The sequence below is a fragment of the Lethenteron reissneri genome, chromosome 57, assembly GCF_015708825.2.
Source record: "Lethenteron reissneri isolate LAM-NWPU_2019-01 chromosome 57, ASM1570882v1, whole genome shotgun sequence".
Lineage (NCBI taxonomy): Eukaryota > Metazoa > Chordata > Hyperoartia > Petromyzontiformes > Petromyzontidae > Lethenteron > Lethenteron reissneri.
The window spans coordinates 7,956,805-8,100,983 of NC_083835.1; the positions used below are offsets into that span (position 1 = coordinate 7,956,805).

Sequence of the window (144,179 nt, forward strand, 5' to 3'; positions counted from 1 at the left end):
TACCTCGGCCACATTGCCCGAAACGACCACAAATACCAGCTATTAAAGCAAATCCTGGAAGGAAAAATCGAAGGGAAAAAACGACCAGGACGGCCAAAAACGACATGGCTCAGTAACATCAAAACATGGCTACAATTAACAACAGCAGCACAAACTCTACACGCCGTGCTAGACCGGGACCAATATCATCGTGAAGTCGCACACGCCGTTAGGCAGCACTCAAGAAGAAGAAGTACCCCAGTAATTACCCTGTAATCGAGTAATTTGCATGGGGTAAGGGTACAAGGTAGGGTAAAGGTAGGCTCGTTGCTTTTTACCTTTTACCTTACCTGCTAAAGGGTAAAAGGTAGGGTAGAGTGATTGTATTGTGGTAAGGTACAAGGTAGGGTAAAGGTAGGCTCGTTGTTTTTACCTTTTAACTTTTACCTTACCTTGCCGAAGCCTAGCGGGCCCACTGGCGGGGCTCCGCGGTGGCCTTCAATGCGGTGGCCTTCAATGCGGTGGCCTTCAATGCGGTGGCCTTCAAAGCGGTGGCCTTCAATGCGGTGGCCTTCAATGCGGTGGCCTTCAATGCGGTGGCCTTCAATGCGGCCCCGGACGAGCGGCCCAACCCGACAGGACACAAATGGTGAAAACGCCAGACCACCACCACCATCATCATCATCGTCGTAACGCTGTCCAAATCCCCACCCATTATTTGAAATGTGTGGCGGCCCTCACACAGAGTGGCGATGTCTTTATCGGCGATAGTGCCCAGAGCACGCCCCTCTGAAAACGAGTGAAGGACACTGGCCTGGAGCATTTGGCGACTTGCTTTAAATGTCCACACAAACGACGACAAGGCACTCCCGTTGGCCCCCATCGTTTGTGATAGCCAGGCCAGCTTCTGAAAAGAGAGCTACATAGCCCAGTGGGGCCTTACTTGGTAAAATAGAGTTTAGTTTAACTTCTGCTCAGACGACGCATGGCAGTGGCAGTCGTATATGTGACGGCGAGTACCACAGCCACCACTGCCGCGGTATTAACCAGGGCTGCCCGCAGGATTCGAACCGCGCGCCTCTGCAACGAGTGGCAAAGTCGCTCGACCGCCGGTGCCGCGTCACTGGGGCGGGTGCCACATCGGATTGCAGTGGATGTGGCCCTACATCGTACCGCAGTTGTAGTGGTAGTGCCTTACACCAACACCAACAACAACAGAAATAAACTCCTCAGCCCAGCACTAGCGGCGTCGTTTAATGTACACTCCGGGATCATGATAGAAAGTACACGTGCATCGTTAACACCGCACTGACGTCCCGCACGACTTTACTGGAATGTACAAATAAGATATTCACATTAACAACGTGGTGCGTTTACACTGCGCAACCGCCGCGCAACATTTGACTAACCAAGTGCAACATTCGAGCAATCAAGTGCAACATTCGACGAACCGAGTGCAATATTCGACTAACAGATTGCAACTTTCGACCATAGCTGCTTCCTTGTACTGAATGATCTCGGCTTAGCAACGAGTGGGTCATCTCTACTAATTAAATTCGCCGACTGGCAATCACAAACACAAAGACCCCCCTGTGTAGCCCCCCTTAACAGACTGTGGGGGCAAGTGCTGTTAGCGAGTGGCATCTATGAAGGCCGGCTCTGTGGCACACGGGTGGGTGGTTGTGGCCATCACCACACCCGGCCGCCTTTGTCTCCCCAGTGCTGCTGATTTTGTTTTCGACTTTTTTTTTACCACACACCGCACTAGAAACTCCATTTGAGGCCGAGTCGACTTAGAGGAGACCCAGCGCCAGCGTCGTCGGCGGCCCTGGGCGGGTATCGAACTCGGGTGGCGACACCTCGCCTGGCGCCAGCGGCCCCGTGGGTTGACGGACGACAGAGCCTCTCGTCGTCGACGTTGCCGCGTTTCCAACGGGCACTTGCCCCCACAGTGCGTGGAGGCTGCGCGGGTCACCTTTGTCTCGTGCAGTGTTCTTCACTCATTCTCAGAGGAGGGGGTGGGGGGGGGGATTGGTGGAGGTGGACACCTTCCCCGATAAGACGTCATCGGTGTGTTTGTGTGTCCGCTACGACATCTGAAACCATTGGGGGGCTTTGTGACAACATCACCCTGATGATGATGATGATGCGGGTGGGGGGGTGGGGGGGGGGTCACCATTTGTATATTTTTCTTCTTGGTTCTTTCGGTAAAGTCACGTAGAAGGAAAATAATAAAATAATAAAAATTAAACATAATAAAATAATTCTCACGACGTTTCGGCAACAACGCAAGCAGCCGTCCTCAGGTGAAGAACAGGTCTGTCGGAAAGACAGGATCTGACCTGTTCTTCGCCTGAGGACGGCTGCTTGCATTGTGGCCGAAACGTCGTGAGAATTGTATTTGATTATGTTTTATTTTATTATTTTATTATTTCCCTTCTACGTGACTTTACCGAAAGAACCAAGAAGATGAATCCCTGCAGTCACGAAAGCTTTACATCGAATTTCATTTGTATATTGTCGAGGGGGGGGGGGGGGGACACGTCATAGGAGTTGCACTGAAGGCCACCAGGGTGGCGGGGGGGGGGTCCCCCGCGATGGCCTTGCAGAAGGCGTTGGGGTTAAGGCTACACGGGAGTTGGGGGGGGGCATCTTCGTCTCATGCGCTGTGGTCGTTGTTCAGAGACGTCCTCCTGCGCTCTCTGTGCGTGACCACCGCCCGCCACACGGCAGCGCTCTGGCCCACGGTCACCTCGGCGTCGAGGTCCTGCTCCACGAGCCACTCGATGCCCTCGGCCGCCAGGGTCTCCGCCAACCTGGCAAAGGGGACGAAGTGATGGACGAGATTAGAACCGCTGCCAGCCGTGGAGCTCCCTTTGGCCGTCACGAATGGTGGAGGCTTGCTCAACGAAGTGGGCTCGTCGTCGTCGTCGTCGATGATGAGCCCAATGCGTAGCAGAAGTCAAACGACTGTGAACGTCGTGGTGACGTTGGATTCTAAATGCGGAGGGGAGATGCCGGAGGACCCGGAGAAAAATCCACGCGACCACGGGGAGAGAGAGAGAGACACCGCAAGCTCCAAATATACAGCAGCAGCAGCAGGCGCCAGGGTCGGGATCGAACCCACGACCTCCTGTAGACCAGGCGAGGTAGTTAACATCTCATAGCCACCGTGATGATGATGATGAGAGAGACCCACAAACTCCAAATATACAGCAGCAGGCGCCAGGGTCGGGATCGAACCCTCGACCTCCTGCACACCAGGCGAGGTAGTTAACATCTCACAGCCACTGTGATGATGATTATGAGAGAGAGACGCGCAGTCTCCAAATATACAGCAGCAGCAGGCGCCAGGGTCGGGATCTAACCCTCATACCAGGCGAGGGAGTCAACATCTCGCCAGCGTGGCGCCCAAAGACAAAGGTCCCCCGGGTAGCCTTCAACCGGACTCCTGTGGCAAGTGGTGTTAGCAACAAGCGAGAAGCAGCAGCGCCTACGAAGGCTGGCGCGGCACACGAGGGCGTGGGGTGGCCGGCACCACGCCCGCCCGGCCGCCTTTGTCTCCCCCCGTGCTGATGTTCATTGCCCACCAGATGCTCGTTAAAGCCCGTGTCCACTCACTACCCTCGCCGGCGAGTTACCCTCATTCAAGTTCAAGTTCATGTATTAGGTATAGCCCTGTGAGCCATTCGGCTCTTGAATCGGGTGCAACCGCAACAAACAAAAAACAAAAACATGAACAAAAAAACATCTTAAAGTGAATATGTGACTGAGTGCAAACAGAAAATCCAAGAAAAGACAGCAAAATGTTGCAGAAAAGAACACCGTACACCAACGCTGTGTGCAAAAATCCCAGTGGGATGCAAGTCAAACAACCAACAACAACCACAAGACAACTTAGATTAAGGCCATCAGTCTAACTCTGTACTACAACAAACAAACATGGCCAAACCAATACACTTTTCGAAATCACCAAAATAAAGCCATGAAACCAATGAAACAGTGCTCATAGGAACTGTGACGGAATTTTCACAATAAATGGCATAAACAACATGTACATTATACTCTTAGTTCTTTCGGTAAAGTCACGTAGGTAAAAATGAAATTAAAATTTATAAAAATAAAACAATAAAAATCACGACGTTTCGTAGGCAACACAAGCTTCCGTCTTCAGGTGAAACTGTCACAGCAAAACATCTGTACCTTATATATAGTGGTTAAGTGGGGAGGAGCCAGGAAGGGCAGCGGGGGAGGAGGAGTTATGAAGTGGTCAAGTACTGCTTTTGTTATACTGCTGGGTGGGTAAATTTAACCACTATATAAGGTACAGATATTTTGCTGTGACAGTTTCACCTGAAGACGGAAGCTTGTGTTGCCTCCGAAACGTCGTGATTTTTATTGCTTTATTTTTATTAATTTTAATTTCATTTTTTACCTACACGGTGACTTTACCGAAAGAACTAAGAGTATGAATCCTTGCAGTCACGAAAGCTTCAACATGTACATTACCCCCCCCCCCCTAATCTACAACTCGCATCGTAACAATAGCCTGATTACTAATCTAGTATATAATTACAATAACTCCCCCCTCAAATCTTTGCACCTGATGAGTTAATGAGTTAATGATGACGTCACCCTGCTGCTGCTCTATATAAGAACGGGAGACACAGGAGAACCTCACCATTCTGGCGAATTGCCCGATGATGCTGGATGCAATTACCAGCGAAACGTCGTGCTACTCAAATTGTAAATGTTGTGGTTTCACGCTTCAACACACCGGTGGGCTAAAGCAGTGAACTAATTTGTCTTTTGTCAACGTGACATTTTTTTACTGATTGGCCGTGTCGGGTGGTGGAGGGTTACGACACATTTATAAATAACGCGATCTAAACCCAAAAGCGTTGATTATCAATAATATTGGTCGCGAAAGCCTGCCACGTGTTAAACCCCCCTCCCCCCGCCCGCCGCCCCATCCGGTGGCGAGTCGCCTTACCCCCAGTGGGCGTCGTGAGCCCCCCTGCGGCACAGCGCCAGGAGGATGAAGCCGTGCAGCGCCAGCGCCAGCGCCGCCAGCGCCCCGCCAGAGCGGCCGCCGAGCAGCACGCTCAGCCGCTCCTCCTGCGCGGCGCTCAGCGGCTCGCGGTAGCTCTCCGAGGGCAGCCTTGGGAAGGGCTCCTGGCACACGGCGGGGCAGAGGTTGCAAACGGGTTTTGATTCCTTACCCGTACCCGGCCGCACCAGGGTCTCAAACGGGTACCCGTACCCTACCCGTACCCGGCCGGGTACGGGTAGGGTATGGGTATCGGGTACCTGATTGCGACCTCTGGGATGAAGCCATGTTGCAGGCGCAGGTGGGTTGATTCTAGGAACTTGAATTGTGAGAAGAGACAAGACGTTGGGAAATGAGTGACAAACAGTGACTCACCAGTGACTCACGGCCTACCCGTACCCGGCCGCACCAGGGTCGCAAACGGGTACCCGTACCCGTACCCGGCCGGGTACGGGTAGCCGGGTATCGGGTAGGGTACGGGTATCGGGTACCCAGTTACGACCTCTGCGGCGGGGTCGGCGGCGCCACGCGGGTGTTGGTCGGCAGATGTAGCTGCGTCTCTCCTCGGGTGCGTCCGTCCGACTGTCCGTGCGTGCGTCTCTCAGTCCGTCCGTGCGTGCGTCTGTTCGTCTATATGGGTCTCAATGGGTCTTTGAATGCAATCTCTATGGGTCTCTATGGGTCTCTATGTACTTCTAAGTGTCTGTAAGGGTCTATCTCTACGGGTCTCTATGCATCTCTGTGGGTCTCTACATATATTTATGTGTCTCTATGGGTCACTATGTATCACTAAGGGTCTCTATGGATGTCTATGGGTCTCTATGAGTCTCTATGTGTCTCTATGTATCTATATGGATCCCTACGGGTCTCTATGTGTCTCTATGTACCTCTAAGGGTCTCTATGGGTCACTGTATATCTCTAAGGATCTCTATGGGTGTCTATGTATCTCTATGCATCTCTATGGGTCTCTATGTGTCTCTATGTAATCTGAGCGAGACGTGCCCCGTTAGTCGAGTTCGGAATCAGAATCGGAATATTTATTGATGCTCCAAGAGGAATCCGATGAGAAATGAAGCTCTTTCGTCACAGACTGGACCAGCAGGGGCACGGGACTTCAGGACGTTATGACAACAAACGCAATACAAACAGAAACACCATCGTGGTGCAAAGCGCCAACAGAGGTAAACATTCATAATAAAGGTTTTTGGGTCAGATCGTGTTATTTATAAATGTGTCGCAACCCTCCACCACCCGACACGACCAATTGCCCAGAGATGCTGGATGTGATTACCAGCGAAACGTCAAACTCAAATTCTAAATGATTATCTTCTTGGTTCTTTCGGTAAAGTCGCCACGTAGAAAGGAAATAATAAAATAATAAAAATAAAACATAATAAAATAATTTTCACGACGTTTCGGCCACAACGCAAGCAGCCGTCCTCAGGTGAAGAACAGGTCTGTCGGAAATACAGCGTCTGAATGAGCACTACCAGGCTTGGCAGCGTATATTTAAGCTGGGTGGTGTTCATTCAGACGCTGTCTTTCCGACAGACCTGTTCTTCACCTGAGGACGGCTGCTTGCGTTGTGGCCGAAACGTCGTGAGAATTGTATTTTATTATGTTTTATTTTTATTATTTTATTATTTCCCTTCTACGTGACTTTACCGAAAGAACCAAGAAGATGAATCCCTGCAGTCACGAAAGCTTTAAATCGAAATCTGAATGATTAATTCTGCAAACTAATTGGCGTTTTGTCAACGTGACACATTTTTTACTGATGTCGGGTGGTGGAGGGTTTGCGACACATTTATAAATAACGCGATCTAACCCAAAAAACCTTTATTATGAATATAATACTGTTCGCGAAAGCCTACGTGTTAAACAGAGGTGAACAAATCGCTCAAACACACCCAACTAAAACCATCCCCTCCCCAAGGCCGTCTCACCTGGTTATTCAATAGGAAGTGCTCAGACCGCATGGCTGAGAGCACGTGCCACAGCGAAGTCACGTGCTTGAGTCGGCATGCCTCGAGCACCTGCAGTGGAGGGGGGGGGGGGTCGCACACACGCAAACTTTAAACAAACTTAAATATTTCGATTTAAAGCTTTCGTGACTGCAGGCATTCATCTTCTTGGTTCTTTCGGTAAAGGCACATAGAAGGGAAATAATAAAATAATAAAAATAAAACATAATAAAATAATACAATTCTCACGACGTTTCGGCCACAATGCAAGCAGCCGTCCTCAGGTGAAGAACAGGTCTGTCGGAAAGACAGCGTCGTGAGAATTATTTTATTGTTTTATATTTTTATTATTTCCCTTCTACGTGACTTTACCGAAAGAACCAAGAAGATGAAACTTAAAGATATATTGACATTGTACCAGACGTGAGGCCCCACCGAGCTACGTGGCGATGGGTCGTGTTCAGGGACGCTCGTCGACTGGAGACTTTCTACCGCGCTCCCAACGAAGTAAAAAAAAAACAACGAATAAATCGGCAACGTTGCGGCAGAACGAAGGCGTTGGTCGGGTTTGGGGGGGCGGGGGAGGGGCGGGGGGGGGCGGGGCGGGGGGGGGGCGGGGGGGGGCGGGGGGGGGGGGCGGGCGGGGTCCACCTGCAGCACGTGCGGGGAGAGCTGGTTCATGCGGATGGTGTCGCACAGAAATGGGCGCAGGCCGCTCTCGCCGTCGCCGCCGCCGGACGCCAGGAAGCCGGCGACGATTTGCACCGCCGAGTGGGCCTCCGTCGTGTAGAGGAACGACCGCAGCTGGCCACGGACTCGATCCTGCAGGGCGCTGGGCAGAGCCACCTGGCGCGTGGCAGGGGGGGGGAGGAAACGGGGGGAGGGATGGGGGGGAGGGAGGGATGGGGGGAGAGATAGGGGGGGCGAATAGACAGGGGGGGAGGGATAGGGGGGGAGGGATAGGGGGGGAGGGGGAAACACGGGGAGGGGGAAGAGGAGGAAACAGGGCGGGGGGGGGGAAATGATGGGGGAGTTGTGATGGGGGAGTGGGGTGTTGGGTGATGGGGGAGAGGGGTTTGGTGGGGAATGGGGGGGAGGTGGGGGATGGGGCGGGGAGGGGTGGTGGATGATGGGGGATGGTGGTGGCGGGAAAGGGGTGGTGTGGAGGGAAGGCGGGTGGGGTACAGGGGGGAGGTTACGTGGTTGGGCTGGGTGCAATTTGTTACCTGGGGCAGTTTGAGGCGCAGATCGCTGAAGAGGACCGAGAAGTCCCGGTCCTGGGGGGAGACGAGTGTGGGCAGGTCCTGAAACACAAAAAGACAGAGATCCCCGCGTAGCCTTACAGGCTGAGTCGTCCTAGCGGAGGCCCAGAGAACAGTTCATATCGTCGTCACCGAAATTGGCCGCGAGCAAAAATCTAATTTGGGTCGTCGGGTTCCAAACACAGTGCGCCAACCACTGCACCACCGCTCCCCAAAAAATTAACAACAGCCGCCATTGGCATCACCACGATCCTTGTACCACGCGAGGTGCATTTTGAGGCCATGTGATGTGTGAGAGGCTCATTGGCAGAAGGACACGGGACAGACCCGGGTGCCATGGGTTGACTGACTGAGATAACTGCCAGATGCACCACCCGAGCCCCCTACTGTGCCAACTTGCTGCGTTTTATCCGCCCGGCACTCTGCTCGTTGTCCTGAACATCGCTTCTCCACTCTCCATTGTTGTAATAGCCGGTACTAAAGATGAATTACCAAAGCTATCAATAGAAGGTGTGCACCGGATTAGTTGCTCCTGTGGCCAATGCTATGTTGGCCAAAACAGGACAAAATATTAACATAAGACTAAAAGAACAAAGATATCTTTAATACTCACAAACATAATTGTCGGCAGTTGCAGAACATACTTTACATCGAGGACACTCGATGAAAAAGAGAGCTGTGGATGAAGGAGGGAGCTGTGGATGAAGGAGGGAGCTGTGGATTAAGGAGAGAGCTGTGGATGAATGAGGGAGCTGTCGAGGAAGCATAGAGCTGTGGATGGAGGAGGGAGCTGTGGATGAAGGAGGGAGCTGTGGGTGAAGGAGAGAGAGCTGTGGGTGAAGGAGAGAGCTGTGGATGAAGGAGAGAGCTGTGGATGAAGGAGGGAGCTGTTGATGAGGAGGGAGAGCTGTGGATGAATTAGGTAGCTGTCGATGATGGATGGAGCTGTGGATGGAGGAGGGAGCTGTGGATGGAGGAGGAAACTGTGGATGGAGGAGGGAACTGTAGCAGAGAAAGTAGAATAAAAGAAAACCCTCACCTGTCTCCGCGTGTTGGTGAGAAGAGTCGGCTACACAACATTAATGGTGCTGTTTATTGCTGGCCGTTGCATGGTGACTTTAGTCCATGACCAGAATCCTTCTTAGGGCAAAAATATAAATAACAGATGTAATTGTGAAGTACGGTGGGAAGAGGCTATGGTTACTGTCAGCCCGAGGGGACACTATCATGGAACGCCGGGACCCCGCGCTCTCACCGTCACATCGATACGCGGGCGTCCGCGGATGAAGCGGTGCACGATCTGCCGCTGCAGGCCGTGCAGGTGGAGGTTGTCGGCGGCAGCCACCGGCTCCGCCGCCGCGTAGCCCCGTGCCGAAGCCAGCAGCGGCAGAAGCTCCTGGTCGGCGTCGTAGGACACGACGTACGGCTCGCACACGGCGCTCACCGGCACCGGCAGCCTGGAGCCGGGCACAGAGGACGTGACGACGACGAGATGAGGATTCAGCACCAATTGAGACGAGGCTCGAAAGAAAGCCGTCTCTGGTGTTGACCAATCAGTTTCAAGGACAATGCATGGACTTTTGCAGCTGTTTTAGACTAATTTCAGGGTACTGATTCCAAATCTGATCTCAAATTTGCTCTATCACATCTCATTTTTATGCTATTGGCATACCCCATTTTAATTGATTTTACCCGAAATTAACTCTGTCACTTATGATTGCAAGTTGATGCGAGTCAGTGACTGTTTTAGTGTTAAAATATGGTTCTGTATTTTTAGGATAGTGTGTTTATAATATCATTTTATGTAGATATCCACATTTATTTAATATTTTTCTTCTGCAGTTTTAATTGAAAATGCAATATTTGATATCTCAAAAACCTGATGTGATAGACAAAAACTGATGCCAGATTTGGAATCAGCACCCCAAAATTACCTTAAAACCGTTGGAAAACCTTATGCCAGAAAAAGTGTGTTGACCAGTGTTATCAGAGTGTGTTTTTTGTTTTCATTTTGACCACAAGAATTGTGGTTGATGCAGACGTGATTCCTCGTAAAAAGGTTTCAGTTTTGTTGCCAGATAAAAAAGGGGGAAAACCACTAATCTCTAATTTTGTTACTGGCAAAGGAGGTCCAATGATGATGATTCTCCCATTATAGCATACGCAGGCATATGGCCAGTTGCCTCCTTGTCGATCTTCTGTTGCCACTGCCATGGTTGTGGTTCCCCGTGTTTAATTTCAGCCGAGAAGACTAATCCGGGAATTCCCTTGGCAACGGAATGTCGGGTAGAATATGTTGTTACGGGTAGGAATACTGGGTGCTCTAGTGGTAGTGCCTTATGCCGATAATCCCTACTCCAAGGCAGCCTAGCAGCATTCCATAAAAATTTCAGCTATAAATTAAGCCCCGCGTGTTCCCATGAACTTCACTCGATGATTCCTCCACTCGTGCTGAGGCCTCTGTACCAGAACACTGACTGTTTGACGTCATCCACCACACTGTGTTCAACAACTACCACCACTACCACACTGTTTTCAACCACCACCACCACCACACCGTGTTCAACCACCACCACCACCACCACACACTGTTCAACCACCACCACCACCACACTGTGTTCAACCACCACCACCACCACACTGTTCAACCACCACCACCACACTGTGTTCAACCACCACCACCACCACACTGTGTTCAACCACCACCACCATCACACTGTTAAACCACCACCACACTGTTCAACCACCACCACACTGTTCAACCACCACCACCACACTGTGTTCAACCACCACCACACTGTTCAACCACCACCACCACCACCACCACAGTGTTCAACCACCACCACACTGTTCAACCACCAACACCACATTGTGTTCAACCACCACCACACTGTTCAACCACCACCACCACACTGTGTTCAACCACCACCACCACACTGTTCAACCACCACCACCACCACCACACTGTTCAACCACCACCACCACACTGTTCAACCACCACCACACTGTTCAACCACCACCACACTGTTCAACCACCACCACACTGTTCAACCACCACCACCACCACACTGTGTTCCACCACCACACTGTTCAACCACCACCACCACCACCACACTGTTCAACCACCACCACCACCACACTGTTCAACCACCACCACACTGTTCAACCACCACCACACTGTTCAACCACCACCACACTGTGTTCAACCACCACCACCACCACCACATTGTGTTCAACCACCACCACACTGTTCAACCACCACCACCACCACCACACTGTTCAACCACCACCACCACCACCACACTGTGTTCAACCACCACCACACTGTGTTCAACCACCACCACCACCACCACATTGTGTTCAACCACCACCACACTGTTCAACCACCACCACCACACTGTTCAACCACCATCGCTTAATTTGGATTTCTAGTTATGCCTGCTCTTTACCCATAATGCTGCAGTGCAACAGGGACCGAGCTCGAGGTGAATGTGCAAGCATGTGGGATATGTGACCACGTGCAAGAAGACAATTCCGGTTGCACGATGCATGAAGAAACATAAAGCAGAGCTCTGTGTCTCCGCACAAAAACATCAACATGTCAATGAATCCTTTGGCCGACCGGCTTTACCAGGCCAATGTTAAACTTAACTGTATTTACCAGGTAAGGCCCCACTGAGTTCTATGGCTCTTTTCAAGAAGCGACCTGGCGACCACAAACGGGAGCTCAACGACGTGGCTTATCATCATCACGTGGAAATGTAAAGCAGCCAAATACTCTAAACGCAGGTTTCTAAATGCCGAGGCAAAAACCGGAGGACCTGGAGAGAAATCCACACGACCACGGGGAGAGAGACACGCAAACTCCAAATATACAGCAGGCATCAGGGCCGGGATCTAAACCACGACCTCCTGTATATCAAGCGAGGGAGTTAACATCTAGTCACTGTGATGATGATGAGCGAGAGAGACACACGCAAACTCCAAATATACAGTCAGGGTCGGGATAGAACCCACGACCTCCTGTATACAAGGCGAGGAAGTTAACATGTTATCGCCACCATGATGAATATCTGCCGGCCGAGTCACCCCTTTGAAAAACTGTTTCTTAGCTTTACTCGGCAACGTGGCACCCAAAGACAAAGGTCCCCCGGGTAGCCTTCACCCGGACTCTTAGGGCAAGTGCATTTGAAACCATATGGACAACAGATGGAGGATGGGAAAAATTCTAGAATGAACAGCGACGCGGTCGCGGACCGATCACCAACCCCAGCGCCTCGATGCCCACCGATGGGGAGGAAGGGAGTTTCTCAACATCTGTGCGTGATCTGTCATCCCTCGCTGCTGCCTCCACAGCGCGGGTTGGGGTTCACTTACAGGCAGCCACGTGCAGCAGCCAGCGTAGCCACCGCCACCACCGAAGCAATCGAAACGGGCTACTGGCCAAATAGGGGCAGAGGCGACGGGGCACTGGGCACAGAGAGCGGAGAGGAACGCACGGGACATCGTGAGCGTCGGCGCTCTCGCTGGCCGCCACCACGCGGTTGTGCAGGGCGACGAGGCGCGACAAGAGGGCGGAGGCGACGAGGCCGGGCCCCGTGCGACGAGGCAGCAGCACGAGCGCGTCGCTCTCCACGCTCAGGTCCTCCTCCAGCAGCGACGCGGGGACGCCCAGCTCGTCTGGAAGGCACGTGGGGCACGGGGAAATTACGAGTGCGGCGGGGGGGGGGTCAGACTCCTGCTGAGACACTGTGACAACTTTGCTGCGATTTAGCCGCTCCGCTCGTTGTCGTGAGCGTCGCTCCTCCGCCATCGCTGGAGGGCGACTGCCTCCCAACTACCCAGTAGCGTCCTTCACAGGCCTCTTTCATAGCGGCCGATCTCGACGCCGCTGGTATCAGTCCACTCAGCTCCACATAAGTCCATCTCCTCTCCAGCTCCCTCTATCCGGCCCAACAGAAGCTGCTTGGGCAGCATGCCGTGGCTGGGCATTCGGGTTGTTTGACCCGGCCGACACAGCCTCGCCTGCCGTAGGAGCTCAACGATAATTAATGGGGACCGTGTACAGATCTTTTAAGGATTTGTGAGCTCCTCACACTGTGATCCAGCCTGGTTAAACCCGGGATGGATAGTCGGCAAGGTAAGCCTGATGGGTGTTCCGGTGAGCGAGCGAACATGCTGCTCTTACTCTCATCCCTGATGGCTGTCCTCAGCTGGTTCCACACGCTCACGAACAGCTCCGCCTTGGCATAGAGATCGTGCTGCACGGCGCCTGCAATGGTGGGACCACACGGGGACACATATGGAGACACAGAGACACAGAGGTGCAGAGAGACACGGGGAGACACACGGGAGACAGAGACGAACACTGTCACTTATCCCAATTATACCCACGACTGCTATCGGTGTCACGTGACCAGACAAAGAAGCCATTGGGAAATTTCGCAGGGCAGGGCATCCCTTCACGCTTGGAGTATGGCTCGTGGAAGCGGATATCACAGAGCTACCGCCTCTTCCTCCTCCTCCTCCTCCCTCTTCTTCTTCACACACAGCAGTGGGCAGCACTCTCCCCACCCGCCCCGCCACATGAGAGTAGTGTTCGCGGTCGGCGTGACGGCTGAACTGATGCTTTTAAAAGTCATCGAGCCGGAGCATAGCCACGGCGAGCGAGTTGTTTCGTGTAACTGGACGTCTGTGAAATGGCGTTTAAATGGCTCCCTCATTGCATTCCTCCTCCAGGATGAATACAGATTCAGATTCTGAGAGCTCGAGATGCCGGGTGAGGTCCCACCCCCCGCCCCATGTTGAGGTGGTTTGGGCACCTGCTAAGGATGCCCCCCCCCCCCCCCAGTAGACTCCCCCTGGAAGTCTACCCGGCAGCACGGCCCCACTGGGCAAATAACCCGGGGCCGGGCCAGGACACGCTGCTGCTGGCAGGACGATGTCGCTCGGCTGGCCTGGGAACGCCTAGGAATTCCCCAGGAAGAGCTAGAGTCTGTGTATAGTAGTGTATAGTAGTGTAGTGTATAGTAGTGTAGTGTATAGTAGCGTATAGTGTAGTGTATAGTAGTGTAGTGTATAGTAGTGTCGTGTATAGTAGTGTCGTGTATAGTAGTGTCGTGTATAGTAGTGTAGTGTATAGTAGTGTAGTGTATAGTAGTGTAGTGTATAGTAGTGTCGTGTATAGTAGTTTAATGTGTATCGTAGTGTATAGTGTATCATAGTGTATAGTGTATCGTAATGTATAGTGTATAGTAGTGTAGTGTATAGTAGTCTATAGTGTAGTAGAGTATAGTGTAGTGTATAATAATGTAGAGCTCGAGTCTGTCGCCAAGGAAAGGGAGGTCTGGACCGCCACTACTCAACATACTGCTGCTGCGACCCTCACCAGGACAAGCGGACTGAGAAGCGAACAAACGAACTAAATAAAATAAAAATCAGGTCAAAAAAGTAATAGGGCTTTACCATTTCTGGCCAAAACAATACAGACAGTCCCTGGGTTACAGAAGACCACGACTTACGGAAATCCGACCTTACAGAAATGTTCCCATAAAAAAATTTGTGTTAAACAAATTCAACGCACGGACATGTTCACGTTAGCTACACAAGAGCAAGCAGTGCTGCGCGGCGAGGTTGTGGAAGAATACAGTAAAACCTTGGATTGCGAGCATAATTCGTTCCGGAAATGTGTTTGTAATCCAAAGCACTCGTATATCAGTTGTGATCACGTGATGCTCGGCAGACAAAGCGTATACACGTGCTACTCGTATTGCAAGACCTCGCTCGTTTATCAAATTAAGATTTACTTAAAAATTTTGCTCGTCTTGCAAAACACTCGCAGACCAAGTTACTCGCAATCCAAGGTTTTACTGGACTGCGGAGCGCCAGTCGTCTCCTCCCCTTTTTCCTCATCTAACAATGAAGTCCCTCGTTATTCACGACTATTTCCGGCGATGGGATTGTATTGTTGATCTAGGGTCGGGGGGGGGAGTGGGGTAAATTGTTCAGTTTCCTACATACGGAAATTCGCTGGAACCTAAACCCTTACATAACCTGGGGACTGCCTGTAATTATACGGGAGGTGTTAAGATGCCCCATCACCAAATAGACGCCCGTAATAACTAGAAGGACATCATCGCTTTAACCGCACATCATGCTCGTGGTAATACGTGCCAACAAAACCGTGCTGCAATAATAATGTTACGCATTAGTACCGATTGGCCTGCACCAGAGCCCGAAGCTTCCTCTATGGTCTTGTCTCTGCACCGGTGTTAGACCGGAGGACAATTGCCAATAGGCCAGCAGTACAAGGGCAAATGCAAATATGAAAGCGTGATTAGTTCGGCGAGAAAGCCACTGTTATAAACAGGTCCCTGCGGGGTGGGCTGGTAGGAACGAATAACCAAAGAATATAAACATAATGTATTATTACACTTGTTTAGCCAGGAAAGCCTCACTGAGTCTAAAGGTTTTTGTAGGGTCCTGCCAAGTGTTTGCAGTAGGGGGCGATGTTGCTACACCTAATCGGATGATATGAAGGGAGAGTTTGAGGCCTAGTTCTATGCTTTAGGCCTAGCTGTAGGCTTTAGGCCACTGTGAATTAATTTTTAATTTAAATGTTTTAATTATTAATGTAAAAGCTTTAAATTTAAATGTTTCTATTTAAAAACATCAGGGAATATAACATTGTTAAACATTAACTCCCTTTCACACACGCGGGGGTACGATACGAAGGGAGAGTTTGAGGCCTAGTTCTAGGCTTTAGGCCTAGCTGTAGGCTTTAGGCCGCTGTGAGTTAATTTTAATTGAAATGTTTTAATTATTAATGTAAAAGCTTTAAATTTAAATGTTTCTATTTAAAAACATCAGGGAATGTGACATTGTTAAACATTAACTCCCTTTCACACGCGCGGGGGTACGATACGAAGGGAGAGTTTGAGGCCTATTTCTAGGCTTTAGGCCTAGCTGTAGGCTTTAGGCCGCTGTGAGTTAATTTTTAATTGAAATGTTTTAATTAAAAGCTATCGCAGGGAATTATAAGGGAATGTTACACTTGTTTAGCCAGGAAAGCCTCACTGAGTCTAAAGGTTTTTGTAGGGTCCTGCCAAGTGTTTGCAGTAGGGGGCGATGTTGCTACACCTAATCGGACATCGGATGGCCGGACGGACGATATAATCTATTGTAGGCTGGTTCACTTCGTTCCTACCAGTAAAACACGTGTTTCCGGCGCAAGCGAATGAGGGTCAAGGACGATGCATCGACAATGTGAGAACATAGGTTTGCATGTTTTACCGAGACCATGTGTGGCTACTGCAGACTCGATGCCTTGTGCTAACGGGTGCCCACTTGTTGTTTTAATATCTTAACACCCCTCCTGTGGATCTCGCCAGAAAAGGGCAGACGCCGGTTATTGCTTTTTTTTTTTACATTCGCCTTGATACCGGCAAAAAGGGGTCTTCATAGATATGATTTTTTTTAAGTAAAACAAACAAAAAAAGAAATAGACAACAAAAAGTAAAGCCATCGTCGTTACGGCCCGTGTCGATCCACTGCTGGATGAGGCCTCGTCACGCTTCGCTTGTCATGGAAGGGCAGTGACGGGCGGCCGGAGGGGACGAGGGGACAGTGGGGGGGGGGGGGGGGAGGTGCGTTTGACCATCCAGGAAGGTCTCGGGGGTGGGGGGGGGGGGTCGAAGGTCGCCAAAGGTGGCACCGAAAGCGGAGCGAGCGTCGCGACGGGGCCACGTTACCTGGGCACACGGCGGAGAGGTAGCGGTGGATGGACCCGAGGTTGCTCTCGCGATCCGCGAAGCAGAAGCGGCTCACGAGCTCGCGAGCCAGAGACACCAGCGCCGGCAGGTGACGGACCAGGCGCAGCTGGCGCTCCTGGGGCGGCGGCGGGGGGCGGGAGGCGTGAGCAGGGGGGGGGGGGGCAGGCGCGTCGTAGGGCGCCTCTTTGGTTCCTTTCCGATGTTACGAAGGCACTGGGAAGCTGTGCTGTGCACTTATAGATTATCTACATTCGGAAAAGGCATCATCTTTAGAGATTGATTATTTGGTGTTTAGTTGGTCGTCCTTACCCCACACCTCCGGTTGGCTACGAACGGTGCGCGAAAGAAGTTCAACAAACATACATACAAAGTGTGGATTAATCTCCACCACAGATAGGGACCCGTAGACTCCCATAGGGATCCCCTGTGCTCGCAGAGACTCACAGACTAGCGGAGAGACCCATAGACTCCCATAGGGACCCCAGTACTCACACAAAGATACAGACGAGCGGAGAGACCCATAGACTCCCATAGGGACCCCAGTACACACAAAGACACAGACTAGCGGAGAGACCCATAGACTCCCATAGGGACCCCAGTACTCACACAAAGACACAGACTAGAGGAGAGACCCATAGACTCCCATAGGGACCCTTGTACCCACAAAGACTCGCGGAGAGACCCATAGACTCCCATAGGGACCCCAGTACTCACAAAGACAGAGACTAGCGGAGAGACCCATAGACTCCCATAGAGACCCCTGTACCCACAAAGACTTGCGGAGAGACCGACGAACTCGCACTCGGAGCCTCGTCGCTTCAACCTAACGACCCGCAGGCTCGCGGTTCTGCGTCCGTGGTGGAAAACGAAGGCGGAAGCGGCGCCCGGCCCCGCAGCCGAGCGACGGGCGGAAGCGGTCGCTCACCTGGGCGAGGAAGAGGGTGAGCACCGGCAGCTCCTGCTGCAGCTCCTGCTGCTCCAGCAGCGAGGAGAGATGCTGAGCGGAGACACGGGGATGGTATCGCCACAGCTCATCCTGCTGCTGCTGCTGCTGCGTGGGGTCGCCGTACAGCATCCGCATGAGCGGGCCGCGCCGGTCATCGCTGACAAGCCGACGCAGTTCCTCGAGGTTCTGCTCCAGGTCCTGGTGGATGGAGAGGGGGGTAGGGACGGAGGGGGTGGGGCGGGTAAAGAAGACCACGAGGTCACAGGAAGTGATGTCTATTGTTCGCTATTAACGAACTAATTTTTATTTTTGCCAGGTGAGGTCCACTCACGGAGGGAGACCTGGGCCACAAATGACAGTTCAGCCAGGTGGAGCAGCGGCCAAAGTAGTTCACATCTCCTAGCCACCGTGATGATGATGAAAGAGAGGGAGAGACACAAACTCCAAATATACAGCAGCAAGCATCAGGGTCAGGATTGAACCCACGACCTCCTGCACACCAGGCGAGGTAGTCAACATCTCAAACCTCGCTGCGCCGATATCCAGATCCCACTGCCTTCAAGAAGATGATTATGAGCGCGCTTCTTTGGAATGGAGGAAAGATGTCAGAAAAAAGATGATTCTGAACATTTCAATGATTCTGAATCTTCCCGGAAGATTACTCCGAAACATCTGTTGGCGCTTGGGAGACAGATTTGGCCAAATCATTACGTACGTATGTCTGTATGTATGTTGAGCTTCTATCGCACCGTACATAGCCAACCGTGCTAATCGGAGGCGCGGGGGAAGGACAACGAACTAAACACGACAACAAGCAGTTCTAAAGAAATTAGTTTTGCCGATTTAAAAGCACGAGGCTCCAGGTGGCTTCAAGATATCGGAACGGAAGAGCGTTCCAGATGGCCGCGGAAGCGCATCCAAAAGCGCCGAGCCAAAAGCCGCTGCCACTATGGAAGTGGCCGAACGCCCTGGGCACATGCCCGGCTCGATTGTGGGGGGGGGGGGGTGTATGTGGATGGGGGGAACTCGCCTTGAGCAGCGGACTCAGAGCCTGGCGCGTGAAATCGCTCTCCCAGTCCGCCCGCTGCTGGCGGCTCGTCAGCCTCCCGTCGTTTTCGTCTGAGAAGTAGGAATGTGGGGGGGGGGGGGGGGGGGGTGAGCAAGGGGTGGGAGTGGACAGGGGGAATGGGGTGCATGTGGCTTTGATAGCTGTTACCTAGCCCAGCATTATAGAAGACACTGCAAAGTTGAGTAAGACTATTGACTAGCCCACGGTACACCCAGCCTGTCCACTTACCCCACAGAACACCCAGCCCATCTACTATCCCCACAGAACACCCAGCCCATCCACTATCCTTACAGAACACCCAGCCCATCCACTATCCCCACAGAACACCCAGCCCATCCACTACCCCACAGAACACCCAGCCCATCCACTACCCCACAGAACACCCAGCCCATCCACTACCTCAAAGAACACCCATCCCATCCACTTTCTCCACACAACACCCATCCCATCTACTATTCCAACACAACACCCAGCCCATCCACTATCCCCACAGAACACCCAGCCCATCTACTATCCCAACACAACACCCAGCCCATCCACTATCCCCACAGAACACCCAGCCCATCCACTATCCCTACAGAACACCCAGCCCATCCACTATCCCCACAGAACACCCAGCCCATCCACTATCCCTACAGAACACCCAGCCCATCCACTATCCCTACAGAACACCCAGCCCATCCACTATCCCCACAGAACACCCAGCCCATCCACTAATCCTACAGAACACCCAGCCCATCCACTATCCCTACAGAACACCCAGCCCATCCACTATCCCTACAGAACACCCAGCCCATCCACTATCCCCACAGAACACCCAGCCCATCCACTATCCCTACAGAACACCCAGCCCATCCACTTTCTCCACACAACACCCAGCCCATCTACTATCCCAACACAACACCCAGCCCATCTACTATCCCTACAGAACACCCAGCCCATCCACTATCCCTACAGAACACCCAGCCCATCTACTATCCCAACACAACACCCAGCCCATCCACTATCCCTACAGAACACCCAGCCCACCGCTGCCGCCGGGCTCCAGGTGCAGTAGGCGAGCCGTCGCCAGGTGAACGAGGAGCAGGGCGTCGTCGGTGCTGCGGCCCAGCGCCGACGACAGCTGCTGCAGGTCCTGCTCCAGGTGGCGCAGCAGGAAGGCCGCCGCGTCGCCCACGCGGGGATCGATGAGGCCGGCGGTGCCCTGCGCAGAGACAAAGACAAAGTTACCCGATCCCACCGCGTGGCCTTAACGGGCCAGAGGGGCCAAGTGCTGTTGGTAGCGAGCGGCGGCAGCGGCTATGAAGGCACAGCACAGTGGAACAGACGATAAGGTGGGTGGGGTGGCCAGCAGCACGCCCACGACCGCCTTTGTATCCCCAGTGGCGATGTTTGCTACACACAGCACCGGGTACTCATTTGAGGCTGAGTCGACGTAGACGAGGCCAAGGACCGGTTCAGATAATAGTCATTTGGTGTTGGTGGTGGCCGTGAGCGGGAATCGAACGTGGGTGCCCGGGGTTCATAGTGCAGCGCAGGGTGCTAACTGACGCGCCACCGCTCCCCCGAAGACTATACAAACATTCCCCAGATAGCCTTAATTAGACTATTGAGGCAAGTGCTGCTAGCGAGCAGCACCTATAAAGACCGGCAACGGCACACGTAGGGGTGGGTCGCAAGCACCACGCCCGGCCGCCTTTGTCTTCCCGGTGCTGACGTTCATTCCCCGCTCAAGGTGTACTAATTTGAGGCTGAGTCGGTCCGGACAATCGCCACCGGCGTTGCTGGAGGCCGTGAGCGGGAGTCGAACCCGGGTCACCTTGGGGTCGGAGATGTAGCCGAGCAGCATGGCGGCATGGGTGAGCGCTCGCAGGACCCCAAACGCGAGCGCGGGGACACCTCGGTCAGATGTGAGGCCCGAGTCCCGGCGCGACGGATCTCCTAGCACGTGACCCCTCCTGGTGTGCTCCTTACTACATCAACAACAACATCACCATCATCATTAATCATCGATATCATCAACATTAATGTGACTATCAACATCATTATTAACATCGTCATCAACACAATCAACATCATCATCAACACCATCAACATTAACACCATCAACATCACTATCACCACCATTAACATCAACAACAACATCATCATTAATATCAATATCATCAATATCACTATCAATTTCACAATCAATATCGTCATCAACACCATCAACACAATCAATATCATCAAGATCATCACCAGTAACATCATAAACATCATCACCAGCAACATCACCACCACCATTAACATCAGCTACACCATCATAATTATCACTTTCAACATCATCAATACCATCAAACATCGCCATCAACAAAATCACCATCCCCATCCCTATCAACATCACCATCAACAACATAAAAATCCACATCATCAGCATGTTTGAAGGCACACAATATCCAGGTAGGTGCTTAGTTTTGGTGGGGCTGATGATAAGACCCCACCTCTAAGTGGCACGCTCCAGGTTCAGCAGCAGCGCCTCCAACTCCTCCTCTGAGTTAGCAATTACCAGATCATCGGCATACATATCGTGGTTGAGCAATAGGGAGCCATCCCTCGACCACACCCGGGCATCGATCAGCCTCCCATTGTATCTGTACCAGATGGAGATTCCTCCAGTACGGCCATGGAAGGCTTCAAGAACTACGTAGTGGAAATAGACGTAAAATAATGTGGGAGACAGAGGGCATCCCTGTCGCACTCCAAGATGAACAGGGAATGGCTCCGACTCGTATATTTACCTGGGCCTGCCCACCATCATCATTGTGAGCAGAGAGTCAGGGACTCCGAAAGAACAAAGAACAATTCAGAGCCCAGGCCTATTACTGGTATCATAGGCCTTGACCACATCAATAAGGCAGAGATGCAGGTCTTGTCGGAATTCCCTATACCTCTGCTGTAGCAGACGGACAAAAAATATGGCATTTGCACAGAACCACCCTGGCCTGAAACCGCATTGGGGCTCTGCAAGCCTCTCCTCAGCGTGCCTAGCAAGGCGATGTTGAATAATCATTGCCAGGACCTTGCCCGGCACACTGAGGAGTGAGATGCCCCTGTAGTTGTTAGTCTGTGCGGTCCCCCTTCTTAAAGAGGGGGACCACAAGGGCATCCTTCCAATCTTGCGGAATCCGTCCAGTGGTCCAGACTATTGCTATGATGTCATGTAGGGCAGTATGTGCACAAACGTTACCCTCCCTCAGCATTTCACTTGGGAGATCATCTCTGCCCAGCGCGGTTGTGGTGCCGCCGTGGGTGTGGGTGGGTGGGTGTGTGTGTGGGTGGGTGTGGGAGTGGGTGGGAGAGGGTCGTCGTGGGTGGCTGTGGATCTCACCCGGGCGAGACGGCGGTGAATCCGGCGACGGGTATGTGGCTCACTCCGCCGACCGCGACGCCGCACTCGATGCACCGCGCCGTCTGCGTGGGCGCCCCGCACTGATTGCCGTCCGGGTGCCCGGCACGGTGGGGACAGAGGCAGCTAAAGTGGGTCACAACGAGCGGCCGTCCTACGGCAGAGGCTGCTACGGCGTCGACAGTGCCGACGAGACGCTGGACGTCGAGAACCGGCCTTTGCCGGCATTGGTTAAGCAATGCCTGACACTGCTGATGAGACCCTGAACGGTGAAAACCGACGCTTGCCTAGAAAACATCTGGCAGTTGCACAAGAATTGTGGTTTCAAGCAACGCCTGACACTGCTCATGATGAGAAACTGAATGTCAAAACCGGTTCCTGCCCACACACGTCTGGCAGTTCACTTGCAACAAATATGTAAACACAATATATGCATGGTATATATATACACACAATGTAAACATCTAAAGTTGCATTGTATATACATTGTGTATATGTGTACATTTTGTATACATTACATGTATAAAGTATAAATACACAATATACACATTATATATAATTTGTATATATAGAATGTATGTGTTTATACATATTGCGTATATATGTGTAATAAAAGGACTCGGACACTTCTTTCTGTCTTCGTGTCTTTTATTGGGTTCTCGTCTTCACCCACACGGCACTCTGTTATAACTCTGTATTTGTAGCCCCCGGCTATTCACTGCTATTATAGCTTCCTCTCCCCTCCGACTCTCTGCTTCATCTACTGTAACCTCCTCCCTGCAGACTCGCTGCTACCCCTATGTGCAGACCCTCTGGCTGCCACTGTATGCAGACCCGCTGCCCACTCTCTCTCTGCAGCCCCGCTGCTGACTGCAGCCCTCCTTGCTGCCTCGGGTCGGTCACCGCTGGCCAACGGTGCCGATCCTCGTTCCTCCCCGTGTTCGTGGCGATCTCGCCACACCCCGCTCCGCCCTACGTGGCCTTCCTCTGTTCCTGGTTCCCCGTCACTCCCTTTCCTCTTCCGGTTCCCCTCCTTCTATACTCAACCCCTCTCCCCCCACGTGACCTAACTCCTCCCCCCATGACGGCACCTCCGGAGGGCCATTTACAACCGCATTACATCACCCTCCCCCATAAAGAAAATCCAGCCGACCTCGGCTGAATTGCAACCTGAAAAGCAATGCGGGTGTAAAGGGCCAACACGTAAAAAGACACGAAGCATTGAAGAACAATATAACAAAGAACACAACACAACACAATTTAACGAAACGTGAGGGATTTCGAGCGAGTACGGGTAGCCGGGCCGTCCCGGACGGTCGGCAGCCCACCCGCCGAGCGGGAACGTGGAAGGGTTTTAAGGGCGACGGGAGTGAGTTCATCCGTCGCCATTGGAGGCCCGCCACTGTCCCGGTCGCGTCCAGAGACATCCCGTAATCGCGTCCGCGGAGGGATAGGAAGAGCTGCAGGTCCCGTTGGTTCCGCGGCTCCGGTCGGCATCCCACGAGCGGAACGTCCTCCTTCCTGCTGCGTCACGGCCGGCTTGTCTGTGAAGGGTACTACAGGCGCTCTCGCAAGGTCAGCAGACACAGGCAAGGGCGAGTCGGCAGCAACAGACCCCGGCAAGGCAACTTCGGGAGATGACGCATCCGGCCGCGGGGCAATGTATGGCTTCAACCGGGATGTATGCACGAACCAGCGCCGCGAACCAACCTGAACACGCGCCGACTGTGGGTTGGGAACCTCAATGAGGCGGACCGGACCTTGCCACGGTTTATGTAATTTAGGAGAGGTACCTGGCCGCACCTGTGGGCAATGAAGCCAGGCCAGGTCCCCCTTTTTCCAGGGGCACTCTCCCTTCGAACGTCGGGCACACCGCTCATTCCTGGCCTGGGCTTTGGCCGTAGCCATGCGGGCTCTTTCCCTTGCCTCAGTGACACGGCGAACGTTGTCCTGAATATACTCAGGAAGAGGCTTAACAGGTCCCCTCGCACCGGTTCCCAACTGCTCATTAATCGGCGGCACATTCTCACGGCCGTACATAAGGAAGAACGGCGAGTATCCAGTAGCCGCGTGCGGCGTCATGTGATACGCCGAAAGCACCCCAGGGATATGCAAATCCCAGTCAGATTGATTTTCCCCGACTGTATGGCACAGCATGGCGGACAGAGTCCGATTCAACCGTTCCACCATACCATCCGTTTGTGGGTGGTAGGGGGACGTCCGTATCTTTTTAGTTCCAAGAGCCGCACACACCTCCCCCAACAATTTGGACGAAAAGTTACGCCCTTGATCTGTAAGGAGCCTCTCCGGCGCCCCCTTGTCCATTACATACCCAAATAGAAAGGCGTCAGTGATAGATGCCGCTGACTGGTCAGGCAAAGGCCAGGCCATCGGCCAGCGAGAGAGGTACTCCACCCCCACCAGTAAATACTTATTTCCCTTAGCGGATGGCGGAAAGGGTCCCAAAATATCTAACGCCACCAGCTCATTAACCCGAGATACCTGAATCGATTGTATCGGCGGAACATATGGATGTTTAGGCGGTTTACGGCGGGCACAATCGGGACACGCGCGAACGTGACCGACGACATCTGTCGTCATGCCGTGCCAATAATAGTCTCGTTGCAGCGTCAATAGGGTTTTCTGCACCCCCAGGTGTAAAAGTGTGTCACAGTGCAAAGATCTAATCAACTCGTACCGCAATGACGCAGGCACAACGAGACGCCAGTGTTCCTGTATCCCTTCCCTCCACATCAGTAACCCATCTCGGAGAGCAGTTTCCGAAATACCACCCGCACCGAGTTCCTTACCCGCCTTCTCCGTTCGTTTTCGTAACGACACCAAAGAATCGTCCAACATTTGCTCCCGAATCCACACAGACCTCGGAAGACGCAAAATCCCGTCAGCCGGTCCCCCATCAACCGGTCCCGGTGTAAGCGGAGTTTCGAGAACATCCACCGCCAGCGCGACAGGCTGAGGGGGGGGCTGAGTCGGTCCACACCTATGCGTCCCCGACGCACACGCACAAGGGGATTGTTGCGGCAACCTGGACAGTGCGTCCGCGTTAGCGTGACGCACACCCTTCCGATGGTGAATTTGGAAGGAAAATTCTTGCAACGTGTCCAGCCATCTCGCCAATTGTCCGGATGGCTGGTCCATCTTAAGAGCGTACTGCAAGGCCGCATGGTCCGTGCGGACAATAAACGACCGACCGTACAGATACGGTCGAAATTGGCGGAGAAAAAACACAATAGCCAAAAGTTCCCTGCGAGTGACGCAGTAACGGGTTTCCGCGGGAGACAAAACTCGACTCCCATACGCCACCACACGCTCAACACCACCTTTTGACTGGGACAACACCGCCCCAATACCAGTGTCACTCGCATCAGTATCCAGAATGAAGGGATGTTCAAAATCCGGATAATCCAACGTCGGCGCAGTAGCCAATAAATCGCGCAGGCTCCGAAACGCCGCCTCCTCCGGCGGTCCCCACACAAATTTATGCCCCTTCCCAGTAAGGAGATGCAAAGGCCTGGCGATAGTAGCGAAATTCGGAACAAACCTCCGATAATATGAGGCGAACCCCAAAAACCGACGCACATCACCCACCGTGGCCGGGGTCGCCCAATCCCTGACACACGCAGTTTTCTCTGGATCCGTGGCCACCCCGTCCGCACTAACAATATGTCCCAAGTATCGAACGGAGCGTTGCAGTAGATGACATTTCTTAGGCTTGAATTTCAAATTAGCAGAACGCATTCTGGCAAACACAGCCTCCAACCGCAGTAAATGCTCATCAAATGTGAGGCTGAAGACAATAATATCATCTAAATAAATGAGACATGTCTCCCACTGCAACCCCGTCAATACCAACTCCATCAATCGCTGAAAAGTGGCAGGGGCTGCATTCAACCCCATCGGCAGACAGTTAAATTGGAATAACCCCTGCGGCGTACGGAAAGCTGTCTTTTCCCGCGAGGGCTCGTCAAGGGGGAGCTGCCAGAAGCCCGAAGAGAGATCTAGCGTTGAAAAAAACTTAGCCCCTGACAAGGCGTCGAGAGAATCGTCCATACGCGGCAGGGGATACGCATCTGCCACCGACACTTTATTCAACTTCCGAAAATCCACACAAAATCGCAATTTACCATCCTTTTTTTTTAACCAACACAACAGGCGCGCCCCACGGGCTATTAGACGGAGATATAATATCCGCTTTCAACATGTCTTCCACCGCCCCTCGAACATGCTCACGCTCAGCCGGACTCATCCGATGCGAGTTCAAGCGGATAGGGGCAGCGTCCCCCGTGTCGATATGATGAGAGAGCAGTGAGGTGCGTCCCAAGTCCAAATCGTCCGAGCTAAACACATCGGAATAGCTCGATAATAATTTATGAATCGCACAACGCTGCTCGGCGGAAAGGGCCGAATTTTCCGCACATAGTTCGGCGATCCAACGATCGTCCACCCCTCTATCGTGTGAAACACCACCCACCAGCCCCCCGTCCGGAATGTCACTCTGAGCCGTAAACGCCGTAGTGGCGTGTGCCACAACGGTACCAGCCGGCACACACACGCTTTCAGTACTCGCATTTAACACCTGCAAAAACGGGCGCTGATCCGGACGGACAATGGTTTGCGCCCCCACCAGTGCCAATCCGCCCGTAACAGCGGCGGACGGCGACAGCAAAATCCCAAAAGCACCCTGCCGACCCGGAACCGGCTTCTGATATCGTAAGGGAATGAGCATCTGCGAGCCAGGTGGAATATCAACCGAAACTTCCGATAACGCCTGCACCTGGGCAACCGGAGCCGGCCGCCCCCAGGCGGACTGTAAGAACGCCAATTTCCGGCCCCCTGGTAGTTCAATGCAATTTTCATTGATTCTAATTAGAATGGGCATCCTAGCCAAAAAATCCGTACCCAACAGGCAAGGAACCGCCAGGGACCTTGAAATTAACACAACGCCCGAGGCCGAGACACCCCCGATAGAAATGTTAGCGTCCACCTGTCCCACAATGCCCATACTACCCCCGTTCGCAGCGATGCAGGAAGCGTAAGCCGGCCTCACGGCCCCCGGTGGGATGTTCAAAAGATGGAATATCACATCCGAAATAATGGTCGCGGACGCCCCGGAATCCACCAAAATACGTACGTCCACCCCTTGAATCGACCCCGGTACAGTGGACGACCCGGTAGCGGCCGCGACAACCCGCCGAGCCAGCTTACGCCACTGCGTTATCGAACGACAAGGCGCAGATACTGGCCTCCCGTATTTTACAACATCCGCGTCGCATACCAACGGCGATGAGTGAGGTGTCGGGCCTTGCCGGGTGTCTGGTGCGCACCGACTTGCCTGTGCCGGAGGGTCTTTCTTTGGGGCGTCCGCTGTCGAGGCCTCCTGCTGGGGCGGCCCCGGAACCCGGGCCCAGCAGTCCCTGGCATAGTGGCCCCGACGGCCGCAGCGGAAGCAGTCGACGTCGGGGCGGCGCGCAGCGGGCACCCCGTCCCGACGCGGCCGCACCGGCGGCGGAGCCCGCGGCCCCGGCCCGCTCCGGGCCGGCCACGGAGCAGAGGCAGCCGACAACTCCTTCTGGCCGGTCGCATCCGGCACGTACACGGCCTTCGTAGGGTCCCACCCTACGGCCCCCCCATCGACGACAGGACCGCCCGTCCACGCCGTCACCTGTTTCCAGCGGCGGAGATTGAACTGGGCGTCCAAACACTTGGCCGCGGTCCGGGACGTGAGTTTTTCGTGACCGCACGCCGGCATAGGAATGCCGAGATCTCGGGACAACTCCAACATCTTCCCCAAGATGAGTGGTTCCAGCAGGTCTGGCTCCGTCTCCGGGTAAGCGGCCATAGCGAGTTCCAACACGGCGCCCCTGTACGCTACAGGTGACTCCTCAGGTGCGCGTTGCCGCTGCACGAATCGGCGATGGGCGTCATCCGGTGGCTCGTACGCGTCCGCCATTTCATCGAACACCCCTCGCAGAGTTTTCTTCTTCGCAGCTTTTATAGAGCGAAAAAAACGAACGGACTCATCATCAAGAAGAGTCGGGAGCACCTCCAGTGCCTCAGCGTCCGTCCACCTTGCCGTACGTACCGCCGCCAAAAATCTACAGGCGAACGCACTCCAATCGCCCCCGATGGAGAACTCTTTGACGGTTGTAAGGTGACGACTGCGACTCCTTGGCTTGCTTCCGTCCGTCGCTGACTCTTCCGGCGGTAAGTTCAGCAAGGCGTCGCAACGCTGTGTCGCCAAGATGGCGGACGATCCTCGCGGCGGCCCCAAAATGGCGGCTTCCCGCCTTCCGTGGTGCGCCACGCCCAAGATGGCGTCTTCACGCCGCGTGGCCGATGGCGGCGCCATCGAAGACGACCCGGGCTCCTGCCGATCACCCCCATCACCTTCCAACGCCGCCCTTGGCGTGACAAGGTCACACAACTCTGTGATGACGGTTTTTAGGGTTGCCAGTTGCTCCGCCATCCGGGTCCATCTTAAATCTTCGTCCTTCAACGCAGACGGGGCGGACGCAGCGGCAACCTCCTCGACACCCGGGCCCTCACGGATCTCTCCCTCCGCCGAAGTGAAGCCGACCTCCGGAGGAAGCTCGTCGTCGTCCGATGATGAAGCCGACGCCGGAGATGGGATATTCTTTTTCCTCAGTTGTTTCGCCATGCCGTTTCACTTCTGACTCCAGTGTAATAAAAGGACTCGGACACTTCTTTCTGTCTTCGTGTCTTTTATTGGGTTCTCGTCTTCACCCACACGGCACTCTGTTATAACTCTGTATTTGTAGCCCCCGGCTATTCACCGCTATTATAGCTTCCTCTCCCCTCCGACTCTCTGCTTCATCTACTGTAACCTCCTCCCTGCAGACTCGCTGCTACCCCTATGTGCAGACCCTCTGGCTGCCACTGTATGCAGACCCGCTGCCCACTCTCTCTCTGCAGCCCCGCTGCTGACTGCAGCCCTCCTTGCTGCCTCGGGTCGGTCACCGCTGGCCAACGGTGCCGATCCTCGTTCCTCCCCGTGTTCGTGGCGATCTCGCCACACCCCGCTCCGCCCTACGTGGCCTTCCTCTGTTCCTGGTTCCCCGTCACTCCCTTTCCTCTTCCGGTTCCCCTCCTTCTATACTCAACCCCTCTCCCCCCACGTGACCTAACTCCTCCCCCCATGACGGCACCTCCGGAGGGCCATTTACAACCGCATTACATATGTATTGTGTACATAACATATGTATTTACAATATATAGTGGGTTCCACGGAGACTGGAGACGTTGTCTTTAGAGGCAACACGGTTTATTATAAACTTTAACAAGACTCCCCTTAACTCCCACTATCTAGGGAGGTACAGCCTCCAAGCTAGCGTGCCCTCACACCGTGTTAACCCTGGCTCTCAGCCCTCCGGCTAACTGTGCCCTAGGGGAGGCTCAACTGACCCGACCCAGCCAAGGTACGGGTCCTGACCACTGGTCCACGCTCGGCCCCGTCCCTTACAAGGATGTCGGGTCCCAGGGTCCTAGCCTAGCTGTACTTCGGTTCTTCGTCTTCAGAGCACAGCCCCGAGCTGTCCCTCGGGTGCCCCTTTTATACCCACCTCTCGGGGACTCTCCGCCCCCGGTACCGCCCCCTTTCTGGAACCTTCCAGGGGGCTCTGCAAGAACCCCTCAACCCCTCACCTGAGGTCTGGGGGGGGAGAACCCGGCCCCTCAATGGTCCGGCTCCCTTTGTCTTTTCACAGCTCAGGGTGGCACCCCCTATGGGCCTGTGCCCGCAACTACAGGTAAGTATACACCGGGCGGTATGTGTTATGTATTTCCGACGCTACATATATATACATACCCATATGCACATTATGTACATATACAATATAGATACAATGTATATATATAATGAAGATACTAAATATACTATGTGAATATATATATAGATTTGTACAATGTATTTGTTTATACATTGCACAAATCATTGTATTCGACAAAATGTATAGACATATTTATCATGTAATGTTATTGCACCGATAAAACTCACCTCTCCCACCACGCACGGGTGCCCGTTCTTACATTCTGCGAAACAAAACAAAAAAACGTTCGAGAAATCAATCACGGATCGTCGTCAATTCCATCGGGTCCAGTTGGTGCTGGCGTTGTGCGTCGTTTCGAACGTCGCACGGGAGGACGACGCCGCTGTTTCACGCGGGATGCACGCAGGAAGGGGTGGCGATGTTGCTGCTGCTGCTGTGGTCTAGCCTAGGGGGGCACCCCCAGCGGCAGCTGTCCCCGTGCGGCACAAGGCGATCGTCACGCTGGTAGTAGGCACCGCTGCTGCTGGGTCACAGACGCAGCCCGTGGCGGTTTCACAGTAGGGGGCCGATGTCGCTGCTGCTGCTGCTGCTGTGTGGTCTAGCCGAGGGCGGCACCCCCAGTGGCAGCTGTAATTGTGTGGCACAAGGCGATCATCACGCAGTATGGCGCCACTGTTAAACCCGACTAATGATCCATGCTGGGTTTAACCAGACTGTATTGTGTGAGGAACTCACAGAACCTTGAAAGATCTGGACACACTCCAATAAGTGAGCTCCTCTGGCAGGCGAGGCTGCGTTCGCTGGGTCGCATAGCCCAAATGCCCGGCCAACACTTGCCCAAGCAGATTCTGTTTGGCCGGATAGAGCGAGCTAAACGGGCACGACACAGGCCAGAGAACAGATTGAGTGATGTGGTACAGGAGGATGTGTTGCCGAGTGGACCTGCCGATGATTGGTACTAACGGTGTCAAGATCGGCCTCTGTGAAGGACGCTACCGGGCAGTTGGAGGCAGTCGCCCTCCAACAAAAGCAGAGGGCAAGAGAAGCGACGCTCGCCACAACGAGCGGAGTGCCAGGGGGCTAAAATGCAACGAGTTGGCACAGCAGGTAGCACAGGTGGTGCATCTGCCAGTCATCTCAGTCGGTCAACCCATGGCACCACCTGGGCCTGTTCCCTGATCTCCTGCCAGGAGCGAGCCTTCAACATTTCACGTGACCTCAAGGTGCACCTGGTCTGGTACAAGCGCCGTTGTGATGTCACCGCCACTTGTTGTGGGTTCGCGTGACCAGGTTTGTGACATCCATAAATGGTGTTTTTTTGGGGATAGATGGCGTAAATATAAACGCGTCGTTAAACCCGCCACCACCCGACACAGCCAATTAGTAAGGGATTGTCAGGTAAACAAAACGTGCCAATTCGTTACTAGTACAGCACTAGTATATAGTGTAGTGTATATGTAGTGTATAGTAGTGTAGTGTATAGTGTAGTGTATAGTAGTGTAGTGTATAGTGTAGTGTATAGTAGTGTAGTGTATAGTGTAGTGTATAGTGTAGTGTACTAGTACAGCGCACCTGTGTGTTGGGAGAGTAAACCCACGGTGACATTTACAATTAGAGTACGACGTTTTCTGCGGTAATTCCAGCAGCATCATCAGGCGACAACCATCTAACCCCCCCAAAACCCCCCCTCTATTATAGTTTAACATTGGTCGCAAAAGCCTAGGTTTGTGTAATGTTACTGAGACCGGAGTCAGGCTTGGGGTTTATCTTACGTTCCACGGCGCCGAGTCACCCCGAGAGCACACGGTGACTCACGGTGGATGCACGCACGGGCCGCACCGTTTGACGCGCGAGTCCTCAAATGATGCGTTATAACGGAGCGTGTGCGTTCTATGTTAAAACAGAGCGTGCGTTCTGCATTGTAACAGAGCGCGCGTTCCGCGCTATAACGGTGCGTGCGTTCCGCGTCATAACGGAGCGTGCGATCCGCGTTATAACGGCGAGCGCATCACGCATTATAACAGAGTGCGTATTCCGCGTTATAACGGAGCGTGCGTCCCGCGTTGTAATGGGCGTTTGAACTTCTTTACACCTCCCGTTTTATTGTCAGAAAGGTACAACCAATTCTTAAAATGTATTTTTCCAGTATTCATATCTCTTTCCCTGTGTTTATTAACAATTATTATATTGCTGTTTTTCAAATTATAGCTGTCTTTTTGGTCTGGCCAAAAGTGAAACAACGTGATAAATAAACAAGGTATGCCGGCTGCGCCATGTGTTAACAACTGCGAGCGACGGACACCATCAGCGGTGGTGATGCAGTGACAGACGAACTATGAATCTTGATTTGAAGTTTTCGTAACTGCAAGAATCCATACTCTTTGGTTCTTTCGGTAAAGTTACGTAGGTAGAAAAAAATAACAGATCACGACGTTTCGATCGCCACGCAAGCAACCGTCTTCAGGCAGAAAAAAAGAGGAACAGAGATACTACATCGATTTGCTTGTCAGTTTCGATGTAGGTCTCTCTCTTCCTCTTTTTTCTGCCTGAAGACGATTGCTTGCATTGCAGTCGAAACGTCGTGATCTATATTTTTTTCTACCTACGTGACTTTACCGAAAGAACCAAGGAGTATAGACAAACTATGGATTCGCCCTTATTGGGACCCATCAGCAGCATGTAGCCAGCAATTGATCGGCAGTTGATCGGCGGCGACGGCGAGGCTGGCGCGCGATTCACTCACCGTACCACCGCGTGAACTCGAAGCTCCCACTGCCGAGCTCCATGCTGCGGGCCTGGTCCCGAATGTCGTCGGGCATCGTGGCCAGAAGCGAGTCCTGTGGAGCGGGGCCCAAAAGTCATGACCTTGCCTCAGGGGGAGGGGGGGGAGTTTACAGTCGGGGGCTCGGGCAGCGCAAACGCGCGACGCGACGAGGGTTGGCTTGGGTGTCGCGGGGATAACGGTTGCGAGCCATAGATGGTGGGTGGGTGGGGGGTCTCTATGAGTCTCCGAGTCTCTATGTATCTCGATGAGTCTCTGTATTTCGATGGGTCCCTATGTATCTCTATGGGTCTATGTATCTCTATGGGGGGTCCCTATGTATATCTATGGGGGGCCTCTATGTATCTCGAAGGGTCTCTATGTATCTCTATGTGTTTCTATGTATCTCTGTGGGTCTCTATGTATCTCTGTGAGTCTGTTTCCATGTGGGTCTCTATGGGTTTACTGTGCGGTCCACAGTGTGAGATGCATGGCCACAGTCGCACTGCTGTGGTTTGATTATTATGGGTCTCTATGTATCTCGATGGGTCTCTATGTGTCTCTGTGTATGGTTACAGTCACACGACTTCCACTTGTCTTTCATGTATCGCTGTGAGTCTCTATGTGTCTATATGGGTCTTTTATGAGTCTTTGTATCTCTATGGGTCTTCTATGAGTATCTGCGAGTACTTTGTGGGTTCACTAAACGGTCCATAGTTTGGGTTGTATTGCCACAATGGAACCACTGAAGGAGATGTGGGTGCAGCATCGGTCTGGTGATGATGGTGTTCTGGTTGTGAGCGAGTGGGTGACTGGGTGAGTGAGTTAATGGTTACACCAGTGTCTTGGAGGAGGGAGGGAGGAGGAGGAGGGAGGAGGGGGAAGGAGGGAGGAGGAGGGGGCAGGAGAAGGGGAGCAGGCAGGAGGATGGGAGGAGCAGGAGAAGGAGGAGAGAGGAGGAGGCAGTAGGGGGAGCAGGAGGAAGGAGGAGGGGGAGGAGGAGGGGAGGACAATAACCACTTCGACTCAGCTCGTCCAATTCTGGGCCACCTGCAAGGCGCGGGGGTCTCTGGCGAGGCGGCGCAGCGGAGCCAGCAGGCGGCTCGCGGGCCTGGCCCGGAGCACGGCGTCCAGGTGGGCCAACGTCTCCAGGAGCGAGCGGCGGGGATCGGCCGCCGCCAGCGGCCCCGCGAACGAGTCCCGCACCAGAGACCGGCACAGGTCGTGCAGCGGGGGGGACGCTCGGAGGAGGTGGCAGTGGGTGGAGAATTCTCGGAGCTGAGAGGCGGTGGCGGAGGCAGGTGGGGGGGGGGGGGGGCGGAGGCGAGAGAGCAGGGCCGGATTAAGCTAGTGCGGGGCCTGTAGCATATGTTATTAATGGGCCCTAAATTATGAGAAAAAGAAACGGAAATATTTAAACAAAAATTTTATACTTGCATAGTAAAGTAATTGTTTTTTTTTTTCATTTGCTATACAGCCGGATAATTCGACAAATCGCTAACCTTAAACACCCGGTCGTTCATAAAAGTTGAAGGCGGTATAGTACTATAGTAATAGAGCAAGTGCAGAATCACTGAACCGGAATTGATAGCTTGAAAGCATTTAGCGTGGGGCCCTTGAAAGTGTGGGACCCGTAGCATGTTTAGCTACTTTTGCCACGAAGATAATCGGGCTATGCGAGAGGGAGGATTTGGGATGGGGCGCAAGGAAGTGAATACGGTATTGCTATTTTACACGATTTTCTTACACGCTTGGAGTTTGTGCAGACTTCCCTATATGACATCACAACAATATCGGCCACTTTGTTGAGTTATAATTTGCGATGGGCAGGTCGCTTCTGGAAAAGAGTGACCCAGCTCAGTGGGTTCTTAGCTGGTAAAATAAAGATAGTTTAGTTTCGTTTAGCTTATCAAGGACCGCCGGCTCGTATTCTTGAAATATTGAGGTTTGTTTGAACGAATTTGGTTCTTCTTGTTATTTTGTTTGCCAACTCCTGGACTATGGCCGTGGAAGTGCACATCACGCGAGAAATGTCGATTCCAAATGCAAGCTCGGGCAAGGCAGCAAACCAACAACAAAATGACAACAAAACGACAACACAAAAAGAGACAACAACAGCAGAACAACAACACAACAACAAATCAACAGCACAACAAAACAGCAAAACAGCAAAACAACAGCAAAAACAACATACCAACACAACAATCCAAGCCATGAGCACGAGCTCATGGCTTGGAATGAAGAGTGAGAGAGTTAAATGCCTTGTTGGCCGTTTTTTGGAAGGACTGCCCAGTGCCGGATGATCCTTGTAGCAAAAGTAGCTACATATGTAGGAGCTACGGGCCCCGCACTTTCAAGGGCCCCACGCTAAACGCTTTCAAGCTATCAATTCCGGTTCAGAGATTCTGCACTTGCTCTATTACTATTGTACTATACCGCCTTCAACTTTTATGCACGACCGGGTGTTTAAGGTTAGCGATTTGTCGTATTATCTGGCTGTACTTTACTGTGTAAGCAAAAAATGTGCGTGTTTTTATTTTACACGTGTTTTTTTTATTTAGGGCCCCTTTATAACATATGCTACAGGCCTCGCACTAGCTTCATCCAGCACTGCAACTGCCCCCACCCCCCAACAATCCATCCCCCACCCACCCCCAGCTCCTCACCTGATTGGCCACTCGCTCCTGGGAGGTGGACGTCAGCTCCCGGTATACGGCCAGCACCAGCAGCACCTGCCGCTCTGCATTGTGGGCACCTGACGCCTGTCGGAAGGGAAGGGGACCGTAGGGTCAGGGGGGGGGGGCAGAGGCGGCCGTGGAGGCCACGTGCTGGCTCCAGAGGTCAGGGGTCGCTGTTGAGCCGGCACTGCTGCTGAGATCCTGAGTTCCAATCCGAGTAAATTCTCTTTCCTCTCGATCGACTCAGACCATCGGCTTGCTGTCTGTAAGATGCGCCTGCCATTACTTCCACTCTGGTGGTGGGTGTTCAGCTGGGACCCAATTCAAACCCACAGTGGCCTGGTCTCAGCCAGCTGACGAAAGTCGCAAGGGAGAATTTAATCATCGCTTGCAGCTGGGGTTGGGATCGTCCACCACCCCCCCCCCTACTGATGCCGAGGAGAAATTGGCAAGGTTTACGACTGTGGCTCATGCAACTGCAATGGCTGCTTTGGGTACACGGTCCAAACCTCCCGAGAGACCCTGGCTGGTGGAGGAGGTGTTCAAGCTGGCTGAGAAAAAGTGACAGGCTCACTCTCATCGGCTACAGCATCCAACGTCGGAGAATGAGGCTTACTGCAACCTTTGTTTGGAGGATAGGAGGGCCGTGCGACGCTGCAAGTATGGGTGGTGGTCGCGGGTTGCTGAGGAGATGGAATTTGCCGAATCTTCGACCTCAAGGAACAGGTTTGCAGATTTCCTGAGCATTTGTGTGACGTCTTGGGGAAGGGGAATCCCTCATGGGGCAAAGTGGGGATGACTCTCGTGAGGCTGCAGTTCCTCAAATATTGGAAGAAGTCACCCGCTGTGAGTGGCTGCCTCAAGTACCATCTGTTAAGGAAGGACGGAAGGCGATCCAGAGTATGAGACCAGGAATATCGCCGGGCTAAGGGAGTTTGGCGTTTGTGTGCAGACTGCCCGAAATGACACCATTATAAATGTCTGGAGCACTGGAAGGGTTTTGCAGGATTGGAAAGATGCCCTTTTGCCCGCCCTCTTTAAAAGGGGGATTGCACAGACTGTAACAACTAGGGGGCAGCTCCTCTTCAGCTCAGTCCTGCAAAGATGCCGTTTGCTACAGCATGGGTGAAGGGAATTCTAACAATACACAGATCTCTCTGTATTGACCTGGCCAAGGCCTATGATACCATCGACAAATCAGGGCTCTGGGTTGTTCTCTGTGCTTTCCATGTCCATGACTATCTTGCTCACAATCATTATAGACCATCATGATGGTGGGCAGATCCCCGGGTAAAGTTAAGTGGCCTGGAGTCAGAGCCATTTCGTGTTCAACTTGGGGTGCGACAGGGATGTCAGCTGGTGCCCTATTTATTTAACATCTATTTCGATCACGTAGTTCGAGAAGCCTTCCATGGCTGTACCAGAGGAATCTCCATCTGGTACAAATACAATGGGAGGCTGATCGATGCCCGGATGCAGTCAAGGGATGGATCTCTATGGCTCAACCATGTAATGTATGCCGATGATCTGGTAAATGCTGCTCACTCAGAGGAGGAGCTGCTACTGAACCTGGCGCGTGTCACTAAGAGGTGGGGCCTTACCATCAGCCCCACCAAAACTAAGCACCTTGCTGTGAATTTTGTACCATCGGACACTCCACCCACACAACTCCCAATTGGTGATGGGGCAGTTGTGGAGAGAGTGGAGAGTTTCCTGATACCTGGGCAGTGTGCTCATGACCGGCTCCGGTTTAACAGCAGAGGTCTCAATCCAAATCAGTCGAGCGGCATTATCTTTTCATCGGTTGCGTAATTCTGTGTGGAAGCTACCTGGTCTGTCGCTCCGCACGAAGCTTCAGGTCTTCTCGGCCACAGTCTCTATGCTTGCGAAACGTGGACCCCCCCCTAATGGAACATCCTCGCCGGTTAGAAACATTTAGGCTGGCCTGCCAACGATCCATCCTGGGTTTAACCAGGCTGGATTGTGTGAGGAGCTCACAAATCCTTGAATGATCTGGACAAAGTCCCATCGGTGAGCTCTGCCTGCAGGCAAGACTGCGTTGGCTGGGCAGGTAGCCAGCATGCCCAGTCACCACATGCCTAAACAGCTTTTTTTGGCCGGATCGAGGGGGCTAAACGGGCGCGGAATGGGCTAGAGACGAGATGGAGTGATGTGGTACAGGAGGATGTGGAGCTTAGTGGACTTGCCGGTGACTGGTATCAGCGGTGTCAAGATAGGCCTCTGTGGAGGAGGCTCGTGAATGATGCTACTTGGCAGTTGGAGGCAGTCACCCTCCAACAACAACGGAGGGGGGAGGAGTGACGCTCACAACAACGAGCGGAGCGCTGGGTGGCTAAAGCACAGAAAGTTGGCACAGTAGGGGGCACAGGTGGTGCATCAGCCAGTCGTCTCAGTCAGTCGACCCGTGGAACTTGGGTCTGCCCCGTGACCTCCTGCCAGCGGGCGTTCGACACTTCACGTGGCCTCAACGTGCACATATCCTGGCACAAGCGTCATGGTGACGTCACCGCCACTTACGTAGTGGCAAATGGCGGTTGTTGTTGGTGATGTTGATGATAATGATGATGACGATAATGACAGTAATGATGATGGTGATAATGGTGATGACGGTGGTGTGATGGTGATGACAGTGGTGATGACGATGGTAATGACTGTGATGATGGTAGTGATGGTGATGATGGTGATGATGGTGATAATAGTGATGATGACGATGATGACAGTAATGATGACGATGATGACAGTAATGATGACGGTGATGACAGTGATGATGGTTGTAAGGATGGTAATGATGGCGATAATAGTGAAAATGAGGGTAATGACGGTGATGATGATGATGATGGTGTTGATGATAGTGATGAACCCCACCTGTGGGCTGAATGAGCTGAAGTCAGAATCGATTATCGCTTTGCTGAGTGCTGAACGAGTCGTCCGATAGTCCACGCCACAGGCCAGGAACCAGTCTATCCGTGGCTCCAGTTCCTCCTGCACACACACACACAGACAAAGATCCCCCGGGTAGCCTTCAACAGACCGTTGGGGCAAGTGCTGTTAGCGAGCAGCAGCACGAGGAGGAGGTCATGGGACAGACCGAGGTCCCATTGGTTGACCGACTGAGATGACTGGCCGATATACACTCACACACACGGATCCACACTCACAAACTCACGTGCACTCACAACATCGCCCTCGCGACATCACACACACAGAGAACACAGTGATACATTAACGGACACACTCGTGCATCATTGCCGGGTGTACACGGTAAACCACAAATACAAAGATCCCCCGTATAACCTTAACAGACTGTTAGGGCAAGTGCTGTTAGCGAGCACCTATGAAGGCCGGCATGGCACTCGAGGGGGTGGGTGGCCAGCACCACGCCCGGCTGCCTTTGTCTCCCCAGTGGCGATATTTACACACCGCACCAAATACTCGATTGGGGCAACCTACACACAACAACCACCGTTCGCCACTAAGTCACGGTGACGTCACCACGGTGCATGTGCCAGGATAAGTGCACCTTTGAGGCTGTCAAGTAAAGTGTCGCTACTGCCAGAGGACGTCACGGGACAGACCCAGGTGCCACGGGTTGACTGCTGTGCCAGGCTAGGTGCAGGAGGAGGAGCTCACCGGACAGACTCAGACAGAGGCAATGCCGACATGGGGCCATGGCCTTCTAAACTAGTCTATTTTTTATTTTACCAGGTAATGCCCACTGGGCTACGCAACTCTCTTTCAGAAGTGACCTGGCGAGAAGTGATAGCTCAACAAAGCGACTCATCACGTGGAGATTTGTTGCGGCTAAATACGCTTAAACGCACGTTGAGGTGCGGGGGGAAACATTGACGCGCCTGTGGAGAGAAAGACATGAAAACTTCAAATATACAGCAGCAGGCGTCAGGGTCGAGATCGAACCCACGACCTCCTGCATACCAGGCGAGGTAGTCAACATCTCCTAGCCACCGTGATGATGATGATGAGATAGAGAGACACGCAAACTCCAAATATACAGCAGCAGGCGTCAGGGTCGAGATCGAACCCACGACCTCCTGCATACCAGGCGAGGTAGTCAACATCTCCTAGCCACCGTGATGATGATGATGAGATAGAGAGACACGCAAACTCCAAATATACAGCAGCAGGCGTCAGGGTCGAGATCGAACCCACGACCTCCTGCATACCGGGCGAGGTAGTCAACATCTCCTAGCCACCGTGATGATGATGATGAGATAGAGAGACACGCAAACTCCAAATATACAGCAGCAGGCGTCAGGGTCGAGATCGAACCCACGACCTCCTGCATACCGGGCGAGGTAGTCAACATCTCCCAGCCACCCTCGCCCCTCTCACCTCCCGACCGTGCAGCTCGGGGGGCAGCAGCCACGGGAAGCGGTGGCAGAGCGACGGAAGCCGGTCGAGTCCAAAGCGACTCGCCAGGGAGCGGAGCAGGTACAGCTGGGGCCAGGCACCTCCCGGCCGCCGGCACAACTCCTCCGCACGCCGCACGAGGCCCTCGCACTCCGACGCCAGCGCAGTGCCCGTCTCTGTGGGTGGATTCATGGCGCGCGTTCCGGGTGATTCGTCTATGGGGTCTCTGCGTGAGTCTTTATCAGTCTCTGTGTGAGTCTGTGGGGCTTTGCGTGAGTCTTTGGGTCTCAAAGACTCTTAGACGCACACAGTGACTCATAGAATCAGACAAAGACCCGTAGACTCACACAAAGACTCATAAATGCACTCAGTGTGAGTCTATGTGTCTCAGTATAAGTAGTGTATGGGTCTCTGTGCGAGTTGTCTGTGGGTCTCGTTTCACACGGTAGATGCATTGCTGAAAAGTGCAGTCATAATGGGGGTGTTCCCTGTTATAACGGAACACATTTCACATTAGAACAGCGCCTGTTGCATTATAACGATGCCTGTTCCGCATTATAATGGTGCGTGTTCAGCGTTAGAACGACGCACGCTCCGCGTTATCAGTGTCCGTTTTACGTTAGAACAGCGTCTCATTCCGCGTTATAACGGCGCATGCATTCTGCATTACGTGGCCCATTCCGTCTTATAACCGCGTGCGTTCCCCGTTATAATGGTGCTCGTCCCACGTTATAACGGTGCATCCGTACCGCGTTAGAACTGTCCGTTTCACGTTAGAACGGCGTCCCATTCCACGTTGTAATGGTGTATGTGCTGTCCGCGACACGTGAACATTTTCACCTCACGGAAACGACCGTATCGGAGCGAAAGCGTTTTGTCGCGTGAAGACCAACGCGTCAGGCGAGGACTTATTGCACTGCCAAATAGGGTACCCAGAGATTAAAAAAAAAACCTCGATCGGTCTTCGGTCTTACAGAGCCATAAACGAGCAGAGTGGACGGTGGAGGTCGGGGGGACAGCGACGGGACAGCGACGGGAAAGCGAGCGGTAATCTCAATCAGCTTCTTGGTTCTTTCGGTAAGGTCACGTAGAAGGGAAATAATAAAATAATAAAAATAAAACATAATCAAATACAATTCTCACGACGTTTCGGCCACAACGCAAGCAGCCGTCCTCAGGTGAAGAACAGGTCTGTCGGAAAGACAGCGTCTGTGCGAGTTGTCTGTGGGTCTCGTTTTAAATCGAAATCTCAATCAGTTCTCAAGCGGAAGTGCGATTGCGAGCGGACGGAAATCCGGCAGACGTAAGCCCTTCGGTGACATTTTCTCGTCATTTCCCAGTGTCCGTCCTCCCCCTTCTCAACACGAGGTACCAAATTTGGCCTGTGCAACGGACGTCTGCAGATCCTGCGTTGAATCCTGCCCGTTGGAATCTCCCGGTGGGGTTTTGGGCCTGGGCACCCGCGTGCCGCTGCGATAAACAATAACAACAACAATGAATCACCGAGCAGCTGGTGGAGGATCTGCCCGGTCGTGTCGAGACACGCCCGGGTTTCGGCCGTCTGCTGGAGTGCATGGATGTCGACGGCTGGGAGCGGAGGTTGCAGCGAATGCCGCTGCTGTTGTGGCGGTTGTTGTTGTTGTGGCGGTTGTGGTAGTGGTGGTGGTGGTGTGAACATCAATCCCTGCCGTCGCTGCAGCAACATCCGTGCCGCTTCCTGCGGTCGCGCCGAGCTGTAGCCAGAACAGTGACGCTCCAGCTCGCAGTGTAGCATGTCCTGGGGAGCGTAGAGAGACCCGTAGACTCACACAGAGACCAGTAGACTCACACGGAGACCCATAGCCTCACACAGAGACCCGTAGACTCACACAGAGACCCGTAGACTCGCACAGAGACCCGTAGACTCGCACGGAGACCCATAGCCTCACACAGAGACCCGTAGACTCGCACAGAGACCCGTAGACTCGCACAGAGACCCGTAGACTCGCACAGAGACCCGTAGACTCGCACAGAGACCCGTAGACTCACACAGAGAGCCGTAGAATCACACGGAACCCCGGAGATTTACATAGAGACCTGTAGACTCACACAGAGACCCATAGACTCACGTGCAAACACGTAGACTCACACGGATACCTGTATAATCACACAGAGACCCGTAAACTCACACAGAGACCCGTCGACTCACATACAGACCTGAAGACTCACAAAGAGACCTGAAGACTCACACAGAGACCAGTAGATTTACACAGTGACCCATATAGACTTAGACAGTGAACCATAGACTCACACAGAGACCCGTAGACTCGCACAGAGACACATAGACTCACACAGATACCCATAGACTCACACATAGACCCGCAGACTCACACGGAACCCCGGAGATTTACAGAGAGACCTGTAGACTCACACAGAGATCTATAGACTCACGTGCAGACACATAAATTCACACAAGAGACCCGAATACTCACACAGATACCCGTAGACTCACACAAATATAAGATGACGATGGACGTTCAACTTCTTTAGCACTGCACGTAGCCAACTGTGCTAAAATCGGAGGTGCGGTTCGGTGATGAAGACCTCATCACTACGAGCCATGCTCTACTCACTGCTGGGTACTCACCTCGAAGCAGCTGACGATGAGCACGCACAGCTGTGAGAGATCTGCGACCCTAGGGGATGGACGCTGCTGTAGACTGATGAGGTGTCGATCCAGGTGCTCACGCACCTCCTCGCCGCTGCACTCGCATGCACAACGACGATAATGACGAAGGTGAAGCTGATGATGTCAGCAGTAGTAGCAGTGGTGGGGTCATCGTGCCTCGCCAGACTTTATCGTCACTTGCATCCTGCGGCACTTTTCAGGAACGCATCCCAACACTGCTACTACTGCCACTTTTACTCCGCTAGAGCTGCTACTCCTACTGCCGCTTCTACTGCCACTTCTACTACCCCTACTGCTGTCCCCGCTACAGCTGCTACCACTGACACCACCGCTGCGGCCGCCGCCGCTAGCGCGTTGAACGAGCACTCGCCGTGCCATCAGCGCCTACGCTCGCCGAGTCCTCGACGGGGCACAGAGCTCTGGAAGTTTTGCGATTCACTCCCCACGCAGAAGCTCGCAGCGGTTTAGGAGCGATCAAAGCAGCACCGCTCGCACTCAAGAAAGGTAGAGATAGAGAGAGACGAGGGAGGAGGGAGGACGACTCAGAGGCGCCAGGAGGAGGAACCAGTGACAAGCAGGGGGAGGCAGCAGCAGCAGCCACGCGGCGGTGAGGAACCGGCCCTACCGAACATTGCCCAAGTTTTGCGGCCCTCTAGAAGGAGATATGTTTTCGGCCAATTAAATGGGTGCTCTATGCGTCGCAGGAAACGGCAGCGCCCGGTGAAATCCCTTCGCGTGCAAGGGGGCAACACTCTATCCCGTAGAGACGAGACAGACGGAGATTCGTGCGCACTTTGCTGTACCGCCTAGCGATCCAAGGGGCACGGCTTCTCCTCGAACGCCCGACGGGAAGGGAGTTTAGAAACCTCCGTGTGTGATGCAGCAACCCTCGCCGGTGCCTGCCTAGTGCTGTACTACAGGCAACCACGTGCAGCACAGCGCTGTACAACAAGCAACTACGTGCAGCACAGCCCTGTGCTACAGGCAGCGCTGCAGGGTGCGGGACGCTGACGGGGTGGGGGCGGTCGCACGTCGACCCCGGGAACGATTTGCGCGGCGGCCGGGGCAGAGGGAAGGAAGCGACGGCGCTCGGCGCGCTGGGGGCAAAGGGGGGCAAAGGCGGCCACTCACGCGTAGCGGAGCAGCAGCTTGAGCAGTGCCGAGCGCAGGGCCGGGCTCGGGCGGATGCAGTCCGCCCAGGGGCTCCCCTCTCCGCACTGCGTCCCCTCTGGAAGGCCGCCAGATGCGCGACAACAACAACAACCCCACCGATCGATTAGCGAGCGGTGGCTTTCCACGTGAACGCGACCACGTTTAATTCAGGGGCTGTTGTTGTTGTCTTGGTGTGTTCTGGGGTTGTTGTTGTTGTGTTGGTGTGGTCTGGGAGTGTTGTTGTTGTTGTCTTGGTGTTTTCTGGGGTTGATGTTGTCTTGGTGTGGTCTGGGACTGTTGTTGTTGTCTTGGTGTGTACTGGGGTTGTTGTTGTCTTGGTGTGGTCTGACACTGTTGTTGTCTTGGTGGGGTGTGAGACTCTTGTTGTTGTTGTTGTTGTCTTGGTGTGGTCTGGGAGTGTTGTTGTTATCTTGGTGTGGTCTGGGGTTGTTGTTGCCTTGGTGTGGTCTGGACTGTTGTTGTTGTCAAGGTGTGGTCTGGGACTGTTGTTGTTGTCTTGGTGTGGTCTGGGGTTGTTGTTGTTGTCTTGGTGTGGTCTGGGACTGTTGTTGTTGTCTTGGTGTGGTCTGGGGTTGTTGTTGCCTTGGTGTCGTCTGGCACTGTTGTTGTTGTCAAGGTGTGGTCTGGGACTGTTGTTGTGTTGGTGGGGTGTGAGACTGTTGTTGTTTTTGTTGTTGTTGTCTTGGAGTGGTCTGGGACTGTTGTTGATGTGTTGGTGTGATCTGGGACTGAAGTGTTGAAGGCGCGTTCAGATAATCGTCACCGGTGTTGGTAGTGAGCGGGAATCGAACCTGCGCAACCAGGTTCGTAGCGCAGCGCGCTAACCACTACATCACCGCTCCGCACACGCTAACACACATGCTTACACACACACTTACACAACAACAACCGCCATTGGCCACTAAGTGGTGGTGACATCACCACGATGCTTGTGCCAGGCTATGTGCACCTTGAGGCCACGTGAAGTGTCGAATGCCCGCTGGCAGGAGGTCACGGGGCAGACCCAGATGCCACAGGTCGACTGACTGAGACGACTGGCTGATGCACCACCTGTGCCCCCTACTGTGCCAACTTGCTGTACTTTAGCCACTCGGCGCTCCGCTCGTTGTTATGAGCGTCGCTCCTCCCCCTTCCGTTGTTATTGAAGGGCGACTGCCTCCAACTGCCCAGTAGCGTCCTTCACGAGCCTTCTCCACAAAGGCCGATCTTGACACCGCTGGTACAAGTCATCGGCAAGTCCACTCAGCTCCACATCCGGCCGAACAAAAGCTGTTTAGGCATGCGGTGGCTGGGCTACATGGCCCAGCCAACGCATCATTGCCTGCCGGATGAGCTCACCGATGGGACTTTGTCCAGATTTTTCAAGGATTTGTGAGCTGCTCACACAATCCAGCCTGGTTAAACCCACCCGGGCATCGATCAGCCTCCCATTGCATCTGTACCAGATGGAAATTCCTCCGGTACAGCTATTGAGGGCTTCATGAAGTACGTGGTCAAAATAGAAAGCAGAGATGTAGGTCTTGTTGGAATTATCTATACCTCTGCTGTAGCAGACGGACAGAAAATATGGAATCTGTGCAGGACCACCCTTTCCTGAAACCACATTGGGGCTCAGCAAGCCTCTCCTCAGCGTGCCTAGCAAGGCGATGTCGAATAATCTTTGCCAGGACCTTTCCCGGAACACTGAGGAGTGAGATGCCCCTGTAGTTGTCACAGTCTGTGCGGTCCCCCTTCTTAAAAAGGGGGACCACCAGGGCATCCTTCCAATCGTGCGGAACCCGTCCAGTGGTCCAGACTGTTGTTATGATGTCATGTAGGGCAGTCTGTGCACAAACGCCACCCTCCCTCAGCATGTCGCCTGGGAGATCATCTCTGCCCGGTGCCTTTCCTGGTCTCAGACTTTGGATCAACTTCATTACTTCCTCAACAAATGGTACCTCAGCCAGCCACTCACAGGGGGTGACTTCCTTTTCCAATATTTGAGGCACCGCAGCCTCGGCAGGGTCATCCTCATTTTGTCCCATGTTGTTTTCCTGGCAGAGGGATATCCCCTTCCCCAGGACCTCACAGAAATGCTCAACAAATCTGCAAATCTGTTCCTGGGGGTCGGAGATTGGATCACCGTTTTTTCCCCTAATGATGGTAATAGGTGTGGCGCTGCAGGTTATTTTGATGGAATAAAGAGCGATTTGTGATCGCGGGCCATTGAGACTCCATCTCCTCAGAAACCCGCGACCACCACCCAACCTTGCAGCACCTCACGGCTCTCCGAACCTCTGAGTGAAGGCTGTGGTAAGCCTCCTCATTCTCTGACGTGGGATGCTGTAGCCAATGAGAGTGGGCCTGTCGCTTTTTTTCAGCCGGCTTGAACATCTCCTCTCTCAGCCAGGGTCTCTGGGGAGATCTGGGCCATGTACCCAAAGCAGCCATTGCAGCTGCATGAGTCACAGTCCTAAACCTCGCCCATTTCCCCTCGACATCAGGAGGAGTGGGAGACGATGCCAACTCCAGCCACAAGCGATGATGAAATTCTCGCTTGCAACTTTCATCAGCTGGCTGAGACCATGCCACCTTGGGTTGGAATGGGGTCCTGGGTTTACACCCACCATGGAGTGGAAGAATGGCAGGTGCATCTTACAGATGACAAATCGATGGTCAGTGGGCAGATCAGCTCCACGGTAGGTCCTGGTGTCAAGGACATGGGCCCGCATCCATTGTTCCGTCACTATGTAGTCCAGCAGATGATCTTGCTTGGACCCGGCATGCATCCATGATGTGGTGTGGATGCACCAATGCCGGAACAACGTCTTGGTAATTACAAGCCCATGGGCTGCACAAAAATCTAGCAGCCTCCTACCGTTGTTATTGAGCTGATCTGGCCCATGCCTTCCAATCACCCCAGCCCAGGTGCCAGCATCATGACCAACTCGGGCATTGAAGTCACCCAACAAGATGACTCTATCTCGAGTGGCCACTTCAGCTCGCACCTGTGACAGGAGGTCATAGAAGGCATCTGACTCATCGGCCTTGCCTGCATCCCTTCATGGATGTTCGTCTTCAATGGGGGCATAAGTAACCACGACCACCACTCCTCACCTCTGGTTGATGAGAAGGTGAGCCCAAAGTAGCCTGGGCTTACAGCTTCCCACACCTCACCACCACGCTCTCACGCCCCCTTCATTCTTTTGTTCAGAAGAAGAGCCACTCCCTGTTGTTTGGCAGTCTCCTGCCCCGAGTAGAGGACTGTCCACCCCTCATGGTGGCAGGAGCCAGAGCCGGTCCACCGGACCTCCTGATTACCACAGAGATCCAGGCGGTACCGGTCCAGCTCCTGACAGAGGAGTGGCAGCCTCTCCTCCGCAGTGATCGTTCGAACATTCCACGTGGCCACAAGTAGTGTTTATTTGTTGTTTCTGGAGGAGCCCCGAGGGTAAAAATTCAGTCTCCTGACTCCGCCAATTGGGGTTTGGCCAGGGGACGTCATAGACGCCTGTCCCCCCGGGGCCTTCGGCACAAGCATATTTATTACATTTTGTGGTGTGGTTTAGTGGTAATTAATTGAAGGTGGAGGGGTTACCAGCCCCTCACACCCGCCCAGAGCCCCCATTTGGCTACTGTGGTGGTTACAAAGGCCATGAAGGGAAAGGCCAATCGGAATTGGCCCTCCCCCCACAGCACTGCCCACCACAGCGTTGCCCGTTCGGCACCATGAGGAGGTACACCTACACAGACACACACACAGACAAACACTCACAGACACACACTCACAGACACACACTCACAGACACACACTCACCGGTGCTCTGCTCGAGGAGCAGCATGTCGAGGAGGCGGTGCAGGACGGGGTGCGATGGCGCCGCACGGCCCCGGAAGCTCAGCTGAGACACGAGCTCAGTGAAGAAGACCGTCACGACGCTGCACAGCGACTCCCGTGCTTTCTTGCGTGCCCTGCACATATGGATTCAACGATTGCATGTCCACAGGTTGGCCGTGTGCACACAGACAAAGAGGTGGCTCACGAGTGGCACAGGGTGCCTTTAAGGGTGGCTCAACAGTGGCACAGGGAGCCTTTAAGGGGGGCTCACGAGTGACACAGGGTGCCTTTAAGGGGGGCTCACCAGTGACACAGGATGCCTTTAAGAGGAGCTCCATAGTGACACAGGGTGCCTTTAAGAGGAGCTCAGTGGCACAAGGTGCCTTTAAAGGGGGGCTCAACACTGGCACAGGATGCTTTTAAGGGTGGCTCAACATTGGTACAGGGTGCCTTTAAGAAGAACTCCCGAGTGACACAAGGTGCCTTTAAGAGGAGCTCACGAGTGACACAGGGTGCCTTTAAGAGGAGCTCCCGAGTGACACAGGGCGCCTTTAAGAGGAGCTCACGAGTGACACAGGGTGCCTTTAAGAGGAGCTCACCTGTGGGGCAGGGTTTTGGTATTCCTCACGCAGGAGCTGAGCAGGGCCATCGTCGTCTCCAGTGGTGCCAGCTGCTTCATATCCGAGTTGAGGGCAAGTGCCTGCAGACAGAGCGAGGCGGACAGGCGGAAGACGCGGTTAACCAGCTACCACCGTACAAACTCGGTTAACCAGCTACCACCGTACAAACTCGGTTAACCGACTACCGCCCTACAAACTCAGTTAACCAGCTACCGCCCTACATACTCGGTTAACCAGCTACCGCCGTACGACCTCGGTTAACCGACTGCCGCTGTACAACCTCGGTAAACCAACTACACATGCACACACTCATGGCGACATACACACACATGCACGCAGACACACGCACACACGGACACAGACACATGCACACGCGCAGCTGTGTACCTGCCACAGCGCGGCGGGGAGAGGAGAGGTGAGACGCAGCAGAGCGGCGTCCTGGCGGCATCCCCAAACCACGTGCTCCACCAGCAGAGACACGCACAGCACGCGCTGCAGCAGCGTCCTGAGACACATAGAGACACAAAGACACGGAGACATAGACACACATGTGCAGCATGCACTACAGCAGCGTCCTGGGACACACGGAGAGATGGAGACACAGAGACACCGATAAAAAGAGACACGGAGACACCTAGACATAGAGACACTGATACACGAAGACACGGAGACACAGAGATACCGAGACACAGAAACACGGAGACCCTCATTTCGAAGAGATACTCAGCTGGTTGAGTTACACCGACGTCTTACTCGCCTCGTGAGTGACAGTACCCCCTCCCGCCCCCCCCACTGCCCCCTCACCGCCCCCCCCACCACGCCCGGCGAGAGTTTGGCGAGTAGCCGGGCCGTCCCTTTCTCACCTGGTGAGCGTGACGAGCGAGCGGCCGCCCGGGCCGCACTGCTCCCCGTAGTCCGCGCTCGCCATCCGCTCCATCACGGACCGCACGGCTCCCACGCGGCTGAGCCAGCGGCCCCAGGCGGCCGCTGCCTCGGCCTCCTCCGCCTCCTCCGGCAGAGCGGGAGGCTCCAGGGACTCGAGGCAGGAGACGGCGGTCTGCAGGTCCAGGGTCTGCGCGGGACGGAGGCACGACGAGGGGTGACGCGCTCGGGGCGCTGACCGCTACCGATGTGACCACTACCACCATCGCCGCCACTGCGGCCACTGCCACCACCTTCGCCACCACTACTGCCATCGCCGCCACCACTGCGGCCATCGCCGGCACCGCCACCACCATCACCACCACCACCACCATCGCCACCACCATCACCGTCAACGCCACCACCACCCCGACAAAGACTTTGCCAAAGACTCCGAAACCCACCATCTCCGTCGCGCCCCCCTGGCGCTCGCTCTGCTCAGCGATCCTCTCCGCCACGTCGGGGAAGGCGGCCGCCAAACGCAGCAGGTTCTGGAGCCGCGGGCGCACCGTCTCCAGCGCCGCGTGGACTCCCACCGGCGACATCTCGTCCTGGCCCCATTGCTCGGCCGACGCTTCCGCCAGCGCCAGACACAGCAGCTGGTGGCCGTGCGGAGGGGGGGGGGCAAAGAAGGGAAGTTGAGCAAGCGGGGCGCACGGATCGCATGCCAAGAGACGCTGTCCAGACGCACCGCAGCATCTGTCGGCATTTGCATTGAGATTGTACCGGTCACCCCTCTTCTGCATTGCCCTTGTACCGGTCACCTCCCCCCCCCCCCACTCCGGCAACAGGGAGACGAGGCTACTCCGCCTTATCGTAGTTCGTCGTCGACCGCTCAGAAACCGAGATATAACGGCCGCGCATTCCATGATAACACGGCGCGCACGTTCCCTGTTATAACGGTGTGTGGGTTGGGGGTGGTGGTGGGGTTACCTGGAGCTCGTTGGGGGTGCGTATGGGAAAGGAGGTGGCGACGAGGTCGTGGAGGTAGAGCAGGGAGAGCTTCGAGCGGCAGGAGGGGCCCAGCTGTGAGCAGAGCGAGCCGAGGCACGACGAGGTGAAGAGCCCCGGGAGGCGTCGCTCGCTCGACTCGCCGCCCAGCGACCCTGCACGCAACGTCGTCATCGTCAACATCATCATCGTCGTTCTCATCGTCATCGTCAGCGCCGTCAACATTGTCGCCATCATCAACATCGTCGACATCATCGACATCATTGTCATCATCGTCGACATCATCATTGACATCATCATGATGAATGTGGTCTAACTCGCTCACCTGTTAGGATAGGGAGAGGTACAAAGAGCTAAACAAAAAGATTGTGACCGAGCAGTGCGCCTGTGTGAGCTTTCCCGGGATCCGGTGATCGTTCGGCCACGCGGCCCGGCGGTAACGGCGCGCGGCCGCTCGCAGCTGGTGCCGGTGGGGAGAGAGTCTCACTGCTCAGGTGCTTGGCCTCCCACCACAGCTGCTCCAGCTGCTGCCGGAAGATCCAGCTGAAGGGCAGGGCGCAGCCTTGCCCCTGCAACGCTCGCTGCTGCTGCTCCCCGTAGGAGGAGGGCATTCGGATCTCCTCCCTCCTGCCCCTGCACGCGCCGATCGCGGAACGGGGGCCATGGGTGAGGGCCCGATGGCCGTGGCTGTCAATGCGGTGGTGATGACGAACGTGATGATGAATGTGAAGGTGACAATGATTATGACGTGAACATGATGATGATGAATGTGAAGATTACAATGATGATAACGATGGCAATGAACATGATGACGATGATGGTTACGGTGAAGATGATGATGATGATGATGATGGCAATAAACCTCGACGATGAACGGAAACATGATGACGATCATCTTGCTGCTGCTGGTAATGTCAACATGATGATGATGGCGATGGCGATGATTCTCCTCCTGCTGATGACGATAATGAGCGTGATGATCACGGTTTTTTTGTAATACAGCCACCATCCTTTAATTCTGGGGCATCTCACGGTGTTTTCCATGCGCTAAGCGACGAACAGATCAGATCATAGTAATAGGTTTTTACCCTTTTACCTGGCAACAAAACTGACACCTTTATACAAGGGATCAGGTTTGCATTAACCACAACACTTGCGGTCAAAATGCAAACAAAAACACAACTCGGATAATGTATGCATTGTCCTTGAAATTGATTGGTCCACACCCGAGACAGCTTTTCTTAGAGCCTAGTCTCACATTGGTGTTGGACCAGATGACGCCAAAAGGCGCACAACTCAAAGACACCCCCAGTGGCAGCTGTCACTGTGTGGCTATTCAGAATCAGAATCTGTAAACTGAAGGAGCAATCCGATGAGCTATGAAGCTCTTTTCACATACATGTCCAGTCAAGGCACGGGGTAGGGACGTTACATCAACAAACGGTTACACAAACACGACAGTAGTGCCAAGTACAAGAAAGGTAAACAAATCACCCAGACAACAAACAAACACAACACTAAACCATCCCCATCCTACCAGGCAAAGCCCCATTGAAGTATTAAACTTATTGTTCAAAAGCGTCCGGGCCACAAATGATAGCCCAACAAAGTGGCTGATCATTTGAACATTTGCAGTCTGGCAGTCAGGGGGTGATGATTGCTGTTGCTGCTGTGTGTGGTCTAGCCTAGGGGCACCCCGAGTGGCAGCTGCCCATGTGTGGCACAAGGCGACTCAGCACCTGGTTCTACTGATTGGGCCTTTAGTCTGCTGCAAGCAGAGCGGCGATGATTGCTGCCATGTGATTAAAATCGAGTGATTTGACGACGACGAAGACCACGCTGCCTTAGTCCGCAAGCTCACCAACTGATGTCGTTGCTGTAGGGCACGTGAAGCACACGCGTGTCGCGGAACACCTGCATCCACAGGGAGCGCAGATCCTGCTGGCAGGTCGGCCCGAGTCAGGAGGTCCAGGTTGGAGTCCCGGTCCACGACGGACAGCAGCTGAGCCAGCAATGGGGTGACCACGGCCTGCAGGCGGCGCCACAGGGTGTGCCTGCGCACAAACAACGACGGCACAAAATGGCGGTTTAGTTTCAGTTTCATTTATTTGGAATAACCCTGTGAGCCATTCGGGTCTTGATTCGGGTGCAATCCGCAACAAATAATAAAATTACAAGATACATTTCACATTTACTGGACGAGAATTTAAACATCCCCTACAAAAACAATAAAATATTCCAGAAAAGGCACCATTTGTTTATGCTGCGTACAAATATGTGCAAAAAAAATCACATTTTGATGTTTGATCACAATAACAATCATAATACAATTTATATAAAATGTGTAGTCTAACTCTATACTATATAAAAAAATCGGGATAATGTAACGGCGACCATAACAAATTTGATTAAAAGTTAACAATAGCGACATACGTAACATATATTACTAAACCTAGCGTCCTTTGCTAGCTGCATGAGTCAATCCATAATAGCAGGAGTAACAATAGTAGTAAGCAGCACACTAAAATCGAAATACATGATCATTTCTCGCATTGGTCACCTATAGCTATATATTTGATTTCAGGCCACTGGATAGCAGTGGTAGCTACGCTTGTACAACTCCTCTAGAGCAGTTTTGAGTGATGGTCTTTAGGTAGTGATCCAGGCTGGAGTTTATTTGCGATAGCATTCCAGACCCTAGGGGCATCTATAGCAAAGGCCCTTCCTAGCCTGGCGTGTGCCAGGCTAGGTGCAACTTGAGGTCACGCTGCAATGTCGAAGGCTCCCTGCTGGGGGAAGGTCACGGGACAGACCCGATTGCAACGGGTTGACTTACCGTGCCTGGCTAGGTGTAGGTCACCAGGATAGGTCAAGGTGCTACTGGTTGACTGACTTGGATGACCGGCAGATGCACCACCCGTAGTCAGCCTGCTACGTGCTAGCCGCCCCCGTAGGTAGAGATAAGCACATGGATAACGATACACGGACTAAGATCCCCCGGATGGCTTTTACAGACTGTTGGGGCAAGTGCTGTTAGCACCTATGAAGGCCAGCACGACACATGAGCAGGTGGGTGGCCAGCACCACGCCCGACCGCCTTTGCTTACAGACCGCACCAGGTACTCATTTGAGGATGAGTAGACCTAGGGGAGACCCATGATCGGTTCAGATGATCGTCGCTGGTGTTGGCCGTGAGCGGGAATCGAACTCGGGCCGCCGGGTTCGTAGCGCAGCATAGCGCTAACCACTGCGCCACCGCTCCCCATAATGCACACACACACAGACCAACACGCGGTCTGTATGCAGCAACAGCAGTGAATGACAGGTGCGATGCACTTTCACTGATGATGTGGATGGCGATGATGATGATGACGGTAACCCTGAATGGTGATCATAACGATCGTAACGATGACGCTGCTGCTGATGGGAACAATGGCGGTGATGACGACGATTACGACGACGTTGATGAAGCTGACGAAAACGATGACGACGACGATGATGATGATGACGACGATGTTGGTGACACTGACGATTATGATGATGGTGACGATGACGACGACGAAGTTTGTGAAGCTGACGATCGCGATGATGACGACGATGTTGATGAAGCTGATGATCATGATGGCGACGATGATGACGATGTTGATGAAGCTGACGATGATGATGACGACGATGACAACGACGGCGTTGGTGAAGCTGATGATCACGATGACAACAATGATGACGACGACCACGATGTTGGTGAAGCTGACGATCACGATGATGACGATAATGTTGATGACGCTGACGATCACGATGACGGCAATGCTGATGATGGACAGCGGACGTGTGGCTACCGAAAGGAGCCGCCCTCCTGGATGGCATTCACTTTGCAGGCCTCTTTCAGCATCCAGTCACACGGCGCATCTGTGTCCTCGTCCCTCCTCTTCATCAGACGAAGGATCTGCCTCATCAGCTCCTCCGAAAATTCCCCTACGGAGAATGACAACGCGGTGCACTGTGAGAGCCGTCGCTGCACGCGCAATGCATTATGGAAGCCGCACAACCACAGCCTGCGACCAGACACGCGGTGCATTGTGGGAGCCGCACAACCACAACCTGCGACCAGACACACGCGGTGCATTGGGCGAGCCGAACATCACAGCTGCAACCAGACACGCGGTGCATTGTGGGAGCCGGCACTACACGCGGTGCATTGTGGGAGCCACACAACCGCAGCATGCGACCAGACACGCGGTACATTGTGCGAGCCAAACACAAATTCAGCAAAAAGACACGCGGTGCATTGTGGGAGCCACGCACCACCAGCTTATGACTGGACACGCGGTGCATTGTGGGAGCCACACACCACAGCTGCGGCCAGACACGCAGTGCATTCTGGGAGCCACACACCACAGCTGCGACCAGACAACGCGGTGCATTGTGGGAGCCACACACCACCAGCCTGTGACCAGACACGCGGTGCATTGTGAGAGCCACACACCACCAGCTTGTCACCAGACACGCGGTGCATTGTGGGAGCCACACACCACAGTTGCGACCAGACACGCCATGCATTGTGGGAGCCACACACCACCAACTTGTGACCTGACACGCGGTGCATTGTGGGAGCCACACAGCACCAGCTTGCGACCAGACACGCGGTGCATTGTGGGAGCCACACACCACCAGCTTGTGACCCGACACGTGGTCCATTGTGGGAGCCACACACCACCAGCTTGTGACCACACACGCGGTGCATTGTGGGAGCCACACACCACCAGCTTGTGACCCGACACGTGGTCCATTGTGGGAGCCACACACCACCAGCTTGTGAACAGACACGCGGTGCATTGTGGGAGCCACACACCACCAGCTTGTGAACAGACACGCGGTGCATTGTGGGAGCCACACATCACCAGCTTGTGAACAGACACGCGGTGCATTGTGGGAGCCACACACCACCAGCTTGTGACCACACACGCGGTGCATTGTGGGAGCCACACACCACCAGCTTGTGAACAGACACGCGGTGCATTGTGGGAGCCACACACCACCAGCTTGTGAACAGACACGCGGTGCATTGTGGGAGCCACACACCACCAGCTTGTGAACAGACACGCGGTGCATTGTGGGAGCCACACATCACCAGCTTGTGAACAGACACGCGGTGCATTGTGGGAGCCACACACCACCAGCTTGTGACCACACACGCGGTGCATTGTGGGAGCCACACACCACCAGCTTGTGAACAGACACGCGGTGCATTGTGGGAGCCACACACCACCAGCTTGTGAACAGACACGCGGTGCATTGTGGGAGCCACACACCACCAGCTTGTGAACAGACACGCGGTGCATTGTGGGAGCCACACACCACCAGCTTGTGAACAGACACGCGGTGCATTGTGGGAGCCACACACCACCAGCTTGTGAACAGACACGCGGTGCATTGTGGGAGCCACACACCACCAGCTTGTGAACAGATACGCGGTGCATTGTGGGAGCCACACATCACCAGCTTGTGAACAGACACGCGGTGCATTGTAGGAGCCACACACCACCAGCTTGTGACCACACACGCGGTGCATTGTGGGAGCCACACACCACCAGCTTGTGACCACACATGTGGTGCATTGCGGGTGACAGGGTGGCACAGTGGCCGAAGCTCGTGCCTCACAGCGACAAGGGGCCCTCTGTGCTCGACTCCCCGGATCGGGCGCTCCTCTCTGTGTATGGAGCTCTTAGTGTTCACCCTGCCTCCTCCTCCGGGTTCCCCGCTGCTTCTCAACGTGGATCCGGAGGCGCTTGGCCGAACGCCGCCCCAATGCTGAGGCAATTCCCTGCGCATCCCCCGGCGGGTTCGATTCGCTGCCGTTATCTGCCCCACCCACACGGCACCAGCAACATCACTGCCGCCTCCTCCCCCGCCTTGTACCGCGGGCACGTGAGCCGTTCAGATTTGGCGAAGCTCTCATGACAAGAGCAAATCGAGTGATCCTGACCACTGTCATTTAATCGTGGTAGTAATAGTAATAACTTCAACTTGTAACCCATCGCTATCGCAGTATTCGCTCCATGATCTCACGGAGATAGAGAAAGGACGACTCATAGAGAGGGGCTCACCGTGTGTCTCGAGCAGCTGCAGCAGCAAGTGGACACGCCGCGTGGATCGGGCGGAGAGCGCGGGGGGGTCCCGCAGCGAGCTGCACGCCGCCTGCACGCAGCTCGCCACCAGGCGGCGGGCGCTGCCCGTGGACGTCTGTTGGTGCACAGACACAGATGCCGATCCAGCCCCCGAACCACCACCCCCCACCACCCCCACCACCGAACCCCCCACCACCGCACTCCCCACTCCCCCCACCAACGCACTCCCCCACACCCCCTCACCCCACCACCACCCCCACCACCGAACCCCCCACTCGCCCCACCACTCCCCCCACCACCCCCACCACCGCACTCCCCCACACCCCCTCACCCCACCACCACCCCCACCATCGAACCCCCCACTCCCCCCACCACCCCCACCACCGCACTCCCCCACACCCCCTCACCCCAACACCACACTACCACCACCCCCACCATTGAACCCCCCACTCCCCCCACCACTCCCACCACCACCCCCACCACCGAACCCCCCACTCCCCCCAACACCCCCACCACCGCACTCCCCCACACCCCCTCACCCCAACACCCCACCACCCCCCCACCCCATCATCATCGTCGTCATCATGATCGTCATCATCGTCGTCATCGTTATCATCATCGTTGCCATCATCGTCGTTATCATGATCGTCATCATCGTCGTCATTGTTATCATCATTGTCGTCATCATCGTTATCATCGTCGTCGTTGTTATAGTTGTTATCATAATTGTCAACATCGTTGTTATCATCATCCTCGTCGTCATCATCGTCGAGTATAACCGCATCAACTGCTGACATGGGTGCGGACGCTGCAGCAGGCCCGCTGATTCTTTCTGAGCGGCAGTGGCAGCGGTAGCATCATCAGTCAAGCTGCGTTGTTCGAAGGTTAAGGTCAACAGTGTGATGACTCTATCATGCTAGCTGGTATTGTGGTCCATAGGGGGGCCATGGTGGCTAGGAGATTTTAACTACCTCTCCTGGTATACAGGAGGTTGTGGGGTTCAATTCCAACCCTGACGCCTGCTGCTGTATATTTGGAGTCTGCATGTCTCTCTCTCATCATCATCACGGTGGCAGTGGCCGGTAGTGGCATGGGGCAGCAGTACCCAATTGTCGGCAAGTTATCACCTAAGGTCTACGAAACAGAAGTGCCAAGGGCTTACAAGAACCTCAATCCAGCCCTACCAACCGTAGAAAGTTCCAACCAATGTACCCACGTGAGAACCAAGCGTAGTGACAGCAGCGGTAGCAGTGACATGGCGCAGCAGTAAAATTCTGTAGGTAGTTATCACTGAAGGCTTAGGAAACAGAAGTGGCTAGGGCCCACAAGAAACTTAATCCGGCCCTGTCGCGATCCCACAGAGCCGAGACGGCGAATTTAGAACCGATGACACAATTGGTATCAAACAGCCGCGCCTTGCTCCATACCAGCCAAGGTGTTCGGCTGGGCACACTCCGCAGGTAACCTCTCCGCTCCTCCTCCGGCTCCTCCCCCTCTGTGCTTTCTGTTGGGAGGGGGAGGGGCGAATAAGACAAAGGGCCCCCCAGGATAGCATTGAACAGACGGTGGGGGCAAGTGCTTTTCGCGATGGGTACCAATGTAGGCCGGCACGGCGCACGAGGGGGGGGGGGGGGGTAGCAGGGGGGTGGGGGGGGGGGTAGCAGGGGGGTGGGGGTGGTGGGGCAGGCACTCGCAGTGCACCGAACCGTGCTATGTGCATGCCTGGTTGTGATTTCGCGGGGCGATTTTGAGCACCGTCGGCCACCCCGGAAAATACCGCGGTGTCTGTAGCAAACTGGCACTGCCTCTCATACGTGTGGACCGATTATATGGACGGCAAGGATGACGATGGGGGACGTGTTGTTGTGTTGCTTGCTGTGATCAGCCGTTCCTTTTAGACTCTCGTCCGGCGAGCACCTGAACGTGTGACCCCGCAGCAGCGCGCGAACACCTCGCTGAGAGAGAGGCCCCACATGGAGACGACGTCGCCGAGCAGGTCCTCGGAGCTGCGCAGGTCGTCGATGTGGACAGAGATCCACTGGCCTGAGGGGTCACGTGCACGGCGGCGGGGGCGGGCGTGAAGCAACGACATGACGGACGTCGACACGACCAACGTCGACACGACCAACATCACCATGATGAACATCAACATCACAAATATCAACCATCACGATGAACATCAACATGATTAACATCAACCATCAACATGATGAACATCAACATGACGAATATCAACATGACAAATATCAACATGATGAACAAGAACATGATCAAAATCACAGCATGATGATCATCACAATATCAATGCCCCATCACTGTATATGTTCATTGTGTGGTGCTGTCCTTCCATAACAAATATTAAGGGTTACTGCTCATGGTGTTCCACAACCACCACCACCGCCACCACCGCCATCAACTCCACCACTATCTCCACCATCAACACCACTGCCGCTACCATTACCACCACCGCCTTCAACACCACCACAACCATCTCCACCACCACTGCCATCAACACCACCACCAGCTCTACCACCACCAGGACCACCGCCATCTCCACCACTGTGACTCACCCCCGTGGAAGCCCACGTATTCGGAGGAGGTGGTGGTGGCCACGCGCGGCAACTTGGTGATGAAGATGACGTGGACACGCGATCGTGCCGCGCCAGCCCGGCTCCTCTCGTTCATGGCGCAGTACCTGCGGTGGCACGCACGGCACACACGCGCACGGCGCACACGGCAGACCGGTGATGTAGATGACGGTGGACGTGCGACTGCGCCGTGCAAGTAAGATCGGACTGTGGCGGAATCACCGATCTTGCTGCTGTGAGCCAATCAAATAAAAGGGGGAAGAGTCACGTGTTTTCATTTCAGTTTTTCAGTTTCATTTATTATGTATAGCCCTGTGAGCCATTCGGCTCTTGAATCGAGTGCAACCGCAACAAGCAAAAAACAAAAACATGAACAAGAAAACATCTTAAAGTGACTTTGCGCAAACAGAGAAATCCAGGAAATCATTAGGAGAGAAGCATGGGAGGTGGGGGGAAAGGCGGGAGAGGGAGGGGGGGGTAGAGGGGAGGGGTTAGAGGGTGCTCACTTGGCGCATGCCACCAGGTTGGGTCCGTGGCTGATATCCTCGAAGTCCGACTGGATCAGCAGAAGGCATCGCCGGTCGCCGGGCGCCGAGAACACCTCGCTGCAGACAGGGACGGCCGTCAGCCGACATCGCAAACTCTCAGCGCGAGTCCAGCGGATCGCGGACTGTTGGGGCGACTGCTGCCAGGTAGCGAGTAGCGGCAACTGTGATGGCCGGCATGGCGCACGAAGGGGGCGGGTGGCCAGCTACACGCCCGGCCGCCTTTGTCTCCCCAGTGGCGATGTTTGCATGCCGCACCAGCTGCTCATTTTAGGCTTTAGGGGAGTCCCAGGAACCGGGTCATATAACCGCTACTGGGTTGTTAGCGCAGCACTCTATCAGTTGCACCACCACTACCACTACCCAGACTACCACCATCACCACCACTACCACTACCCAGACTACCACTATCACCACCACTACCGCTCCCCAGATTGTCACCACCACTACCACTACCCAGACTACCACCATCACCACCACTACCGCTCCCCAGACTACCACTATCACCACCGCTACCGCTCCCCAGACTACCACCATCACCACCACTACCGCTCCCCAGACTACCACCATCACCACCACTACCACTACCCAGACTACCACTATCACCACCGCTACCGCTCCCCAGACTACCACCATCACCACCACTACCACTACCCAGACTACCACTATCACCACCGCTACCGCTCCCCAGACTACCACCATCACCACCACTACCACTACCCAGACTACCACCATCACCACCACTACCGCTCCCCAGACTACCACCATCACCACCACTACCACTACCCAGCCTACCACCATCACCACCACTACCACTACCCAGACTACCACCATCACCACCACTACCACTACCCAGACTACCACCATCACCACCACTACCACTACCCAGACTACCACCATCACCACCACTACCGCTCCCCAGATTACCACCGTCACCACCACTACCACTACCCAGACTACCACCATCACCACCACTACCACTACCCAGCCTACCACCATCACCACCACTACCGCTCCCCAGACGACCACCATCACCACCACTTCCACTACCCAGACTACCACCATCACCACCACTACCGCTCTCCAGACTACCACCATCACCACTACTACCGCTCCCCAGACTACCACCATCACCACCACTACCGCTCTCCAGACTACCACCATCACCACCGCTCCCCAAACTACCACCATCACCACCCCTCCCCAGACTACCACCATCACCACCACTACCGCTCTCCAGACTACCACCATCACCACCACCACCGCTCCCCAGACTACCACCATCACCACCACTACCGCTCCCCAGACTACCACCATCACCACCACTACCACTACCCAGACTACCACCATCACCACCACTACCGCTCCCCAGACTACCACCATCACCACCCCTCCCCAGACTACCACCATCACCACCACCACCGCTCCCCAGACTACCACCATCACCACCACCACTGCTCCCCAGACTACCACCATCACCACCGCTCCCCAGACTACCACCATCACCACCACCACCGCTCCCCAGACTACCACCATCACCACCACTACCGCTCCCCAGACTACCACCATCACCACCCCTCCCCAGACTACCACCATCACCACCACTACCGCTCCCCAGACTACCACCATCACCACCCCTCCCCAGACTACCACCATCACCACCGCTCCCCAGACTACCACCATCACCACCACTACCGCTCCCCAGACTACCACCATCACCACCCCTCCCCAGACTACCACCATCACCACCACCACCGCTCCCCAGACTACCACCATCACCACCCCTCCCCAGACTACCACCATCACCACCACTACCACTACCCAGACTACCACCATCACCACCACTACCGCTCCCCAGACTACCACCATCACCACCCCTCCCCAGACTACCACCATCACCACCACCACCGCTCCCCAGACTACCACCATCACCACCACCACTGCTCCCCAGACTACCACCATCACCACCGCTCCCCAGACTACCACCATCACCACCACCACCGCTCCCCAGACTACCACCATCACCACCACTACCGCTCCCCAGACTACCACCATCACCACCCCTCCCCAGACTACCACCATCACCACCACTACCGCTCCCCAGACTACCACCATCACCACCCCTCCCCAGACTACCACCATCACCACCACTACCGCTCCCCAGACTACCACCATCACCACCCCTCCCCAGACTACCACCATCACCACCGCTACCGCTCCCCAGACTACCACCATCACCACCCCTCCCCAGACTACCACCATCACCACCACCACCGCTCCCCAGACTACCACCATCACCACCACCACTGCTCCCCAGACTACCACCATCACCACCGCTCCCCAGACTACCACCATCACCACCACCACCGCTCCCCAGACTACCACCATCACCACCACTACCGCTCCCCAGACTACCACCATCACCACCCCTCCCCAGACTACCACCATCACCACCACTACCGCTCCCCAGACTACCACCATCACCACCGCTCCCCAGACTACCACCATCACCACCGCTACCGCTCCCCAGACTACCACCATCACCACCCCTCCCCAGACTACCACCATCACCACCGCTACCGCTCCCCAGACTACCACCATCACCACCCCTCCCCAGACTACCACCATCACCACCGCTACCGCTCCCCAGACTACCACCATCACCACCCCTCCCCAGACTACCACCATCACCACCACTACCGCTCCCCAGACTACCACCATCACCACCCCTCCCCAGACTACCACCATCACCACCCCTCCCCAGACTACCACCATCACCACCACTACCGCTCCCCAGACTACCACCATCACCACCCCTCCCCAGACTACCACCATCACCACCACTACCACTACCCAGACTACCACCATCACCACCACTACCACTACCCAGACTACCACTATCACCACCACTACCGCTCCCCAGACTACCACCATCACCACCACTACCGCTCCCCAGACTACCACCATCACCACCCCTCCCCAGACTACCACCATCACCACCCCTCCCCAGACTACCACCATCACCACCGCTACCGCTCCCCAGACTACCACCATCACCACCACTACCACTACCCAGACTACCACCATCACCACCACTACCGCTCCCCAGACTACCACCATCACCACCCCTCCCCAGACTACCACCATCACCACCACTACCGCTCCCTAGACTACCACCATCACCACCACTACCGCTCCCCAGACTACCACCATCACCACCGCTACCGCTCCCCAGACTACCACCATCACCACCACCACCGCTCCCCAGACTACCACCATCACCACCACCACCGCTCCCCAGACTACCACCATCACCACCGCTCCCCAGACTACCACCATCACCACCACCACCGCTCCCCAGACTACCACCATCACCACCACCACCGCTCCCCAGACTACCACCATCACCACCACCATCGCTCCCCAGACTACCACCATCACCACCGCTCCCCAAACTACCACCATCACCATCACCACCGCTCCCCAAACTACCACCACTACCGCTCCCCAGACTACCACCATCACCACCGCCACCCCTCCCCAGACTACCACCATCACCACCGCTCCCCAAACTACCACCATCACCATCACCACCGCTCCCCAAACTACCACCACTACCGCTCCCCAGACTACCACCATCACTACCATTACCCAGACTACCACCATCACCACCGCTCCCCAAACTACCACCATCACCATCACCACCGCTCCCCAAACTACCACCACTACCGCTCCCCAGACTACCACCATCACTACCATTACCCAGACTACCACCATCATCACCGCTCCTCAGACTACCACCGTCACCGCCACGGCCGTCGCTCACCGGACGCGCTTGCTGAAGGCGTGCTCCGTGTCGATCTGCTGCAGGGCCAGCAGGACGAAGCCTGCGGGCGGATTGCTCACGGCCTTGGCGATGACCGCGGCGTCCGTGGCGGTCAGCAGCCGGGCGTGTGTAGTCACCTGGTGGGGGGTCGGATGGGGGGGGGGTGTTGATAGGGAGCTGACGATATGAGGTCCACGTTGTTGGGAAGCCAACCAGTGGATGTTCTGTCGCCAGACTTCATTCACCCCCTACTACGATGTCACCGGTTGACGCTGCAACCGCCGCTGTACTTTGGTTGCTCCTTGCTCTTATAGAGAGAGAGGGGGCTACTCAGTGAGAGAGGGGGGGGGCGACTTAGTGAGAGAAAGGGGGGGGCGACTCAGAGAGAGAGAGAGAGAAAGGGGGTGACTCAGAGGAGCAAGGAGGAGGGACCACAGACGAGGAGCAACCAACAATGCCCCGAGCTCTGCGGTCCTCCATATACTCAGCTGTTATCGCCCAATGAATGAGTGTCCATACATGCGGGAGGAAACCGGAGTGCCCTAGAATAAAATAATAAAAATGATTAAATAAAATATTTTTTTGAACAAAATGATAAATAAACCTGTAAAGGAAAAGTTATAATTAAATAATAAAACGGCAAATTGGTCAAATAATGAAATAATGCAAGCTATATTATTAAGCTAAAGAATAATAAAATAATAAACATTATAGAATAATACAGTTATAACGAATTAAATATTAAATAACGAGGTGATAAAATTCAAATAATAAAATAAGCAAACGGTAAAATAAAAAAATTAAGGGTAATCTTTGAGTAATCGCATAAATAATAAAAAGGACAATAAATAATACTAATTATTTATGAACATGAAGTAGATAATAAATAATAATAAAATAATAAAGTTAAATAATCCAGGGCGCGGCTCCTCAAGGTTTACCAACATTTGTGCGATCTGTCAACGCTCTCTCCCGCAGCGCTGGATTTTGCTTGAACCTCTCCTGTCGTGTTCCTGTATTGTGTTTGTTGTTCATAAGAGTTTTTTTTTGGGTTAGATTGCGTAAATAGTAATGTGTCGTTAAACCCGCCACAGCACACCGGTGTGGCTGTTCCAGTGTAGTGGCATAGAATAGTGATGTAGCAGCATCGCGCTGGCTGCTGGCAGGGAAGGGGATCTGCGGCTTACGGCAGCCCTGACGTCAGCGGGCCACGTGACACACCAGAGGGGGATCGAGGGGAAAGGTCACAGATGGGGCACACCATCATCGTCATTGACATCGTCATTGACATCGTCGTCGTCATCGTCATCATCGTCATTGACATCGTCATTGTCATCGTCATCATCGTCATCATCTCTTCTATCCCCCACCGCCCCAAAGCTCTTACCACCAACCTCGCTCAAACCGAGCCGCGCCGTCCCTCACTCTGCTACTTCACACGACTCTCATGGTGCCGCTTGTCGCTTTTCACCGCTCCCCAGAACCCCCCCACCCCTGCACTCCCAGCCTCCACCCCCACCCCAATCAGCGGCTGCTCTGAAAGCAAACACCGGGAGAGCGAGGCACTGGCGCGTGGCGGGTTACCTCCACCAGCAGGCCGTCGCTCGCCAACTCCAGCTGCTGCCGTACGAACTCCTGCAGGGAGCCGTGACGCTGGTGCACGAAGTACTTCTGCCAGATCTCCGCCGCGGCGGCCGACAGCCTGCTGTGCCGCAGCCTCACGACGGCGTCCGGCGCCGCGCACCTCAGCAGCGTCTCCTGGGCCTCTGCGAGCGGCCCGTCGAGGCCCTCCGGGACATCCGGCGCCATGCGGCTCGCGACCTGCAGGGCCACCGCGGCGCAGGCGTCCGAGTGGTAGCCGACAATGACGGCGGCGATTCGGGGCCCTCCCCCACCGCCGGCCCTCCCATCCTCCCCCTCCTCGTCGTCCGGCCACCGGCCCCCACTCGTCTCATCCCCGACCATCTCCGTGAAGCTCCGGAGCCAGCGCCCGAGCACCTCCGCCAGCCGGCGCTGCCCCTCGCGCAGCACGACGCCCATGTCCAAGAAGTGCTTCTCCAGGCGGTTGACGAGCGGGACGGGGAAGTGGCGGTGGACGACGCGCGACTCCTCGATGACGACGAGGCGGAATCGCCGTTGCACGCGGCACTTGACGCGGTGCGTGCCCAGCCCCAGGTCTACATACCGCTGCCCACCCAGGTGAACGTAGTACTGGTTGAGCGCATCGTAGAGGCTCTCGTAGAGGCCCTGTAGGTTGAGCAGCACCACCATCCTGCCAGCCTCCATGCACACCTTGATGCGGTTGATGGTGCGGCACACCTGCGTGTACTCCTGGTCCCGGGGGAAGCTCGAGCCGAAGATGATCTCGGCACCATCCGCCAGGCCCAGGGAGGCGTCCTGCTGCAGGATGGAGAGCGCCGAGTAGTTTTGAGTGAGAAGGAGAAGGTACCGGCACTCGGTCTCGTCAGCGCCGGAGGCGATGTTCTCCCTGACGAGGCTCAGCGGATCGTGGCAGCCCTGGTCCGCCACGCCGAAGATCGCCAGCGGCTCGACGTCCAAACTGCCACCGAAGTTCCTCAGGATGGCCCGCTGCAGCTCCGGCACCGTCGGCGCGGAACCGGACCTCTGGCAGGTGCCAAACAGCATCTTGACGAGGCTGTAGAAGTCCCGGAGGCCGAAGAAGCCCCTCTTCTGCCGCTCGCACACCCTCAGGTAGCCGCCGGCCAGCGTCGAGAAGAGGCCTTCGAGCACGGACAGGATGAGGTGATCCGACGAGCAGATCCCCCTCGCGGTCGCCACCAGCTCGGCCTTGTCCGGGCTCCCCCTGGCGACGGAAATCCCGCGGTTCATCTTGGCCGGGTCCAGGGCCCAGTTCGAAATGCCCACGAAGCCCACCTTCTGGTGGGGCTTCGGGTTGTCGTCCACGGAGCCGTCCTCCAGCAGCGGGTGCAGCGCTTTGAGCGGCATCTTGGGCGAGTCCTCGGCCAGGCCCACCTCATCGAGGACAACGACCGACACGAACTCCTCCAGGTTTTTGCCCTCCTGGAAGCGGGCGCACTGCCTGAACGTGCCGACGATGCCCTCCGAGGTGGAGTGTGGGCTGCACTGGAAGGACACGGCGTGGATCTGCTTGAAGCACCTGTAGAATTCCATGGGCGCAAAGGGCCCCTGCATGGCATGCGACACCACCGCCTTGGCAAGCGACTTGGAGCTGCCCGGCTTGCCGACGAGGAACAGCGGGATCCTCAGCTCGGCACACACCACCATCATGAAGACGTTCTCCCGGAGCGCGGCGTTCCTGGCGATGGTCTCGCCCAGTTCCAGGTTCCCCAGGAACAGCTCCTGGCAGGCGGTGATCTCCGCGAGCACCCGGTCGGGGTTGTCAAACGGTGCCGGCAGCTCCTCGCAAACGCTCCTCCTGTAGCCCTCGCGATCCCGCATCGAGCAGTGGTAGCAGACGCCGACGGCCACGACGAGAGCCCTCGTGACGGCGTCCAGAGCGGCGCGGCCGCCCAGCGGGACCATGCGGCTCGCGAAGAGCGCCTCCCGCCGGGCATAGAGCCAGAGGAAGACGACAATGCACCGCTCGGCGTCGCGCAGACTCGCGAAGCCGCACTCGTCACGCCGGCTCCGCACGTGGCGCTGTGAGGCGGCCAATGCACGAGCAACTAGGGCCGCACCGCCCACGGGGACGCCGTGCGGTGCGAGGGCCCGCTCGACGATCTGGCCGATGTACCGCCCTTCGACGTCATCGCTCAGCCGCCCGAAGTCCCACACGAGCGGCATGAGCGAGGGCGGGAGAGGGTGCACGCGGTACACCAGGTGGCGCAGAGGGATCCCGCCAAGCCTCTCCGCCGTTTGTGATGCCGCCATCCGGTAGCCCAGCCCGGATGATTCCAGCTGCCGGATCTTGGCCTCTGAGTGCATCCGGTATGGGTTGCAGGCCGCGACTATCTTGAGGCCACAGTTGGCATCGAACGGCTCGCCGTCGACTGTGCCGTCGCACAGGGCCTCCTTGATGGCGTGGATCGCCTCAGTAGTGTTGGCCTCATCGAAGAACAACACCGTGTCCAGCCCAAACCTCGCCTTGTTGAGCCGGGCCGCGACCTCCACCTCCCGAATCTTGGCATGGACGTCAGCGACGGTCGTGCCGCCGTGCACCTTTAGTAGCTTCATGTTGTCGGCCTGCAGGTGGCCCCTCTGCAGGCTGCACAGGTACTTGACGAGCCTCGTCTTGCCACAGCCCGTCTCGCCCATGACGACGACGGGGATGCCGCAGCGGAGGCGCATGTGGATGGCGAGCATCTTCAGGACGTTGTCCATCGTCAGCTCATAGGTGGTGTCGGGGTCCGAGGGCTGTGCGATCCCCAGCACCGTGCAGAGCATCTCGACTTTGGCGTTCCGCGGCAGCGTGTCGAAGTTCACATTGAAGTCGACGCGCTGCGCCCTGAGGCTCATGTAGAGTTGGATGCCGATGGCGTCTGGTTTGAGGACGTCCCTCGTGCGAGGGTCGACCGCGTCGACGCCCCTCCGCAGGTTCAACTGCAGGTGGAACCCAAGGAACGTCAGAGAGTGGCGGTCCGCGTTGAAGAAGACGTAGGGGTGCGGCCGGCTCTCCCACGCCTTGCGGATCTGGAAGGGCGCGAGGTCTCCCTCGCCCGCGCGCCGCCGGAGCGCCTGGGAGCTCTCGTCGGAGACATCGAGGGAGGGCGTCGCGAAGTCCCGCGCCATGAGGACCACGAACTCGACGACGAAGCGCCGGAACCCGGGCAGCACGTCGCCGACGTGCTCCCGGTCACAGAACGCCGACCGCTCGCAGTCGAGCAGCTGCACGTCGAGGAACCTCAGGAAGTTGCGAAGCTCTGCCCAGGAGGGGTCAGCGACCCCGCAGTACGCCAGCACGGTGCGCAGCCACAGCGCCGGAGTTCCCTCCGCCGGGCTCGGCCTGTAGCTGAAGCTGTCGAGGTCCTGCTGCAGGCGAAGTCTCTCCAGGTACTGGAAGGGTCGCTGGTACCACTCGCTGACGAAGAGGAGGTGGTCCATGAGCTGGCCTTGGGCCTGTCCTTGGGCCTGTCTCTGGGCCTGGGTCGACGCCTGCCGGTCGAGACACTCCCTGGGCGAGTGGCACCGCACTCCCGGGAACAGGTCCAGCAGACGCAAACCGCGAGGAGCCTGACAAATGCAGACAGGCCCACTGGTCATGGTGATGACGATAATGCTTATTACGATGACGATTCATTCAATTAAAAGTAGACTATTCTTTCGTAGCTGTTTTCACATGGCTTCTCACCGAAGTGGGCTTACCATCATCACATAGAGATTTAGAGAAGATCAAAATTATGTAAAACACGTGACGTTGTTGATTCTACATGTGGAGGGGAAAAACCGGAGAACCCGGAAAAAAAATCCCCGCGACCACGGGGGAGAGAGAGAGAGACACGCAAAACTCCAAATATACATCAGGCATCCGAGTCGGGATTTAACCCACGACCTCCTGTATACCAGGCGAGGTAGTTAACATCTCCTAGCCACCGTGATGATGATGAGAGAGACATGCAAACTCCAAATATACAGCAGGCGTCCAATTCGGGATTGAACCCACGACCTCCTGCATATCAGGCAAAGTAGTTAACATCAAATGATGATGATGATCTAAGATAGGGTGGGGCAGAAGGGCGGCATAAGGGGAAATGGTCTCACAAGTGGCCTGTGGATGAGAGGAAAGAACCCCCCACTTTGGAAATCTATTCCGGGCATCCATGAACCACGGTGGCGAGATGTTAACTCGGTACTGCTGCGGAAAGTGCTGATAGTCCCTCTGCTGAAGATGCTGATTTTGCTGCTCATTATGCACTATTTTGTCATTTATTGATTTCTCGGTACTGTTGCTCATGTGACTGATGCCGCTGCTACTGCAGATAGTGCCTCTGCTGATGATTTTGTATTATAGTATGTTTTTTAATGTGTATTTATCGGTGTGGCTGCTGATGCCACTGGAAGTGCCTGACAGTGGCTCTGCTGACGACGCTGACGACGGTGACGACGCTGACGACGGGGACGACGGTGACGATGGTGACATGTGGTTTTCTCACCCTGCATGAGTCCGAGCTGGCGCCACCCACCACCTCCTCCCCCTCTCCCCCCTCCCCCTGCGTGATCTCGACGACGTAAAGGTGAGAGGCGCTGCAGCGCCACATGGCACCGCCAGCGCCACTCAGACACCGCAGCGCCAGCAGGCGGAAGAGAAAGGCGCTGAGACCCGAGCACACCTGTTTGGCATCAGGGGTGGGGGGCAGGCAAAGGAGGACCCCCAGATTTCACATTATTATATTATCAGCTTAACACGTCCATAGTAGTCTTTCGCAACCACACGATCGACAGGAGGCACAAGAACAACGGGCTTACATAATGCGCATGCATAATGTACGTTGATTAACAAATAAATAACCCACCCGGCAATGGATATCCATAGTCATTAATATTCATTCATTAATCATCCCCCCGACCCCACCATTGCTCAGGAAGTTCTCACGAGTGACGTCATCACATCTATGCCCCTATTTAAGGAATGAAACAGGAGGATTTCTCCACAAATCTGTCTGTCCGCCTGATAAAGCTGGTTGCAATTACTGGTCAAACGTCGCACTCAGATTGTAAATGTTGTGGATTTGCTGTCCAGCACACAACCGGTGTGGCTGTACTATTAACAAATTGGCACGTTCTGTTTACGTAGGGGATAGCCTTGTGCCCAAATAAAGGCTCCGAGTAAATGAAGAAACCACGTGCGTCGGACGTCATTACGCGCGTGTCATCAACATCGCCAGCCAACACCACGGCATGTCCAATTCGTTAAGAGGTTTGTCGCGTCGGCAAAATGTGCCGATTAGTCACGACTTGGGCACTAACCGGTGTGTTGTAAATGCTGAGGGTCAGTCCACACATTTTGCTGTGAACGCATTCCCCTGGGCCGAGGCACGGGTACGGCTCCTCCTCAGTGCCCACCCACAGGGTTAGGAGTTTCATATTCGTCCGTGTGGTGGTGCTGCTGCTTCCTCCAGTGCTGGATCACTACAGGCAGCCACGTGCAGCAGCGTGGCCACCATCACAACGACCACCCCTACCACCACCTCCACCATCACCACATCACCACTACATCACCACCACCACTACCACTACCATCATCACCACCACATCACTACCACCACCGCCATCGCCAACACCACCACCGTCGCCACCACCGTCACCACCACTACCACCACAACCACCACCGCGCGCCTGTGACGTCAGTCGGTACACGTCGCCGATGCGGCATCTCCGCTTGTGCACCCGCGCCGGGCACGTGCCTGACGTTTGACCCGGACCGCCTTACTGAGCCCGCATGGCTCACACGCGGCTCCTCGGGCCCCCCGGGGGTGCGGGGGAGGTGAGGGGGGTGGGGAAGCCCTCCGATGGGGCGAAGCACGTGACCGGTGAGCCTAGCGGCGGCTGCTCACGGCGGCGGTGACGTCGACGTGGACGAGGTGAGGCCTCTCCTGCCCCGGGGGCTCCTGCAGCTTCAGCAGGGAGGCCACCACGGCCGCCTCGTCCACCGCCTGGCCCATGAGCCGCACGGTGTGCAGCCTGCTCCGGCCGCCAAAGGTCGACCGCAGCACGTCGTGCATGCGCTGCACGTGCAGCGACTTGCCTACAAGCGCACACGGCGTCGGCGTCCATATCAGCAGCAGCAGAAGATGCATTGGCGTCATCAGCAACCATGTCACCCACCCACTGACAAGGGTTGCCACCTATCCAGATTTGGTCTGTGGATAAGTTGGCAACCTTGCCGTAAACCACCCCCCACCAACGGGCCCTACGCCAAACGCACCCACTCCAGGCCGCGTCGACCAGACGACCCGAGCCCTGAGCCGCTCGGCGAAGGCGTTCGCCGCCACCGGCGCCGCCCAGCCCCCCCGCTCCGCCTCCACCTGCAGGCGGCGCCACAGGCACCAGCGGAGTTGCTCGGCGGGCACCCGCGGTGCGGCGCTCGCCCGGAACTCGCCGAGGCACGACGCGGCGTAGCAGTGCTCTTCCCGCGCGTGGCAGAACACCACGAGCTGGTAGCGGCCGGCCGGCCGGCGCTCCACCAGCACCAGCTCCTCCATGCGCACGCTCGCCTCGTAGCTCAGCCGGTCGGCGCACAGCAGCGAGTGGATCTTGACGTTGCCGTCACCACCGTCGCCGGCGTCGCCGCTCAGCGCCCTCCTCATGAACAGCTCCAACTCCTCGACGGTGGTGTCGAGCGAGCACACCAGCACCTCGTCGGGCGCCGGCAGCGGCTTGTCCTCGTCGCACAGGTAGAGGGACAGCGCCGACGTGAACTCCTCCTCCTCGTCCGCGCACACCACCAGGTTGGGCTGGCCCCGCGCCAGCCCCTCGGGGAGCCGCCGGCAGACGGCCCGGCGGCCGGGGCTCGCCCGCGCCGCGGCGGACAGGCGCGCCAGCACGCGGGCCACGGCCTCGACGCCGGGGTCGCCGTCGGGGGGCACGGCACTGCCCGTGGCCATGAAGCTCCGCCACAGGCGCAGCAGCTGCCGGTCAAGGCGCGGGGATTCAGTGACATCAGCTCCCGGATTGTTCAGCCCTGGGACGTTGTTGCCGTCATCACCGCCGTCATATCGCTCATCGTCTGTCGTCATTGCCACCGGCGCCGCCGCTTCGTCCGACACGGCCTGCTGAACGTCCCGGGCGGTGCAGTCCTCCTTGACGAGCGACAGCATGGCGAGGGCGCTGGCGGCGCCGGGGCCCACGCCGCCCCGTGCCAGCTCGCCCACCTCGGAGCACAGGCACGCCACCTGCTGCGCCGTGTAGAGGTCGAGCTGTGGGTAGTGGCGTCGCAGCGCCTTCACGTGCGCCCGCCACTCATCCAGGCAGCGCTCCGATCCAGCACACAGCAGCGCCAGCTGCCGGGGGGCTCCTCCGTCCACCACCAGGGCGCCAGCACCCGGCAGCCCGAATTCGACGGTGATGCGAGACGTCGCCACACCGGCGCTGGCGACGCGCACCGTCCAGCGGCGGAAGAGCGGGTTAGCGCTGGCGCTCAGGGCCAGGTGAGTATCGGCGAGCCTCAGGACACTCTCCAGCACCTTGTGGGTCAGGTGGAGGAAATGGGAGCTGTCATGCGAGGATTCCAGGTTCGGTCTCTTGAGGCGCGAAGCTCTGGGGCCAAACTGCCGCTCAGGCCCTCCTACGAGCCAGAGCACTCCAGCCAGTCAGTCAGGGCCCTCCAGCCAGTCAGCACCCTCCAGCCAGTCTACGCCTTGTGAGCCATAGCACCCACGCACCCACCAATCCAGCCACACGCAACAAGCCAGCCAGCTACCCACGCACCGACCGACCCACACACCCACCCATCCATCCAGTCACCCACACTCCCAGCCACCCACACATGCACCCACCCAGCCAGCACCCATTCACCCATACACGCACCTAGGGAAGGCCGGTTCAAATAATCATCACTGGTGTTGGCCGCGAGCGGGAATCAAACCCTCCTGTTGCAAGGTTCGTAATGCAGCGCCTTAACCACTAAACCACCCACAAACCCATGCATCCACCCACGCACCCACCCACCTCGGTGAAGGTCTCCACCTCCTCGCTCCATTCCCGCGTGCCACACGTGAGCATCAGTTTGCTGTGCAGCTCCCGGAGCTCGTGGATCCGGAACGTGTGCAGGGCGCCGTCACCTTCGCCGCTACCGCCAGCCGCCGACGGGTCAGGCAGCGTCAGCAGCAGCACCGTCTCCAGCGAGGGCTGCCGGTCGGCGACCGAGCACGCGGGGGTCACCGAACGTCGCCACCGATCGTCATCGGTCACCGCCACGGCGTCCGCATTTGGTCGTGCGATCGCATGCACTGGTAAGGCCCACAGGGACTACGCTGACGTCACTCGGTAACGAGCAGTCCGGTCGCCGGGCGGCACCAAATTTGCCGATTGTGAATAATTACGCCGCCAGTTACTTGGCTGGGAGCGCGCATACCGCGAAAACAGGCCAGGACTTTCCTGCAGAAAGTTCCTTGAGACTCTCGGTAAGGTTCTCCTGGGTGAACAAGCGTAGAGATGATTAACCAATCCATTGAGCTATCACAGACTGTTCAGACAAACAGTTCCTCTACCCGAGCTATAAGTGTTCCGATTCGTGCATTGTCTTTGTTACTATTTACCTTGATGCTATGTGTGGCACATTAGAAATGGACCACTCTTATAATAAGTCCTTATGTGCTGTGCAGTACATTAATGCACGTGTGTACACCAGCATGTGATGACTGAGTTTGGCTTGTGGGGGGCTGGCAGGGTTATTGATTAACCGGACGTGTATACCAGTCACGTGGTTAATGGCGACTCGGTGAAGACTGCTGTGTGATACACGTGTTGTTGCATCTTACAGGTAAAGGACCCAAACGTTGTTTTTGATCGTTATAAAAATGTTCTATACTTGTTCTCGACTTGTTCTCGACTTCAAGCTTGGCTTTGAATTGTTAGTTTGTGATATATTCAATTGAAGGTGTTTTAGCACTGTGCATTGTAAAGGATGACGCACTGTAGTTAATACTTGTAATTCTTAATCTTTAACCCTAATACTGTTTATTCTATAACCATGCCCATGCACCCAGAGTATGACTACTTGCATTTCTATTGAGAATAGAACACATGTAAAGTAGTAAGTTGTACAATGGTGACAAATACAGTACGTATACTGTACACATACAGTTCAGATAATGAGTGTAAGATACCGATATAAGTGGATGGTATAGATAGACATACAGCTTAAGATTAAAATAATATTCGAATAGTAAAGAGCAAATGTTATTGTCAAAGACAGAGATGAATATATCAGTAGTAGAATTGGGTTTAAGAGAAAACTGTTATTGATTAACGCCACGTGTACCGTATTTTCCCGCATATAACCCGCGGGGTATACCACTTTTTACAAACAAAACAAGACCCTGCGGCATACATGGAGGTGTGGGCTATCCAAAAAAATATTTTACACGTGTGACATGTCATTACTCGTTTAAAATGTTCATGGTAGGACTATCCACTATGCAAAACTTACCTTTGAGTAAAGCACTGCTGAATAAACTACTCACACTAAAATTGCACATGCTATCACGTTTTAAATTATTCGAATTGTTTGTACAATTAAACGACAATGTTTGAAGTGGGCGCACTTTGCTTACTGTAATACTTCAAAGTGGCTGTAGGGGGGTGCGAAAGTTTCAGCTGAGGCTATGGATTGCACAATAGGAAGGGCCTTAACAAGCGTCTACCAGACGCGGAATCATAATTGCTGAGTCCTTTAGGCCACTGCTATTGGCTGCGCACTATACAGTCGCGACCGTGAGCTTTGTTTCAAACTTCCAATGGCTTTTCTGCCAGGAGGCAGTGGCGTTACCGTAGTGCCGCTATTGGCTGCGCAGTGCGAAGTCTACCATTGCTAAAACTGTACAGGGGCAACTACCGGTCCAGTAGCTGTAATATGATGAGGTGCAATTCTGGTAAGCCTAACAGTATGCTTACTTACCTATCTACCAGTTATGTGTTACTTATTTATTGGATATTTACTTTTGTTACTTATTTACTGTTTTAAGTTCACTCGTTTCCGGTTAGTTTTTTTCTTTGCGCACGTTATGATTTTAATATTAACAATTGATAGTGGAATGTATTGCAAATGTAAACTTTGTATTAATATGATGGAATTACGCTGCGGTAACGACGTTAAAGATATGAATGGATGCGGGGTATATGGAGGTGCGGGCTATCTGAAATTTGTTTTACACAAAACGCTATTTTTGCGTTTGCGGGCTATATGCGGGAAAATACGGTACACCAGTCACGTGGTTAATGGCGACTCGGTGTGTGCCACATGTGCTGTTGCATTTTACAGATTAACCACAATAAATGTGTTTGCCCTCGATTTGGAGCACCTGCCCACGTCCTTCTTGCGAGTGTGAAAGAAACGCATCTCTGCTCGTCTCTCTCTGTGCCTCTCTCTCTCTCTCTGCGTGTCTCTCGTGGGGCCAATGCTCAAATACATCTTAAAAGGTTTCTATTTGGTGTTTGAACATCTCAACTCCTGTTTGATTGCCAGAAAAGTTAAACCTATTCTTATTTTTTCATACTTTGATACTGGCAAACAGGTCTCATGATATAGCTGCTCACCTCGAGCTATAAATGCTCTGATAGTGCATTGTCCTTGTACCGTTCGCCTTTTGGCGGTCTCTGGTCTGACACTGGTGAGACTAGACCCTAAAGAAGGCTGTCTCTGATGTAGACCAATCAATTCCAAAGACAATGCTATATATCACCAGATTATGTTTTGTTTGCACGTTTTGCCACAAATACTCTGTGTAGTTAATGCAGTGCTTGACGCCTTGGAAAAGGTGGTGACTGAACATCTGAACACGCCACCTGTTTTATAGCCAGAAAGGGTACAAACCTGTTCTTATTTTTCATCATTTAGAGAACGGTTTGTTGGCAAGGGCGTCCTCGAGTCTTACGACTCGCGCACAGAAAACACAAAGATCCCCCGAATAGCTCTAACAGACATTGTGGCAAGTGCCGCGAGCGAGCAGGCCGGCACTGCGGCACACGAGGGGGTGAGTGGCCAACACCAAGTCCGCCTGGTCGCCTTTGTCTCCCCCCGACCACTGCTGTCGTTGTTGTTCGCTGGGTCTATATGTCTCTGTGTGAGTCTGCGGGTCTCTGTGTGAATCTACAGGTCTCTGTGCGAGTCTATGGTCTCTGTGTGAGGCTATGGGTCTCTATGCGAGTCGTCGCTGATCCAACTGGGACCATGACCTCGAGCCGCTCACCTTGTCGCCACTGCCCACGATGGCGCCCACGTGGTAGACTCCGGTGTGGTTGATGACGGTGGCCATGGACAGAGTGGACATTTCCACGGAGCCGTGCCACACCGCCTGTAACCACGGCAGGTGCTGCACGGAGCACCTCTGCATGCGACGGGACGGGGCGGAGGAAATCGACGTCATCATCGTTGGCCACGGTCGATCCACTGCTGGATGAGGGACTCTCCAAGCTGTCGCAGCCTATCACGCGATCCCACGAGTTGTTTTATTTTTCATTATTTTGATTATATACATCAGAGAGAGAGGGAGGACGACTCAGAGAGAGAGAGGACGACTCCGAGAGAGAGGACGACTCAGAGAGAGAGAGGGGACAACTCACGAGGCGCCAGGAGGAGGAACCACAGACAAGCAAGGAAGGCAGCAGCAGCCGCCACGCGGTGGTGAGGAGCCGGTGATACCCACCATCGCCCAAGCTCTGCGGTCCTCTAGACATTACGGTGTTATCAGCCAATTAACAAGCTTAACGTCGTGTGAGGGGAAACCGAAGCACCTGGAGAAAACCAGCAGGTGGTAGAGGAGCAACACTCGATCCCCGCACAGACGGGGACAGATTGACGTCCGCTTTAATATTCCGTCTTCTCCTGGCGCAGCCAGGGTACGGGCTCCTCCCATCCGTGTGTGATCCACCAACCCTCGCTGCTGCTACCGCGCTGGATCACCACAGGCAGTCACGTGCAGCAGCGTGGCTACCACCAGGGCCGTCCGTAGTGGGGGGTGGGGTGACACCACGGGACCCCGGGCAGTCGCCCTAGATTCCCCGTTACCCCTCTGGCCGCCACCGCTGCCGCCGGCCGGCTACCGACGTGACGAGACGGAGTGATGATCCTTTACGGATCTCACGCCGCTGAGCAGCGTGACTCTCCGTGAGGGGGTGCCAGGGGGTGCCGGGCGGGGGTAGAGGGCCGCCGTACCAGCTTGAGGGTGAGGTTGGCGTCGCTGTCCAGGGAGCGCCACACGCTGCGGGCGGCGTCGGCGAGCTCCGGGAAGCCGGCGCCGGCTGGCAGGTCGTAGAGCAGCGGCGAGTAGCCCTGCACCGCGTCGTGGAAGAAAGCCACGCGGTCCACCTCGAGGTCGCTCTCGCCAGCCGTGATTGACGCCAGGTCCACGAACACCTTCAGCTCGGTCAGATCTGCACAAAGGGGCCATCCATAAATTACGTCATGCGATTTTGGACGATTTTAACCCCCCCCCCCCTTGTGTCACACGGCGTCACAAAAAGTCAGACCCCCCCCTCAAATATGACGTCACAAAGCTCTGCCCCCCCCCCCCGAAAAATAATAAAACATGCTTCAAATCGCTTTAAACTATTGTCAATGTAGTGCGTATTTAAATGTGGCGCTGCACTATGATGTTGTAGGAGAAAATATTTATTTAAAAGTCTATTTAATGAAGTATAACGTGTTGTCTATATTTATTTAAAGTTGCACATTTTGATGTGACGTCACATTTCTCAAATCCCCCCCCCCCCCTCTTTACACATCGTCACAATGTGCGTGACGTAATTTATGGACGGCCCTAAAGACAAAGGATCCCCCTCTCCCCGTAGTAGCCTTAACAGGCTGTCGGGGCAAGTGCTGTTAGCGGGTGCCTACGATGGCCGGCATGGTGATGCGAGGGGGGTGGGTGGCGAGGGTCACATCCCGGTCGCCTTTGTCTCCCCGAGCGGCGACGTTTACACACCCCTGCCGGGTTACTCACTCGAGGCCGAGACAACCTCAGGGAGGCCCAGGGCCCAGTTCGGATGGTCATCACTCGCATTGGCTGATGGATGACATTGGTCGCGAAAGCCTACTGCGTGTTAAACCAAAATCAATCAGGTGAGAGATCCATCACCAGCGAACAATGGGCCTACAGATCTCTTCACAAGACCAGCCAACGCCAACAGCGCAGAGGGAGCGAGGTAGGGTCTGGCTGCAAAAACGAAAGGCTGCCGGCAGATGATAATGATGATGATGGTATCATCATCATTATCATCTGCCGTGGTCGACGGGAGCCCCGGGAAGGAATGAGGTCAAAAACGTGGGCGAGAACCGCCGACGCCGCCACGGCCTACGAGTGTGCAAGGCGATTAAATAGGAATGTTTTGTCGTTAAACCCGCCAGCACCCGACACAGCCGACTAGCGAGGTTCCGTCACGTTAACAGGACGTGCCTATTCGTTACAAGTACAACCACACACCGATTGTGTGTTGGGTGTTGGCGGGTTGATCACATTTATAGTTACGTGATCTAACCCAAAAAAACACCTGTATTTTGGATATTGAAAGCCTACTGCGTGTTAAATTGAGAAAATGAATGTCAATACCGGTCCTTGCCCAGAGACATCTTGCAGTTCAACCAGCTGCCTACTGCCAACCACCGAATGGACATCTGTGAATAAGAGCTTCAGAGCTCATCGGATTCATCCAGTATACAGATTTTGATTCATTGGTTCAAGCGGAAGCCTCTGACCCTGCGGACGAGACACTGAAAGTGGAAACCAGCCTTTGCCTAGGAAAAAAAACAACACCTGGCGGCTCGCCAGGTGTTGATTCAAGCAGAAGCCTGACCACGCTGGTGCAACAGCGACTGTACTCTACTTCTGTGCTCCCACTGACTACGTGAGGTTCGGGGCCTTGTGGATGAACCCACTTTTCAAGGTGCCCTTGATCCAGACCAGCAGCTGCTTGGACTGTGACAGTTGCTCCAGGCACTCCAGCCTGGCAGGAGTGACCTCCATCAGGGTGTCCATGGCCGAGACCAGCTTGGAGGTGATGTGCTTGATCTTCTTGCTGTGAAATTCCTCGTGCTGATGACAAGAGACGAAGCAGGTACCGTTTAGACACCGATTGTAAACAAACAAAAAAATGTTAATAAGGGGCATCCCTGAGAGAGGGGGAGCGCGACAGAGTCCCCCCTCTAGCGGGTATTCGGGCCTACTCTTTCAGGCTGGCCAGACGTCTTGGAAGAGGTGGGAGTTACCCACACGTTATCCTTTCGGGGCGTGGGGAGGACTGACTCGAGCGCTGGGAGATAAACTAAAAACTAAACTATTTTTTTATTTTATGAGGAAAGGACCCTCTAAGCTGTATAACTCTTTTCTCAGAAGCGACCTATCACAAATGATGTGTCAACGAAGTGGCTAATCATCATCATATTCTAAACGTGTGACGTTGATTCTAAATGTGGAGGGAAACACGGGAGGGACCCGGTGAAGAATTTCACACGATCACGGAGAGAGAGACACCGCAAACTCCAAATATACAGCAGCAGGCATCAGGGTCGGGATTGAACCCACGGCCTCCTGCATACCAGGCGAGGTAGTTAACATCTCCTAGCTGCTGATACTGTGGCTTCCTGCCCAAGATGAGCGTTGAGGCATTGGTGCTCATCTCCGGCGGTGGAAATTCCACATTTTTATGGCGAGGGGAAAGTGTATCCACAGGACAACCAATGTTGACTTCCCCCACGAAGTGGTACATATTTTATCGACCTCACCCTCACCCCGGAGAGATGATGGGCCACGTCAACCCTCAGCCAGGATTTGACCCCGTGACCTCCCGACTGAGGCTTGGGCCTTCATTGGATCCAGAGCTGCCAAGGGCTGGGCTCCCTTACCCCCCCCCCTCCGTAACAAAGACAAAGATCCCCCATATAGCCTTAACAAACTGTTGGAGGCAAGTGCTGTGACCGAGAATACAACGCCACGGTGGATAGGAGATCTCGACCCTGATGCCTGCTGCTGTATATTTGGAGTTTGCGGTGTCTCTCTATCATCATCATCGCAGTGGCGAGAGGTTAACTACTTCAACTGGTATACACGAGGTCGTGGGTTCGATCCCGACCCTGCCGCTGCCGCCTAAAGTATATTTGGAGTCTGCGTGTCTCTCTCTGTGATCGCGTGATTCCCCCCCCCCCCCATATTTAGAATCAACATCACGTATGTAGAATATCTGACTACTGCAATACATTTGCACGTGATAAGCCACTCCCCTGACATGTAATTTGTGATAGGTCGCTTCTGAAAGAGCTATACAGCTCAGTGGGCCTTATCTGATCAAATAAAAACAAATAGCAACAGTAGTAGCACTAGAGCAGCACCTATGAAGGACTGCACGGCGAATGAGTGGATGGGTGCCCAGCACCACGCAAGACGCCTTTGGCTACCCAAGTGGCGATGTTTGCACACTGCACTCGGTACTCTTGTGAGCCCGTGTTGACATAGGGCAATGCCCCAGGACCGGTTCAAAAATCCCCCACCGGTGTTTACCGTGAGCTCAAGCAGGGCGTCGAAGTCTCCGGTCAGTTCCAGCACATCCCTTACCGCCAGCACGACCCTCGCCACGCCCACCTCTGGCCCCATCTCTTGGTACCGCGCGATCTGCCAGGCCCTCTGAGCGACCCACCCGGCGTCCGGCGACCCTCCCAGGCCAGCGGCCAACGCCGCCAGCTCGGGCCCCACATCGGCGGGGCGGCCCTCGAGCGCGGCGAAGAGGCGGCGGATGTCGTGGAGGCGAGCTGCGCCGTTGCGCAGCTCGGCGATCAGCGACCAGGCGGCGCGCAGCGATGGCTGCCACACCAGGAGCCGCACGCAGTCGAGAGACGTGAGCGCCGGCGAGCCGGCCGCTGCCGCCGCCGCAGCCTCGTACGCCAGCCGGCAGGCGCCGCACCAGCAGGCGGCCGCCACCCCCGCCCGGTGGAGGACCTGGTGGCGGGCGGCCAGCGCCGCCTCCTTCCACAGCTCCAGGAAGGCCACGCTGCGCGAGAGGAGCAAGCAGCCGCGGGCGAACTGGCGCAGCTCAGAACTTATGCCGAAGTAGGTGACCACGATGGCACCGCCGGAGCCGCTGCCCATCCACCAGGCCAGGTCGTGGAGGGGGCACGGCGCGAGGCTGCGCCCGCACTGACTCTCCAGCGCCGACACGTCCACTGCGGGTGTGGGGCCGAGGCGGGGGGGGGGCGGGGTCGACAACGATGCTCCCCTACTTTTCAACGACGTGACGGCGAGTCTCTGGAAACCTCCTCCTCCAACCATCCTTGTCCTGCCTTCAGCTCTTAGGGCACTAAAAATCTCGCTCAGTCCGAGGAGCGTGCGGCACTCGTGGCTCGCACGACGCCAAAAAAGCTCGGCATTTTGGGCCTCTGCTCAGCAACAGAGATTATTTTTTGGAAGCTCACTGTCTCCTTCGCCTGAACCTCCAATGCATGTAACCCGAGATGGCATTCGAGACCCCAGTTTAATAACAACCGGTCTGTGTGAGTCTGTGGGTCTCTATGAGAGCCTATGGATATCTGTGTGAGTCTATGCATTTCAATGCAAGTCTGTAGGTCCCTATGTGGGTCTACAGATCTATATGTGAGTCTATTGATCTCTATACGAGCCTACGGCCCTCACTATGTGAGTCTATGGCTTTTTCTTTCTAAGTCGACGGCTCTCTCTATGTGAGTCTCTGCGTCTTTATGCGGACCTACGGCTCTCTCTATCTGAGTCTATGGCTCTATCTATGTGAGTCTACGGCTCTCTCTATGCGAGTCTCCGGCTCTCTCTTTGTAAGTCTATGGCTCTCTCTATGTAATTATACGGCTCTTTCTACGTAAGTCTACGGGTCTCTGAGCGAGCCTACGGCTCTCTATATGTAACTCTACGGCTCTCTCTATGTTGCTCGATGGCTCTCTCTGTGTAACTCTACGGCTCTGTCTGAAGCCATTGACTCGGTGCAATTCGACGTCCCACGGTGTAACCACGGCCGGGAGTCTCCGACCTCTGACCCGACGTGGCCACAATCTAACCCAGAGGGTCCCTTACCTTGGACGATGTCCCCAATCGCGTGGCACATGCGCACCATAGCCTCGACATTCCGGACCTCCTCGTGCACCGCTGTCACCTCCTCCTGCCTCCGCGTCAGCATGAGCTCCATCTCTCGCCTGTCCGGACCTGCAGCGTCACCTTGTTTAGCCACGGGGGTGGTGGTGGGGGTGGAGGGTGGTGGCTGTGATGGCGGTGGTGGTGGTGGAGTTGGTGGTGGCGGTGGCAGTGGAGGTGGTGGTGGCAGTGGCGATGGCGAGCACGGTAATACACGTGGCTGCCTGTAGTGATCTAGAACTGTGAAGGCAGCAACAGCGAGGGTTGGTGGAACACACACGGATGGAGTTAAACTCCCTTCCTAACCCTGTGGGTTTGTGCCGAAGAGAAGCCATACCCTGGGTCTCCCAGGAGAAGGCGGCGCATCAAATTGCGGACTAGTCTTAATCTGGCGCCATGGTAGCGAGATGTTAACTACCTTGCCTGGTATGCAGGAGGCCCTGGGTTCAATCCCAACCCCGACGATGCCTTTATATTGTGCGTATTTTTCTCAGGGTGCTCCGCTTTTTTCCCTTCATATTTAGAGACGTGTGTTGAGAGACTTGACTGCTGTAAACTCCCACTTGAGGAGCCACTCCGTTGAGCTACCATTCATGACGGCCAGGTCCAGGGGGGGGGGGAAATTCCCGCGCCGTTGTACCGCGCTTGGCGCGGGCGTGGTCATCTCACCGTGACCCTGCAGTACGCTGTAGATGGCGTGGAAGCTGAGCGCGCTGTCCAGCACCAGCTGGAGGATGCCCAGGGAGACGGTGCCATCCAGGATCTTGGTGACCAGCTGCTGAAACGTCTTGAGGGCAGTCTGCATCAGCATTGTCGCCTCTCTCGTCAGACTGTCCGTTGGACGGCGCTTGGTGCCTGCGGGGATTGTGTCATCATCATCGTCGTCGTAGTCATTGTTGTCATTATCGTCATCATCATCGTTGTCGTCATCGTAATCATTGTTGTCATCATCATTACCATCGTCATTATCGTCGTCGTCATTGTCGTCATCGTCGTCGTCATCGTAATCGTCGTCATCATGATCATCATCGTCGTCAGCTCTCCCCCAATTTTCACGTCAAAAATCCCAACTCACGATGCTTTAAGTCGCCCCCCCTACTAGGGGGGGTTGCCACGGGGGGAGTCCCTGCATTCCACGCGTGACCCCCCGCCCCCGCGCGCCCCCCCCCCCCCCGCCCAGAGCCGTACGGTGGACAACTCAACCGTGCAGTCCGAGCAAGCGTGCCGAAAGCCTCCAGCCAAGCAGGTGCAGGACGACTTCCTCGTGCTCCGTGGTCGCTTGACCATCCCTCCTCGGCCAGGCCTCCACCAGGATGCGCGACAGCACCTCGCTGCATTTCTGAAGCTCCTTCTCCGCCAGCTCCTCCTCGTTCTAGGGGAGAAAGAAAAAAAGCCGCACGGAGAGAGGCATTCCTTTATCTAGTAATCGAGGTTGCCGCTGTGTTATCCTATGCAGGCGGATTGAACATGAAGCGGGTTTCTATCTACGTGTCTATGTCTCCGTCTCCGTGTCTCTGCGTGACTTCCTCTATGTTTCTCTCTCTCTACCTTTCGGGCTGTCTGCATCTATCTGCATAATAAATTTTGACTTCAAACTTTCGTGATTGCAGGAATTCATATTCTTGGTTCTTTCGGTAAAGTCAGATAAAGATAATTTTTTAAATAATAATTGAAAGCTTCTATATGTAGTGCTGAACTTCACGCGACAGCTTCTTACTTTTCCTTCGTCAGTTTATTTCACCAACATCATTTAACATTGCCCCACATGCTCTCCGCTCGCTCGACACGTTCCGCCTGCCTCGCTCGCTCCGCGTCTCCGTCGACTCTCCTCTCCGCTTCCCTTGTCACAGTTCAGCTGCTCTCCCGCGGCTCTCCATCACACTCCAGCCACTTCTCTATCGGCTTCTCCGTCACACTCCAGCCGCTTTCTGCTGGCTTCGCCGTCACACTCTAGCCGCTTTTTGCTGGCTTCGCCGTCACACTCTAGCCGCTTTCTGCTGGCTTCGTCGTCACACTCTACGCTACTCTCCACGTCGCTCACTCCGCTGTTACCTTTAAGTTTTCCACTGCTACCCTATACTTCTCCACTGCTACCCTATACTTCTCCACTGCTACCCTATACTTCTTTACTGCTACCCTACACTTCTCCACTGCTACCCTATACTTCTCCACTGCTTCAGCTCCAACTGTCTTCTTCTCTCCCCAGGCCCGAACTCCCGTCAGCTCCAACTCCCCTGCATTTATGCCCGACCCAATTAACTTCCAATTGATTAATCGGCATCCCTCCAACGCCCCTCGCTCTTAGCCCCCCTCCACCACCTGTTGTTTTTCCAGACAACGTGGCGCCAGACCCCGACAACAACACTCACCAACCAATCACCGTCTTGCGTCCTTAATTATATCCTCAACCCGTCTCTGGCCTACCCTTCCGAGCCTTGACAACAACACCTGTCCTCACATGCCCCCACTGTACTGTGCTCGCATGTGCGTGCAATCTCTCACGCGTGGCGCGTATTTAAACCACTACATATATATAAATGTCAAAATTTGTCTGTGGGTTTGTGTGTGGGTTTGTGTGTGTTCGCGTGCTTGCGAAGGATTTGGCTCTCCAACGGTGGGGTTTACGTAAAATAAAAATAGCCAGGGACCACGCCGCAAGCCCCACCCTGAGCATGCGCTATTCCTTTTTCACATCCGTCAACTTTAAATTAGTTTCATTAGCCATTTAGTGCGATTTCGGCGTGCTTATTATTTATTTATTCCGTGTGCACGACCATACCAACTCACGCCTTTTTTGGTGGAGGCCGGCCCATGCAAGTCGCACGCCTTTGGTGGGAGTGATGGGGACATTTTATTTCACGCTATAAATGCTATTAAAATAGACTATTGCTCAGGTAAATCTTCACTGTGTGATGTCCCCCTCTCCCCGATGCGTGCAGTTAGTACTATACAGTCGGTAGATGCTACCACTATAGGCCGTAGATATTACTGCAGAGCAGCCGGGGAGATTGTGGCTGGGTGGGGGGGGGGGGGTTAGGGGTAGCAGCCCACCCCCAACCCGCCAAGGTGCCACCTCGGCCGGCTGTACAATCTAGGCGAGGCCGGAGGCTCTGCACGGGACTAGGCCTCACCACGCCACTCTGTCAGGTAAGTACTTTGTGCTATAGAGTCCATAAATACTGCTAAACAGTCAGCATGTACTACTGCATACATAGCAGGTACCACCACAGTCGGTATGCACTGCTGTAATCATAGCAGGTACCACCGCAGTCAGTACACACTGCTGTTACATTTTTTAGAGTGGGTTTGAAATATTTTTTGGACCCGGGCAACGCCAGGAACTTCCCGCTAGTTAAAAATAAAAGCAAAAAACCACGACGTGATCGCAACACAAGCGGTTTTCATCAGGCGAAGAGAAAAGGGGGGGGGGGCAAGCCTCCAAATGCAACTGCTTATAAGGGCTTTCAAAGTGAGCAAAGCTGTGCAGCATAAACAGCATGGGCGGGGCAGCCAGCGCCAATGTAGGAACAAAGCACCAGAAGTACAAGTAAAGCGAGTGTGTTTGACAATGGGGGGAGGAAGAGGGTAGAGATAGGAAGGAGAGAGAGAGGGGAGTAGAGATGGGGGGGGGGGGCATTGCACCTCGCTACACCCATCCACACTGCTGACGGTAGAGGTTGACAAGAAAACAAATCAAGTCATGACTCAAAGTGGTTGATGACATCTTTCCAATGATTGCCGAGTTTAAAACCTTCGTCGTGGTTGAAATTGTGTCTGTGTCTGCATATATGGATAGCTTCGTGAACTAATCTTTGTTGATAGCCAGTGGGCTTGCAAAGTACCATCGTCTTAGAGAAATCAATTTCACGTGAGCCAGCCGCATTAAAGTAATGATCAGCCACGGCAGAAGTGTTGGCCCTACCGTGTTTCAAATCTGCCTTATGTTCACGAACATGGTCTGAGACATGTTGTTTAGTTTCTCCAATGTAACTGCTGCCGCAGATACAGCTTAGTTTGTAGGTGCCGGGATATTGCATGTCAGGAATCTTTTCCTTCACAGATGGGATCAGATCACGAATTTTATGCATTGTGTTAAATCGGACCTGGATCTTCAAGGTTTTGGAAATCTTTTTGGTTATCCCTGCTATGTAAGGCAAGGTGATTATTTGATTTGATCTTCAGATGGCTCCTTCCTCGCGGTTCGGGTGATGGCTTTGCGGATTGTGTAGTCAGAATATCCATTCGCCTTGAGAGCCTGGTTTACGTGTTTGAGTTCACTGGTTAGGTGTTCATGGTCGGAAATACATTGAGCTCTATGGTGTAGCGTTTTGATGAGGGAATTCTTCTGGGATAGATGGTGGTGGGAATCAGGTTTTAGGTAGGCATCAGTATGGGTTACTTTCCTGTAGACAGAATGGCTCATTGAGCTATCTGGTCTCTTTTTGATCAAGACATTCAAGAAAGGTAGCATGCCATCCTTTTGTACCTCCATGGTGAATTTGATTGCTGGGTGTATGGAATTGACGTGGTTGAGAAATTGTTTCAGAGCCGGTCGGCCATGTGGCCAGATGACAAACGTGTCATCCACGTACCTCTTCCACAAGGACGGGCGTAGAGTGAATGCCTCGATGGCGTCCGTCTTAAATTTTTCCATGAAAATGTTGGCCACAACGGGAGATAAGGGAGAACCCATTTGGGTGCCTTCAGTTTGTTTGTAGAATGTTCCACCCCAGGTGAAGAATGTATTGGTGAGGCAGTGTCTCTCCAGGGCTGGTACATCAGCATTCTATCCTTGTTGAACCAAATCTTCAATTATTACAATGGTTTTGGGCACAGGAACTTTGGTGAACAAAGAAACTACATCAAAACTAACGAGCAAATCACCTGGGGACAGTGATATGTCTTTAATTGATGATACCAGGTGAGGTTTACAAGAAACACAAAGCAAGTCCTGACCCAAAGTGGTTGATGACATCTATCTGCATCATCTCTCTGTGCATCTGCAAGTCTGTGGTGCTGTGTAGCTCGTCTGCGCCTGCCTCCTCGTCTGCCCAATCATCTGGCATTGATGACCTATAGGAAGTGGAGACTGAGCCCCCCCCCCGCCTCCTCCTCCTTCGAACGAGCCCTTCCCTCATCATCTGATTGTCATCATCATCAACATAGTGGACTTCTCCCCTCAATATTACAGATATGTAACGTTAATTTAATGTGTATTTAGGTGTTATTATGTTATCGTGCAATGTACTGTATGTTTATTCTATATTTAGGGAACAAACGGGTAACTTGGTGAAGCTATGGTAAGTGTGACCTGGCCGTGGTTCCCCTAACCCCCTAATCCCCATAGCCCCCCTGTTCCTTACCAAGCGCGGATTTGCCTACCGTGGCCGTTTTCAGGAACCTAACCCCCATAGGTTGGCGAGGGATTGCTCTATGCAGCTGCTGCTTCAAATTTCCACGCGATAAGCCCACTGCATTGAACTATAAATTGTAGCCAAGGTGGCTTCTGAACAAGAGCTATTTAGTAGCCGTGGGCCTTACCTGCTAAAATTAAAATAGTCAAAAAGTTTAGTTTTATATCTCCGTGTGTGTCTCTCTCTGTATCTCTGTATATCTCTCTATCTCTACGTCTCTCTGTCTCCATACCTCTACGTGTCTGTCTCCATGTCTGTATGCGTCTGTCTCCGTGTCTCTCTGCATCTTGTCTCACTGCATCATCTCTATGCATCTGCATCTCTGCCGTTGTGTGAGACAAAGGCTGCCATCCATGGTGCTGGCCACCCACCCCCGTCGTGTGCCACCGTGGCGGCCTTCACAGGCGCAGCTACTTGCGAACAGCGCTTGCCCCCCCCCCCCAACCGTCTGCTCACGCTGTACGACGATCATATTTGTCTAATCTCTGTGCATCCCTCTGTCTAAATGTCCCCAATGCCCCGTCTCGCACCTGGCAGATGGACCACACGGCGTCCAGAGCGGCACTCTCCAGGCAGTCGTAGAGCACCGGGTGGAGTGTCGCGCCCTTCCGCCCTGCGCGGAGGAACACGTCGAGCTGCCGCTGTGGCTCCTCCTTGCGTGCGCACACACACGACAAAAAGAGAAAGATTCCCCCGTGTAGATTGTAACAGACTGTAGGGGGCAAGTGCTGTTAGAGAGTAGCAGCACCTATGAAGGCCAGAACGACACACGAGGGGGTGGGTGGCCAGTACCACGCCCGATCGCCATTGTCTCCCCAGTGGCGATGTTTACTTACACACCGCACCAGGTAGTCATTTGAGGCTGAGTCGATCTAGGGGAGGCCCCGGGACCTGTTCAGATAATCGTTACTGGGTGTTGGCCATGAGCAGGAATCAAACCCGGGTCACCGGGTTCATAGCTAACCCCTACACTACCGCTCCCCACAACACACACGCACGGTGCCATTGCAGCAGCCCCACGACAAAAGATACTTGGGTCAATTATTAGCGAGCCTCTGGGCCTCTGACTGAGACTGGGGGCCTCTGCCCGAGACTGGGGGCCTCTGGGCTTGTCTCTGGGCCTCCGCCTGAGACTCTGGGCCTCTGCATAAGCTAGTGGGCCTCTGCATAAGCCTGTGGGCCTCTCCGCGAGCCTGTGGGCCTCTCCGCGTGCCTGTGGGCCTCTGGGCTTGTCTCTGGGCCTCCGCCTGATACTCTGGGCCTCTGCGTAAGCCAGTGGGCCTCTGCGTAAGCCAGTGGGCCTCTCCGCGAGCCTGTGGGCCTCTGGGCTTGCCCGTGGGTAACTGGGCTTGCCTGTGGGTCTCTGCCCGAGACTCTGGGTGTCTCTGCGCAAGCCAGTGGGCCTATGCGCTTGCCTATAGGCCTCTTTGTGAGCCTGTGAGCCTCTGGGCTTGCGTCTGGGTCTCTGTGCAAGCCAGTGGGGCCTATGCGCTTGCCTGTAGGCCTCTGTGTGAGCCTGTGAGCATCTGGGCTTGCGTCTGGGTCTCTGTGCAAGCCAGTGGGGCCTATGCGCTTGCCTGTAGGCCTCTGTGTGAGCCTGTGAGCATCTGGGCTTGCGTCTGGGTCTCTGTGCAAGCCAGTGGGGCCTATGCACTTGCCTGTAGGCCTCTGTGTGAGCCTGAGGGCCTCTGGGCTTGCCTGTAATCCTCTGTGTGAGCCTCCACATGAGCCTCTGTGCACACAGAGAGCCCCGCAGGCTCTCCCCACTTGCAGGCCTCTGCCGAGTTCGGCTCGTGTCACGCAAGGGGACATCAGTCGCCTGTCCATTGAGGCGCGGCCGTGGAGTTCACGCCGAGTCGCTGCGGGTTTACGGGGCAGAGGTCGCGGCCGTCCTTCCTGCTTTTAGGGTGGTGCGCAGTGGACGGGCGGATCGGGGTTTGGCCCCAGTGCACAGGGGTGTACCTGGGTGATTCGGCCCCTGGCATGGCTGAGCAGCTGCCGCACCCACAGCCATTGGAGGTCGGCGTCGTTGAACTGGATGCCGAGGAACGCGCTCCACATCTGGACAGAGATGAAGGATAGAGGCAAAAATAATCACCCCCCACTCCACCCCGGAGAGAACCTTTCAGGGACTATAGGGACAAGTGTCTATTATGGACAAGTGTCTATTATGGACAAGTGTCTGATTGCGAACAGAACCTATGAAGGTAGTGGGTTGGCCAACAAACAACGCTCCAGCGACAGTGCTGGAGTATCCTAGTAGCAACAGTAGCTACTACATATGTAGTTACTACATATGTACATATGTAGTTACTACATATGTAGTTACTACATATGTGTAATGCGGGCGTAAGCGACCTTCCGGATGTGACGTCATGGGGAGGTGGAGTCATGTGACGTGGGAGGAAGGTTCGGGTCCTTAAGCGGTGAAACCGGAAGGAGAAAGCAGTTGGTGGAAGACTGGAAAAGAGTGAGGCCACGCCGGGCGAACCAAGGAGGGGTGGCACCGTCGGCCAGCGGTGGCCAACCCCGGAGACAGTAGTGGGCTACTGGAGGGAGTGAAGCTGCAGCGAGTACAGCCAGGGAGGCTGTGTAAGGGAGGCAGCGGTGAGGCTGCCAGGAGCTACGGGAGCGACAGAGAGAGACAGCAACGAGGCTGTCAGAGTCTACGGGAGTGACCCAGAGAGGGGGCTGCAGCGAGCACAGCCGGAGGGGCTGCGTGAGGGTGACAGCAGCGGGGCTGCTAAGGAGCTACGGGAGCGACGGAGACCAACAGCGGGGCTGTTGGCGGTGACGGGAGCGACAGCGGAGTCGGCACCGTGTGGAAAGAACCAAATAAAGGACAGCCGTGTGGGAAACAGAAACCGAACCAAATAAAGGACACCGAGCCAGATATCGTGGTCGAGTCGTTTATTACACTGGTGTCAGAAGTGCAACGGCATGTCGAAGCAAGTAAGAAAGAAAATTATTCCGGCGCCAGCATCGGCTTCTTCGTCCGACGACGACGACCTCCCTCCAACCATGGATTCTGCTGGGGTGGTGGAGGAGAGCCCTGCTGAAGCGAGCACGGGGACTGGAGTTGAAGATGTCGCCGCGGGAGCGGGCCCGCCAACATCATCGGACGCTGATCCACGATGGCAGCAGATGGCGGAGCAACTGGAGGCACTCAAGGACGTCCTGGCGCAGCTGTGTCATCTCGTCACGCCAAGGACGACGACGGAGGAGGCAGAAGGTGGTCCACGGGCCGCCACGTTGTCTGCCCTGCCGCCGCCATTAGCCACGCGGCACGATGCCGCCATCTTGCGCGCTCCGCGGCGCCAAACCGCCATCTTGACCACGCCGCGGGCCGACGCCATTTTGAATTTACCACCAGAGGAACCATCGTTGGAGGACGGCGTGAAGAGGAGTCGGAGTCGCCATCTTACCACAGTTAAAGAATTCTCCATCGGGGGCGATTGGAGCGCTTTCGCCTGCAGATTCTTGGCGGCGGTACGTTCTGCAAGATGGACCGATGCTGAGGCCTTAGAAGTGTTGCCGACTCTATTGGATGACGAATCAGTTCGATTTTTCCGTTCCATAACGGCCAAAAAGAAGAAGACTTTACGTGGAGTTTTTGAAGAAATGGCCGACGCTTATGAGCCACCTGACGATGCGCATCGGCGATTTGCTCAACGACAACGAGCACCCGAGGAATCGCCCGTGGCATTCAGGGGTGCGGTGCTGGAGCTGGCCATGGCAGCATATCCAGAGACGCCACCGGACCTGCTCGAGCCTCTCATCTTAGGTAAAATGCTTGAGCTGTCTCGGGATCTGGGGATCCCCATGCCTGTGTGTGGGCATGAGAAGCTCACTTCCCGGGCGGCAGCTAAATGTCTGGATGCGCAGTTTAACCTCCGTCGGTGGAAGCAAGTTGCGGCGTGGACGGGGGGGCCCGTCGCAGAGGGTGGCGCTCTGGGTTGGGACCCTACGAAGGCGGTCTACGTGCCGGATGAGAGGGGCCCTCAGGAGCTGACGGCCGCCTCTGCTCCATGGTTGGGACGCGGTGGGCCGGGCCCGCGCGCTACACTACCGGTACGGGGCCGTCGGGATGCAAGGCCTGCGCTTCGGCGCAACGATGTCGACTGCTTCCGCTGCGGCCGTAGGGGCCACTACGCCAAGGACTGCTGGGCCCGCGTCCCGGGTCCGCCGCAGCAGGAGGCCTCATCAACAGACAAGCCGACCAAAGAACCTCCGAAACAGGCAAGTCGGCACGCACCAGACACCCGGCAAGGCTTTGCACCTCACCCATTACCTTCGTTGTGCGATCCTAATGTTGTTGTTAAAGAAAGGCCATCGACGGGGCCTTGTCGCTCGGTGACGCAGTGGCGCAAATTGGCACGGAGAGTCGTCGCGGCCGCTACGGGTTCGTCCACTGTACCGGGGTCTATACAAGGGGTGGACGTGCGCATTTTGGTCGACTCCGGAGCGTCCGCGACTATTATATCGGATGTCATTTTCCATCTGTTGGGCATCCCACCGGGGGCCGTGCGTCCGGTTTACGGGTCGTGCGTCGCTGCGAACGGGGGTAGCATGGGTATCGTGGGCCAGGTGGACGCTAAAATATCTACCGGGGATGTGTCGGCCTCGGGCATTGTGTTAATCTCAAGATCTTTGGCGGTTCCTTGTTTATTAGGCACCGATTTTTTGGCTAGGATGCCCATTTTGATCAAAATTATTGAGAATTGTATTGAATTGCCGGGTGGCCGTCAAATCTCGTTTCTGCCGTCGCCCTGGGGGCGACCTGCTTCGGCCGTACAAGTGCAGGCGCTGTCCGTCGCATCTGTGGACATCCCACCTGGCTCACAGATGCTTATTCCCTTGCGGTATCGGAAGCCCCTGCCTGATCGGCTAGGAGCAGTTGGGGTCTTGTTGTCACCGTCCGCCACGATAACAACCGGGTTGGCGTTAGTTGGGGCACAGACCATCGTCCGGCCGGATCAATTACCGTTTTTACAGGTGCTTAATGCGGGTGTGGAAAGCGTCCGTGTTCCGGCTGGAACGGTTGTGGCACATGCCACTACGGGATTTGCGACTCAGGATTGTCTGCATAGCCAGGGAGTGGTTGCTGGTGTTTCCGAGCCAAGGGGTTCGGATAATCGATGGATTGCTGACTTATGTGACGGAAATTCTTCCCTGTCCATGGATCAACGTGGTGCGGTTCGTAAATTGTTATTGACGTATTCGGATGTGTTCAGCTCCGATGATTTGGATTTGGGGCGCACCTCGTTGCTTTACCATCATATTGATACGGGCGACGCTGCCCCTATTCGATTGAATTCGCATCGGATGAGTCCTGCTGCGCGAGAACACGTTCGGGGGGCAGTGAAAGACATGTTGGCTGCAGACATTATATCACCATCTAACAGCCCATGGGGCGCTCCTGTAGTTTTGGTTAAGAAAAAGGATGGCAAATTGCGATTTTGTGTTGATTTCCGGAAATTGAATAAGATATCGGTGGCAGATGCGTACCCCCTGCCGCGTATGGACGACTCCCTTGATGCATTGTCGGGGGCTAAGTTCTTTTCTACACTGGACCTCTCTTCGGGATTTTGGCAGCTTCTCCTTGATGAGTCCTCACGGGAGAAAACCGCATTCCGTACGCCGCAAGGGTTATTTCAATTTAACTGCCTTCCGATGGGATTGAATGCGGCCCCTGCTACATTTCAAAGGTTGATGGAGCTCGTTTTGACGGGGTTGCAGTGGGAGACATGTCTTATATATTTGGACGATATTATTGTCTTCAGCCGCACATTTGATGAACATTTAAAGCGGCTGGAGACAGTGTTCACAAGGATGCGCTCTGCGAATTTGAAATTCAAACCAAAGAAATGCCACCTGCTGCAACGGTCCGTCCATTATTTGGGGCACATTGTGAGTGCTGAGGGGGTGTCCACGGATCCGGAAAAGACGGCGTGCGTCCGGGATTGGCCAACTCCGGCCACCGTGGGGGATGTTCGCCGGTTTTTGGGATTTGCCTCGTATTATCGAAGATTTGTGCCGAATTTTGCGACAATCGCGAGGCCCTTGCATCTCCTTACGGGTAAAGGACGGAAGTTTGCTTGGGGACAGCCGGAAGAGGCGGCCTTTCGGAGTCTGCGCGATCTATTGGCTACGGCCCCTACATTGGATTATCCCGATTTTGATCACCCATTCATTCTTGATACGGATGCGAGTGACACAGGTATTGGTGCGGTATTATCTCAGTCTAAAGGGGGTGTAGAGCGCGTCGTGGCGTATGGTAGCCGGGTCTTGTCTCCCGCGGAAACCCGCTACTGTGTCACTCGCAGGGAACTTCTGGCTGTTGTTTTTTTCCTGCGGCAATTTCGACCGTACCTTTACGGTCGTTATTTTATTGTGCGTACGGATCATGCGGCCTTGCAATATGCACTTAAAATGGACCAGCCATCCGGCCAGTTGGCGCGTTGGTTGGACACGCTGCAGGAATTTTCCTTCCAAATTCACCATCGGAAGGGGGTGCGCCATGCGAACGCAGACGCACTTTCCAGATTGCTGCGGCGCCCCTTGCAAATGTGCGTCAGGGACGCATAGGTGTTCACCGATTCTACCCCCCCCCCTCAGCCGCTTGCGTTGGCCGTCGAGAAGTCGGATGCTCCGATGGAACCGGGACCAACTGACGGGGTTTTGAATCTGCCGCGGTCTGTGTGGATTCGGGAACAGATGATGGATGAGTCGTTGTTGTCCTTGCGGAAGCGGTCTGCGGGGGATAATGGGATTTAGAGTACGGCTGTGGGGCCGGAAACCGCTCTCCGAGATGGTCTGCTTATGTGGAGGGAAGGGTTCCAGGAACACTGGCGTCTGGTGGTACCAACGTCCCTGCGATACGAGTTGATTAGAACTCTCCATTGTGACACGCTCTTACATCTAGGTGTGCAGAAGACCTTGTTGACGTTGCAACGTCATTATTTTTGGCACGGCATGGCGACAGATGTCGTAGGGCACGTGCGCGCGTGCCCTGATTGCGCCCGACGTAAGCCGCCTAAACATCCTTACGTGCCGCCTATCCAGTCAATACAGGTGTCTCGGGTTAATGAATTGGTGGCACTGGACATATTGGGACCTTTCCCACCATCGGCGAGGGGTAATAAATATTTGCTGGTTGGGGTTGAGTACCTCTCCCGTTGGCCGATGGCCTGGCCGTTGCCCGACCAGTCGGCCGCGGCCATTACCGACGCCTTTTTGTTTGGGTACATTATGGACAAGGGGGCGCCTGAGAGACTCCTCACGGACCAGGGCCGAAATTTATCTTCTAAATTATTGGCGGAAGTGTGCGCGGGCCTTGGGACTAAGAAAGTACGGACATCCCCATACCATCCGCAGACAGATGGTATGGTTGAGTGGCTAAACAGGACATTGTCTGCCATGCTTTGCCATACTGTGAGTGAACAACAATCAGATTGGGATCTGCACATCCCTGGGGTGCTTTCGGCGTACCGGATGACGCCTCATGCGGCTACAGGTTATTCGCCGTTTTACCTTATGTATGGTCGGGAAAACGTGCCGCCGATGGATGTGCAATTGGGAACCGGGGTGAGAGGACCTCGTAAACCACTCCCTGAGTACATTCATGATACGGTTCGCCGGGTCACGGAGGCGCGGGAGAATGCCCGCGTGGCTACGGCCAAAGCCCAGGTCAGGAACGAGCGGTATGCTCGACGTTCCAGGGGGGAGTGCCCCTGGAAGGTTGGGGACCTGGCCTGGCTCCATTGTCCGCAAGTACGGCCGGGAACCTCTCCTAAATTGCACAAACCTTGGCGAGGGCCCGTCCGCCTCATCGAGGTTCCCAACCCACAGTCAGCGCGCGTTCAAATTGGATCTCGCCGCTGGTTTGTTCATACGTCGCGCTTGAAACCATATGTTGCTCCCCTACATGATGCGTCATCTCCCAATGTTGCCTTGCCGGGGTCTGTTGCTGCCGACTCTCCCCTGCCTGCGTCCATTGATCTTGCTAGAGCGCCTGCCGTACCTGTTCCAGGCAGACCGGCCGTGACACCGAGGGTGACGAGGGGCCCTGCTCGGAGGGCGCCTGCCAGGTCTGCGGGAACTTCGAGCCCTGCAGCCCTTCCGACCCCGCTGCAAGCACATTCGCGGGACACGCCCGAGACTAATCCTTCAGGGACACGGGACGTTGGTGGACTTCCAACAGCGACAGGAGGATTACGCCCTGTCACTCCTCAAACTCCATCACGTTCCCGTTCTGCGGGTGGGCCGCCGACCGTCCGGGACGGGCCGGCGACCCGCACACGTTCTAAATCTCTTACGTTTCGTTGATTGTTGTGTTGTGTTGTTGCTCTTGTTCTTACTGGCGTATTTATTGCATGCTTCTCGTACGTTCGTTGATGTTACTTTTTGTTGTTGTTCTTACTGTTATATTGCATGCTTGGTGTTCTTGGTGTGGAAGGTCGGTTCACCGCATTACGGTTTGGTATTGTTCAGCCGAGGTCGGATGGGTTTTTCTCTACGGGGGAGGGTGGTGTAATGCGGGCGTAAGCGACCTTCCGGATGTGACGTCACGGGGAGGTGGAGTCATGTGACGTGGGAGGAAGGTTCGGGTCCTTAAGCGGTGAAACCGGAAGGAGAAAGCAGTTGGTGGAAGACTGGAAAAGAGTGAGGCCACGCCGGGCGAACCAAGGAGGGGTGGCACCGTCGGCCCGCGGTGGCCAACCCCGGAGACAGTAGTGGGCTACTGGAGGGAGTGAAGCTGCAGCGAGTACAGCCAGGGAGGCTGTGTAAGGGAGGCAGCGGTGAGGCTGCCAGGAGCTACGGGAGCGACAGAGAGAGACAGCAACGAGGCTGTCAGAGTCTACGGGAGTGACCCAGAGAGGAGGCTGCAGCGAGCACAGCCGGAGGGGCTGCGTGAGGGTGACAGCAGCGGGGCTGCTAAGGAGCTACGGGAGCGACGGAGACCAACAGCGGGGCTGTTGGCGGTGACGGGAGCGACAGCGGAGTCGGCACCGTGTGGAAAGAACCAAATAAAGGACAGCCGTGTGGGAAACAGAAACCGAACCAAATAAAGGACACCGAGCCAGATATCGTGGTCGAGTCGTTTATTACATATGTAATAGCTACATATGTTGTAGCTACAGGCCCCGCACTTTCAAGGGCCCCGCGATAACTGCTTTCAAGCTAACAATTCCAGTTCAGTGATTTTGCACTTGCACTATTACTTTAGGACTTTTACCGCCTTCAGCTTTTATGAACGACCGGGAGTTTAAAGTTAGCGATTTTTCGTATTATCTGGCTCTATAGAAAATGAAGAAATTACAATTATTGTCCAAGTAAAAAATGCGTAAATTTTGATTTAAAGCTTTCGTGACTGCACGGTTTTTCCTTAACGTTCAGAAAAAACCGCCACTTTCTTCAAATGTTCTTGCTGTGTTTTTCACATCTGATGATTGCTTGTGTTGCAGTCGAAACGTCGTGAGAATTGTATTGTTTTATATTTTTATTATTTTATTGTTTCCCTTCTACGTGACTTTACCGAAAGAACCAAGAACAAAAAATGTGTGTTTAATATTTACGTGATTTATTTATTTAGGGCCCCTTTATTACATATGCTACAAGCCCAGCACTAGCTTCATCCGGCACTGCCTGGTGATGTTTCCGCACCGTGGCAGGCAACTCATTTGAGGCCGAGTCGACCTAGGGGAGGGCCCCCCAGGACTGGTTTCAGATAATCGTCGCCGGTGTTGGTGGCGGCCGTGAGCTGGACTCGAACTTGGATTTCCGGGTTGGTAGGTGGTCCGGGGTGGCTCGGAGGTCAGTGGTTCCGAGCTGGCACGCCCGCGATCCTGGGTTCGAATCATTCCCGTCATCATTTAAGCAGTTTTTTTTTTACTCGGGGATTACAATCGAAGACAATCAGTTATGATTCTGTAGCTCGGCTCGAAATTATTTAGGCCTTTCAACCCGTACGGTTTAACCCAACATTCTTGTACAGGGAAATATAATTTTCAGGTCCATTCGGTGAACAGCCGTTTCAATACGGGCACAAAAAAAATGTGTCTATTTGTTTGTGTTTCTCCCTTGTAATGGGACTTTTTAGGATGAACGTTGAGATTTATAAGGGACACGGGGTGACCAATAAAGTCTTACTTGGTCAGAATTCAGTCGCCTTGTTTGGTTCACGGCTCAGTACGAAAAGCGGCCGGCGGATAAACCACCCGTTATGACGTTAGTGTAAGCATCCTGGCTTGGCGGTTGTGCAAGTGGAAAAAATAATGGGGGAAACGTATCAATCGATGCAGTGGCTTGGCTCGGCTCGGGTGTCTTAGAGGAAAAAATATAGGGAATAACGTATCAATCAATGTGGTGGCTTGGCTCAGCTCGGATATGGTAGTGGAAAAAATAAAGGGAGTAACGTATCAATCGATGTGGTGTCTTGGCTCAGCTCGGGTGTGTAGTGGAAAAAAATAAAGGTAGTAACGTATCAATCGATGTGGTGGCTTGGCTTGACTCGGGTGTGGTAGTGGAAAAATTAAGGGTGTGATGTATCAATTGATGTGTTGGCTTGGATCAGCTCGGGAGTGGTAGGGGGTAACGTGTCAATCAATGACGTTAGAGGTCCCGTGTTGGCTCGGCTCGTCTTTGCCAGTGGGGAAAAAAAGAAAAAAGGGGGAAACGAAATGAACCCCAGAGGCACCTCCAGCTCGAGCGGCTCCTGCAGTGCAGCATTGGCGCTTTGCGGCACCAGCAGACGGTCGGGCAGCAGGGTGGTGACGCACAGCGCCACCCGCTCCAGGGCCTCCCAGCAGGCCCGCACCGCTGGCTCCCCGACGGGGCCCTGGGGGTCGGCCGTTGGCCCCCCGGAGCCATCCTGCGTCTGTGGAAGAACAAAAAAAACCTCGGGGGGAGCGCCCGGCCGACAATTTGACAATTATGATGATGATGATACACTGATGGCGGGACCAAGCCCTCGGCTGTCTCACCTCCTGCCCCTAGCAGTAACTATTTGATTGCCAAAGGTCAAAACCTGTTCTTATTTTTTCATAATTTGATACTGCCAAAAAAGGTCCCATTTTGTAGCTGCTCTGATACGTGCATTGTCTTGGTAACGTTCGCCTTTTGGCAATCTCTGGTTTGACACTGGTGGTGAGACTAGGCCCTAAAGAAGGCTGTCTCTGGTGTAGACCAATCAGTTTCAAAGACAATGCCCATATAATATCAGAGCGTATTTTTGGTTGCATGTTTACCACAAGTACCATGTGTGGTCAACGCAGACACGATTCCTTGCAAAAGGTTTAGATTTGGTGTTTTAACATCTACAACAACTCCTGTTTTATTATTGCCAGAAAGGCGCAAACACCAACACCTATTTATTCACGCTGTTATACCTGGTTTTGAAACGGTGTTCTTGGCGGTGGTGGCGGCGGTGACGGCGATGGCTGTGATGGTGCCTGCGGGCGACTGGCGGACTCAAGTCCTGCCGCGTCCACGCTGGCCCGAAGCAGCCTCAGGCTGCCGAGCAGGATCTCCGCGGAGGTGTGGGCCACCGCGCAGGTGAGCTCTACGGCACGTGTCGACTGCTCCAGCACGGCCACGCCGTCGCCTCCCAGCCCTGGCGACCTATTCCCGGAGATACGCCGTGGGAGGACGAGGGTACCCGGACACAGCCCGACAACATCAGGTATAGAAGTGGCCATCGGGGATACATAAACGATGACGGAGCCACCGTACGGTGGCGGTTCTTACATTTTGGAACACTTTTCTGCACAACGCGGAACGCGCACACACCGTTGTAACGCGTAACGGACTCCGTTATAGTGAGTTCTTTAGAACAGATGACAACGAACTACTTTCTTGCACTGTGCGGTTGAGCCGAGCGACACGGTAGCGCAGGGGTGAGGACCGAATGAACGTTGAGGATCAAACATACATATCGGGAAATGTCATGGCCAGTAGCACCATGTGGTTTTAAATTGTCCGCTTCCTTACCTCTTCCTCCGAGTGCTCTCGATCGAACTCGTGGCACTCTGTAGCGTTTCCACGAGGGCCTGCGAGTAAAGAGAACCGCGTGCACGGGCGCATTATCCGCTTGGGTTGTGACGTCACTGTACGGCGAGCCGCCGCTTGCACGTGCTGCGGCGCTCACACTGACGATGCGTTTCGCACGCAACGCGGAACGCGTGCGCCGTTGGAACGCAGATGGGGCGCGCCATTATAGCGGTGCACGCATTCCTCGTTATAACGGTGCATACGTTCCATGTTAGTACAGTGAGCACACAAATGGGTGCAGGAGGAATCCCATGAGCAGCAAAGCTATTTTTTTCCCCTCGCCTGCCACAGATGTCCAGCAGGGGGCGCGTGGTCCCCAAGCCACAACGACGAACAAGAATGAGGGTGGGAGAACCACGATCGGAGCGCACACCGCTGTCTCTAGTGGGGGGGGGGGGGGTGTCGTCGAGAAAACCACGTGGATCCCCCCCACCCACCATCACGACGCCTTTAAACTAAACCGGAAATATTGCATCTGACGCCGTGATGTCCACGCGCTGGGCCCCCCAAAGCGCGGGGCCCCTCAAAGCGTTGGGGCACAGGGCCCCCCAAAGCAGCTCCGGGAGTGCACCTGCAACCGCCAGCTACCATTCACTAGCGCCATCACGCTGCTGATCAGCCCATGGTCCCGCCTGACCCCAGCGCGAACTCAAGATCCTCCAACTCGGGAGACGGAGAGCCACGGTGGCGAGGAACTGCCTCGCCCGGTGTACAGGAGATCGGTGGGTTCCGATCCCAAACCTGACGATGCCTGCTGTATGTTCCGTGGATTTTTCTCCACAATTAAAATCGAAGTATTTGGCTGCTGCTAGAAATGTCCACGCGACGGCGATGATGATGCCAATTTGTCCAGCTGTTATTTGTGATGGCCAGGTCGCTTGTGAAATAATTATCTACGTAGCAGCTCAGTGAGCCCCTTACCTGTTAATAAAAATAATAGTTTATTTAATAAAATAATTTCGTGACATTTACATAAAATTGCACAAAGAGACATAAAATTGCACAAAGAGACGGAAAAACGAGCACGTGGATCCATTCGCGTGGCCTACGGCCACGCGAATGGAATGGCAGCCAGGGAATGGAACGCGTCCGGAGAGGAAGTCCGACCCGGGAGACGGAGTGATGGAATCGGTTTGCGTGTGTGCAGCCATGAGGCACATTGCCGCAAGACCACAGGCTCACGAACGGGTGGCAGCAGCTTGGGGAAGCCTTCATCCAGCAGTTGATTGATCATGGCCGATGATAACGAAATACATATTGCCAATGCGAGAGTGGGCGAGTGGGGGAATGAGGGAGCGGGTCAGGGAGGGAGAGAGTGAGTGAGTTGGTGAAGGAGGAAGTGAGCTCATCTCCTCACTTGTTCCTCAGCCTTGGTGGGTCTCCTGCACGAGAAGACGCGCAGGCGGTAGCAGGCCGTCCGCACGACGTCCAGGGGCACCAGCGGCAGAACGTCCACGATGGCCGCCACGCCGGAGGAGGGCATCACGCACAGCACGCTCCGAGACAGCAGCCGATCCATGTCGAGCAGGAACGAGTGCTCCACCAGCAGCTCCACCAGTCGCCTGGGGATGAGGGGCGCGGGTGGTTGGGGGTCGGTGGCGTGGTGGGGGGGCGGGGCCACGGTGAGCCCATGGGGAGGGCTCCACAGCTGTTGCTTCTGGCAGCAATAAAAGTTGTTTAAAAGTCGAAAGTCTCTCTCTCTCGCCCGCTCGCTCTCTCGAGAAACCGACACCGTCACCGCAGACCTTGCCGCCCATCGAAATTCATTCAAACACCCCTCGCTCTCTCGCTCTCTCTCCGTGCCGTCGCCAATGTGGTCGCTCGCCCAACGTGGTCGCAGCACCTACCGCTTGCCCTCCTCGTCTTGGCGGATGTGATTCCTCGTGTCGACGTACGGGATGCCCTCAAGCCCGGCCCAGATGTCCTCCTGCTGTTCCTCCTCCTCCTCCTTCACGACGGGGCCAAAGGGCTCCACGTGCCCCCTCAGCAAGTGGAGCACAGGCAGAGTCAGGAGCCAGTCGACGACCCCGGCCGCGATGCAGCGTGCGCAGAGGCCGACCAGCACGGCGACAGGCCTGGGTGGGGTAGGATGGGCGGTTGGATGTTGGGGGGTGGGGGGGTGTGTAGTGGTGGGATGTCCATGTAATTGTAAAGGTAAGCCGACACAAGGTTGCAGGGGGTTCGACTTTTATTCCTTTCCTCCAGTCCACACGTGTCCCCAGCCGTCTCAATCTCGTTCCTTCCAAGATCCCCTCTTCCCACCCGTTCTCACTTCTATCTCCTCGCTTGCTCCTACCGTCCCACTCCCGCTCCTATTGGTGGGAATCCTTCCCCTGACATCCCTTCCATAATTAACACGCGGTAGTTGTATTCAGTATCGGTCCAGCGTCTTGTATCGCCAGCAGACTAAGGTCCCATTGCTTTGCCTCCTTGTGCCATGATGGGTCCTCGACGCCCGCCTACGCGCATCTCGCACCGTGTGGGGAAAGGGGGGCGAGCCGGGCTGTGGACGCGAGCGGGCACGCGCACACGGCGTGGAATTTCGTAACGAACCCGCGGGCGAGCGTTGGACTCGCCGAGCGATGCGGACAAACACCGGAGTTGGGGACCGACAGAGGCCAAGTTTTTTGGGGGGGGGGGGGGGTCTGTGGGCCCAGCGTCGGTGTTGCGGGTCTGATGAGCGAGATTCGTTCACGTTCGTCAGCATGCGGGTCGTAGATGGACGGGAGAGAGTGTTTCCACCTACCACCAAGACCACCACCAGGAGTACGAAGACAAAGATCATCCGTATTGGCTGAATCGAATTTCGTGGGCAAGCGCTGTTAGCGAGTAGCAGCTCCTATGAAGGGTGGCACGGCATGCGAAGGCATGGGTGGCCAGCACCACGCCTGGCCGCCTTTGTCTCCCCAGTGGCGATGTTTATACATTGCACCAGGTACTCATTTGTGGCTGAGTCGACCTCGGGGAGGCCTAGAACCGGTTCAGATAATCGTCACTAGTGTTGGTGGCCGTGAGCGGGAAATGTTAACTCCCTCGCCTGGTATTAGGGAGATCTAGGTCCGATTCAATACAGTACACAAAATCCGTGATCTAATCCCATCTGTGAAAGACATGCAATATCCTAGAGTCTACAAACTGAGTTGTACCTGCGGTAGCAGTTACATTAAGGAAACGAAACAACATGTCTCGGACCGTGTTCACGAAAACAAGGCAGATCTGAAACACGGCAGAACCAATACCTATGCCGTGGCTGACCATTGTTATAACGCTGTGGGCTCGCATGATATTGTTTTTTTCCGAGACCAAGGTACTCTGTAAACCTTCGGGCAACTATCAACGGTTTGTTCATGAAGCCATCAGATATATAGACATAACTTCAAACGAGAAGATGGATACAAATTAAGCAATCATTGGAAGGATATTATTTTTTTATTTAAAGCTTTCGTGACTGCAGGGATTCATATTCTTGGTTCTTTCGGTAAAGTCACGTAGAAGGGAAATAATACAATACAAAAAATATTAAACATAAATTAATACAATTTTATTATTTTCCTTCTACGTGACTTTACCGAAAGAACCAAGAATACATTGGAAGGATGTTATTAACCAGGTAAAGCCTTAACTGTTTGTGGTTATTCTTTGGTTCTTTCGGTTAAGTCACGTCTAAAAATAAAATAATAAATTAAAATAATAGCGACGTTTCGATTGCAACACAAGCAATCATCATCAGGCATAAAAGAAATAGCAATAAAAATCGAAATAGAAAACTATAGACAGACATAAGCAGACAGACATCACAAGGACACACAGAGAGAGGACAAATATCGGCACAGAGAGAGGGGTCGTTTCTGTGACGGTCCCTTAAATATAGAGTGGGGGGGCGGGGACGGAGAGAGGGAGGGGGCAGAGAAAATTAGCATATCAATGAGTGTACGGCAACGTGTTGCTGCTGCGCAAGTAAGATGACGACGTGGCGCGGCACACAAGCTTGAAAATTAGGAGAAAGGCACACTAAAATTAAATAACCTCGCAAAATATCGAAATGTGATGTAACACAACACAGAGAGTCGGTCAACACACAATTAACGCATAGCCTGGTTGATTACATATTTCAAAGATTGCTAAGTTAGAATTTAAGTGTGAACATTCCAAAAGAGAGGACACAGGCAGAGAGAACAAATAGCCAGAGAGAGAAAAAAGATAAGCTTAAAACTTCCCCGTAGAAGTGGTTCAATCTTAATTTGGAGCTTTCGTGACTGCAGGAATTATTCTTTGGTTCTTTCGGTTAAGTCACGTCTAAAAATAAAATAATAAATTAAAATAATAGCGACGTTTCGATTGCAACACAAGCAATCATCATCAGGCATAAAAGAAATAGCAATAAAAATCGAAATAGAAAACTATAGACAGACATAAGCAGACAGACATCACAAGGACACACAGAGAGAGGACAAATATCGGCACAGAGAGAGGGGTCGTTTCTGTGACGGTCCCTTAAATATAGAGTGGGGGGGCGGGGACGGAGAGAGGGAGGGGGCAGAGAAAATTAGCATATTAATGAGTGTACGGCAACGTGTTGCCGTACACGTTGCCGTACACTCATTGATACTAGTCTATTTTTCCGAGTAACTTCCCCCCGTGTCCCACACTCAGCTTCTCACTTCTAGCCCCGCCTACATGCCCCCCAGGGTCACTTCTTCCCCCCCTAGCGCTCACGCAGCCCCCCCCCTTCCCCTGCTCCACACCCCCCCCCCCCCTCTCTCTGCCCCCTTGCTCCTCCCCCTTTTCTTACCTATATAAACGCTTGCCACGGCAGCTCTCTCGCCTACTTCAGCAATTTTTCTTGCTGTGGTTGTTCCACCTGATGAAGATTGCTTGTGTTGCGATTGAAACGTCGTGATTAGTTTTATTTTATTTCTACCTACGTGACTTTACCAAAAGAACCAAAGAGTATAGAGGTCGTGGGTTCGATCCCGACCCTGACACATGCTGTATGTTTGGAGTTTGCGTGTCTCTCTCTCTCATCAACATCACGGTGGCTAAGAGATGTTAGCTGCCTCGCCTGGTATACAGGAGGTCGTGGGATCGCTCCCGACCCAGACGCCTGCTGTATATTTGGAGTTTGCATCTTTCTCTCTCTCTCTCATCAACACGGTGGCTAGGAGATGTTAACTACCTTGCTTGGTATACAGGAGGTCATGGATTCGATCCCGACCCTGACGCCTGCTGTATGTTTGGAGTCTGCGTGTCTCTCTCTCTCATCATCATCACGGTGGCTAGATGTTAACTACCTCGCCTGGTATACAGGAGTGGGAATCGAACTCGGGTAGTCGGGTTTGTAGCGCAACGCGTTAACTGCGACAGCACCGCTCCCCCTACATTCAAATGTAGTGGCGTAAATGGAGTCACTGTGGCGTGATCTTGTGGATTTTTCTCCGGGTCCTCCGGTTTTCCTCTCCACATTTGGCTGCTGCTTATATAGTGGGCCTTACCTGAAAAAAAATTTGCTAAGCTTAATATTGCAGCACGCTAACCACTACACTACCACTCCCCACTACTCGGTGCCAGCAGCAGCAGGAGCACCTCTAACCACCACCACCAACCACCACCAACTACCAACCACTACCGACAACCACCACTAACCACCACCAACCACCAACCAAACACCACCAACCACCACTAACAACCACCACCAACCACCAACCACCAAGCACTACCAACCACCACCAACCGATACCAATCACGACCAACCACCACCACCCACCACCACTCACCTAGGGTGGATGCGCAGCTTGGCGCACGTCGCCTGGACGCTCGCCCTGCTCTGCTCAATACAGCTGGCGCGTGGCGGCAGCGGCGCCAGTAGGCGGCACGCGATCGACAGCCACTCGGCGGGCACCGGAACGTCGCGCAGATGCAGGAGGCTCGCGGCCAAGAGGGCCGACTGCTCCCTGGATGCGACGGAGGGACGGCACGACGGATCGGAGCGAAACTCGGAGTGCGGCCGCAGGATCCTCACCACCAGCTCGCTCACCAGTTTGTCGACCTGCCACGCACGTGATTGGGGGGGACAGGGGGCGGGAAGTGGGCTGTCACGTTGTTGTATTTATGCCCCTTTTTCCAAAAATTTATATTAAGAATAATTAGGCCAACATATATATATATATATATTTTTTAAATTAAATAATGAAAACAACCCGCTACTCCTCACATGCCACACCAGGCATTTGAAAAAACGTGGAATGCCATTAAACGGCAAGACTTCGGAGCAAAGAGAGGTCAGAAACTATCTAGAGATATCCAGATGGACGAAAGGTCGATGGCCTAACATTCCCAAGATGTCTGGAGATGCACGGATAACGTGCAGAGCAGGAAAAAACAACTGTACAACTCGCGTTTTCTTTAACGATTTTCCTTAACGGTGTAATAAAAGGACTCAGACACTTCTCTCTGACTCCGTGTCCTTTATTTGGGGTTCGCATTCTCCTTCCCACACGGCACTCCTCCTGAGACTCTCTCCCTGGCAGCCCCACATCTGCCTTCGCTCCCGTAGCCTTCCACGCTCCTGCAGCTCCGCTGCAGGCTCTTGGTGCAGCCCTCTGGCTGCTCTCACAGCAGCTCCATCGCTGCTCCCTGTTCCTCCGTGCGTGGCGATCTCGCCACCTCCCAACGTCAGCCCTTCGTGGCCTCTGTGGCTATCTCGCCATCTCCTACCTCAGCCCTTCGTGGCCTCTGTGGCTATCTCGCCATCTCCTACCTCAGCCCTTCGTGGCCTCTGTGGCTATCTCGCCATCTCCAACCTCAATCCTCCACTCTCTCTTCCACCCCGCTGGCTGGCGCCGTCATGAGCCCCTCAGCCACCAGGCTGAGGCACGGCGACCACCCAACGTGTTCACCACCCTTCACTCCCCCGACTGCCCCAGATAGCTTCCTGTCTCCCCGCTATAACTTCTCCCCCACGTCACCCTGACTCCTCCCTCTTGGATCGTCATATCCGCCCCGCCCATTTACGCCCGCATTACACTACCCTCCCCCGTAGAGAAAATTCCAGCCGTCCTCGGCTGAAACAGAACAAAATAATGCGGGCGAAGGCATCACAATCAGGAGTCCCCCAGACACAACGGAGATTATAACAACAACAACACAAGCAACGAAAGGGGAGGTATCAGGAACTGGAACAGAACACCGGCCTGTCCTCCGCGCAACAACAACAAGAATAAGAATGGCACAATGAACAACAACGGCAACTGACACGCAAGAACGGCCAACGCGCACAACCCAGAAATGTGATGTTTTAGTGCGTGTCCATGTTGCAGTTCCATCCGCTCGGCTCAAGTCCAACGTCAAAGAGAAAGTGGTAGAGCAGGAATGACGAACGGCGCTCAATTGCTCCTTCAAGTCCTCATCCAGCTAGCACACCAGGTAACACCCAGTGCGACGGGAGCTGAAGAATCTGTGACGAGAAGGAGAATCCAATCCCCTGAGGCACAGCACAACAACGCACATCCGCATGTCGTACACGACAGCCACCCGGCCTCAGGGTAGTGGAGATGATGTAAATCCGGCCCGCTTAAAAAAAAAAACCCCAATAATTACCCAAATTAACCGCGATCGATGCCCCAGTATTTACATTTTAACAACAATATTATTTACACGTAACAACAATAACAACAAAATTTCCTGCTCTTGCCCACCAGCAGTCCTCCCTTGAGGACCAGCACAGACATCGCACGTACACAGCATGTACCCACGGTCACTCTCAGCAACCCAACGAAACACCTAATCACACACCCTCGCGTGGAGAGAGCCACGCTCCCCAGCGGTAACGTTTAACTCGCCCTAACCCCCACCGTGGTCGTCAACCCACAGCAACATCCACTGACCATACTCTCAGCTAGTGCAATTTCGGGGATGAGCAGCAACTCGGCCATGCTCCTCCCTTACTATCCCATCAGAGATGGACACACACCAGCCTCGTATAGTCCGATGCTTTATAGCCCAGGGAAGGTTCATCCCCCAGCAATGCCAGACCCCATGGACTCCCCCCACGGGGCAATGTTCTCTCATAGAGACAATAACACCCTAACCCAGATCCCGTGAGCCCCCGGCACACCAGGTACAGTCTGCCACCGCACAACTGAACCATGACTCCCCGAGCCATATGAGCACATGGCCCATTAGTTTAAGACATACCACGGAGGTTTCGCCTCCGGGCTGTCAGGTCAGCCATCAGCCATAGGCCGATGTGACCACAACTCGTGCATCACCCAATCAACAATGGCAGGCATAACAGATGGAATATTTGCCCCACCTCGGTTTATCCCGCGCGCTCAAAATGGCGTCCCCCTTCGCCCAGCGCGTTCGCGCAATCTCTCGCGCGCACTCAAAATGGCGGCCCTTTCCGCAAAGCGCATCGTCGCCATACCCCGCGTGCGCGCAAAATGGCGGCCCAACGTGCGAACACGTGGCCAGTTTTCTCCATTCGTGCACCCCAGCTTCCCTATGCTGGGGGTCACAAAATGCATCCCCCGTCTTATTGTAACAACCCCAACAACGATAGACGCACAGCCCCAGCTTGCTGCGCGCAGCAGTCATATCGGGGAATTTTAACCAATATTTTACCAACCACATTAGTTACACAACCCAACTCGCAAAGCAACTCGTGGCTGCATGCAATCAACCAATACACGACGCCACTTGGCGCCCATTTACGATCCCATTAGCATTAACATCTAAGCCACCCACAACGGCGTCATCGCGCACCCTCATTTTCAAAAAGCTCAATGACCCCTATAATATACACGCAATCTCGTGTGCACAACACCCATACAACCAAAATTTTGGGTCCCCCTCTATAATATACACGCAATCTCGTGTGCACAACAACCATACAACCAAATATTTGGGTCCCCCTCGAATTTGTTACCAATTTCCAACAGGTACGCACAATATAATAACAATCTCAATTCCAATAGTCAACCACTGCATCGCACCCCATAACCATACAGAACGGTATAACAGCACATGCAGTCAGCATATCGCGATCACACGCGTACATTTAAGCACAATAGCAAGCAGATCTGCAGGCAACCAACACACTATTAATCCTGTCGTAACTTTGCAGCAACAACACAATTATTCTCTCTCATGCAACAACCGCATCGCACACAGCACCTCGCAGCACAATACACCAAAAAAAAAAATTTTTTTTTTCTTTCAATTAAGCCCGTCGCGCACGGTAACCCACGAGATGGTACAGCACAGGATACCCGACGCTCCCAAGTTAATAATTAACTTCACCATCAAGATAACAACTCCACGCAGCAGCGCACACACACTATTTGACACTCAGCAAACACAGCAGACTCTCCGTCCATTCTCAACACACGCACACACTTATATTGACACCAAGCAACAAGCAGAAAGCGCGTTCATCGTTATTACACACACATACACACAGTCCGAACCGTGCTCCGCACAATCGAGTCATAAGAGAAAACCAAAATAGCCCCCCGGCCCTCGAAAGATGGGTGAGGTGTGTGTTAAGGCCGGGTGCGTATCGTTACGACTCGCCCGGGGCTGCAGCAAGAAGAGGACGGCAGGGTGGCAACTTGAGACGCCTCGCAGAACTCGTTCGGCGACTTGACTGCTCCGTTGTCACGCACCCGAGCCAGGACGGGAAGCTCCCGCCCCAGCAGCTGCAGCATCGGCGTCTTCTCCTCACAGCACCCCCTCGAAAACAGCAGCTCACAGCAGGCTGCTCACCCCGCGGCACCTCCAGATGGCAGCGCAAGGCTGCCTCTCCGCCGCGATGTTGAAGATGGCGGCGTCCTCCCGCCGCGGTGAAGACAAGATGGCGGCTTCCCGCCGTTTCTCCCCTGCCACGCCCAAGATGGCGTTTTCGTGCCACGTGGCAGATGGCGCTGGCAGCGCAGGAAAGGCAGAGGCCTACGGATCACCACCGGGCCTCCCCGACGTCGTCCTCGGCGTGGTGAACTCACACAGTTGCGCCAGCACGATTTTCAAGGTCTCCATCTGCGCCGCCATCTGTCTCCATCGTAAGTTGGCGTCCTCCGGCACAGACAGGTCCACCAACGCGGCGACACCTTGCTCACCCGGACCCGTACTCGTTCCAGCACGGATCTCCTCTTCCATCGCAGGCAGGTCCACCGTCGTCGTCTGATGATGTAGCAGATGATGGCGCAGGAATATTCTTTTTTTTTCTTCTCTCAGTTGTTTTGAGATGCCGTTTCACTTCTGACTCCAGTGTAATAAAAGGACTCAGACACTTCTCTCTGACTCCGTGTCCTTTATTTGGGGTTCGCGTTCTCCTTCCCACACGGCACTCCTCCTGAGACTCTCTCCCTGGCAGCCCCACATCTGCCTTCGCTCCCGTAGCCTTCCACGCTCCTGCAGCTCCGCTGCAGGCTCTTGGTGCAGCCCTCTGGCTGCTCTCACAGCAGCTCCATCGCTGCTCCCTGTTCCTCCGTGCGTGGCGATCTCGCCACCTCCCAACGTCAGCCCTTCGTGGCCTCTGTGGCTATCTCGCCATCTCCTACCTCAGCCCTTCGTGGCCTCTGTGGCTATCTCGCCATCTCCTACCTCAGCCCTTCGTGGCCTCTGTGGCTATCTCGCCATCTCCAACCTCAATCCTCCACTCTCTCTTCCACCCCGCTGGCTGGCGCCGTCATGAGCCCCTCAGCCACCAGGCTGAGGCACGGCGACCACCCAACGTGTTCACCACCCTTCACTCCCCCGACTGCCCCAGATAGCTTCCTGTCTCCCCGCTATAACTTCTCCCCCACGTCACCCTGACTCCTCCCTCTTGGATCGTCATATCCGCCCCGCCCATTTACGCCCGCATTACAACGGTAAAAGTAGAAACTCAACAAAAAGAACCAACCAACGATATATGACTGCAGCCTACAATAGGGGCTTTTTATTAGTAATCCCCTTATTTTACTCGTACTCACCGCATATATATTATTTTGTATTGTATCTTTCTATCTACATGACCTTACCAAAAACTAAAGAATACGAATTCCAGCAGTCAAGAAAGCTTAAGTAGAAACTTAGTTACACTTAACCTCAGAACATTAAAATATTACTCGAGTAAAACAGTGCAATCCCTGTATACAGATAGACAACAAACGTCAATGAACTCTAGGAATACACGTGGTAATAACCGTGGTAAATCACAAACCGAATAATAATTATTAAGTATTAGAACAACGGTCATCCAGAAAAATAGAAAGTCAAAATAGGTCAACCATGCACAACTAAAATAATATGTATCCCATAGAACCAAAGCCTCCCAAGCCACCTTTGTCTTCCCACGGTTCGGCACCAAAACAGGCCAGCCATAAAATCTGTGGAGGGGTCTGGCCTCGGGATGACCCACTCAGGGGGAGGAGGGGTCAAAGGGTCGCGAGGGGGGGGGGCCTGTGCCTGGCATTCCGGGGGCGTCTGTTTTTCTGTTGTTGTTTCTCTCGCAAGAGATGCGCAGAGGGGAGGGGTTCACGTTTTTGGGTTTTAAGCACAAATGCACATCACGCAGTGCAGTCTGGTTCAAGTCGCGCTCAGTCTTGTAACTCGGCTTGCGACGCGGCGTTGCGAGGGAGGCTCGCAAGGGAGTTGGGACGGAGGCTTGCCGAGGCATCAACACCAACCATAGGTGCCGTGCCCCGAGGGGAGATGGGACGAGGAGGGGTCGTTAAGGGCTGAGTTCGGTATGAGCCGACAGAGTTGCACTGACGAGCAATCAGCCGCGAGGAAGGGTAGAAACGCAAGAGTGTCAGTGCCACCGAGCGCCACCGAGCGCCACCGAGCCTCTTCGAGGATATTGTGCCAACGCCGCTCAATCCAGCTGCGGAGAGAGAAAGCCGGGAGACGGGCTCGTTGCGGCCACGCCTAAGCGAGAGGGAACCTCTCTGGCCGCTGGTTGTATACCCCTCCCCCACCCCACAAGCTCAGACAGAGCGCCCTGCCTCTGCTTAAAACAATAATTATCAAGGGAACAATACAACTCGCACACAACACGCACACGAAGAAGACTATTTCAAAAAAGTTATCTTTGTCTTTCGAAAGGGTTGCAAGTTCAAGGTGGTGCGTTCAATATCAACTGATCGTGCAAAGCAGTTGCTGCTGTCGAGTTACATGAATAAGAAGTGTTTTAGTCATTTATTTTCGTTAATTGCATAATCTTGCCGATGAATCTATTGACGTATACTTTTGCCTTTGCATATTAGAGTGTCATATGTTTGTTTAGAATTAAAATTGCTTAAAACAAAGTGGTTGAGTGTTTCTTTCCAAGTCCATGCAAAACTCTTATTTATAAGAACTGTATCCTGCGTCGAGATATGAATTTGGAGACCTAACATAACATAAACACACTAAGATAATCAATAAATGTTTAATCAAAGATAATAGTTTTATCCTGATTGATATAACTCTGGATAACGAGGCTAAGCCTAATTATCATAACTGCACACATTAACATAATCACAAGCATTTGTATACATTAATACGATTATATCCGTGATTATCATAATGTATACATATAATTACATACATTAGCATAATTTCCGCGAATTACGTATTTTTTTAAAATTTTATAGATTTGTATTATTTTAATAAAAATTACATAATCCGACATATACAACAACGTCACGCCATAGTCACCGCAACGACGTCACCGCAGTAACGTCACGATCCGCTCGTGAAGTCGTAGTCACCGAGGCGACGTCACGATACGCTCGTGATGCCGTGGTCACGGCGGCGACGTCACGATACGCTCGTGACGCGTAGTCACCACCACGATCCGCTGATGACGCCATCGTCACAGCGATGTCAACTCGGCGACGTGACGATCCACTCGTGACGCCGTCATTTAACCACTAAGCCGCCAATCGTTCCCAGACTACGTTTTGACAATGCAGCAAGTCAACGGGGAACGGCGATTTTTCATGAACGTTATTTGTTGTGTTTTCCTGGTAACCATCAGCACAGAAATAATTGTTGGGGCCTGGGCGGGGGGGAAACTTATAGAGCACAGCGATACCGGCGATAGGGGGTGGAGAGGCAGCCAAAGAAATTAACTGTGCCAGAGAAACCTGTCCAGCTGGGGATATGGAGCACGGCGAGCGTGGGTGCGGGCGAACCGGCGGGTCATCACCTGCGGCGGGCCGAAGTCCAGGCCATGCCAGGGTCTGTGGTGGCCCTCGTGGACCCACTCCTCGCTGTAGCAGACCGCGAGCTGCTCCACGAGTGAGTGGAACTCGTCGAGTCCAGGGCGCGTCCAGCCTTGCACGAACCCGAGGATGCGCTCGAGGTGGACTCTGCCGGAGATGCGCTTGCCCATCTCCATGTCCCTCGCGACTTTCGCCTTGTCCGCCGCGCTCCTCAGCCACCCGGCGATGCCGCCCGCCGGAGGGGCACGGATGAGGTCGTCGTACTGGTGCCAGTCCTCTGCGAGGGGGTTCACGGGGGTGAGGACGAGGAGGAATGGGGAGTGAAGCCGACTTAGATAACCCCCCCCCCCCCCCACAGCGTCAATGAACAACGTGGGGGCAAGAGGTCGCCCTGGCAGAATGAGGCTCAGGCCTGGCCTCGTGGGTTCTCACCTGGTTACACTAAAGCAACTTACTCGCCCACCCACCCACCCACTATTTCAGTCACTTACTCGCTCACCCTCCCACTCATTCAGTCACTCACTCACCCACCCACTCATTCAGTCAGTCACTCACCCACCCATTCATCCAGCCACTCAACAACCCAACCACTCAGCCAATCATTCAGTAATCCACTCGCTCACCCACCCACTCACCCACTCAATCCGTCACCCGCTCTCTCACCCACCTACTCATTCATTCACCAACACACCCACTCACCCTCCCACCCACTGAGCCGCCCCCCAGCTACATTGGTACACATGACGGACACGAAGGAGAAAGAAACCCCCCACCACCCGCCCCCCCCCCCCCCCCCCCACAACTCACCCTTGCGCTGGATACACTGGTCCCAGACTTGCATGCTGCGGTTCAGGCGACCGACTCTCGCGCCGTCGGCCTTGCAGATGAACTCGGGCGTTTCCGTGTCACCCCTGAGCAGCGCGTACCTGTAGGCGATGCGCCTGTTGTGCACGGTGCTCACGCTCACCTCCATCACGCCGTCGACGAGCAGACCGAAGTCTTCGATGGATCTAGAGGAGGGGGAGTAGGGGGAGGAGGAGAAAGAGGGAAAAGGAGGGAGGGGGTGATGCGCGTTGGGATAGCGGGATGGAGAGATGAGGTGAAGGGTTGGAGAGAGAGAGATAATACGAGTTGGGTGAAGAGTGTTCAGCCGGTCTCACGTCGCTCGCCTCCATCCACACTCCCACCTGTCACTCTCTGCTACCTCTCATCTCACTCTACTCCCCTCCGTACACTCTCCTGCCTCTCCCCTCTCATCTCACTCCACTCCGTACACTCTCCTACCTATCCACTCTCATCTCATTCTAATCCCCTCCAAACAATCTCCTAACTCTCCCCTCTCATCAAAAAGATGAAGACAAAGCTCCGCCGTATAGCCTGTAACAGTCTGTAGGAGCAAGTGCTGTTAGCGAACACTTATGAACGGCGGCACGGCACATGAGGGGGTGGGTGGGCAGCACCACGCCCGGCCGCCTTTGTGTCCCCAGTGGCGATGATTTTAACACACTGCACCAGGTACTCATTTGAGGCTGAGTCGACCTAGGAGAGGCCCAGAACCGGTTCAGATAATGGCAGTCACTGGTGTTAGCCGTGAGTGGGAATCGAAGCGGGGTCGCCGGTTCAAAGCGCAGCGCGCTAACCACTACAGTACCGCTCCCCTCTTATCTCACTCCCCTCCATGCACACTCCTACCTCTCCCCCAGAGCCGTTGCGTTGACCTAACCAAGATGACCTAACCAAGAAGACCTAACCGAGGTGACCTAATCAAGATGGATCTAACAAAGATGACCTAACAAAGATGACCTAACCAAGGTGGACCTAACCAGGGTGACCAAACCAAGGTGACCTAACCAAGTTGGACCTAACCAAGGGCAAACTAACCAAGGTGTCCTAACCAAGATGACCTAACCAAGGTGACCTAACCAAGGTGGAACCTAACCAAGGTGGAACCTAACCAAGGTGACTTAACCATGATGGACCTAACCAAAGATGACTTAACCAAAATAACCTAACCAAGGTGGACGCACGCCGATTGCCCAGGCTTGGCAACTGCCCTCGGTGCTCCCGGCCTCGCCGCCGCCGCCCTCACCCGGTCACGTGCAGCTGCATGACGTCCTCATCCCACGTGGGATCACGGCACAAGTCGGCCGACCTCAGCACCACGCGGTCCCTGCCGTCGTCGAAGGGGCCGAAGTCCCTGGAGAGCACGGCGTGGAAGTAGAGGCGCATCGTCTCGGCTCGCTCGCCTCCCGGCATGCTGCGTGGTGGTGGTGAGGAGAGGGGATGGGGGGGGTTAGGTGGGGTGGGGGGGGTCCGCATGGCGGTTCACTCAGGAGGATCGCCCGTCGAGTCGGTCGTCCGCTCGCTCGCTCCGTCACTCAACCGCAGTCAGTAACTCGCTTCTTGAAGCCTCCATCCACACTCCGACTTCTCACCTCACTCTACTCCCCTCCACGCACTCTCCTACCTCTCCCCTGGTGCGGTGTGTAAACATCACGACTGGGGAGACAAAGGCGGCCGGGTATGGTGTTGGCCACCCACCTCGTGTTCTGTGCGAGCCTTCATAGGTGCTTGCTAACAGCACTTGGCCCAACAGACTATGCAGGGGATCTTTGTGTGTGAGGGGGGGAGCGGTGGCTCAGCTGTTAGCACACTGCACTACAAACCCAGCTACCCAACTTCAATTCACGACCAATCAAAAGTGGCGGATATTTGAAACGGTTGTGGGCCTCTCCTAGGTCGAGCACCTTTTATTGGCGTGAAAAACATCAGCACTGCGGGGGGAGACAAAGGCGGCAGAGCGTGGCGCTGGCCCCCCACTCCCTCGCGTGCAATTCCGGCCTTCATAGGCGCTGCTCCCTATAATGGTCTTGCCCCGACAGTCTGTTAAAGGCTATACGGGGGAGCTTTGTGTGGTGGTGGTGGTGGTGAGCAAAACATAAAACGCGAGGTGAACAGTGCTGCCTTGGGTTACCAGATGCCATGAAGGACAGTGAAGTGCAGCACTTAAATATACGATTCATAGGCATAGCCTTGCACTCTCGTGGTAGTGCCTTATGTCGACACCACACCCACTTTATCTCAAGTGCCCGTTTGATTGCATACCTTGGGTTGGCGAACGAACCGCTAGATGTGCTGTCTCCTTCACCTTCACGTGCGGGGTCAGCGCCGGGCCCCTGTGGGTTCCTGCTCTTTGGACTGTGAGGAGCCTCATCTGCGCTGTGAGCCGGAGGTCCACCCTTTGAATGTGGCGTGGTAGCGTCAGCTGGGGATCTACCTTTCTGTGATGACATCTGAACATTGAGTCCACCTTCTTGAGACGAGATCTGACCATCGGTCTTGTGTCCACCGTGAGATGTCTCACAATCATTTCCTAGAACCAATGTGCGGTAACTCTGCGTGTCCCTCTCTTGACGTGATGTGTCAATGTCGTCTTCACCAGATGTCTGCACCTCAGCTTGACCTGAAGTCTCACAATCACCATGACCACTCCGTTTCAATGAAATGCGATCTTCAGCTGAGATCCTGGCATCTCCCCCCGAAGCCTGAGCATCCATCTCGATCTCATCATCGATCTTGTCCACATCTTTCCTGACGTGTCCTTCCTTGATCTCATCGTCTCCCTTTGGACCGGCATCATCCTTGGGCTGAGCATCGTTCCTGGGCCTGACCTCTCCAGCCGAAGCCACGCCATCTCTCCGGGAGGTGCTGCCTTGCCTGCGTGAGGTCGCCCTGATGGTGGAGGGGCAACCCCTAACTTGGGTTACTTCCCTCTCACCGTCAGCCAACGGCTTTTCGAAATCTATCCGGCGCCGTTTCACGGTCCCTTGAGAGAGAAGAAAACCAACGGATCAGCTTGGGGGCACCAGAGATCACACCGCGGTCTCTAGCGCAGGGAGGTGATGCTTTCAGCCTGGTCACCAGTGACTCACACAGAGTGTCCATAGAATCACATCGAGATCCCACTGAGTCACACAGAGATCTATAGACTCACACAGAGACCCGCAGACTCACATGCATACCCATAGACTCACATAGAGATGCATAGACTAATAGAGAGACCCACCGATTCACACAAGCCCATAGACTCACATGGAGACCCATAGACTCACACAGAGATCCATAGACAAACACAGACCCACAGACTCACATAGACTCACATAGAGGCGTATACACTCACATAGAGACCCATAAGTTCACATGGAGCACCATAGACTCGCATAGAGACTCATCGACTCACAGAGTCCCATAGACTCAGATACCCACAGACTCACATAGAGACCTATAGACTGACAGAGGCCCATAGGATATCAGAGAGCGTCTAGACAAATCTTCATCCTTTTGGTCCCATGTCAGCAGAATCGTGAGAAGCTCGTTTTTCCACCTGAGAAACATATCCCGGCTCTGTCACATCCTTGACAATGCAGACACCGAAGACTGCTTAACACGTCAGTAGGATTTCACGACCAATATCATCCTTGATAGAGGGGTTTTTTGGTGGTTAGGTCGCATAAATATATGTGTCGCTAAATCCGCCACCACCCGACACAAACAATCAGCAAGGTTTGTCACGTAAATCAAAAGTGCAATTTCGTTACTAGTGTGGTGGTATTGAAACGCGCGCACACCAGCTCCGGTTAACTCCCATTACTTACCTATGCGGGGCGGTTGTGATATCCCTAGCCAGGGCCCCTCTCGGGGGAAGGGGCCTGGGGGGTGTGTGTGATCCCACATAACCCCGCCCCTCGGTGGGGAATTGTATAAAAGGCGAGACCCTGAGGGAGAGAGTTCAGTTGGGACAAGCCGAAGATGAAGAACCAGTTGAAGACTGAAGTCCAGCTAGATAGACCCTGGGACTCTTCTGACCCGCTGTCCTTCTATGGGCCGGGCAGAGCAAGCCAGTGGTGCGGCCCAGAGCCTCGGAGCCGATGTCCTTGTAAGGGCCGGATTCGTGTGGCTGGTGGTCGAGACCTGTGCCTTGGCTGGGCCAGGTCAGGTAGTCCCTTGAGAGTAGGCGAGTCAGATTGGAGAGTAGCGGGTGAAGAGGCCATTACTTCTTTGAGTGTGAAGCTGTAATAAATACGTGTTGCCTCTTCTCAACCGTCTTTGTCGTCACTGTGCCCACTACAACTGGGGTCAGAAATAGTCCTAACTACACGCGATGGATACAAGACGGATGATTCGTGTGCAGGAACCTGGGGAAAATGACGACTCTGCTGGGGCAAGACCGCCGAACTCGAGGAGAGAGGCCGGGACGCTGCCGACAGTTCAACAACCGCCACAGCCACCAGACGCGCCGCCACCATCGGGGGGTGGGCTCCGGGATGATCACTCCCGCCTCACCGAGTTACTCCTCGCCGCTGCCTCCATACTGGAGGAGATAACTCAGGGAGGAGTGGGGGTTGCGGAGGAGTACGGAGAGAGTCAACGGCCAACGCTCGTTCCCGCCACTGGGACCGCACCACAATTTGAATTTGCCGCCATGGCTGAGAAGAGTTCTGGCAGCAGCGGAAGCCAGGCACACCACGTGGGGAGCATGGACCAATCAACGGCCGCCGCGTCATCTCCAACCGACGGGCGCTGTCAGGAGCAACCAACAGACACTGCATCAGAGGTGGTGCGACCAATGGAGGGAGCCGCCATTCCCCCCACCACACTGTACGACAGCGTTAAAAATGAACAGCGGCAGCCGGGGACAGAGCTGTCGTTCCAGCAGTGACTGCCCGTTTTAACAGCATTCTCAGCGGAAGGCGGCAACTGGGGAGCGTTTGAGCGACGGTTCCTCGCACACCAGGAGATGTCGGGTTGGACCGACGACGAGGCGTTGCGCGCCCTTCCAGCAACTCTGGATGATTACGCCCTCGCCACCCTCATGACGACTCCAAGGTCGAGCCGTTCCACACTACAGATGGCGCTTCGTCTGCTGGCTACTGTCTATGGACCGCCATCCAAAAGTCGCTATCACTTCCATGACCGGCGAATGGGTGAGAAGGAGTCTCCTCTCGCGTTCCGCACAGCTCTTCTAGGCCTCGCTAAAGCAGCTTTTCCACGCATGGACTGTGAAGGCATCGATGCCATGGTGACGGAGAAGCTTTTAGCGCTGGCACGAGAGCTGGGCATTGTAGTCCTTGCTGCAGACGAAGCTGACATATGCTCCTTGCGCGTCTCAAGGAACATTCACGCGTATGTGGTCCTGAAACGGAAGCCACCCGTCATCGCCAGCGCTTCGACTTCGGCGTCTAGCGGAACATCAGACGCCCAACCATCGGAGGAGGTCTTCACCACGGGTCGACCCGGGGAGTGGAGGTCAGGTGGCCAACCGCCTCAGCACCCGGCGCGCAAGCAGAAGCAACCGAGGACTGCTGCAGCCCTCGTTACCTGCTACAACTGTGGCCTCTGGGGCCATGTTGCTTCAGGGTGCCGGGCCCCACAACAGCGCGCATTGGGACCTCGGAAGGACGATGACCCAAGCTCCAAAGTCGACACAGCATTCTTCGGCAAGTCGCGGCACCACACATGCTCGGCCCCCACACACACCACACAAGACTCAACGCGCTGCACTGAACGGTTGTCGTGATTCGGGCGTCGGATCGTCGGGGGGTGTCGGGTTCGTACGGGTGCTCGGACCGGGTCAGTGGTCCGAGCTGGCCCATAGGGTGGTTGCTGCATCGGCCGGTTCGTCTGTGGTTATGGGATCCATCAAGGGTGTCGAGTTTCGCGTACTGGTTGATACAGAGGTGTCGGCAACGATCATCTCCGACCTTATTTATAATATTTTTCCCATCCAATGTCGGCCATTGCAACCGGTTGACGTCCCATGCTATGCGGCAAATGGAGGATTGTTGGGGATCATTGGTCAAATCCGGGCGAAAATTTGCATTGGTGACATTAAATTATCCGGTCCAATCTTGGTCTCATCTTCTCTCGCAGTCCCATGTTTGTTGGGAACAGACTTTTTGGCTAAGATGCCAATTCAAATCGTCATCGACCAAGGATGCATCGAGCTTCCTTCAGGCCGACGCATGGCGTTTTTGATCTCCCCTACCAGCTTACGTATGGCCTGCTCAATGGTGCAAGCAGTGGTTACGGAGACGGTACGCATACCGCCGGGGTCGCAAATGTTGGTGCCTCTCCGGTTGCGAAAACCTCTCGACGTGGGTATGACAGATCACCGTGGCCTATTGGGTCGATCCAATGCCGTGGTAAAAGGGTTGGACCTGGCGGTTGCGCAAACGCTAGTGCGGGGTGACAGGGACCCCTTCATCATGGTTCTCAATGCTGGATTGTGGACGGTTGTGGTTCCCCAAGGGACCGTGCTCACTCATGCGGCGCCGGCACCCTTGGAGTAACCAGTGGTAGGGCATGTGGGTACTAGTCCTGCTCTGCATTCGGGCCATGATGAATGGTGGCTCGACTCGCTTCGTTCCGGATCCAGTGACCTGTCCGAGCCACAACATTCCGCGTTGAGCGCTCTTTTACTTGATTTTTTTGGACGTCTTTAGCAAACATAAGTATGACATTGGATGTACTAACTTACTGCGTCACCACATTGACACGGGTGACGCCGCCCCTATTCGCCAAAATCCGTTTCGGTTGAGTCCCGCCAAAAAGGATCATGTCAAGTTGGCCGTTAATGACATGTTATCTGCAGACATTATCTCCCCTTCCACCAGTTCATGGGGGGCTCCCATCGTACTCGTCAAGAAGCACGATGGATCCCTGAGATTTTGTGCAGACTTTCGCCGCCTTAACAAGATCTCTATGGCCGACGCCTACCCACTTCCTAGGATGGATGAATCACTGGATGATTTAGGAGGAGCACGGTATTTTTCCACTTTGGACCTGCTATCGGGATTCTGGCAACTCCCTCTTGATGATGAGTCGAAATCGAAGATCGCTTTTCGGACGCCACAGGGCCTATTCCAGTTCAACCGGTTACCCATGGGACTTCATTCAGCTCCCGCAACGTTCCAGTGATTAATGGCATTGGTTTTAGCCGGGCTCCAATGGGACGCCTGTTTGATTTATCTGGACGATGTAATTGTCTTCAGCAGGACGTTCGAGGAACACCTCGAACGTGTGAGGGCTGTATTCGTGAAGATGAGGTCCGCTAATTTGAAGTTTAAGCCACAAAAGTGCCACCTCCTCCGGGAGTCCGTGTGGTACTTGGGACACACAGTGAGTTGGTCAGGTATCCCCACGAATCCTGCTAATATGCAGTGCGTCAGTTCGTGGACTACACCCACTTCAGTCAGTAAAGTCTGTTGTTTCATTGGGCTTGCCTCGTACTATCGACGATTCGTCGCCAACTTTGCCACCATTGCAAAACCCTTACACGCTTTGACGGCAAAGGGTGTGAAATTTTGTTGTGGTCAGGAAGAGGAGGCCGCTTTCTGCTCCCTTCGCGATGCCCTGGTGAGTGCTCCGCCTCTAAGTTACCCTGATTTCACTGAGCCTTTTCTGCTCGACACAGATGCCAGCAACACCGGCATTGGCAGAGTACTCTCGCAGCTCATTGGGGGAGTCAAACGCGTCGTTGCCTACGGCAGTAGGATGCTGTTATCAGCAGAACAGCGCTACTGTGTCACCTGTCATGAGCTATTAGCTATCGTTTGTTTTGTACAACAATTTCGGCCGTATCTCTACGGACGGCACTTCACTGTCCGTACTGACCATGCGGCACTGCAATATGCCCGTCGTGTTGAACAACCATTGGGACAATTGTCTCGGTCGCTGGAAGTTCTCCAAGACTACAATTTCACGACCACCTACCGTAAGGGTATTCGTCACACCAACGCGGACGCTTTGTCGTGATTGACACCCGGCACTGAGTGTGCCTGTTTTCTTGGGTCGGGACGTTGCAAACCGCAGAGTGATGCCCCATCCACAGTTCTGGCTGCTGCTGCGGATGTGCCGGTCCCTGAGATCCCTCTCTCGCCAGAAGGCAGGGATTCATTGCTCAATTTGACCCTTACCGATTGGGGCCGCTTCCAAATGGAGGACGTATCCCTACTTACATTGCGTCATCGGGCGTGTGGATCCGCAAAGGGCGTGGTCGGGGTTGACTCTTGGGTAGTGCGGAGTGGTCTTCTCATGCAATGGGACGGTAGGTCCCTTCGCTAATCGTTGTGCCATCCGCTCTGCGGCGTAGGGCGATTCTGGCCGTGCACGAGTGACTCCTGCATCTGGGGTCTCACAAGACCCTTGCCATGCTCCAGCTTGATTTCTTTTGGCCGGGCATGGCAAGGGATGTGTCGAACATCCTTATGGGTTGAAATCAGTGCGCCCAGCGGAAACCACCACCCAAGGCGTCCAGTCCGCCTCTACAATCGATTCGGGTCACCCACATCAACTAGCTCGTTGGGCTCGACATTTTGGGGCCGTTCCCCGCGACACCTAGGAGTAATAAGTACCTACTGGTTGGCATTGAATATTTCACTCGATGGCCCATGGCTTGGCCGCTCGCCAACCAGTCGGAAGCAGCTGTTACCGAGGCCTTCGTCCAGGGCTATGTCCTGGACAAAGGTGCTCCGGAGCGGCTGCTGACCGACCAGGGAAAGAATTTATCTAGCTCCCTGCTGCGTGAGGTGTGTGACCTCCTGGGTACTAAAAAGGTACATACCTCTCCGTACCACCCTCATACGTACGGGATGGTGGAGTGGCTCCACAGGATGCTAATGTCCATGTTATGCCACCAGGTGTGCGACTCACAAGTAGATTGGGATCTTCATATCCCATGAGTTATCGCCGCCTCTAGGATGGCCCCCCACGCAGCAACTGGTTTCTCCCCCTTCTTCCTTATGTACGGGCAGGATGTTGACCCTCCCGTGGAAGCCCAGCTGCGGGTTTCCACACCCCACGCAAAGTCTAAATTGGCTGACCACGTTAAATTCAACGTTTTGAAATTGGCTGAGGCACGGGAGGCTGCCGCCCAAAACTCGAACTCTCGCCAGAAGGCGAATGAACGCCTGCGCGCGCACCGGACACACACGCATGGGTGGAAGCCGGGCAACAAGGCCGTGCTACATTGTCCCCATGTGCTATTGGCGACATCGCCCAAACCGCTGGGGCCTGTTGAAATTGCATAGGTCGCACGTCCGCAATGTGTCCGGATCAGGTGGGGAAAACGTTGTTGGTATGTTCACCCCTCACGTCTGAAACCGTTCGTCGTGCCACATAGCTCCCCTACACTTCAGAAGGGCCGAGCATGTGATGTGTCCGTCGCCTCTGAAAATGTGGTACCGCTGCCTGATCTTCACCTGCCACTAACTGTTCCGCTTTCAGATGCCCCGGAATTGACAGCTACACGAGCGCATCCACCACCCAATCCCGATGGCGAGTGTGCTACCGGGCAGCCCACTTCGTTCCCTCAGGGGCTACCCGTCTCAGCCACCGGGCGACCCTGCCCTGCCCCTTACGACGGACCAGCCACTCGGACTCGTGCTAGATTGCACCGTTCTTCTTGATGTTTTGGCTGGATCCATCACACCCACACGCGCGTCGCCACGGATTTTGCGTCGATTTCAGGCGGATTGCATTGCCTGGCCGGGTGGGGGGGATGGTGTGTATAATTGTCCATAGTGTTTATTTGTACAGGTGGGCTGGGGTAAATTATTGCGTGTGTTACTGTTGTTGTTGTTCTTCTTCTTGTTAATGAGGCACACGGAAATCCGGTTCATGTTAAGATATTTTATTATAGTTGTTGTTGCAGCCGGGACGGCTCTCTCTCAGGGTCTCGCCTTTGGTGGTGGTATTGAAACGCGTGCACACCAGCTCCGGTAAACTCCCATTACTTACCTGTGCGGGGCGGGTGTGATATCCCTAGCCGGGGCCCCTCTCGGAGGGAGGGGGCTGGGGGGTGTGTGTGATCCCACAGAACCCCGCCCCTCGGTGGGGTATGTATAAAAGGCGAGACCCTGAGAGAGAGAGAGAGAGTTCAGTTGGGACAAGTCGACGACGACGAACCAGCTGAAGACCGAAGTCCAGCTAGATAGACCCTGGGACTCCTCTGACCCGCTGTCCTTCTAAGGGCCCGGGCAGAGCAAGTCAGTCGTGCGACCCAGAGCCTCGGAGCCGATGTCCCTGCAAGTGCCGGATTCGTGTGGCTGGTGGTCGAGACCTGTGTCTTGGCTGGGCCAGGTCAGGTAGTCCCTTGAGAGTAGGCGAGTCAGATTGGGAATACCTCCCTTGAGAGTAGCGGGTGAAGAGGCCGTTATCTCTGAGTGTGAAGCTGTAATAAATACGTGTTGCCTCTTCTCAACCGTCTCTGTCGTCACGGTGCTAAATACACTAGTACAGCCACAGCGGTTGTGTGTTGGAGCGTAAGCCCACTAGTAACCAATTGGCATGTTCTGGTTTACGTGACAAACCTTACTGATTGGCTGTGTCGGGTGGTGACGGGTTTACACATTTATATTTTTAACCCAAAAAAAACCCGTCTATTATGAATGGAAAGACTGATCCACGCCACTTGTGTTCTCCCACATTGACTCCCGTAATGCCCTGCGATTTTTTTTGGCACCCCGAGCAAACTCCTCAACAGGCTGCACAGAGTTCACAATGCGGATGCCAGGGTGCTAGCTGGTGACACATCCCTTTAAACATCACACCACTCACCTGCGGCTCCTGTCCCTTCACTGGAATCGCTGTCCGTACCCCCCCCCCCCCCCCCCCCGTAGTGATTTTAAGATTCTCCTGCTGATATCCCTACGTACATGACCTCCTTCATCCACGAATATTCCATCGAGATCATTAAGATCGCCACACTGTGCATTGCTCACCATCACCACGGTGGGGTGGGGGGGGGGGGTGACGGCGCCTTGGAAATTGCGGCCACTAAACTCTGGAACTCTGTGCCCCTTCGAGGTCAGGGGACTTCCCAGCCACACATCTTAAAATCTCGACTAGAAACGTCTCTGTTTAAAATGTCTCTCTCTCTCGTTAGTTATTTTCAAACGTCTTTCTCGCTTCTTCTTCTCTCCTTGCTTGATGCTTAACTATTTCTGCCTTTTAATGCACAGCGCCCTGAGAAATATTTAGTTCAAGGGCACTTTATACATTTACATTATTAGTGTGCATCGGGGGCACTCACTCGGGGTCATTCACCCAGTTCTATCACTCGGGGTCACTCACTCAGGGTTATTCAGCAGAGGTCACTCACCCCCTAAGTCGTCCTCGTCAGGGACGCGCATCTCGCCTCCTCGCTCCTCGAGTCCACTTTCCGACATGGTCACTTCACACAAAGACAAAGTTCCCCCACACACCGTATAGCCTCAACAGCACTTTTGAGGCAAGTGCTGGTCGCAGCGAGCAGCGCCTTGCGATGTGGCTACACGGCACCATGCGGATAGTTCTCTAACTCACCAGGTGAGTGTGTGAGAGTTCTCTAACTCACCAGGTGAGTGTGTGTGAGAGTTCTCTAACTCACCAGGTGAGTGTGAGCGTGAGAGTTCTCTAACTCACCAGGTGAGTGTGTGTGAGAGTTCTCTAACTCACCAGGTGAGTGTGTGAATGAGTTATCTAACTCACCAGGTGAGTGTGTGAGTGAGAGTTATCTAACTCACCAGGTGAGTTTGTGAATGAGTTCTCTAATTCACCACGTGAGTGTGTGAGTGAGAGTTATCTAACTCACCAGGTGAGTTTGTGAATGCGTTATCTAACTCACCAGGTGAGTGTGTGAGTGAGAATGGGTCTCTATCTCACCAGGTGTGTGAGTGACAGTTCTCTAACTCACCAGGTGAGTGTGTGTGAGAGTTATCTAACTCACCAGGTGAGTGTGTGAGTGACAGTTCTCTAACTCACCAGGTGAGTGGGAGAGTGAGAATGGGTCTCTATCTCACCAGGTGAGTGAGAGTGACGATGTTTAACTACACACTGCTTAGCAGGTACATCATTTGAAAACCGAGGCGACCTAGGAGAGGAGGCTCAGTCACCGGTGTTGACTGAGCCTCCTCTCCTAGGTGTTGAGGATCGTGAGCGGGAATAGAACTCGGGCCGCTCGGTTCGCCGTTCCACACTCAACAAAGATACAGATCAAGGTTCCCCGTGTAGCCTTACCGGACCATTGGGGCAAGTGCTGTTAGCGAGCACCCTTGAAGGCCGGCACGGCGCACGAGGGGGTTAGTGGCCAGCACCACGCCCGGCCGCCTTTATCTCCCCAGTGGTGATGTTTACACACCGCACCAGATATGCATTTGAGGCCGAGTCGACCTAGGGGAGGCCCAGGACCGGTTCAAACAATTGTCACTGGTGTTGGCCGTGAGCGGGAATCGAACTCTGATCGCCGGGTTCGTAGCACAGAGCAGCTAACCGCTACCCACAGACACACACAGACACAAACAAACACAGACACACACAGACACACACAGACAAACACACACAGACACACGCACAACCCTGCACACCCCATTCTGGCTGGGCCAGGCCTTCTTACCTTGAGTCGTCACCGTGCCGCATCTCCCCCCCCCAATTTTCTGTCTTCCTGTCCAACGCAAGCATCGCCCCGTCCTCTCTTTAAGTACAGCTCAGTGGCTATGGGGCGTGTTGGGCGGTCGTGGTGGGAGGCAGACAGGGAGAGAGACGATACGGGGGGTGTGGAGGACGTGGGGGAAGTGGGGGCACTGTTTGCGTGGAGCGTCGGAAAGCCCCAAACTTTACCCACCTGTAGACGCAGACGTCACCTGGGGGACATTCCCCGCATGCCACCACCCCTGGGCGAGGTGGCAGCCACCGACCCTGACGCCTGCTGCACATTTGGAGTTTGCGTGTCTTTCTCTCTTTTTTTTTACGATCAGAGGAAACAAGAAGATGCTCGGTGTCGTCGGCACTTTGCTTCGTTCATCATTTCGTATTTTTGGTTTTTTTTCAATGCTTTGCTGTATGTGCCCCCCCCCCCCTTTTTAAATGAAAGATGTCACGCTCTGCTCTCCTCCTTCTTACCCCTTCCCTCTCTCTCTACCCCCCCTCTCCCTCCTCTATATCTATGTTCCCCCTGTTTTCTAAGTAATATTTTCTCTCATCATCATCACGGTGACTAGGAGATGTTAACTTCCTCGCCTGGTATGCACGAGGTCGTGGGTTCGATCCCGACCCTGACGCCTGCTGCATATTTTGAGTATGTCTCTCTGCCCGTGGTCGCGTGGATTTGTCTCCGATTTTCCCCTCCACATTTAGGAACCAACACGCGTTTTAGAGTATTTGGCTACTGCTATACATTCCCACGTGATGGCGATGATGATGAGTCACTTCGTTGAGCGATCATTTGTGGCCAGGTCGCTTCTGGAAATTAACTATGTAGCTCAGTGGAGCCTAACCTGGTGAATAAAGCTCGTTATGAAAACGAAACTACTTTTTTTTTTTTAACCAGGAAAGTCCCACTGAGCTATCTAGCTCTTTCTCAGAAGCGACCTGGCTATTACACGTGGGAATTTAATCGCAGCAGCAAAATAATTCAAACGCGTGGTGATGTTGATTCTAAATAAAGAGGGGGGAAAACCGGAGGTAACTCGAAGACAAATACACGCGACTACGGGGAGAGAGAGGAGAGAACACGCGGACTCCAAATATACAGCAGGCATAGCCAGGGTTGTGATCGAACCCACGACCCTCCTGCACACCAGGCGAGAGAGGTAACATCTCCTAGCCACCGTGATGATGAGAGAGAGAGAGACACACACGCAGACTCCAAATATACAACAGGCATCGGCCGGGTCGGGATCGAACCTACGACCCCCCTGCACACCAGGCGAGAGAGGTAATATCTTCTAGCCACCGGGTCGCTCTGAAGCGCCCTCTTACCGACAACACCCTGGGCATGGGCAGCGGTAGGGGTGGAGAGAGCTGTGTTGGGTGAATGTTGCATCTTTGTGCGGGGCACACGGGAAAACTGAAGTCATAATAGGAAGTGAAACTGGCAGGCCCCCCCCCCCCGTCTCAGTTGGTCCGACTCAGTGGAGGGGCTTTCTGGCAGAAAGGTCGATCGCACTGATGACTGGACACGCACACAATGAGAACCCCCCACTCACGATCGCACTCACCAGGTGAGTGAGTGTGAGAATGGGTCTCCAACTCACCAGGTGAGTGAGAATGGGTCTCTAACTCACCAGGTGAGCGTGAGAGTGAGAATGGTCTCCAACTCACCAGGAGAGTGAGAATGGGTCTAACTCACCAGGTGAGTGTGAGTGAGAATGGGTCTCTAACTCACCAGATGAGTGTGAGTGAGAATGGGTCTCTAACTCACCAGATGAGTGTGAGTGCGAATGGGTCTCTAACTCACCAGGAGAGTGAAAATGGGTCTATAACTCGCCAGGTGAGTGAGAGTGAGAATGGGTCTCTAACTCACCAGGTGAGTGTGAGTGAGAATGGGTCTCCAACTCATCAGGTGAGTGAGAATGGGTCTCTAACTCACCAGGTGAGTGTGAGAGTGAGAATGGGTCTCTAACTCACCAGGAGAGTGAGAATGGGTCTAACTCACCAGGTGAGTGAGAGTGAGAATGGGTCTCTAACTCATCAGGTGAGTGAGAATGGGTCTATAACTCACCAGGTGAGTGTGAGAGTGAGAATGGGTCTCCAACTCACCAGGAGAGTGAGAACGGGTCTAACTCACCAGGTGAGTGAGAGTGAGAATGGGTCTCTAACTCACCAGGTGAGTGAGAATGGGTCTAACTCACCAGGTGAGTGAGAGTGAGAATGGGTCTCCAACTCACCAGGAGAGTGTGAGAGTGAGAATGGGTCTCCAACTCACCAGGTGAGTGTGAGTGAGAATGGGTCTCTAACTCACTAGGTGAGTGAGAATGGGTCGAACTCACCAGGTGAGTGAGAATGGGTCTAACTCACCAGGTGAGTGTAAGAGTAAGAATGGGTCTCTAACTGACCAGGTGAGTGTGAGAGTGACGCTCCACGCTCTCTTTGCTGAAACCCTCTGAGTGGACACAGCGTTAGTACTGCCTCCACACAGGGCACCCGTTGTCTGAACATGGTTGCCAAACGCAAGAAGATACACAGACCTATGGAGATACATAGAGACGCATATAGATAGAGACCCATAAAGCCCCATAGATGTTTAGTGTACTAATTCACAGTCACTAGTTGGAGGTACTCTTTATTTCGGGCCTTCACAGCCTTCGGGGATAATCCCATACCGGGACAGGTCAGCCAGCATTCTGCCAGACCCACGGCTTGCAGAATGGAGAAGATAACGACGACGACAGCACGACCAGTTCAATTCCCCATCGCAGCAGCCCCGTCTACGAGTCGGAGCTTGCCTTAGATCCTGAGCAGCGTGGCCAGGCTCCGCCCGCGGCCCCGCACCCCTCTGGATCCCCTAGATTGCTCCGTGCCTTGTCCACAGCTGCAACTGGTAGAACGGGCTGTTACCCATAATTCTATTGTCTACCAATCTCCTAGCGGCACGCGCTCCAGTGACTTATTCCTGGAAAGTTTCCAGCCATCGTGCCAGCTGGCCAGATGGCTGGTCAACTTTCAGGGAATATTGCAAAGCTGCATGGTCCGTGCGCACAAATAATTTCCGGCCATACAAATACGGGCGGTATTGGCGGACAAAATGCACAATAGCTAACAATTCCCATCAGGTGATGCAATAGCGGGTCTCCCCTGGAGAGAGAACGCGGCTCCCGTAAGCCACAACGCGTTCGACGCCACCTTTACACTGCGATAGGACGGCGCCAATACCCGTATCACTAGCATCGGTATCCAAAATGAAAGACAAAGCGAAATCAGGGTAATCCAGCGTCGGCGCTGATGCCAAGCGATTGCGTAGGCCATGAAACGTCGCCTCCTCCGCTGGCCCCCATTTGAACCTCTGGTTCTTCGCCGTAAGGAGGTGCAGCGGCCTAGCGATCGTAGCAAAATTTGGAACGAATCTGCGGTAATAGGAAGCGAACCGGACAAATCGATTTACGTTACCCACCGTAGCCGGAGTCGGCCAGTCCCGAACGCACGCCGTTTTGTCCGAGTCCGTGGCCACACCATCAGGGCTGACAATGTGACCCAAATAGCGCACGGAGTGTTGCAAAAGGTGACACTTCCTGGTTCTTAAATTTCAAATTGGCGGAACGCACCCTAGCAAAAAGAGCATCCAATCTCTGAAGATGCTCCTCAAACATACGGCTGAAAACAATGACGTCGTCCAAATATATCAGGCACGTGTCCCACTGCAGGCCGGTCAACACGAGTTCCATCAACCTCTGGAACGTAGCAGGGGCGGCGTTCAAACTTATTGGGAGACAATTAAACTGAAACAGCCGTCTTTTCCCTCGACGACTCGTCCAGGGGGAGCTACCAGAATCCCGAAGAGAGGTCGAGAGTCGAAAAAAATTTCGCCCCAGACAAGGCATCGAGGGAATCATCCATACGTGGCAGGGGGTAAGCGTCTGCTACCGACACTTTGTTTAACCTCCGAAAATCAACACAAAGTTGCAGGCTACCATCCTACTTCTTCACCAGGACCAACGGAGCACCCCATGGGCTGTTGGACGGAGAGATAATGTCGGCAGCCAGCATGTCATCTACTGCGCCGCGGACGTGATCCCTCTCCGCTGGGCTCACGCGATGCGGATTCATACAAATGGGACTAGCATCCTCGGTATCAATGTGATGGGAGAGCAGCGAGGTGCGTCCCAGATCAAAATCATCTTTGCTAAAGACGTAGAAATATTTGGACAGTGGCGCACGAAGCGCGGACCACTGGTACGTAGTCAGGGATGCGTTTTCCTGACACAACCTGGCGATCCATCGATCGTCCTGCGACGGAGAAGCCGAAACCCCCGCTACGAGACCCTGGCGATCCGTATCATCATGGGCCGTGAAAGCGGTCGTGGCATGGGCCAAGACCGTACCCGCCGGCACCACAACATTGTCCGCGCCTCCGTTTAACACTTGCAAAAACGGAGGCTGACCCGGCCAAACAATCGTCCGGGCTGCGACCAGCGCCAGGCCGCCCGTAACAGCGTTGGACGGTGACAACAACACACCCGCCGCCCCCTCAACCCCAGGCACGGGTTTCCGATAGGGCAGCGGAATGAGCATCTGCGAGCCCGGCGGAATGTCGACCGAAACGTCGGACAGCGCCTGCACTGAGAGGTCCGGGGTGGACCGGCCCCACGGCGACGGCAAAAATAAAATCTTACGGCCCACCGGTAACTCAATGCAACCCTGATCGACCCCTATCTGAATCGGCATCTTTGCCAGGAAATCGTTCCCCAATAAGCAAGGCACAGCGAGGGACCTGGAGATCAACACCTTCCCCGAAGCTGACACATCCCCAATGGAAATGCGTGCTTCCACCTGACCCACGATGCCCATACTCCCCCCGTTAGCTGCAACACACGCATCAAAAACTGGACGTACCCGCGACAGCGGAATGGATAGGAGATGGAAAATAACGTCCGAGATGATAGTGGCGGAAGTGCCTGAATCAACTAAAATGTGCACATCAATCCCCTGTATAGAGCCCGGCACAGTCGAAGACCAAGTGGCGGCCGCAAGGACTCTGCGAGCCAGTTTCCGCCACTGTGTCATCGTCCGACGCGGATCACTTAGAGTCCCCCCGTTAGAACAGGCACACGGAACGCACTCCGACAGTGATGAATGATATGACAGGCCTTGCCGGGTGTCTGATGCGTACCGACTTGCCTGACACAGGTCACCGTCCGATGTCGATGGCGCATCCTTGGTCGTGGACTCAGGGCGAAGAGGTGGACGAGGGCGACTCCAGCAGTCACGTGCGAAATGTCTAAGACATCCGCAGCGATAACACGCCATGTCGGCCGTCGCCCGGCTCTCCCGGCGTCCCGGCGATCCGCCAATGAGGGCCCTGAGCGCGACACCGCTTTCCCCCGTGGAACCCACTGGGCCGCCGCCGCAGTGAGATCGTCACGCCCCGTATCGTCCGGGACGAAGATGGCCTTCAACGGTGTCCAACCAACGGCCTTCCCCTTCATGGTCGGACCGCCCATCAAGGCGGCCATCTGCGCCCAACGGCGCAAGTTAAACTGCACGTCGAGGCACTTGGCAGCCAACCGGGAGGTCAGCTGCTCGTGGCCGCACACGGGCAGTGGAATGCCCAGGTCCTTGGACAGTTCCAACATCTTCCCCAGTATCAAGGGCTCTAACAAGTCGGGCTTGGTCTCGGGATACGCGGCCATGGCCAGCGCAATCACAGAGCCACGGAAGGCCACAGGTGATTCCTCCGGTGCCTTTTGTCTCTGGACAAATCTACTGTGTGTGTCGTCCGGAGGCTCGTATGCTTCCCCCATCTTGTCGAAAGCCCCTTTCAGCGTCGCCTTCTATGCAGCTGTGATGGAGCAGAAAATTTTTAAGGACTTGTCATCGAGGAGCGTTGGCAGAACCTCCAAGGCCTCTGCATCCGTCCACTTGGCGGAGCGGACAGCCGATTCAAAGCACCAAGCGAATGCGCTCCAACCCCCTCCGACGGTAAATTCTTTAATAGTCGTCAGACAGTGGCTGCGAGTCCCTGAGCTGCTGTCACCCGAAGCGGGTGCCCCATGTGGCGGTGACAAAATGGCGGCTTCCCGCCAGTCAGTTGTGGCCGCGCCCAAGATGGTGGCGTCCAGCCGCGTCTCGGGGAAGGCGGGAAGCCTCGCAGAGGCCGCAATGGCGGATGTCTCGGCCCCACCCGAAGTTTCCCCCCGGAGAGGCCCAATGCGTGGTTGTCCCGGCATTGTCGCTGGCACGACCAGGGTGACCAAGTCCAGCAAAACGGCCCGTAGCGAATCAATTTGCTATGCTACGAGCCGCCAGCCATCCTCGGCGCCCGAAGACGCAGACGGCCCAGCTCCCGTGACGACATCTTGTACACCTGTCGTGTCGCTCGCCAGCCGTCCCACCCGTGAACTCCGTGTTCGGGACCGCCACCGTTGGAGGAAGGTCCTCATCGTCCTCTGAAGAAGGCATAGGTTGATTTTTCTTCTTGAGATGTTTTGACATCTCGAAGCACTTCTGACCCCAATGTAATACAAGACTTCGTCACACACTACTGGTCTCCGTTGCTTTTTATTAGCTTCTTGCTCGCACCCCGCTGGTCCTGACAGCGGACCAGCGTCTCCTCACGCGCGCCCCACACGCGCTCCCCCACTCCGCACACCGCTGGCCGACGGTGTGCCGAAGCTCCTCCAGCCACGTGGCTGATGGCGTGGATCCCCTCCGGCCACCCAACGTGGTCCAGCTTCTTCACTCCAACAACTGACCCGAAGCCCTTCCGGGCTCCCACTTATATCCCCTTTACCACGTGATCCTGTCTCCTCCCCTTCCAGACCATCAGATCCGGCCTTCCCATAGCGCCATCCTGGCTCCACCCCCGTTCACCTCGCTTTCCGATTGGACCCGAGGTGAACGGCGGCCCCTCCCATATGCCCCAATGCTGGGCTCCGCCCCCCAATACCCCGGGCCGTATGATTGGGCCAGAGCCCAGCAGCGAACCCCGTTTACGCTCGCATTACACCTCTGCTCCCACGACAAATCTAGATTACCCATGCACAACGGATCCATCCAACACCGCTTCCCATTCAACCGCATCCATGACCCGAGTGGTCACATCATCTGTATCCTCACAACATGCAGCCGTCCCGTGGGCCAACATCGTACCAGCCTGTATGACTGCGGAATCCAGCCCAGCATTTATTACTTGCAGAAAGGGCTTCCGATCTCCCCTCACTATCGTCTGAGCCCCTAACAAAGTGAGCCCACGAACTGCTCTATTCGAAGGGGTTAAAAGAACCCAACCCCGAGGTGATTTTCTTGTAAAGCCACTTCCGCAGCCTCAAGGGTATGAGCATCTGTGCACCCGGGGGGAATCCTAAGTTTCACGCACCAGGGCCTGAACCACAGCGTTAGCCGTACACCACCCAGTAGGGGACTCCAAAAACCTCAACTGATGTCCCGACGGTAACTCCACACAACCCTGGCCAACTAAAATCCGGAGAGGCATCCTCTTAAAAAAATCCGTCCAATAAACAAGGTACCTACAACGGACTAGAATCCAATACCGGGCCCATCCTTTCAATATCGCCAATCTGTATCGATGCCTTAATTTGGCCCACAATGCCAAAACTCCAGCCATTAGCGGCAACACATTGATGATCTACCGGACTAAGGCAACCCACTGTCGATGGCACAGTCCTGAAAATAAAACTCGGAAACCATGGTGGCGGATGCCCCCGTATCTATGAGCATCCGCACCTCAATACCCTGCACAAATCCACCTACCGTGGATGATCCCGCTCCCGCGGCCTTGATACGGTGCGCAATTGTGGTCCATTGCCCGGACCCCTGTGGCCAACCATCACGCACTGAAGCACCACCTTCATACCCCAGTATCCCTATAAGAGGCGATGGTGTGTGCACCCGACACTGACTGCAATGGGATGCATGAGGTGGCTGTGTCGGCCGGGTGTGTGACGTATCGCGACCTGCCTTTGCACCCAGGAGGAGTGGAGGCCGGCAGGGCAGAGGACGGCGAAGCCAGGGGAAAACTGCCCCAAATAGCATGGCAGCCCCTGGAGATGTGCCCCGGCAGGCCACACCTGAAGCAGGTAACAGGGCCCCGCGATGGCAGAAGCAAGGACCGCCCCCCCCCTGCTGGTCCCGTCATCGTCCAACTCCGACTTTCCCCCGCAAGCTCCAACTACCCGACGTGCAGACCCAAGGAGACTCAGTGCTCCTGGTCAACCTCGTCTCCTGGAAATCCAGACCTGGCCGCCACTCCAGCACGTCGTCACAGGATACAGTGGGCCTGGATGCATCGGGCTACCTGAAATGCGGACAGGTCATCCTCCTCTGTGTCCGGCAAAACAACGTCCATTTCCTGAGCGAGTGCCAACAGTTTCTCTAGCACCAGAGAATCCAGTCCTGCCCGCTCTATCCTTGGGTATGCATCCTGGGCCAGTGACAGTAATGCGCTGTGGAAGGCGAGAGGCGTCTCGGTCTCCCCCCACTCTGTCCGCCTCTGGAATGAAAAAAACGCCGCCAAGGCTGCGTCGTCCAGAGCGGTGGGAAGAATATGTAGCGTCTCCACATCGGACCACTGCGTGAGCTCTCAAGTGGCGGCGAACCGCTGCCAGAAGGCCGCCCAATCACCCTCGGCAGCCAAAATTTACTTGAGAAATGGCAGCTGCTGCACGAGGGAAGGTGCCACCAGATGAGCCATCCATGGCAGGTCACTTTTGGCGGGATTCGATACCGCCGTTGGTCAGCAGTGACGGCGGAGTCGCCCATTCACTGCCCTCGATTTGCAGCCCCCCCCACCGGCTCTTCCTTGCCCAGCTGCCACACCGATGCGCGCGCCGAGTGCCCGCAGCCCTTCTCCAGCCGGCGGCGGTGCGGGATCGTTGTCCTTCACCCGCTGCCCCACTGGGACCGCCACTCCAGGACCCCCCGCCAGGGTCTCGACTGCTGGGGCTGCCCGAGAACCCTCCTCGCCGTCAACCTCTTCACTCAGACGTTCCAATGAGAACCATCCTCTTCTATGATTTCGCCATAACCTATTTCCCCCTCAAGGATTCAAAAGAAGAAAAAAAAATCCTAACAACCCTACAATACAAAAAAAAAACATTTTTCGTTAACACTCCTGACACCAAATGTAGTGTACGAATTCACAGACACTAGTTGGAGGTACTCTCTCTATATATTTCCGGCATTCACATCATAGGAAGCTTGCCCCGAAACCTTGACCCCCACCAGTTTGCCTACAGAGCGAACCGATCCACGGAGGACGCCGTGGCCACAGCACTACATGCTGCACTGTCACACCTGGATCAGCAGGGGAGCTATGTGCGGATGCTCTTCGTGGATTACAGTTCCGCGTTCAACACCATCCTCCCACACAAACTGGTGGAAAAACTGGGCGACCTGGGGATTCCACATTCCACCTGCATGTGGATATATAGTTTCCTCTCGGGCCGCAGACAGAGGGTCAGAGTGGGCCGTCATACATCCACAGCCCTGAGCCTCAGTACCGGCTCCCCCCAGGGCTGTGTACTGAGCCCCCTGCTCTACTCCCTCTACACACATGACTGTGCCGCCGTCCACCATAGCAACACCATTGTGAAGTTTGCTGATGACACCACAGTTGTGGGGCTCATCTCTGGGGGGAATGAGTCTGCCTACAGGGACGAGGTGGAGCGGCTGACAGCATACTGCAGGAGCAACAACCTGCTCCTTAACACCGCAAAGACCAAGGAGCTCATAATAGACTACAGGAGAAAGAAAACGGACACTCCACCACTAATCATCAGCGGGGACTGTGTGGAGAGGGTGGCAGACTTCTGCTTCCTGGGAGTCCACATTGGGGAGGGCCTGACCTGGAGCGCCAACAGCACTGAGCTTCTGAAAAAGGCCCAGCAGAGACTTTACTTCCTGAGAATTCTCAGGAATAATAACATCACACAGAAACTGCTGGTGTCCTTCTACCGAGCCTCCATCGAGAGCATTCTTACATACTGCATCTGTGTATGGTACACCAGCTGCACAGTGGCTCAGAGGAAAGCGCTCCAGAGGGTCATCAACACAGCCCAAAAGATCGCCGGCTGCCATCTCCCCACACTGGAAGAACTACACAGTTCACGTTGCATCAAAAAAGCACAGAACATTATAAAGGACTCTTCTCACCCTGGACACTCACTGTTTGAGCTGTTGCCATCAGGCAGACGATTCAGATCAGTCAAAACAAGGACAAACAGATTCAAACAGAGCTTTTATCCTACAGCGATCACCACACTCAATAATGCTAATTAATTATTAAGTAATAGCGTTTACAATTGACTGTGAAATAGAGATGTGCAATGACAAAATGTAACCTTATGTGGGTATGTGGGTATACTTGGGCTGTTTTTATATATAGTATAAATTGATTATCTTTCATTTAATTTTATTTTTATTTTCTTGTTTTATTTAATTTAAATTTATGAATGAGGCCCTGACTGGTGAGCATTTTAAATTTCGTTGTACTGGTGACAATGACAATAAACGATCTATCTATCTATCTTCGGGACAGCCAGCATGCTGCCAGACCCAGGGCTTGCAGAGTGGAGAAGATCACGATGACGACTATTTAAAAGTTTTATTATCTCAGCTATGAACAGTCGACTGTTCCAGTCGGCCAGGTACCCGTACCTGGCCGGGTACGGGTACCCGTTCCCTACCCGTACCCGTACCCTACCCGAAATGAGTGACAAACGGTTACTCACCAGTGACTCATGGCCTACCGTACCCGTACCCGGCCGCACCAGGGTCGCAAACGGTTACCCGTACCCGTACCCGGCAAATTAGGTCTCATAGTGTAAATGCTTACCCCGAGCTCTCAATACTCTGATAGTGCGCTGTTTTTGAGTTATACGCCTTTTGGCGTCATCTGGTCCAACCCATGTGAGACTAGGCTCTAAGGAAAGCTGTCTCGGGTGTGGACCAATCAACTTCAAGGACAGTGCACATTATCAGAGTAATGGTTTTTGTTTGCATTATGACTGCAGACATTGTGGTCTATGCAAACATGACTCCTTGTAACGGACTAGCAAAGGCTGGCATAGCTCCCACACCTCCTGCGCAAAGGGAAATTGCACAAATACGTCACTTGTGCACTCATCTGAATCACAGCCCCTCGGGCATTTAGAGGTGCGGGCCCATATGGCGGGAAAACATAAACTTCCTGCATGTCAACCTGTCCCAGGCCGCCAGCCAAGATATGTCTCTTTGCCTTTTAGTTATGGCCCTAGATGCCATGTTCTCCCATATTTGTTGGTGTATGGCACTTCGAGCAACTGGTACCTTTGCAATCTCGCCAAGAACACCTCGTGGGTGCCACGACTCTCTTACCAGGGCTGGCTCATCCTGCGATGTATTTGTTGACCGTGGCACACAGCCACCCCTGCGTCCAGGCGAGGGGCTTGCAGCGAGGTAATGGAGCCATCCCGAGTCAACGCAGGAGCAATGCCAACCTATATTGTAAAAAAAATATCTGAGGCGTTTGCCGGATACCCATCTGAAAAAAAACAAGCAAAGCATATTACAAACAAAGATCGTAGTGAGGGTATGCGCGACGTTAGGGACTCCCCTCCCATTCTTCGCAGAGTCTTTGCACATAGTCTCTCTTTTTATCCGGTTCATCCCTTCTCCCCAGATTAGCTTTAAAAACAGTGCCTCCATTTTATGCATCATTTGCGCGCACGGTGGGTAGATATAGGCCAGATAGTTGAGTGCGGGTAGCATTTCCACCTGTAAAACCCAGATTCTCCCTTCCATAGCAAGGTTTCTGGCTGCCCACCTGGCCAGCCTGCCCTTCACCACCCTTATCTTTTCTTTTCAGTTCTTATTTGCCGATTCCTCCTGATAAGTGACCCCCATGATCTTAATCCCTTCTGTCTGCACTCTTAGTTCTGTTGGGCGACCTTCAAAAAGCCTGGGGGCCCCAAAAATCATCATCACGCTCTTATTCAAGTTAATCCTGGATCCTGAGGCCAAACAAAAAAGCCTTGCGAGCTCCAGCAACTACCACACCAAAGATACCTCTCTGCAGAAAACCACGATGTCATCCATATACATAGCTATGTTTGCCTGTTCGCTACACCCCGGGATGTGCACCCCTGGGATCCTCTGGTTAGATCTGACCGCCTGGGCAAAGGGTCTCCATGCACATGACAAATAAGACCGGCGACATGGGGCATCCTTGTTTCACACCCGACCTAATTGTGACTGCTTCCTAAAGGATCCCGTTTATCAAAAGTCTGCTAGAGAGTTCATGATATATTTTCCTTACCCAACCTACTAAAAGCTCTCCTACCCCCATGCGTGCCAGCACTGAAAACAAGTAATCATGCGAAATGCGGTCAAAAGCCTTCTCCTGGTCCAAACCAAGGAGCCCCAGGGCACCCCTCCCCTCCCCCACCATCGTGGATTCTAGAACCTCCCTCAGTAGGATAATATTGTCTGAAATGTGCATATCTGGGACCGCACATGTCTGGTCTGTTTGAATTAACCTCCTCTACCACTTTCTCTAGACATGCTGCGATAGATTTGGCTAAAGTCTTATAATCCGTATTTAACAGGGTGATTGGGCACCAACTCCCAAGGTCACTACGGGCCCCCTTCCCCTTATATATAAGGGATATTACCCCTCCCCTTAGGGGATTTGGCACTGGACCCTCTGCCAAGACTTTTCTATACAAATGCAGCAAGTCGTGCTTGATAGTGTCCCAGAATTTGTCATAGAATTCAGCCGGTATTCTGTCCTGCCCTGGCGTCTTGTGCCGACATAGACCTCTTACTGCCTCGTCTAGCTCCTCCATCTGAATTTGCTTATTCATCTGCTCAGGAACCTTGATCTTCTGCTTAACCTCACCAACGAGAAGTCTCCGGCTCCTGCCTCCGACGCCGTACTTCGATAAAGTTCCACATAGTATTCCCGTGCAGCCTCAACAATGCCCTCTGTCTGGCGTCAGTCTGCCCAGGCCTGGGCTGACCACCTCCTGGATTGTGCTTCCAGTCTACCAGCACTTAAAAAAAAAAGTGCATGCACTTTTCCCCCTCCTCCACTGGCCCAACCCGTGCCCTAAAAACGAGCTGCTCAGCCCGTTTTTACAGCGACAAGGAGATTATCCTTTAGCTTCCTTACCTCGTTCACTGGGAAACCTAATTCCAGCAACCTATACGCTTTCTCTAACTGATCATTCAAACCGCTCAACTCATTCCTGACTCTTTCTTTTACTGTGTGCTTGAATATATTGGAGACGGACACGTCTGACCGCACACCAGATTCCCCTCACATTTGTAATGTGAGGTTACACCTGGATGATAATGATAGGCTCTGCCGGCCTCAGCCGCAACCAATGGGGAGTCGAGCCAGGGGCGTGGCCCTGGAGCCGTACAGTATCTTCGGGAAAGTTCCAGGGGTGTGGCTGAGGATTGGCTGCGTGGTATCACGTGGGCCAGGGATTAAAAGGAGCGAAGAAAGACAGCACGTGGTCAGTGTGCGGAGGAACGAGGGGGGAAGCCACGCTGGTGCCGTGGTCCGGAGCCTGCCACGTGGCGGGCCGCGGCAGTCTTTCTCTCTCTCACGCTGTCAGCCAACAGCGTGAAGGAGCGAGGGAACTGGAGGAACGAATGTGGTGGAAAGCTGTGAACGAAACCGAATAAAGAACTCTCAAGTCACGGCGTCGTCTGAACGGGGTTTATTACACATTGACTGATGCAACGGAGAGCTCCATGATCAAGATGAAAATGTCCTACAGCAATGAGTAACAGTTCTTGTCGACCAGGTCCAGTAGGCATTATGCACTCATGGGTTTCGGGGAAAACCCCCTCCCTTGGCTCATCTTTGCTGTTATTTCTTCAGATGTCTTCGGGTCTGTTAAAGAGTCTGACGGCTGTGGTTTACGCAAGGGGACAGATCTCAATGCGGCACTCAGTGTCCTCCGCTTCCTCTTTATTGCTCTCGAACAACCACCTCTTGTTGCCTTTTGTTCTGTTGCACCCCTTCGTCCTCTCTCGCCTCCACCTCCTCCGCCAAATCAGCCACGGCTGGTTCAGGGGCAACCTCCTCCATCTCATTGGCTTCGGGGCCATCTTCCCGCCAGCTCGTGGATGCTTCCCCATCCTCAGACGACGCCTCCCCCTCCTCCCTCTCGTCCAGCAGTCATCTCTCCACTCATGCCATCAGTTGCCCGGTTACTCGGTGCGTGCTCCGACCCGGCCTCAGTCGTCCCTCTGTCCCCTCCGTCAGTCGTCTGGTTCTTATGCACCCGGACCATATTTGGGTACGATCCCGGGCAATTCCGGTACAGATGGTCCTTGCTCCCGCAAAGATTACATTGTGCTAGGACTCTGCACTCTCCCACTACGTGGTGCAGGGCTTTGCAGCGATAGCACATTCGTGCTTCTGACGCTGCTGCCAGATGGCCTCTTTCCGCACACCTGCAGAGTTTGGGTTGGCCCTCGTACACGACGTAGCCACTACTAAGGCCAATATTAAGGACACTCGGGATATGCTGCAGGGCCCCAGCCACCGCTCTCAGCCTCACCCGCCACCTGTCCAGATGCCTTGAGAGTCTTAGACCCGCTTGCAACCCGACAACAAATGGCAGTACTGTCGCAACCACACCTCCACATCGTGATCTGGTAGTGCCTCGTTATACAGGAAGATGGTCACCAATTTCACGTCCAGTTCTGACAATTGTTGCAGTTTAAGCAGCGACAGAGGCCTCTCGCCAGCCTTTTCCTCAAACCGAGTCAGCAAACTCTGCAATAAATTGCGGCCAGGCAAGGCTATTAAACAAAACAGGTCCATAGGCTCGACTTGTAGCATCCCCACCACCACTGCCTGTACAAAACTCGAGCGGCCCATGGTCACTTCATCTGGTACGTCTTCCTTTGAAGCCACCCCAATAAAGTTGTGTCGCCGAGCATGGACATTTGTGAAGCTCACCCCCGGTCCACCACGCCAACGCCCCGCTCGTTCCTGGTTCCGTCCTGCCCCCACAGGTCCAACATGTACCTTAATGGTCTCGCTCTGGTCGCCTGATACTCCGACTGATGCTCCTGCTGTTGTGGAGTGACTCATGCAGCCAGCTATGGCTGCAGGGTTTTGGTGGTACATGTTGTTTTTGTCGTTTATTGTGAAATGTCGATCACAGTTCCTGTGATCACTGTTACATTGCTTTTATGTCTTTATTTTGGTGATTTCTAAAACGTTTTTTGGTTTGGCCATGTTTGTTTGTTGTAGTACGGAGTTAGACTGATGGCCTTAATCTAAGTTGTCTTGTGGTTGTTGTTGTTTGACTTGCATCCCACTGGGATTTTTGCACACAGCGTCGGTGTACGGTGCTTTTTCTGGAAGATTTTTGCTGTTTTTTTTCCTGGATTTTTCTGTTTGCGCATGTCACTTTAAGATGTTTTCTTGTTCACGTTTTTTGTTTGTTGCGGTTGCACCCATTCAAGAGCCGAATGGCTCACAGGGCTATCTCCATATGTATAAAAGGCAAAGTTGTGAATATGTGTGTCTGTTCAAAATGTTTAGCGTACTTTCCGACATGCAACAAACTGCAAATTTGTGGGTACTTTCCAGACTGTACACCATGCAAAAATTATAAAAATACACTTTTTTGGGGGGTGGGGGGAGCTCAATAATGCATTTATTTTTTGCACGGCAAGTGAGCTGTGACGTCAAATCTGTCACGTGACCCGCGCATGTGGTACCGTAACGCGTTGTAGTGTAGTGGTGAGCGCGCCGCGCTATGAATCCGGCGACCCGAGTTCGATTCCTGCTCACGGCCACCATCGATGACGATTATTTGAACCGGTCCTGGGCCTCCCCTAGGTCGACTCAGCCTCAAACGAGTAACTGCCTGCCTCTCCACGCAGAGCCTTAGCGAGGGCTGAAGAGACGCCAGAGTCGTGGCCCTTGCAAAACAGATGTCTGCAGCAGCGTCGATGACCCCTTTCTCTCTCCTACACCGTCCGTACCTGCTCAGGACCAGGAATAAAAGACGATCACGACGACAAGGACGACGGCGGCGGCACGACTAATCCCATTCCCCCCATCGCAGCAGCCCCGACTGTGAAGTCGGAGCTCGCCTGGATCCCATAGAGATACACTCAGATACATAGAGACTCATATAGACACATAGAGACACATAGAGATACACTCAGACCTATAGAGCCCCATAAATACCCATAGAGATAGACATAGAGACACATAGACATACACTCAGATACATAGAGACCCATAGAGACACATAGAGACACATAGAGATACACTCAGACCTATAGAGCCCCATAAATACCCATAGAGATAGACATAGAGACACATAGAGATATACTCAAATACATAGAGCCCCATAAAGACCCACAGAGATACACCCAATTACATAGAGACCCATAGAGATACATAGAGACCCATAGAGACTCATAGAGATACATAGAGACCCATAGAGATAGTCATATAGACTCCTAGAGACCGATAGAGACCCATAGAGATAGACATAGATACATATAGACTCATAAAGACCCATAAAGATACATAGAGACCCATAGAGATTCACATAGATACATAGAGACGCATAGAGACCCATAAAGACCCATGGAGACCCATAAACACCCATAGAACTACATAGATACACATAGATCCATAGAGACCCATAAATACCCACAGAGATACATAGAGACCTATAGATATACTCATAGATACATAGAGATCCATAGAGACCCATAGAGACCCACAGTAATACATAGAGACCTATAGATATACTCATAGATACATAGAGATCCATAGAGACCCATAGAGACCCACAGAGATGCATAGACGCTCACAGAGGCACATCAAAGGCACCCCACGGTGATCTGCGTGGCATTTCCACGTTGAACCATCATCGATACCCGGCACCACATCGCTGCTGATGAGGCCACTAGGGGGAGCTGCGGTGCACTTTGAAGTCGTCATCTAGAATAATTCAGGGGTGGGGAACGTCCGGCCCGCGGGCCGTATAAGGCCCCGCGAAATAATTTGGGTCTGGCCCTGTAAAGGCAACTGCAGGCGGGACTCGAAATTCAATAAATCTCGGAGCAAAACCTGGAAAAGCTGTTGCGAGTAGCAGCAACATCGTCAATACCAGCTAACATCATCACGCGCCTCGCCAAAGAGAAGCAGTTCCAGCCATCATCGCATTAGGGGCGAGCTAATTAAATGTTTGGCCAAATATAACGGGCTAATTTTTAAGTTGATCATTTTCGTATGGCCCGCGAATGATGTTATATTCATATCCAAATGTGCCCTTGGCAGAATAAAGGTTCCCCGCCCCTGATCTAGATCGAAGGGCTCATTTCTTCAGCAACTGCGTGTTTGTTTGTTGTTGTTGTGTTGAGTGTTGTTGTCTTTACCCTCGCACCCCCGTTGAGCGCGTTGGGCTACGTACGGCGCGAAAGAAGTTCAACGTACATGCAGTCCACGTGTTCCTCTCTCTGCGTCTCAGTGTCGTCACCGTCACGGTCTGTCCACTGCTGGATAAAGATCAATGTGACGACGATGTCTCGACCCTGCGTGTGTTTTTCCATACAGAGAATAGCAAAGTTATTATCATCAATATTAACAATCAACACCAACATCATGGTCGTCTCCACCTTCATCAACATCTCCATCATAATTCGTTGTTCTCATCATCACCAAACAGCCATCATCACGGTCTATTTCACTGCTGCATGAAGATAAATGTGACGATGACGATGTCTCTACCCTGCGTGTGTTCTCTAACACTGGTATTCCAACGGTTCTAAGGTAATTTTAAGGTGCTGATTCCAAATCTGGCATCAGTTTTTGTCTATCACAGGTTTTTGAGATATCAAATATTGCATTTTCAATAAAAACTGCAGAAAAAAATATTTTAAAAAAGTGGATATCTACATAAAATGATATTATAAACACACTATCCTAAAAATACAGCACCATATTTTAACACTAAAGCAGT

The 144,179-nt window shown here is 54.2% G+C and overlaps 2 protein-coding genes and 1 long non-coding RNA gene across 3 annotated transcripts; all 3 read right to left on the bottom strand.

The window, feature by feature from the left end:
* Positions 1 to 2,591: 2,591 nt before the first annotated feature.
* On the bottom strand, positions 2,592 to 82,890 carry LOC133357223 (E3 ubiquitin-protein ligase rnf213-alpha-like). Its single transcript, XM_061575053.1, is given in 49 exon segments — positions 2,592 to 2,795; positions 4,973 to 5,154; positions 6,977 to 7,066; positions 7,646 to 7,840; positions 8,221 to 8,298; positions 9,512 to 9,713; positions 12,756 to 12,936; positions 13,445 to 13,586; positions 14,722 to 14,726; positions 17,007 to 17,142; positions 17,863 to 18,171; positions 19,004 to 19,092; positions 20,072 to 20,246; positions 20,862 to 21,015; positions 22,413 to 22,556; positions 30,482 to 30,500; positions 32,982 to 33,075; positions 34,050 to 34,277; positions 35,666 to 35,761; positions 40,049 to 40,242; positions 41,439 to 41,536; positions 43,866 to 43,962; positions 47,704 to 47,855; positions 48,321 to 48,421; positions 48,729 to 48,846; positions 49,205 to 49,413; positions 49,667 to 49,861; positions 50,196 to 50,368; positions 50,701 to 50,846; positions 52,075 to 52,172; positions 52,174 to 52,267; positions 54,050 to 54,185; positions 56,318 to 56,453; positions 57,766 to 57,842; positions 58,256 to 58,381; positions 58,909 to 59,033; positions 59,433 to 59,531; positions 63,298 to 63,434; positions 64,882 to 68,469; positions 69,390 to 69,566; positions 70,791 to 70,981; positions 71,162 to 72,419; positions 72,904 to 73,083; positions 76,146 to 76,283; positions 77,111 to 77,328; positions 78,830 to 78,986; positions 80,448 to 81,106; positions 81,984 to 82,112; positions 82,710 to 82,890. Coding segments are annotated over 49 exon segments (12,024 nt in total). The 5' UTR covers positions 82,852 to 82,890; the 3' UTR covers positions 2,592 to 2,638.
* Positions 82,891 to 83,248: 358 nt separating this feature from the next.
* Positions 83,249 to 89,517, bottom strand: LOC133357324 (uncharacterized). The gene is made up of 3 exons (XR_009756954.1): positions 89,417 to 89,517; positions 87,985 to 88,107; positions 83,249 to 83,412 (listed from the first exon to the last, which is right to left on the bottom strand). It is a non-coding gene; the product is annotated as an uncharacterized LOC133357324 (long non-coding RNA).
* A 6,161-nt stretch (positions 89,518 to 95,678) lies between these two features.
* LOC133357224 (E3 ubiquitin-protein ligase RNF213-like) lies at positions 95,679 to 114,951 on the bottom strand. The gene is made up of 10 exons (XM_061575054.1): positions 114,785 to 114,951; positions 113,503 to 113,705; positions 112,680 to 112,972; positions 105,280 to 105,551; positions 101,353 to 101,580; positions 100,863 to 101,067; positions 99,446 to 99,504; positions 98,845 to 99,076; positions 98,154 to 98,333; positions 95,679 to 95,708 (listed from the first exon to the last, which is right to left on the bottom strand). The coding sequence occupies exons 1-10, from the start codon at positions 114,949 to 114,951 to the stop codon at positions 95,679 to 95,681; spliced, it is 1,869 nt and encodes a 622-aa protein (XP_061431038.1).
* Between the last annotated feature and the right edge of the window lie 29,228 nt (positions 114,952 to 144,179).

What these genes read in the sequence shown, in the direction of transcription:
- LOC133357224 (XM_061575054.1), bottom strand. Translation starts at nt 114,951, where the DNA reads ATGCCGGGAGGCGAGCGAGCCGAGACGATGCGCCTCTACTTCCACGCC. An exon ending in CCAGTGTATCCAGCGCAAGG is followed by an intron (nt 112,973 to 113,502) that starts GTGAGTTGTGGG and finishes ACCCCCTCGCAG; the next exon opens with AGGACTGGCACCAGTACGAC. An exon ending in GAACACCGTTTCAAAACCAG is followed by an intron (nt 98,334 to 98,844) that starts GTATAACAGCGT and finishes GTTCTTCCACAG; the next exon opens with ACGCAGGATGGCTCCGGGGG.